Genomic DNA, 144179 nt, shown 5'->3' on the forward strand with positions numbered 1-144179 from the left:
TAACACTTACTTGACTAAAGCAGTAAAAAGGCTTCTCACCACTTTCACACAGGTCTGAAGGCAACTGTCTAGTCATTACTGGTTAGCTGTTTTCGTTCATGCCTAGTCATTTGTTTTTGTATGCAGGATCTTCCACACTTTCAAAACATCAGGAAAGAAGTTCCAACAGAAGTCTGACACACTAGTCAGGAACTGCACTTCCTATTTTTCTTGGTAGGATCAGCAAAAGGCTTGCACATTCCGGGTCCAGCGGGTCAGGTGAGAGTTAAAGTCTCCTCTCCATAATTTTTCAGCAGGGTAGAATTCTTCCAAGTAGGTAATCTTCTGTGTTTTCCCCTCAAAGTGGTGTACAACAGATTTTAATATATAACCTTAGCTGTGATTGGCAACATTTCCTAGGTGAAGAAGTATAAAGTTCTTGCAAGCTTTCTGCTTAACTTTTACCACAGTATGACTCGGCTCTTGAGTCAAATTGTTGCTTTGTGTATTATGTAAACAATCTGATAGTGCTTTGGGGTACAACTCTTCTAGACAGCAGCATCAAGCCTTGCATAGAATCCTTCTTCTCTCAACTCCCCCAAAGTCAGCCCATATCAGGTACCAGTGGATTAAAATAGAGCCTACTCTTGAGCACAACTCCTCTCATCCGCTGTGGTCAAATGGGCCTATATGTCTGCATTGGCCCTTCCTCTGAAGGACAATTTCATGGGGGAGAACTGTAGTGATAGAAGACGTTTGTCTGGGAAAGGATTAACATGGGTCTTTTCAAGCATCTCTTGGGAACTGATGAGGTATGAGAAACATTACTTTGAATCAAACCACAGAAAAAAACAGCTGAAAGGATGGACTTATGCTATCTGTCCAGACAGAGCAAAAATTTAGACAGAAATCTGACAACCACATTAAGTACACTTTTGTAGTATTGGTAATACAAATCGAATGTGCACATTTGTATTTTCATTCGTTTATAAAATGCTGCAAGAATGACATTTCTAGGAATTTGCTAAAATGACTAAACGATGTTAGCACAAATACTTTAAATCAAAAATGTCACTTTTGAAATATACCAAAAATATGGATTTGAGCCCTTCAGTACTTGGTTGCAAGGAAAGCAAACATTTACTTTACATTGTTTAACCACTTGGATGCTGAGATATCTGCAACAATTTACTGTAATTTCCATTGAAATGAATGGACACTCCATGACGAGTTACCCTTGTCATTAGCATCCACTAACCAATTGTGCATTACCCTGTTGAATCCATGCTGAGATCTGTGTCTAGAGCTGCGCTGACAGCTGTAAAAAGAGCTTTGCATAGACTGCATACGTTCAAAGAGATCAGGTATCCTCTACACCCTGCTTAACAACATGTTGGATGCCGCAAGCATAGGCCTCCTTGCCATCGAGATTGCTCACAGTCACCCAGAGGGTACATTCGCAGTCACCCAGAGAGGTGTTCTATTAGCTGATAGGAGCAAAGAGCTTAAAGAGCACTGCCATGAATTCCAGGAAAGGGACATATACAAAACATATATATGACCCTTTCTAAGGCAATGTGTCCATAGACTTTTACCCTCGATCCCAGATGTAGTAGATTATTTTCCTGTAAAGTCATTTCCTGTTTGAATCTGTTTAGACCATGTATTTAGGATGTAATTACTGTATGTACTGCACAGAGATGCATCACAATGCATTCATTCACAGTTTTTTCTTCACCCCAGTGCTACTGTTGTTACCCTTTCTAGTGCCTGCATACCCTCATGGGTGATTAGCGTGCTCTACAAATCAACATAACATAACGTAACATCACATCACATATCATATCCATTGATTTTTGGCTTTTAGCAGTTGGAACCACAAAGGCCTACTTCCCCATTATGTCTGGTATTCAGGGGTAGTTGGGTGCCTTACTGATCACTTCACTGTTTATCTTTATCTTCACCGAAGAACAAAAAGATTATCAGGGATATTTTTTTACACTTTGGGACTCATTACGATGTGACATCGCCGCTGATGCGGAATCGGTCATCCTCTGGTCGGCGGACCCGACACCACAATTAGGATGCGACTGGAAACAGAGAAGGCAGAAAAAATTAGAGAGGAACAATAGCTAAGCACAGGCAAAGGAACACAGGGGTAGAATATGACATGGGGTGGACAGATTGTTTTATTCTGCCAGCAGAATTGGTGGAATTTGGTGACTCCGTGTTAGTCTTGTAACACTGAGCGCTGGCTAAATTCTGGCAATTGCAGCATGGTTGAATTTTTTTCCCACGAGTCTCCAGAAATGCGAGCTAGTGAGTGAGATTTGGTATACCGTACCGCTTTTTTATACAGCGGGGGGTCACGTTCAAAGGACTGCTTCTCAAGTAGATTTGCTGATGCTCAAGTAGATTAGCTACTCGAGTGGCTGCAATATCAACTCGAATGGGCGCTTTCCCTTGCACACTGCATGGTGTAATTCACACAGATTTTTTAGCGTTGCTCACACAATGGATGCTAAATTGCAGCACAAGGAGCGTGATGTGCATTGCTTACTACTGCAGAATCTTGCAGAGCTTTTATTTAACTCCATGGAGTTCCACAGATTGAGACTCTAAGACCAAAGTTATACAATGGGAGGCGTAAGCTTTGCGTTAGTGACAACCGAATCTAGGAGTTTTTCACTATTAGGACATGTAAAACTTAAAAGTACATGTACTACTTCTTAAATGCATTGCTCCCTGCCCTCTGGGTTCTCCAAGACCTACCTTACGGGTGGCTTATATGAGTTAAAAAGAAAGGTTTGGGTATGGCAAAATATTTTCTTTGCCAGGGTTAAATGTCAGTTTAAAACTTCACACACGGGCTGCAATGGCAGGCTTGCAACATGTTTAATAAAGTGTTACTTAAGGTGGTGGCACAATCAGAGCTGCAGGCACACAGGTAGCATTTAATTTACAGGCCCTGGGACAGGCAGTGCCACTTTATTAGGGATGTACAAGTAAATTAAAGATGCCAATTAGGTTTAAGTTACTTTAACATGTTTTATGGGGAGAGCAACAAGCACTTTATCACTGGTTAGCAGTACTAAGGTTAGCAAAAACGAAGTCAGCAAAAACAGGGTGTCAGAAGGCAAAAGGTTAGGAAGAAACCACAGCAAGGATGCCAGGTCTAACTAACACATCATCCAAGTGGAAGGGCATCTAAAAGAAATGGAGGGCATGTGGGTGACAATAAGAGGCGTCTATAATCGAGAGCCACTCATATTGGCATCTATTTAAAGGCCCTATCAAGGTCAGAAGCAGTCCATAAGTTACACAATACAAACATTAAGGGTATGGGCACCAGGGCCTATAGTGCAAGGAGTTGAACATGGTGGTGGATGGGGTAGTGCAACAGACCCAGAATTAAATAGGGGTGGGGCAATCTCGCTGGTGGGCAACGCCCCGCTGGATGAAATGAGGTTGATGGATGCCTGGAGGGCCAGACACCCATTGAGTGCTGATTTTCTCACCTGTGAGCATGTGAGCAAAAGTTACACAAAATGTAGGCATTAGATAAAAGGTTACTCCCAGACCTGCACAAGGTGACCTAGTGCCACATTATGGTCATGGCTTGTGAGCTTAACCTCCGCAAACACAGCTAACAAAGAAAGAGAGGTTTGTGGCATTTTCTGGATTCTCTGTTGAAATATCTAGTAGTCATGAATAGCATACAACAAAGTATAGATAAGCACAACTACATGGGAAAGGTCAAGGTAGTGGCACTATGGGAGTAATTGAAAAACGTTTGAAGGGGGAATTTCAACGAAGAGGTGGCCTACTAAAAAAGATAAGAAAAGCCTTGTTGATCCAATTGCGCGAAAAGCAGGGGTAACTGGAATCGGCACACAAATCCACACAGTCTCAGAAGCTTTGAGAAAAATAACCATGAAGCAGGGCTATATCAGAGCAGTAGCAATAGATAATGCGACCTATTTGCTGGCCGACCTGGACAAAAAAAGAAATGAACTGGGTAATAACCTGCAGACCTCAGGCAACTCTGTTGAGAGTGAAAAGTTACATTGTTGAGGTAAGAGGAGGGTCCACTTCACACAAACAAGAGAGGCAGAGCTGAATGCTTCCAAATGTTTTATGAGCATCTCTATAGAAAGGGGAGGAAGACAGCATATTTAGCAGAAGCACAGTTTCCCAAACTATCACCAGCTGGTAGGAAGAGCCGAGTGGAGCAACTAACAAAAGAAGAAATCTTAGGGGCCATGATGCGCGCCAATCCGTTGCCAAATATAAAGTTTTACGCACATCTTTACTGCCACTTCTTTACAAAATCTACCAGGAAATGATTCAGGAAAAGAAAGTGAAGCATTAATGTCAGAGTCAACTTTGTCTCAGAATCCTTAAATTTGATATGTGTCCTGACGACTGTGCCATTTACAGATCAATTTAATTACTAAACATTGATGTAAAGATATTTACTACATATTTAGTAAGACAAAGGCATGTGCCTGTAGACAGTGATTGGAGATTGTATCCAAGATAGTCAAGCCAGTCACAACATCCAAAAAGTCTGGTGATATAGGTGCTATAGGAAGCAAGGTGATCAAAAAAGCATTCTTGGTCTTCCTGGATGCAGGAAACCAGCAATTGACAGGACAGAATGAGTCTGTTTCGTGAACACTTTGCAAACAATGGGCTTTAGGGAGGGATATTATGGTTGGGTGCTACTGGAAAATAAATCCTTACGGCTAATTTAAGGTTAATAATGTCTTCTCTCAATGGGTGCAGGCAGAAAGCGGCATGATCCAGGGAAGCCCTTTCAATTCCGCTTTTTTTGCTGGCCCAGGAGCCTTTAGCCAAAAGATTCAGGCATAACAAACTCATAATAGGAATAGGACCTGGGTACAAGAATCTAATCACATGATGTTTACTGACAGCATCCTGCTCTTATTTTACAGAGCCCCTTGATTCCATCCTACACCTAAAATGGAACTTCAGGAGTATCATCAAATATCTGGATTTAGGATTAATCTAAATGTATTTATTTGGAATACCGCAACATCCAAGAACCAAATCCAAAGACAAAAAATGATGACCCCAATAATGGGATGACACTGCAACGAGATTTCTGGGCATAGGTATACAAAATTCCCTGGCAGAAGCTAGGGGAAATAACCTCAAACAGTTTTAAAAAAAAGTGGTGAGGGTGACATAGGTAAGCTGGCAGAACTAGATCCTAGCCCTTCTGGGACGGATTGTGCTTGTCAAAGTGAGGATCGACCTGAGAGTATTGTTCGTATTTCTAACAATGACATTGCTCATACATAAACATTACATAACTGAGCTTCAATCCCATTGTGCTGATATTATTTGGCAGGGGAACAAAGAAAGGATTAGAAGATGTCAGTGCATGCTGAAAATAAACCAAGGTGGGCTGGGAGTGCCCTACCTTCTTAATTATTACTACACATCACATTTGCGTTTCCTGGTGAATTAGAAAAGAAACAGAAAAAGTGTGTTGCATAATGGACCACACCTTAAATAGGGGGGCCCTATGGGAAGTTCAATAGAAACCAAAGACCCTGAGAGGTGGTAAACTGTATTTATAAATCCCCACAAACAAGAGCCATACTACAGATCCGGCATAGTTCAGCCACAAAGAGGGAACTGTCGTCTTTCCCTTCCCCATTCGCACCCATATGAAGGAATATCAAATCCCGCCGGGTCTTAACAGATCAATCTTCCAGCAGTGGCAAGATGAGGATTGTAAGATCTTACAGTATATGAGCCAGATGGGAGGAATGAAAGCTTTTGAACAGGTAAAAACGGAGTTAGGACTACAGGAAACTGACAGTTCTGATATTTACACCTAAGACATTGGCTTTAGAAACCTGGAATAACACAGGGGGGGGGGGCAAGAGATCTTACCTCTCTCAAGAAATATCTTCCTTTTTATGATAAGGAGAAAAATGTAGTCTCATGCATATATAATCTTCTTAGCAAAGACGCAGAAAGAGAAAAGCTCCCTTTTAGCAATAGTGGAAGAAAAAATTGCAAATAACACTAGAAGGGAAACAATGGAATTGTATCCTTAAGAGGACTAACAATTTTGAGACTCATTCGGGTGGGAGGGTAACGATGTTAAAAATATAGTACAGTTAGCATAACACACCCTCAAGGCTATGATCCATAGACCATCTGAGGGGGGACAAGGTGCTGGAAGAGGTGTGGATGGGTTTCCTGATGCACCTTTTTTGGTCCTGCCACCATGTTCAGCCTTTTGGACAGAAAGTATTACAAACTGTTGAAGAGATTGCCAGGTCTGGATTGGTGGGGTGCACAGAGATGATAATTTTTCGTAGACCTTGGTACCCTTTCCAGCAACGCAAACCCTGCTCATATTCTGGGGGCAGCTGACAAAGATACATTGTTGTAGTTACTATGGATTACGAAACTGACCATAAGTACTCAGGGCAAGAAAAGAAACTTTAAGAAAGAATGGGGACCACTATCAATACATAGGGAGGGACTATAAGGAGTTGCTATGCCCCAAGAGATTCTCATCATTATGTGGATTAGATTAATCGAAACTGGACGCATACTAACAAGATGATCGATGAAAGAGACTGCAACGAAACTGAAAAGTGAAATGTGTATAATAGCACTTACGAACAGCAAAGTGAAATCAAGCGTGAAAAAGCGGGGGAAATTAGTGCCCAAGGAGGATGAAAAAGGGAGGGGAACTTTAATGGAATAAAGGGAGCTCAGGCAAGGAAAATAGTTTCTTTGCACTTTGACAAACCTGTTAAGTTTTAGAACACATTTGTGAAATCACTGATTGTTAGACCTGACGTTAATGTCGTGGTTTTCCCCTAAACCTTTTGCATTCACTCTCCTGCTTTGCTGAATTAATTTTTGTTGACTTAAGGACTCTGTGTGCTTTACCACTGCTTTCTAGCGCTAACGTGCTTGTGCTTGCTCCTTGAAACAATGTGAAATTTGCTTACACCTACGTGGCACATTTATCTTACATGCAAGTCCCTAGTAAAGTGGTACTCCCTCTACCTAAGGTCTGTAAATATATGCCACTACGAGGCCTGTAGCACTCATTGTGCCACCCACTAATGTAGACATTTAAAACATGTCAGGTCTGCCACTGAAGCTGCTAGTGCAGTTTTAAAATGCCATTTTGACCTCGCAAAATAAACATTCTGCGAGTTGTAAACCTTCCTTTAACTACCTATAAGTGGTCATCCCTAAGGTAGGCCCTACAAAGTCATAGGGGAGGTATATTGTACTTAAAAAGTAGGACTTGTGGTTTAAGCTTTAAATATCACAGCAGTGAAAAACTCCTAGATTCATTTTTCACTGCTGTAAGAATTATATCTTTCTTTGACTAACACTGGTTTACCTTATTAGATTTTAATAAGTGCTAACTTTGGAGTGGTAAACATATGCTATTTAGACTCAAATAAATTGTAATTTAAAATCCTCTTTAATGGTAAAGTCTGATTTAAAGTCACAATTATGAAAATGTCACTTTTAGAAAGTTGACAACTTCCTGTCCTGGCCTTTAGTGCCCTTTGCATCTATCATGAATCACATGAATTTAAATAGCTCCGTTGTTGAGAATTGTGTATTCCTGTCAGAAAGTGGAACAAAAGGGGCTTAGGTGTGGACAGGATGGGCCATCCTGTCAGAATAGCTGGAGTCGGAGCTGTGCCTTGCCCCACTTACCCTTCAAAGATCTTGCCTCCAGCACACACAAAGGACCCTGACATCAGCCTTTTGTCACCATTTACTTCTTGGAGCCTTGAGAGGGGAAGTGAAGAACTTTCCAGAACCAGATGTGGGGGTAGAACAGGGTGTTCCCCCACAAAGGTTTGCACAAGGTATAAATATTGGACCTCCTGAGCCTCTTATCAGTACACTCTGGGACCTGTAGACATATTAGAAGAAGAATTGACTTGCCCCCCTAGAGGTCTACCCTGCTGTAACCAGATGATTACCCTGCTGCTTGAGGACTGCCTTGATTTCTGAGGAGGAAGACTGGACCTGCTCCATTCAGTTCACTGACAGAATATCGAAAACAACAATAGTGTGGTACAAAAATATTGTGTCAAAAATATTAATAACAAAAAATTCCTATACTTATATACTTATAATGATAAGTACAAAAATATAGAAAAAATATATCGTTTGACACTTATATCATTAATATTAGGAGTGAGGAGGTGTGTGTCCGTGCAAGAGCCGCTTGGTTGAGGTAAGCGTTTACCAAGCTGCGAGAGGGAGTCAAGAAATGGCAAACTGTTTACTTGGATTTAAGAGGTCCTGCCTGGGCCACAAGTCAGCACCATCACGCGATCCTTGTGAGTCCGTTCCTGCTTACTGGGGCAGTGAGTAGCGGAGCAGTTTTGAGCTGTGTTTAATGTACAGGCGGGAGTTGTGCAGGACACACCAGTGCTTCCAAGAACTTTTTATTTTTTAAAGACACAATATGGCAGCAACCCACATGGGTGTTTAACTTGACTACCAATCCCATAATTCTGTATATGATACTCACCTGTACGCAATCAGTAAAATAAAAGAGGGTATGTTACTGCTGGTCTCTGCACGCCATCATTTTATCTGCAATGCCCATGGAAGAAGGGCGCAAGCCCGAAATGCGTCGGCGAGTAGGAGTGAGGTGTGTGTCTGTGCAAGAACCCCTTGGTTGAAGTCAGTGTTTACCAAGCTGCGAGTGCGACTCAAGAAATGGCAAACTGTTTACTTGGATTTAAGTGGTCCCGCCTGGGCCACGAGTCAGCACCATCACGCGATCCTTGCGAGGCCATTCTTGCTTACTGGGACAGTGAGTAGCGGAGCTGTTTGGAGCTGTGTTTAATGTACAGGTGGGAGTTTTGCAGGACACACCAGTCCCTCTAAGAAGTTTTTGTTTTTTAAAGGCACAATATGGCAGCAACCCACATGGGCGTTCAACTTAACTAACTGTCCCATAATTCTGTGCGTGATACTCACCTGTACGCAATCAGTAAAATAAAAGAGGGGATGTTACTGCTGGTCTCTGCACGCCATCATTTTGTCTGCAATGCCCATGGAAGAAGGGCGTAAGCCCGAAACGCGTCGGGGAGTAGGAGTGAGGAGGTGTCTGTCTGTGCAAGAGCCACTTGATTGAAGTCAGCGTTTACCAAGCTGCGAGTGCGACTCAAGAGATGGCAAACTGTTTACTTGGATTTAAGTGGTCCCGTCTGGGCCACTAGTCAGCAACATCACGCAATCCTTGTGAGTACGTTCCTGCTCACTGGGGCAGTGAGTAGCGGAGCGGTTTGGAGCTGTGTTTAATGTACAGGCGGGAGTTGTGCAGGACTCACCAGTGCCTCCAAGAACCTTTTGTTTTTTAAAGACACAAAATGGCAGCAACCCACATGGGTGTTCAACTTAACTAACTGTCCCATAATTCTGTGCGTGATACTCACCTGTACGCAATCAGTAAAATAAAAGAGGGGATGTTACTGCTGGTCTCTGCACGCCATCATTTTGTCTGCAATGCCCATGGAAGAAGGGCGTAAGCCCGAAACGCGTCGGCGAGTAGGAGTGAGTAGGTGTGTGTCCGTGCAAGAGCCGCTTGGTTGAAGTCAGCGTTTACCAAGCTGCAAGTGTGACTAAAAAAAAAATGCAAACTGTTAACTTGCATTTAAGTGGTCCTGCCTGGGCCACGAGTCAGCACCATCCACGATCCTTGTGAGTCCGTTCCTGCTTACTCAGGCAGGTAGAGGCGGAGCGGTTTGGAGCTGTGTTTATTGTACAGACGGGGCTTGAGCAGGACACACCCGTGCCTCCAAAAACGTTTTGTTTTTTAAAGACACAATATGGCAGCAACCCACATGGGTGTTTTACTTGACAACCAGTCCCATAATTCTGTGCGCCATACTCACCTGTATGCAATCAGTAAAATAAAAGAGGGGATGTTATTGCTCGTCTCTGCACGCCATCATTTTGTCTGCAACGCCCATGGAAGAAGGGCGAAAGCCTGAAACGTGTCGGCGAGTAGGAGTGAGTAGGTGTGTGTCCGTGCAAGAGCCGCTTGTTTGAAGTCAGTGTTTACCAAGCTGCAAGTGTGACTCAAAAAAAAATGCAAACTGTTAACTTGCATTTAAGTGGTCCTGCCTGGGCCACGAGTCAGCACCATCCACGATCCTTGTGAGTCTGTTCCTGCTTACTCAGGCAGGTAGAGGTGGAGCGGTTTGGAGCTGTGTTTATTGTACAGGCGGGGCTTGAGCAGGACACACCCGGGCCTCCAAAAACGTTTTGTTTTTTAAAGACACAATATGGCAGCAACCCACATGGGTGTTTTACTTGACAACCAGTCCCATAATTCTGTGCGTCATACTCACCTGTATGCAATCAGTAAAATAAAAGAGGGGATGTTATTGCTCGTCTCTGCACGCCATCATTTTGTCTGCAACGCCCATGGAAGAAGGGCGAAAGCCTGAAACGTGTCGGCGAGTAGGAGTGAGTAGGTGTGTGCCGTGCAAGAGCCGCTTGGTTGAAGTCAGCGTTTACCAAGCTGCAAGTGTGACTCAAGAAATGGCAAACTGTTTACTTGCATTTATGTGGTCCTGCCTGGGCCATGATTCAGCACTATCACGCGATCCTTGTGAGTACGTTCCTGGTTAGTGGGACAGTGAGTAGCGGAGCGGTTTGGAGCTGTGTTTAATGTACAGGCGGGACTTGAGCAGGACACACCCGTTCCTCCAAAATGGTTTTGTTTTTTAAAGACACAATATGGCAGCAACCCACTTGGGTGTTTAACTTGTCAACCAGTTCCATAATTCTGTGCGTCATACTCACCTGTATGCAATCAGTAAAATAAAAGAGGGGATGTTATTGCTGGTCTCTGCACGCCATCATTTTGTCTGCAACGCCCATGGAAGAAGGGCGCAAGCCCGAAACGCGCTGGTGAGTAGGAGTAAGGAGGTGTGTGTCCGTACAAGAGCCGCTTGTTTGAAGTCAGTGTTTACCAAGCTGCAAGTGTGACTCAAAAAAAAGGCAAACTGTTAACTTGCTTTTAAGTGGTCCTGCCTGGGCCACGAATCAGCACCATCACGTGATCCTTGTGAGTCCGTTCCTGCTTACTCGGGCAGTGAGTAGCGGAGCGGTTTGGAGCTGTGTTAAATGTACAGGCCGGAGTTGTGCAGGACACACCAGTGCCTACAAGAACTTTTTGTTTTTTAAAGACACAATATGGCAGCAACCTACATGGGTGTAATAACTTTACTACCAGTCCCATAATTCTGTGCGTGAACGCAATCAGTAAAATAAAAGAGGAGATGGTACTGCTGGTCTCTACAGGCCATCATTTTGTCTGAAACGCCCATGGAAGAAGGGCGCGAGCCCGAAACTCGGCGGCGAGTTGGAATGAGGAGGCGTGTGTCCGTGCAAGAGCCTCTTGGTTGAATTCAGCGTTTACCAAGCTGTAAGTGCGACTCAAGAAATGGCAAACTCTTTACATATATATATATATTTCTTGGATTCTTCTCACCTCGTCTTTTACGATGGAAGTCACGGCACAGCAAACAGGTAAGATTTTACAAGATTTCTTTATTTACACACCATGTGCAAAATAACGTGTATTGATTAGGACTGGCCAATATATATATATATATATAGATAGATATATCTATATATCTATCTATATATATATTATCTACTGGTGGTCGCCAGTAGATAGTTATAGTTAGGACCTAGATTCCATTGGAAAGGCGTTTTTTTTCCCCAATAACTTTGACGCTGGTTGACGAATCTTCTTAGTGGGGCGCTCTGGTCAGCTCCTGTCTTGAAAGTTTCAGGGTGATTCGCCAAGCAGGGGCCGAGAAAAAGGGTGGTACCAAAACATGTTTTCTCAATGTTATTTTCCATAGGAAACTTTAGACACGGCTACAGCCCGAACTGCTGAACAGAATTACACCAAATTTGGCAAAAAGGTAGCCGTTGGTTCAGAAAGAGCCCTTTTTGTTAAATGGAGTAAATCCATTCAGTAGTTCCTGAGAATATTTTAGGGGACTTAATCCCCCAATTTACAATGCACCAGGGGGTGCGTTTGCACAGTGGTGCAGGGAGTGGGTGTGGCCTAATGTGACAAGTGTGCAAGCGCGTCCTGTGGCGCATTTTAAGTTGGGGAATGAAGTCCTCTTGAATCCTGAGGGTCCATGGGGGCCAACTAGCCCACCAGGTACGTCCAGTAAGCGCCACAGAGTTGCGTTGTAGAGAGGTGTAAAAAGGGGCGTGGCCTCTGACCACCTCTCTGAAACGCAGCTCTGTGGTGCTTACTGGAGGTATCTGGTGGGCTAGGTGTCCCCCAAGGACCCTCAGGATTCAAGGGGAATTTATCCCCCAACTTAAAACCCACCAGGGGGTGTGTATGCACAGTGGTGAAGGGAGGGAGAGGTGCCTGATGTAACATGTGTGTACTTATGCAATCACTCCGCTAAAACCAAAGCACTTATAAACTCACCATGCACTCTCCTTGGCACACTCTAATCATCCAATCACTATCCATGTACTCATGCAATGACCCATGCACTAATTCATGCCCTGCTACAATACTGTGAGCAGTACCAATGCAGTCCAGCCATAGCTCTGTCACTACCCATGCACTCCTCCAATCACCCAGCGCGCACCATGTACTTATCCAATCACCCGCCAAAACCCAGGCACTTATAAATTCACCATGCAATGTCCTTGCAGTACTCTAATCATCCAGTAACTACTCATGTACTCATGCAATGACCCAGGCACTAACTCATGGCAAATACAGAGGAGGTCCTACTAATTACAGGGGTACCCCAACGCATAGTGTTCCCTAGTATATGTAGGTGTTTTCACTGTATTCTTAGTGTCTTTTAGCATAGCACTGGCTCCAGTCCTGGTTATTCAGAGTCAGTTACAACCAGTACCCGTCAGTAAAAAGTTGGGGGCACAGGAGGACTTTCTTCTCCTCTGTTGGTTCTTTCTGCACATCTCTTGCTTCTTCCTGCATTTTTCTTTCTGGACTTCTGTTGCCTCTTTCTCCATTTGTCTTGCTTCTTTCTGCTCTTTTCTTCTTCTTTCTTCACATGTCCTAACTTTGTAGGCATAGTTAGAAATTAGCATTTAAAAAACCATTGAAATTCACTGAAAAATATATAGGTTTCAAGCACATTATAGTTAGAAATTAGCGTTAAAAACACCTTAGAAATGCACATAGGTTTCAGGGACGTTATAGTTAGTTGGACATTTCATCTGTACAAAACCATAGAAATTCCCCCGTTATAGTTAGTTCAGCTAACTATAACTCGCGCCCCCGCAATGCACTGCTGTTGACATCACATATTACATCATTCATGACAATCCCTGCAAGCTCGGTCCCACAATAAGATGTTGCTGTATATGGTCCAATATTATTTAACCTATACATGTATTTATTTTTTATGGCAAGTTGTATCATCAGACCCAAGGCATTGCAATGGGGATCTGTTTCACCACCAGTTACTCCTGTTTATATCTCGGCTGGTGGGAAGCACAGGTAGTGCATGACATCTACTTATTTAATGACCATGCATTACTTTGGGTACGTTACAGCGATGGTATATTTGTCATCTGGAGTGACAGTTAAGAACAGACAGAGGAGTTTGTAAAGATTCTCAATAACAACTCGCTGAATCTTACATTCATGCAAGAAAATGAGAGAACATCTTTAATTTTTTTAGATCTGCGAATCAGTGTGGCAAACGGTAGACTGATTACAGAATTGTACAGGGAAGACACATCGGGTAACAGTCTGCTCCATGCACATAGTCATCATCCACACAATCTAATCTGTAGTATCTCTTATATGCTGAGTTCCTATGAGCGAAATGTTATAGTGGCATGAAGAAGGCTTTATAACAAGGAGAGAGACAAAATGACTCAATTTGTTTTAGAGAGATGTTACATGTGAAAAACTAATCAAAATGCCACCGAGAGAGTGGAAGTGGTGAAACAAGAAATCACACTAAAAGTAACACTAGACAAGAAATGGAAGACAACAACCTGAATAGATTAATTGCCACCTTTAGCACAAAGGCACCTCTAGTGAGGAAACTGTTTAAAAGGAACAGGCATGTCCTTCATGGACCATACTCCCAGCATTACATTTAAGAATATGCTGTGCAAGAATATGGTGACCTCAATTCAACCCAGATGCTGCACTCTCACTAAGGGTTTCTACAAATGCACTAAGTGCAAGGCATATAGATTTAGTAAAAACATGAAAGAAGTATCATTCCCCGAAACCGTCATGCCCTTTAGCATACAAAACCATCTGACATGTAATTTAGCCTTATAGACCGCCGTAGCGGGTTATAGCAGCTATTAAAGGCCCGCTCCCGCGCTAAAGGGCGAAGGTAAGGGACTTTAACATCTGAGCGGGACTTTAATAGCTAGTATAGCCCTGCTACAAAGGGCTATAAGGCTTTTAGAACATTCTGCCACTAGAGGGCAGAATGTTCTAACAAATAAACAAATGACTTCTCGAAGCTTAGGGGGATTTAAATCCCCTCGAGCTCCGAGAGGTCTTTGTAAAACATTGGAATGTTGCTCTGCTGGCCTTTACCGGCCCGTAGAAGCAGGGAGCACTCCATTGTCTTCAATGGAGCTCCCAACATTCCAATGTTCTAATAAGGATTATTGTATATGCTGCCTAAGATGTAGTTGTAACAAGTACTGCATTAGTAGTACAGTACACAAAGCAAAGTAACATGTACTGGAATATATAAAAGTCATCACCATTGTTGACAGGCAATACCACGTGGGACATCATTTCCAGCAACACAATGCTGGAGACATCCCTTAAACTGCAGATGGTGGTTCAGGAAACGGTGACCGCCAATATCAGAAGTGGAGACAGGGTGCAGAAATTGTGATAGTTAGAATCAAGATTTATCATCCAGTTCAATACCATGACACCTGTGGGGATTAAATCCGATAAAGAATTGGCTGTGCACCTGGGGTAGATATTGTTGTTATTGCATTCTGTTCTTTCTTAAAACACCCAGATTAGTTTGAGCTATTGATCCTTCGCATATGTATGAAATGTAGCCCAGCAATATGCAATCTTGATCATGTACACTTTGTATCATGAAGGAAGTGGCAGCACTTTGGTTTTAATTGTTTCTAATGTGCTTATTTCAGATGGTTCAAACAGGAGAATTGCAAAATAACAACATGGAAACCAAGGTCTATGTAATTTGCTAGTGTATGCGCAAGAGTGTAATTATGCAGTATTCCAGGCGGCTTGGGCTTTATCCTTTTTACTTTTTCTTTTCCTTTATTGAAATATTTTCAATTCCTTCGAATTTGTGATATATCTCTTAACATACTTGCTAACATGTCTGCTATAGGTTGTGGCTTTTTTTTTATAAGACTAATGTTCTATATAAGCATGGGCGGATTTTGCGGATTCGCAATCCGCGAATTTGTGGATTTGCGTATTTGCGGATTGCGAAAATCCGCAAAATCCGCGAATTCTCGCGGATTTGCGTATTTTTTTTTTGGGGTGTGTGTTCGCACGGGTTTCTGCAAGTTCGCGAGGGTTTTGTACAATTTCGCAAATTGCGAACTTACTTGTCGGGTCGCCAGTTTTGCGAACTTGTTGTTTCTACGTGCCCAGCCTGTTTGCAAGGCTTTTTTTTCATCACTGCCACCCTCTGTCACCACTGGCACTCTCTTTGGTCACCCATGCCACCCTCTGGCTCACCCATGTCACCCTCTGTGTCATCACAGCACCCTCTGGTTCACCAGTGTACATTATTGGGGCAAAGCAAAGCACTGCCATCCTCTGTCAACACTGGCACTCTGGTTCACCCATGCCACCTTCTGGCTGGCACACCCATGCCACCCTCGGTGTCATCACAGCACCCTCTGATTGACTAGTGAGTGTACACTATTGTGGCAAAGCCAAGCACACCTGCACTAAGTTTTGCAAACAACAACACCTGCCCTGCCCCAACTGACATTAATGAAGGCTGGCACCTGCTTGTCTGCTCCCTTTCCTTTTTGTTGCAATAACAGGATGCAATGGCATACTTGTAACTATTCTGTGACTGTCAGAGCAGGGTCACACAATAGTTGCAAGTAGGCAACCGGATTCTGGAGGGCCCCTTCAGGAAGCACTACAGGTAAAATGGTTACAAATGATGAGCTCGAACTTTTGCACCTGCTCGTTGGTTTTGCTTTTGCAAAACTCGTTTTTCGGTAATTTCGCCCTATTCGCGAGGCGCGGCGTCGTGCGAACTCGACCGTGGAAGCCGCGAACTCGTGCGAGTTACCCCAAGGTTGAGTATGGGCGCCGCCATTTTGTTTGCGTGACGTATTTCCGTTTCCGCCCGCTATGTGTAATCTCGCGCAATGAGCGCATTGCGAATGCAAGTTCGCACGAGTTTGCGAGAGAAATCGCGTGCGAACTTACTTACGCGCACGTGATCGGGCCGCCATCTTGTTTTTCATTCATTCCTATGTGTCTGGGCATGGTGTTTCTATCCTCTGTATATCTCTGCCATCCTTTGCTTGTTTTAATATTTTTTTGATCTATTTAACTTATTTTCTATCCCTCTATTTTTCTAGGTCTATATTTTTGTGTTTTAGGCTACTTTTGTTTACTTTTCAACTACTTTTTTAAACTTTTATTTCCTTCTTCCCTACTCTTATTCTTTTTCATTTTGTCTCCTTACTACTAACACCTGCCCAGAACATGGTGAAGACAGCTGTCAAGCTGCCCAAGACGGGCACTGCAGCCCGTGCCCGGCTCCCGTGTGGCCGCTTGAGGGCGGAAATGGTGGTGCCCCGGGAGATCTTCAGCCCTGAGGAGGTGGGCGCACTCGTTTTTTATGTGCAGCGCCGTCTCCCCAGGACCATCGCGGCAGGCGGCAGGATCGCTGCTGGTTTCACCAACAGCCAGGAGCGACGGAAGCGGTGGGGGCAGGTGTGCCGGGCCCTTTTTAAGATCACGGGGGTCCAGCGCACCTACAATCAAGTAACCCACCGCTGGACCGATATCCTGGACCGAGAGCGCGACCTGCTAGACGTGCTGGGAGTGGAGGTCCCCGGGCTTGGTGAGTAGTAGTAGCAATTTTTTCATCACTCACTACTCTGTTTTTTCTCCTGCTCTGTGTGACTGTGTTATATTGCAAATGTTTGCTTTAACTTTTTTACAAAGAGCAATAATGCTGCTGATTACATTGATAACAGAGGTAAATTAATATTTCAAAATCTTCTGTGCATTTCAGGTGCACTGTTCTCCTTCTCTGTGGCGGTGCCACTGCTTATTTGTTTTCTATTTTGTGTTCATTTAATTGGGCTGAGTAATGTATGAGTGTATTTTACAGAACTGCGTAATGCTAGACACAAAGGGGCAGATTTACAAGCCCCTTGTGCCACGTTTACGCTGCCTTACCTGACGCACAGCGACGTAAACGTGGCGCATCCCTGCGTGTCATGTACAACATGATGCATCTAAGGAGATGCGCCACGTTAAGGCCTGGGCCTGCGCCACAATGGGTGCGTTCCCACGCAAGGGGGGGGGGTGGGGGGTGGGGGGTGGCGGTCAGGCAGCTGTGCGCCTCGCAAAAGTGCCTGCGTGAAATCTACAAGATTTAACGCAGGCACTTCCGCGACGCTGCTATGTCAATTCTTTATGCCTGCTTGCTTGAAGCAGGCGTAAGGACTGATGCGGTATGTTGAGTATTGGGCAGCCCTGAGCATTGCTATAGTTGCATCGCGCCTGCGACGCGACTCTAGGGATGCGCCTCTCTTTCGTCACGAGATGCGTCACGCATCTGCCTAACCCTGCGCCAGGGTTTGCCGCATTGTAATTGCGGCGCATCTGATTTGGTTGACAAGGACATCGGCAAGCTGCAATCATCAATGTTTTCTGTTCATTCTTTCATGTTGTACGTCAGGTCCGCCCAGGGGCAAGCGGACCGAAAAATCGGATGCAGTGGCCCCAAAGGAGGAGGATGCAGGCCAGGGCGGCGAGTGCTCCTTTGCTGGCCCCAGTAAGTTTTCATTTAAATATAGAGGACCTATTGTTGTCCAAGTGTTCCTAATTTAATTGTTTCGAAATAGTGTTTAGATAGGAGCAAAACCAATAATCCTACTGTTGCAGGGACAATTCTCCACAAACCGAACTATGGACACCAAAGACCAGAGTAATAATATTTCAGAGTGGCGTGTTTGGCACACTGTATAAACCTGGTAGTGTCAGCGGCACGGACTCCTCCTTGCAAAAATTGCAAAACTTTTCGCTCAGTCACTCTAGTCTGGAGGACCAAAAACCACAGAGTCTATTCAAGTTTAAAAGCTTTATTAAAAGTTTAAGTAAACACATATATTAAAATAAAGTTAGTTGGAAATGGAAAAGTGCTTGGTGCTGAGTTGATGAGTAATGGAACACATTTCTTGTGGTCGAGCCGAGCTTTCACCTGGTTTGAAGTTGATGTTGCTCTTGTCCTTAGAAGTCCAGTTTCTGTCTGTTCAGAGAAAAATGGTGTGTGTTAAAATTAAGCAAGCATTCAACAATTGTGACAAAAAAGTGAAGCAAGACAACAGCCTTCCCTGGAAGGAGGGACATTTTTACTTTAGACTAGAGTAGACAGTCAATTAATTTTTCTGTTGTTTTCACATTTTTTCATTCATAGACCAAATACTAGTGAGTGGTGTAATCTAACATTCTTAAATCTACTTTGTAGGTGGAACATCTGGTGGCGGGGCCAGCTCGGATGTGGTGGTGATCATTGACTCTGAGTCCGAGGATCAATCTGGGGAGGAGGCGGCGCTAGAGGAGTCGGACCAAGAAGTACAGACTGTGAGGAAGGAGACAGTGGCGGTGGCGAGTACAGGTAAGCTGGATCATGGTACTATCTGACTCTTAGATAGGATATGATGTGTATCCAGTGGTGGCCCAGAGACAAATTACAATATGGTAATTACAGCAGGCTGGGACCGACAGACAGATAGAGGCAGAGACAGAGAGAGAGGAAGACAGAAGGAGAGAGAGAGAGGGAGGGAGCCAGAGGGAGGGTGAGGGAGGGAGACAGAGAGAGAGAGACAGCGAGGTAGAGGGAGACACAGGGAGACATAAAGAGGGAGACAGAGAGAGAGAGAGAGAGAGGGAAACAGACATATCGCCTGGGCTTCTGCCAGATCTCTTTCATATGAAAGAGCATCAAACCAAGGATACAAGTGAGTTGTGGGAAGGGAAATGGTGATTCAAGCGCCCCCCCTTGCCCCTCCCTGCGGACGCCCATGATACTGGCCTGAATAGTTTTGTACTGCGCTGGCTAGTTGCTAGTTGTACTGTGACACAACTTCCTGCTGAATTATTTTGTGTTAATCATATTCTTAAAGAGCATTGGTTACATATTATGTCTTTCTTTCTTCATATAGTTGGCAATACTAAAACCTCAAAACCGACGAGGAGTATGCTGGCTGTACTGGCCCGGCAACGGAGGCTGGAAGCAACTGTTGCCGAATATCGGCGGCTGGTGGAACTGGAGGGGGACGACACGCACTCCAGTGCATCAAATCTAACATCTACATCCTCCTCCGTGAACCCATGTTCTGCCGGTAAGCGCAGTGCTCCAGCGAACCGGAGCCGTGCTGGAAGACGCCACCGCCGAGCAGCAAAGGCTGCACCTCACAGTACTGTTAAGGCTCGCTTGCGCCGTGCACTCCGCAGAGTGTCCGACCTAGAGGCGGGGGTCCAGAAATGGAACGAGTATCAGAATGTGGTGGAGGGCCTCCGCTTAGATCACGCCACCCTCCAGGAGAAGTATGATGCCCTGGCCCTAAGGCATGATGCCCTGGAGGCCAAACTCAACACCTTGCATCCCTAGAGTGTCCCTTGCCCCTTTTTTAGAGACTTTTGGGGGTGGGAATTGGGAGTTGGGTTTTTTGGGGACTTTTGAAGGACTATTTATTTGTTGGGGTTAGGGAGGGTCTTGCGGGAGATTATTTTGTTAGGGATATAAATATACTTTTTCAAACTTTATCTGAGCATACCTGTTTTTTTACTACTTTTGAGCTTGGTGGGTGGTGGTTTTGCAGTAAGTTCATTTAACTGAACACTGTCATCGTGTTGGTTCACGTGCAATAGGCCAAATGTTTTCCAAAGTAAATGCCTGTCACAGAGTTTGTTAATTCAAGAGCCCTAGGACTTTACTACTAGTACCACTGTCACTCTCTCGCCTCTCTGAACACTCCATTATACTACCTCCCATCCAAACGCTTATCTTACCTGTAATTTGTGTTTGAGGGCTGGCTCCACCTGGAATTCACAGAGTCCTAAAGCGTTCTGCAGCAGGGCCACAACTGGAGTTTCCCGGCGTGGATTTTCTGCAAAACAAAAGCAATCAACATTAGAAATGTGGCAGCGGTGCTCACACACCACAAAAACCTAGAAGCCCCACAGACAGCACCCCTAAGACAGGCAAGCGAGCAATAATAACGCCTAAACGTTCACGTGCAATAGGCCAAATGTTTTCCAAAGTAAATGCCTGTCACAGAGTTTGTTAATTCAAGAGCCCTAGGACTTTACTACTTGTACCACTGTCACTCTCTCGCCTCTCCGAACACTCCATTATACTACCTCCCATCCAAACGCTTATCTTACCTGTAATTTGTGTTTGAGGGCTGGCTCCACCTGGAATTCACAGAGTCCTAAAGCGTTCTGCAGCAGGGCCACAACTGGAGTTTCCCGGCGTGGATTTTCTGCAAAACAAAAGCAATCAACATTAGAAATGTGGCAGCGGTGCTCACACACCACAAAAACCTAGAAGCCCCACAGACAGCACCCCTAAGACAGGCAAGCGATCAATAATAACGCCTAAACGTTCACGTGCAATAGGCCAAATGTTTTCCAAAGTAAATGCCTGTCACAGAGTTTGTTAATTCAAGAGCCCTAGGACTTTACTACTAGTACCACTGTCACTCTTTCGCCTCTCCGAACACTCCATTATACTACCTCCCATCCAAACGCTTATCTTACCTGTAATTTGTGTTTGAGGGCTGGCTCCACCTGGAATTCACAGAGTCCTAAAGCGTTCTGCAGCAGGGCCACAACTGGAGTTTCCCGGCGTGGATTTTCTGCAAAACAAAAGCAATCAACATTAGAAATGTGGCAGCGGTGCTCACACACCACAAAAACCTAGAAGCCCCACAGACAGCACCCCTAAGACAGGCAAGCGAGCAATAATAACGCCTAAACGTTCACGTGCAATAGGCCAAATGTTTTCCAAAGTAAATGCCTGTCACAGAGTTTGTTAATTCAAGAGCCCTAGGACTTTACTACTAGTACCACTGTCACTCTCTCGCCTCTCCGAACACTCCATTATACTACCTCCCATCCAAACGCTTATCTTACCTGTAATTTGTGTTTGAGGGCTGGCTCCACCTGGAATTCACAGAGTCCTAAAGCGTTCTGCAGCAGGGCCACAACTGGAGTTTCCCGGCGTGGATTTTCTGCAAAACAAAAGCAATCAACATTAGAAATGTGGCAGCGGTGCTCACACACCACAAAAACCTAGAAGCCCCACAGACAGCACCGCTAAGACAGGCAAGCGAGCAATAATAACGCCTAAACGTTCACGTGCAATAGGCCAAATGTTTTCCAAAGTAAATGCCTGTCACAGAGTTTGTTAATTCAAGAGCCCTAGGACTTTACTACTAGTACCACTGTCACTCTTTCGCCTCTCCGAACACTCCATTATACTACCTCCCATCCAAACGCTTATCTTACCTGTAATTTGTGTTTGAGGGCTGGCTCCACCTGGAATTCACAGAGTCCTAAAGCGTTCTGCAGCAGGGCCACAACTGGAGTTTCCCGGCGTGGATTTTCTGCAAAACAAAAGCAATCAACATTAGAAATGTGGCAGCGGTGCTCACACACCACAAAAACCTAGAAGCCCCACAGACAGCACCCCTAAGACAGGCAAGCGAGCAATAATAACGCCTAAACGTTCACGTGCAATAGGCCAAATGTTTTCCAAAGTAAATGCCTGTCACAGAGTTTGTTAATTCAAGAGCCCTAGGACTTTACTACTAGTACCACTGTCACTCTCTCGCCTCTCCGAACACTCCATTATACTACCTCCCATCCAAACGCTTATCTTACCTGTAATTTGTGTTTGAGGGCTGGCTCCACCTGGAATTCACAGAGTCCTAAAGCGTTCTGCAGCAGGGCCACAACTGGCCAATTTCATCCCTTAATAGACCTTGCCAGCAATGGCCCAGCCAAGACCCGTAAACCCAAGCGCAAACAAGTTTGACACCCCCAAACAGCCAAAAATGCAAATCGGGGAAAAAAAGTCACACTTAGCAAAATGTATTTAAATGAGGACTCACTACTTCCAGTCCCTCTTTAGGGGACTCAACGTAAGTTTCTTCATTGTGCAGAATCCAGGCATCAGCATTACGGGAAATGGATAGGATGAGTGGAGGAGGAGGATAGACGACCAGGACTGAGTTCTTGTCAACTAACTGTTGTGAACATGAGGAATGCTGCGGCATCAAAATCAAGACAGTTCTGCTGATGGGCTTGTTGTTGCTTGTGATGGGGTGATTACAGTTTTGTTGTGAATGTGATGAAGCACTTGCTAAACAAAGAAAGACAGACACACAGGAATAAAAGTGAATAAGGAGGACTAAATTTACAGTTAATGAGTCATTGACTCATTTTCAGAACTTGCTGTCAGGGAAGCAGAACTCGTCCTCATACTCTGCTAATTCATCAGTCGGTTGTACTTCTGGTAACTGAGGAGAACTTTCCTCAGGTAGGTCGGTGTCCTCTTCTTCCTGCGTGCATTCTCGTACTTTGTAATCTGGTGGTATGAAGTGCTGGTTCATCTTTATCACGGTGAGCCGCTCCACATTTGCCGGCAAGAGGCGGGACCTTTTGCAAGTCACAATGCCACCAGCAGAACTAAAAACACGTTCTGAAGACACGCTTGCGAGTGGGCAAGACAAGTAATTGATAGCCAGGTTGGTGAGCTCTCGCCATATTTTTCTTTTCCCATGCCAATACGCCAATGGGTCCTCAGTAATATTGACCGCTGTGGAGTCATCCAGATAGGCCTGCACCATTGAAAGAATGTCCTCCCGCATTCCTGTACTTTGCACTTCTGTGTCCTTTCTGGGACAAGGAAACCCTAGCTCACTTAGCCAATCCGCTTCAGACATATCGCCTGGGCCAGGTGCAGATGATACGGTTGCTGGTGTGGTTAACGGCTTAGTGGAAAAGTCACTCACTTCTGCCAGAGGCACAGATGCAGAAGTGCTTTTTTGGGACGCCTGATGGCCTGCTGATTCACTAGTAGTACTGTCTTCTCGTACAGTTTCCTTCCGCTCTCTTTCAAAACGAATGGCTGACTGAGCTAGCCAACCTTTGTACTCTGTAACATCTGATGTTTCAAAAGGAATTATTACTTTGCCAAACAATGGCTTTTTGTAACGTGGATCCAGAATAGTAGCACAAATGTAGTGCTGTTGTTTCTTGATATTTACAAGCCGTTTATTGCTAACTAGGCGTTGTAATAATCTCTGCGCCAACTCATATGCTTCATTCTTTCCAGCATCTTTTAATTGTGAAGACACCACCTTGACTTGGTGCCCGAGCTTCAGCAACAATGGGATAGCTTTGCTCAAAGAACAGTCCTCCCTGCTGACGTCACGCGTGAAGACCTCAAAAGGACGAAGCATGTCTGTCAGGCTTTTAACTAGCTGCCATTGCTCCACCGCTAGCATCATTTCTGTCGTATCACCACCCAGGTTGTAGAAATACTCATTGACTACTGGAAACAGCTCATGCAGACGCTCAAGCATGTAGAAGGTTGAGTTCCAACGTGTTGCCACCTCCTGGATAAGTGCTTTCACTGGCATACTACGTTCATTTTGCTTGCGCCTCAGCTCCTTCCGGGCCTTAAACGAATGGTTAAAATGTGTGCATATTCTTCTGCAGATGGTCAGTATTTTGTCGACTGCAAGTTCTTTTTTCAAGAACTTTTGCACGACAAGGTTCATACAGTGCGCCAAACACGGCACTCTGAAATAGAAACCGTCCTCCATGGCCCTAACTACATTGCTGCCATTATCAGTAGAAACATAACCAACCTTGCATTTTCTTGGGGGCAGCCATTGCGAGACCTTTTTGTTAAAGTCATCCAAAATGTTGGCTGCAGTATGACTTTTCTCCATGCCAAACATGGCTAATGTTACATGTTTACGAGCACCCTTAAAAATCTCGACCAAGTCACCACCTGCATTTATCTGTTGTGCAACCCCTGAAAAAGAGACCCAGTGTGCAGTGATGCACATGTAATCAAGGGCTTGGCAACTGGTCCACATGTCTGTTGTCAGGTGTATAGTGTGAACAGCACTCTTCTGCAAAGCAGCCCCAACCAACTCAAGCACCTCTTTATATAGTGCTGGAACAGCAACCCTGGCAAAATAGAACCGGCTAGGAACCTTCCATTTAGGGGCCAGTGTTGCCACGAGTTCAAGGAAACCCACACCTTCGACAAACGAAAAAGGGAGAAGGTCCACCGCTAGCATTTTAGCCAGCTTAGTGTTATGCAGGCGTACAATTGGGTGGTTGCGTTGAAATTGCACATCTGAGGAGAACATGGCTGAAATGGAGTGCTGGACAAATTTACGGGATGATGCTGATGCCTTCTTCGACCCACTTCTGATCAGTGTTGACATTTTCCGCATTGGTGTGTCTCCCAGACTCTCAGTGTGCCTCCTATGTGTTCCGGAGGGTGTGGTGCTGCCAGGGGTACTGGGTGCAACCGGACACATGTCTGACGCTTCTTCTACCTCCCCGTCATCTACAGATGAAACACCTAGTATGGGTATATTTTGGCCACTTGCCCTTTGGGATTGCTTTCCCTTGATGTTTGTTAGGTGCGCAAACCATTCGACAGCGTGCCTTCTTTCAAGATGACCTATCTGGCCTCCGGTTCCATAGTTGGTACCAGTCTTACCACGGCTAACGCTAGTCTTACAAATGCAACAAACGGCTATGTTATCATACTTTGCATGGACACTAAAAAAGTTCCAAACTGGGGACTTGAAACCTCTGGTTTTGGCGCACGAGATGATACTGCCAATGCCAGATGAAGCAGTGGTGGATGAGCCTTGCAGACATCTACTGGGTTGTGCAATTATTTCAGCAACCCTACTTGAGGGAGTCGAGCTGGATGGAGTCCCCCTCTGGGGGGAGAAAATATGGGAGCTCTAGGTTTTGTTGAACTTGTTGTACTACTTGACTGCATTGGTGGTGCTACCAGTGGCACGTCGCCAGGGTCACGCTCAGCCTGACGTCGGAATAGGGTATAAATGTCTGTCTGCTGCATGGCCGGTGTGGCTGGAATGACGTGTGTGATGACTAGGTCATTGCTGTCATCCTGTTCATCAACATCAGAATGAACCACTTCATCAAGTCCGACGTTCGGATCCATAAGTATGAGCTTTCCGGGGCCCTTCCTTTTAACATTTGATACCTTTCGCAGCTCATGGTGTGCCTCCCTCTCAGACGTCGGAGATGGGTGCCAATCTAGATCCAGATCATCATCTGATGGAGCGGGGCTTGAAGAGGAACTTCTACACACACTCCTTGATCTTTTCTTTGGTGGGGAGCTGGGAGAAAATGAATCATCAGGAGGAGTGCCTTCGTCTTCCTGACATGATACCCCGGCTCCAAAGTCAATTTCCTCCTGTGCCCCTACTTCTGGAAGAACAACCATTGTGGGCACTTGCATCGCTCCATGCGCCGCTACATGGGCCTCTTCACTGATCGCTACTTGCAACTCTCCATGGACCTCTCCTTCTCGGCCTTCTCCTTCTCGGCCTTTTCCTTCTCGGCCAGCTCCTTCTCGGACAGCTCCTTCTCGGACAGCTCCTTCTCGGACAGCTCCTTCTCGGACAGCTCCTTGCGCATGTACTTGTGCTTGTACTAGTAACCCATACAGTTGTTGTTGCGGCTTTGGTTGTTGAATAGTACTTGTGAGATGAGTTACAACCTGTGTTGATGGTGTGCTGCTACTTTCTTGCGATGAGCCAACATCACTGGTCGTTGGTGATGTAACCACTAAACAGGCTACCTGTGCAGCACTCATGGTGGGCCTTTGTTTTCCCCACAAAAATTTAGTGGTGGTGCCACCAGTCTCCTTGGTAAGTGGTGCCACTTGCTTCTTCTTCTCCTTAGTAGAGACATCTTTCTTGCTAGAGGACCTACGGGCACCTCTTTTTGGAGCCATCTTCTTCAGATGTCGGAACAACAGGCCGCAGCAGGACATCTTCCTGGCACTGATGCTCAACGATGATGCGGATTTATTGACTTTATGCACCTACAAGCAAACGAAGACAGAGGAACATCAGTAAATATATGTTGCATATGTGGCACTTCAATAAATAGTTTGCAAGTAGGCATTTATGAATACACTCGTGCACACCACACAATATGGAAATTTCAAAATTAAGAATTGCTAAATTTTTGGGAAACAGGAATTTAACATTGATCCAAGAGAGCACACACAGAGAGGGTTATAGTTTCATGTACCACTGACTCCCCCTGGGCACAATGGGTGAAAGCAAAAAAGTCAAAAAACACAACACAAATCAAATCACCACAATCCAATGCCATCCATGAAGTTTCAGAAGGCTTATGCTGCCTGCTGGTGGTTTTCTGGTGCAAAATTGCAATTTTTACAATTTCGCGAGTGCGAGATTGTTGCTTCACGGCGCGAACGTGCCAAAAAACCAGCAAAATCCGCGAACAGACCGATTCTGGGCCCCCTGGCCATAATGGATGAAATCAGAGCACACTGGGTGCAGGCCTATGGCACAAAGCACACAAACTGGCTTAAAAATGGCCCATAGACCCCCACCCACACGGGACCAGGCAATAAAATGGCCCCCACCCACATAACAAGCCCCCAACACCACCCCAAAAAGTCGTAAAACACACAAAAATCACCACAATCCAATGCCATCCATGCCCTGGCCAGAATCATGTTAAAAATAAATTTCAACAAAACAGTTGTATCATGCATGCACCCATAACTAAGCCTGGTGGTTTTCAATTCATGTGCAGAATTGTAATTTTTACAATTTCGCGAGTGCGAGATTGTTGCTGCGCGGGACTCGAGCAGTGCGAACACAAGCAAAAAAATCCTCAGCTCGCGAACTTGCAGATTTTCCCCCCCAAAAAGTCAAAAAACAAGCAACACACACAAAAATCACCACAAACAAACAACATCAACTTACTTCCTTGTGAAATAAAATTTCGAATCCAAAAGTAATCCAAAAGGCCTCAAATCCAAATATCCAGCAGCATCCACAAAAAGTAATCCTTCCCAGTCAAGATCGAAATCAAAGTGGCCAGGAAATGGACTAAGCAATGGGAGGAGCTTGCTGGACAGGAACAGGAAGTTGGAGACTGGGGCACTTCCTTCACCCCACCCCTATGGGAGGAGCTTGCTGGACAGGAACAGGAAGTTGGAGACTGGGCCACTTCCTTCACCCCTCCCCAATTGTAATTTTTTTACTTTCGCGAGTGCGAGATTGTTGCTGCCCGCGCCGCGGACCGCGAGCAGTGCGAACACAAGCAAAAAATCCGCTTCGCACGGATTTGCGTATTTTCGCCACATTCGCGAGAGTTCGCGGATTGCGGATTTGCCGAAAATCCGAAAAATCCGCGAGCGGAACGGATTTTACGCCCATGCTTAGTTCTATACTATTATAAATGTACTGTTGGGGAGTGCGCACTATTCTTAGCTATGGTTAGTAAGCCCTGTTGGACCCAACAATGGTAATCTATTTTTTCGTTACCCCATGGTCCCACATCATGTGAACATTGGAATTAAAATTTTGACATAATAGTGTTCCATAAAAAAGGGAAACCAAAGGAGAGCCCTGGGTCATATCCATCAATATCCCTCACTAATGCGGACACAAAGTTATATTCTAAGGTCTGGGTTAAGAGGTTGGGGGGGGTCATTAGTGGTCTGGTCTCCCCGTGGCAGCATGGATTTGTCCCAGGATGCGGCACGACGGACGAGTCATCACACTTTTCGATGCCCATACTGTCTCGGGGGGGGGGTAAGGGGTTGGCCATGATCCTCCTAGACGCGGAAATGGCCTTTGTCTGCGTAGCATGGAAATATCTGTGGGGGATACTGGCAGGTAGAGGCTTTGGCCCCAAAATTAGGGGCGCTTTTATGGCTATGTTACAAGATCCCTTGGCCATAGTCGATCTGATGGGGGGAAGTTCGGAAAAAAATTTCATCAAGAGGGGGACACGCCAAGGGTGTCCTTGCTCACCGATACTTTCTTCTTTATATATAGACCCTTTGATACGGAGGATTATCGGCTGTGCACAGATCAGGCCAGTAATAATGGTTTTGAAAATAAATTGATGGCATATGCAGATGGTCTGGCCATAATAACTCCAGATCCTGAGTATGCTCTGTCAATTCTTGCTGGAATAGCGAAAGAGTATGGCAGTCAGTCGGGGTATCTATACAAGATATGTGGCTTCAGCCCTGTTCCCATCATGCACTGGGACAGGAACAGACTAATTTGCATATAGCCAAGTTCTGAGCTGGGATAGTGCAGTGAGCTAAAAAACGGTGATGGATCAAGCCCTGATCTTTGGACTGGGTAAGAGTGGTCTGCTTAATTTATTTATTTATTTTATTTATTATGCATCTTGTACCGCGCAAACTAAAACCCGAAGGTGTCAAGGCGCCTAACAAAGAAGGTCAGAAAGCCAGCACTCATGCGCTTAAATTATATGCTTGAACAAAGAGACGGGTTTTAAGAGCAGCTCTGAAAGTTTGCAGAGAGGGGAGGGACCTGAGCTCCAATGGGAGGTCGTTCCACCAGTTAGGAGCCAAGATGGAGAAAGCCCTGCCACCCCATCTGGCTTTCCGAGTGCGAGGGACATGAAGAAGAAAATAGTTGGAGGAGCGAAGGTTCCTGCCAGGATTGTAATAGGTCAAGATGGATCTAATGCCTGTAGGGCTGCTTTTTGCCAAGGCCTTATAGACCATACACATGGACTTAAAAACAATGCGCTCCTTTATCGGCAGCCAATGAAGCTGCTTTCTAGCCAACGTTGCCGAAGAGCGTCGGGGAAGATCAAGAACAAACCTGGCTGCCGCATTCTGGACTACCTGCAAGCGCTGCAGCTGACTCTTATTCAGTCCTGCATACAGCGCATTGCAGTAGTCCAGACGGGACCCCAAAAGGGCGACAGCCAGTTGCCTTCTTGCCTGCAGGGAGAGGTAGTTCCTGATTTTCCTAAGAACACGGATTATACCCCAGCAGGTAGATACCGTCCTGCTGACCTGTTGGTGCATATCGAGCATAGGGTCAATCATCACCCCAAGATTCTTAGCCGAGGAGGTGGGTTTAGGGCAGGAACCAAGCGAGTCAGGCCACCACTCCATGGACCAAATGTCTTCCCTTCCGCCGAACACCATCACCTCGGTCTTCTCCCCATTCAATTTTAGTGAATTGTAAATCATCCACTGGCCGACGGCCTCCATGCAAGATCTAAATCTGGAGGCCGTCAGCTCTGTTGACTGGGAGAGAGACACGAGGATCTGAGTGTCGTCCGCGTAGGAGACTACCTCCATCCCAAAAGATCTAATAAGTCTGGCAAAGGGGGTCACATAGATGTTAAAAAGGGTGGGACTAAGCGCCGACCCTTGAGGGACCCCACAATGCACAGACAGGGATGGAGATAGAAATTTTCCCAGCATTACCCTCTGCTCCCTATGATCTAAAAAGGAGGAGAGCAGACTCAGGGCTGCCCCCCGGACCCCAATCTCCCCCAGATGTGATGTTAAGACCCGGGGAGATAGGGTATCGAAGGCAGCCGTAAGGTCCAGAAGGATCAGGAGGGATGTCCGACCCTCGTCCACACTCATGCGAATGGAGTCGAGGACCAAAGTGAGGGCGGACTCGGTACTATGTTCCCTCCTGAAACCATGCTGGGAAGGGTACAGGCAGCCCGACTTCTCCACAAAGGCAGCCAGATGCCCATTTAAGTGGCACTTTGTTCATCACCACCCCCTTTTCTGAATCATTTTGTCCACCGTAAGCGTGGAAGGGTATACTCAGATGTGAGTCCCTTGCTCATTGCACCATCAGGATTCAAGCAAGCCGGGCCGACGACGCCTGAAATGGCAGAAACCGGTCCCCGGAAGCTTGTTTCCTTCCCAGTACAAGAATTGGCTTGGTAGTTTGGTTTGCCCTGTTCCCATCATGCACTGGGACAGGAACAGACTAATTTGCATATAGCCAAGTTCTGAGCTGGGATGGTGCAGTGAGCTAAAAAACGGTGATGGATCAAGCCCTGATCTTTGGACTGGGTAAGAGTGGTCTGCTTAATTCAGGCACTCTGTTCATCACCACCCCCTTTTCTGAATAATTTTGTCCACCATAAGCGTGGAAGGGTATACTCAGATGTGAGTCCCTTGCTCATTGCACCATCAGGATTCAAGCAAGCCGGGCCGACGACGCCTGAAATGGCAGAAACCGGTCCCCGGAAGCTTGTTTCCTTCCCAGTACAAGAATTGGCTTGGTAGTTTGGTTTGCCCTGTTCCCATCATGCACTGGGACAGGAACAGACTAATTTGCATATAGCCAAGTTCTGAGCTGGGATGGTGCAGTGAGCTAAAAAACGGTGATGGATCAAGCCCTGATCTTTGGACTGGGTAAGAGTGGTCTGCTTAATTCAGGCACTCTGTTCATCACCACCCCCTTTTCTGAATCATTATATAAATATCAGGGCAGGAAAACCCGGGAAATGGGTCTGAATATCTGGGCCCTGCTCTAAAGATGGAGGGATTCCAGATTATAAAAAATAAAAAAAATGAAGTTTTGGGATTATAGTAGCAACCTAGGAATTATGCTGTGTTTTCTATCTGCAGATTTGCTAAATGTATGTCGCATATATGTGGTGTTTCTTTTAGGTACTGGTTTTAGGCTCTGGATTTATTTATACTGCATCAGGATTTTACCACTTTTCATGCTAATGTTAAAATGAATAATGAATTTTACCAATGTTTGTACCAGGAATTCTCAATAAAAAATTTTTTTTTTAAAAAGGAATTAAACTTTTGACAAGCATGGTGCTATGGTCCTCTACAAACTTGCCTGACATATGGGCCCATTATCATCCCTTTAATTGCCTAGGTACTGTTAAAAGTAACCTACGCCCGCTCTTATGTCCCGCGTATTTCCTCAACACAGTCAATTACACAGCATGATCTTTATTTCTTAATATGCTGCAGGGCATTTGCTTAGTGTAACAAGCTCTTACTCTATTTGCGTGTTGCATTGCTGCATGGAGCATGCCGATTCCACATGTAAAATATTTGAGTGGCAGAACATATCATTGATATATTTTGCAGGAGAATGCATACACAATTGATTTGACTCACAATCGATATGATTGAATGCTGTCCTATAATCGAAGAATGGCTGTTACATTATTACATTTTTGTTTCGATTACATTTATTATATGGAAGATGCATTCTAATATGGCTTACTCTGCAAACCTGAGTTGTATTGTCCTTTATTTATTTTCACATGTATGCACCTTTAAGTTTAAGTCCATCAATGCTGCTGTTAAAACTTGTAATCCTCTGAGCAAGGGAAAGTGTCCCGGAAACACACTGGGATGGTGATGCAGCTGATTAAGCGTTCAACTTGATGGCCACCTGGGCTTGTGGCTCCTGTTGTTTTCAACAGTAGTGAAAGAGTAGGCTTCCGGAGGGGATACATTTACTATTCCCAGTCCAAACAGGTCAACAGTTGGGAAAGTATTGGATTTAGGAGGGGTAAGTTTTACCATTTCACCTCCACTCTGTGCAACAGTAGGGAAAGCGTTGGACTTCGAAGGGGTTACATTTACTATTACCATGCCAGTCTGTGCAACAGTAGCGAAAGTGTTGGATTTCAGAGGGGTTACAGCTACTATTCCCATGCCAGTCTGTTTAACAGTAGCGAAAACGTTGGATTTCAGATGGGTTACATTTACTATTCCCACTTCAGTCTGTGCAACAGTAGGGAAAGCTTTAGACTTTGGAAGGGTAAGATTTACTATGCCCACTCAAATCTGTGCAACAGTAGGGAAAACGTTGGACTTCGGAGGGGTTACATTAACTATTCGTACTCCAATCTGTGCAACAGTAGGGAAAGTACTTCACTTCAAACACATTACATATTTGAATAACCCTACTAATTTAGAATAAATATAAAGCTCTTAATATGAACTTTAATATTTAACCCCAAAGAATCATATATCAAGCTACCCTGACAAGGATTGTGGTTGTTGCCTGAGTGGGGCTTCCAACCTCCCATCCCTTACCAATAACCCAATTTCTTACACCAGTCTAGAATTATTATTTAAGACCTTTAATTAATAGAGTAATTAAAAGGAATGCCTTCCGTAGCGTCCTGGGGCTGGCTCGAAAAAATACCCCGGGCCTGTTTCTTAAAACCGTAGTACGTCTCTTGGTGCAGAGGTGTATTCCTATCTATATATCGAGATGTACTTTATAATATTTTTGTGATCGAAAATAAAGTTTTATGATGATGATGCTATGAATATCGACGCCTTTTCAACTGATACACAAACCTCTGAGACATATCACTAAGTTCAATGTGACGTTGAAAATTAATTTTCATAAAATGCACAGGTATTTTGTGCATATGTTTATATTTGTTACCCTGATTTTTGTGAGACGCCTGTGCACTGCATCTTTGCGCATTTGTTTACACACTTGTGAAATCTCATAAACATGTTTCATATGAATTACACTGGTACAACAAAAAACTCAGCATACTGACAGATGTCGATGTAAACACAGAAAAGGCATTAACAATTGCTTCTGTAAAGTCTAAACAAATCCAGTTCTGTAAACTTCATAAGAGGGTAGTGTGAAGTTTATGGTAGGTAAAAGGTAGTTTGAATATGGCTCCTACCTTGGCACTGAGGGATCTCCATTTATGATTATGTGGTTTTTGTGATGTATCCTGTTAGAAATTAGATTTTTGGTAGGCTAGGGCATGTGCCAAAGCCAGGCAGAAACCACCACTCTAGTCAGTATAAGGGAGTTACACTCCTAAAATAACCCCTGCTCACCCCCTTGGTAGCTTGGCATGAGCACTCAGGCTTATCTTAGAGGCAGTGTGTAAAGCATTTGCACATAACTAACAGTAATACAGTGTAAGCACTACAAAAGGACACCACACCAGTTTAGAAAAATATCCAATATTTTTATATATTAAGACAAGACCAAAAACGATATAAATACACAATACAGTACTTAAAAATCTTCGGTTATCAAAATATGCTTGAAAAACAGTTCCTTGAGGTCGATAGCTCCGTCCGGGAATATCACGGCGTAGTGAGCACACAAACCCGAACAGTTCTGGCTGACCGCGGTGTCGTGGACCAGCTACAGTGTCGGAAAGACCAGCAAACAGTAGCTGTTAGAAATACAGGGCATTGGCAATATCTCGTTGAGCTGCCGAGAGCACGGCGTTCCCAGGCGTCGGTTCCGGAGGTCGGTGCAGGAGTCGTCGGGACCCTCGAAGTCACACACGTTGCAGATCGATCTTCTCTCTGTTGGAGTCAAGAGCGCTGGCGTCGGCAGACGTCGGGTGCTGCGGTGCGAAGTGCGGCGGTGCGGTGCTCTCAGGTCGCGGTGCGAGCAGCAGCTCAGTGGCGGCATCAGCAGGCATCGTCGGTGAGACCAGTGTCGGGGTGCGTTGTTGCGGATGTGCCCTTTGCCGTGCCTTCAGGACACAGAGTCGGCAGCGGCGCCATAGACGTCGTTGGGTTGCTTTTCTTCAGTTGCAGCACCAAACACACAGGGGCATATTAACAAGGACCAACAAAAATCAAAATTAGTGAGTGAAGAGGTGGTGCTGATCAGCACCAAGGTGGACGCACCCTCCTCCAGTAAATGGTTCAGATAATCATAAAGGTCCAACCTCAAGTAGTTAACTGTGAGTCCAGATATTGTTGGCATACACAGTGTTTGTTAAAATACCCCTCACACACCAAAAGGACCCTTGGTGTCATGCTTCATCATCGGGGTCTTCCCGTTCCGCTGCGGGACGGGGCGTGCTATGACTAGCGACTACGCTGGAGCACCTTAAATAATTGTGAGTGCTATGTGAGTTGGAGTGAGTGTAGGTAGGGTCAGGGGTGTTTGGAAAAGTGAATCTAAAATGATACCTGGCTTTGTGAAAGCAAAAAAACTATTTATTAGTCACAAGCTGGTATCGTTAAAAAAGGTGTAGCGGAGACTGATAGGCTTGACAATGAGCTTAATCTCCTAGTGGCGTCAACATAGCACTCACAATTATTTAAGGTGCTCCAGCGTAGTCGCTAGTCGTAGCACGCCCCGTCCCGCAGCGGAACGGGAAGACCCCGATGATGAAGCATGACACCAAGGGTCCTTTTGGTGTGTGAGGGGTATTTTAACAAACACTGTGTATGCCAACAATATCTGGACTCACAGTTAACTACTTGAGGCTGCATATTAACAAGGAACAGGGAAAATGAACACTAAGGGTGCTTAGTGTTAATTTTTTTAACGCCCGCTATCGCTGGATAATATCGCCTGGTTATCAGGTTATTAACAGCGCTAACCGCCTAGGCGATAAAAAATCCAGCTGCATTTTGGGAGGTTATCGTTGGTAAAGCAGCAATAAAACTACATGGATAGGGATATCCTTGTTGATAGCCCATGGTGGACTTAGCCATGTAATCCAACTCCCATTGGATTTTATGGCTAAGTCTGAAAATTAGCGGACGTAAAAAAGCAGTGTTAACCGTGGTTAGCGCTGCTTTTTTTGTCTCTAATAGTGTTAGCGTGTTAATAGGAGAAATGTCGCTTAGCAACATTTCTTCTATTATTTTGCTCTGGAACGCCCACTTTGCATCTCATTAGAGATGCAAAGGGAAGCGTAGTGAAAAACGGTGCTATTATTATATTATTATAAACATTTATAGAGCGCACTGTAACCCCACGGGCATCCTGGTGCTAAATAACCTATACAGCCCAGAGGCTGTCAACTACATGATGAGAGAGCAGCATGTTATCCAGCGAGTCTACTTCTACCCCCGCCCCCTCCCCGGAGAGGCATATTATATCCTGGGGAATAACCAGGTCTTAACTTTCTTACGGAACAACATCAAGCCTTCTATTCTCCTAATTTCTAAGGGGAGGTTGTTCCAAAGGCGAGCCGCTGCCACGCTGAAGGCTCTTCCTCCCAGGGTCACCCTCCCTATTTTGGGCACTCTTACGCAGTTGGTGGTGGTGGAGCGGAGGTTCCGGGTAGGATTGTACCACTGAAATCTATCCAGAAGTGGCTTTGGGCCTTGTTCATAAAGTGCTTTATGCACAATGCACAAAGATTTAAAGCTGATCCGTTGGGCTACTGGGAGCCAATGTAGATCCGCCAGTGCTTGTGTTGTTGATGAACCACGAGGTCGAGAGAGTGCTAGCTTCGCTGCTGCCGCCTGGATACTTTGTAGTCTGGTAATCAAATACTCCGGGGATTCCAGAAGCAAGGCATTGCAGTAATCCAGGCGGCTAAGGATGGTACTCCTAACCACCGATGCTCTAACCTGAATAGGCAGCAGCGGCAGCACCTTACGAAGACCTCGGATTAAGGAAAAACAAGTTCCCACCAGTTTATTAACATGGGTCTCCAGGTTAAGATTCTCATTAACACTGACCCCCAGATTACCTACCGAGTTCACTGGGGTCAGTATACCATCTGAAGTCAGGGGCCAGAATTCTATTGGCAGGCTACGGGCAATCCCCCCCCGTCCTACACTGCAGGACCTCCGTTTTCCCACTGTTAAACTGGAGAGAGTTTGCCTTCAGCCAATTTGTCATTTCATGCATACAAGCATGAAAGAAATCCAATGATTCCGCCTGGTCCCCCTCCATGGATATCAACAGCTGCGTGTCGTCAGCGTAATTGATCACGCTGAAGTTATATGCCTTGATAATACCCAGCAAGGGTTGCATATACACATTAAACAAGATAGGGCTAATTGACGACCCTTGCGGTACCGCATGAGGAACTTCCACCCTTTCAGACCGGTACAGGGGGAGTGCCACCGCCTGTCGTCTATCCGACAGATAGGATCGCAGCCACCTAAGCGCTATTCCTTTCACACCAAAGGTATCTAGCCTTGAGAGCAGAGTGTCGTGGTTCACCATATCGAATGCGGCTGACAGGTCCAGCAGGATTAAAATTGCCGACAGGCCCCTGTCCATCCGCATCTGAAGGTCATCCAACACCATTACTAAGGCTGATTCTGTCCCATGACCCGGGCGAGAACCGAACTGTTCCCCTTCCAAGATGTTATTAGTCTCCAGAAATTGGGACAAGGTCCTGCTAACCAAACGATCCAGGACCTTAATTGGGGAAGACAGGAGGGAAATTGGTCGGTAGTTCTAATGGCAGCAAGGGTCTAGGGTAGATTTCTTCAGAAGTGGAGTAATGACAGCCCGCTTCCACTCCACAGGCACAATCCCTGTGTCAATAGACTGGCAGCATAGCTGTCGTAAAATGGGAAAGATCTCTGTCCCAAACTCCTTTATCAGCCTGTGGGGTAGTGGATCCAAAGGGGAGCCAGAAGAAACCCCTAAGGCCACCCTAATGAACTCCTCCTCCGACGGTGTTGGAAACCTTTCCAGGGAGACCCAGGAACCGGCTATCTCAATAATGTCCTCCTAGTTTGGCCCTCTGGCCCCTCCGGTCTGGGCTGCTGAGGTAGGTTGAGATTGTTCCTCCTTCATACTTTCCACAATTTTATTTATTTTATCTGGAAAGAAGCATGCCAGACCATCACACAATTCCTGGGACGGTTTAGTTTTACTCATGGTGCACTCAGAGTCAGTCAGATCTTTCCCTGGATTTATTGGAGCTCTTTAATATAATGGATGCAAAGTACTCTGCATTGGCCATGGATATTTCTAGTTTGTATTTTATGATTGAGCACCTCCGGCTAGAATGATCTTCTTCCAAATACTCCCTCCTCCACTGTTTTTCTGCCTTTTTACACGTGAGCTTGAGACTCCTCAGTCTCTCCGTGTACCAAGGGGCAGATGGTTTTCCTCTTTTCTTAATAACTTTGACTGGAGTGAGCTGATCCAATTCCTTGATTAGATATTCAGAAAATGCTGTTTAGTTCTCTGTTATCTGCTCCTCAGAATTAAACAGAGCCTCCATATGAAGCACAGGGCCATCAGCCTCTGTCTTTCTTTTAAGGAGACCCTTCCAGTCTCGCCCAAGGTGCGCACTCGCTTTCCTATACCCAGGTCTTATTCCATTCAGGCTCTGGATACTGAACAGGATGAGGTGGTGATCCGCCCACCCCACTGGCATAACCACCCCCATACTGACAAGGCCTTCTTCCGCAAAAATCAAATCTAAAATATGGTCACCCCTGTGTGTTGGTTCCATCACCCATTGCTTCATGCCTAAATTAGCACAGGATTGAACTATATTATGGAAAGCTGTATCCAAACTTCCATTTTCCCACAAATTAAAGTCCCCCAGCACTATTAGCCGAGTATGCATGAGCGCCATATTGCTAATAACCTCAATCAATTTTTGTTGCTTGTGTGCATTCAATGCGCCTGGAGGTCTGTAACAAATCATACCTGATGCGACCAGGCCTGCATCATCCCCAGCTGAGAAGCCTAAGAACTCTACACAGGAAACTTCATCTATATCCAGTGAAGTGATGTTCAGCTCCTCCCTAAAGATAATTCCCGTTCCACCTCCCCTACCCCTAACCCTCGGCCTATCCTGGGCGTTATATCCTGGTGGGCATGCTGGTTCCAGTTCCAGCTCCATTCCTGCCACAGTCCAGGTCTCCGTTAAAAATAAAACGTCAAGATTGTAGGTTTCTATAAGCAATTATTTTTCCATTGAGTGCCTCGGGAGTGATCAAACATTAAGTAGGCCACATTCAAGGGCCCTCTTTCTCCCCGTCTTGATGACTGGCTCCATCATCCTTGCATGTCAATTTTGCATGTTAGCACCCTGTTGTTGATAGGGTGAAATTTTTATCTCCTCTTCTTTGGCTTTTAAAGCAAAAAAAGTGGAGATAAAGCCCTTGGTAATATGCCTCACAGTCCCCAGTGCTGAGGGCAGAAGAGCTTGAAGTCTTTGTTGTTCCTCGGACTTCTTGAACATGGGACAAGCTCTACCTCAAGCCATTGGAGAAACTCACAAAGTAGATTGCAGAAAGTTCAGTCCAGTCCTTTCACTGCCCAAGACACAGGCAGCCACTGCAGGCCAACACAGCAACGCACGCAGCAAAGCGGTAGTTCCTCCTCACAGCTTCTCCGGTTCTTCTTCTTGGCAGTCTTCTTGGTCCAAAAGAGTTCTAAAGTTCAGGGATCTGGGCCTCAATATTTATAACCCAAAATCCTTTGATCCCCTAGGCAGAGAGTGTCTGTGCCCAGGCAGACGCAGTTCTGCCTTCTCTGGTTTGACTTCCTGGCAGGAGGTGGAGACGGCGTGGTCAGAGGCAGACCAGTCCCTTTGAGATGCAAGGAAATCTCCCCCCTTCCTCAATTGCAGCCCAGGTCTAATCAGCCGCTTCGTGACCCACCTAGCCTATCTGGAGCCACTCCTGCTCCCCAGCGAGGTGGCGAGGGCAAGGTCAGTGAAGCGGAGCTGGCGGTACGGGATGTAGAAGGTGAGTCGTGTGTTGAGGTAAGCTGGTCCGGTGTTGTTTAGTGCCTTGTTGGTGTGGGTGAGGAGTTTGAAGGTGATCCTTTTGTTGACAGGGAGCCAGTGTAGGTATCTCAGGTGTTTTGTGATGTGGCTGTGGCGGGGGATGTCGAGGATGAGGCGTGCAGAGGCGTTCTGTATGCGTTGGAGTCGCTTCTGGAGTTTGGCCGTGGTTCCTGCATAGAGGGCGTTGCCGTAGTCCAGTTTGCTGCTGACGAGGGCCAAGGTGACCGTCCTTCTGGTCTTGGTGGGGATCCATTTGTAGATCTTGCAGAGCATGCGGAGGGTGTTAAAGCAGGAGGATGAGACGGCGTTGACTTGCTGGGTCATTGATAGCGACAAGTCTAGGATGATTCCCAGGTTGGGTGCGTGGTCGGTGGGTGTCGGTGCAGCTCCGAGTTTGGCTGGCCACCAGGAGTCATCCCAGGCGGAGGAAGTGGATCCAAGGATGAGGACCTGCGTGGGTGGCACAATCAGTGCTGCAACCCCACTAGTAGCATTTGATTTACAGGCCCTGGCAAATCAAATATCCAATCATGGAAACACCAATCAATAATACAATTTACCACAGGAGCACTTGCACTTTACCACTGATCACTTGTGAGAAAAGTGCGCAGAAACACTACGCCAGCAAAAACCGGGAGGTCAGAAAGCAAAAACTCAGGAGAAACATGCCAAAAGATGCCAAGTCTAACAGGTCCTCAGAATAACATGCACTGTTCTGGAACCAAACAGCATTCACTGGTCTTTGGTAAATTATTCATGTTGTTTGTTGGTTAAGTGAGTAAATTAGATAGCACTTAATGCCACTATAGGGCCTCTATGCACTGTACTTCTAACTATGATATTACTCTTTACACAGCAATTTTTTTACCTACTGTTTGTAGTCAGACTATGCCCATCCAATATAAACCTCTGTTGCGAAAGTGCCCCATGTCTTGCTGGTCCCTTGTTTGTAGTTTATTTAGGAGTATTAGAAGCAGATATTCCTCAGCTAAACACAAGGATCTATTTGGTATGTATAAGTGAAATCGTCTCTCAAGAAGGCTACCATACATTCCAGTGATATAACACGAAATGATGTGGCCCCAGGCAGATTTTGGACAGATATTCATAGGCCTTGGTCTAAATAGGGTCGACCCTGAAGGGTGAACAGTTTCGTGCTGCAAGGGCTGCGTTATGCCCATGATCAGTCCATGCGGAAGCTGATGCGTCAGTCACTGCCCATCTCTGGAGCTGAGATCCAACCAATTAAAATATGATCACATCAGGCCTTTGAGCAGGCAATTTCTTGCATTTTGTGTCGTTTGTAGATTCATGACAATTTTAATTTTTTAGGGGGGGGGGCTTGATTATAAAGCTTCAATGAGTCACTCATTCACTTATTGATATCTACTTGGTGAAAATGCATGTAACCATTGTGGAGAAGCGTGGCTCAATGGTTAGAGCGGCAGACCCTGATGCAGAGGTCTGGCCCGGGACCAGGGTTCAATTCCCGCCTCGGCGGCTCTTGGACTCAATTTCCCCGGATCTGATCATTCTCGCCTCGGTGCCTAGTCTAATAATGGGTCCCACTCTGTGACTCTGGGCAATAGCTTGCTTAATCTCCACAACGGCCCCCGCAGCGCTGTGGATGCCTGGCTTCACCTTGGGGGTGCCCAGGAGTGGACATTTCACAGGAAAACCAGGATGGGTTCCACAGCGGTATGAATACAGTGCTACGAGGCCTCCGGGTAGAAGTGCACTATATAAATACAATACATTTACATTACATTTAACCATGGAAACAGTTACTACTGATATGTAATCGTATGCTGTATTGACCATATACATATTAACTATTGTAAATTCAAAATTATTACTTGGCAAGCACCGACCAGGTTCTTGATTCCAGATTGGACCAGCGAAATTGCGGGCCTAGGCAAAGTTGAATATAAACAGTTAGTTTTGTAAACAGTGCTTTAGTTGACTCTAGGTTGTACTGTAGCTCCGTACAACATTTCAACGCAATACAGTAAGAAGATGGCTCCGCAAAACCGATTTTTTATGGAGAAAACAAAAATACTGCTTTCGGTTTCTATGGAACACAGAAGCTAGTCTCGTTACTGAGTCATATCAGTTGGTCAAGTGAACCGGAACAAATACTGCACACTTCCTTCTAAATTATTTAAGCTGCCTTTGCGAATCAATTAGAAATTGCATGCATGACCTGTCCTTCCTAAACCATATGTTTGCTCTTCTTAAGCACATGAAAAAGGATTATCCCAGAGAACTGTCAACTCCAATGCATCAGAAGGCCTACAATTTTTAATACAAGCATTTTGAAATTTTTGTTTTTCTGCCTGGACCATCCATGCAAGACATGTATTCCCAGGCAGGAAAAAATAAGAAACAGCTCCATACGGTGGGAGAAAAATCCTGCTTTGCAGTTTGTTTCTGAGAAACAAAAAAAGGCTCACTTGGTTTCCCCAACATGGCTCTCCAACTGGCACTGCACAGTCTGAGAGAAAATGCTCCTTCCGTCAGCAGAAGCACTTTCAGCAATTATTCTCTCCCCCTTTAGACTGACACTACAGCCGGTGTGACTGCCGTCTCTCAGCCAGCGGAGGCGGAGCCTCGCATCTCATTTGCTTGGCAGGCAGCACACCAGCAGCCAAAGGAGGTCCATAAACTTTCTCAATGCCTTTAGTAGTGAAGGTGTGTTTGTATGCGCCCTGTGCCTTTACAAAGAAGCAAAACAAAAATATTGCCCTCCCTCGCGAGAACCTGCATATCGTTGCAGGCCTAAAAAATGTAGGATTGCTGGATTGCCCCTTAAAGGCATCTCCAGGGGGAAATAATCACTACCACTCGCACAATGAACCGCAGTTAAAAACCTTCGAAAAGTGCAACAATTTAAGTAAAACACCGAATTACCTGAAAATGTAGGTCAAGTGAAGCTCATTCTTTGGGCTCAGTCGCTACTTCTCCAGCTTGGGGCCCATCGGGGAAGGGGGGGAGGCAAAACACCGACCAGAGACTCAAAATTAGGTGTGATAAAGGCCGCTTTATTGGAAGCAGGTGCATCCTACACAATGAAAACCCTTGGCCTGCGCCGCACAAAACTAGGCCTCACTAAATATGTAATTTCCTGACACACCCCCACCCCCTCCCCTAAACTGGTTCCCCCAATCCGCAATACAGTAAACACTTAGCAAAACGTCAATTTGGCTCTCCCCCTGGCTACACACTTTCTTGTGCTTGACCTACCCCCCGATAATCCAAACAGATCTCCTACACTTCCCACATATATTAGGAACCCCCCCCCGAGGCAGAAATCACCCACACCTGCTCCACCGACACGACGAAACCCCACAACCATCAAACTGACCCTAATGTACCGGCCCCCAATAAAACCCTCCGCAAACTCCCCCGAACCCCACAACAAAAACCCAAACCACTCCGAAAAAAGGGGTCACCTTGCCCTAGAGCCCCCCCTTCACTGTCAAAAAACACCAGGGAGGGAGGGAGGGAAAATAATTTTGCCTGCCACCCCCCGCCCGGCAGCTGTGACACCCAAACGAAATGGTACCTGCAATCACGAAATGGCCGGTTTTAATTGGCACCAGCCCAAAAGCAGCCCAAAATTGCCCCGCCCCCAGCCCAAAGCTACCAACCCGCCAAAACCAGCCCTCGGACGGTGCTGGCACTACCCCCCCTTCACCGGCCCCAAAACTCCCCGGGTGGGGCTGGCCTCCCGCTGGTCGGCCGCCCCCCCCAAAGCCCTATTGGGGCCCATCGGGGAAGGGGGGGAGGCAAAACACCGACCAGAGACTCAAAATTAGGTGTGATAAAGGCCGCTTTATTGGAAGCAGGTGCATCCTACACAATGGAAACCCTTGGCCTGCGCCGCACAAAACTAGGCCTCACTAAATATGTAATTTCCTGACACACCCCCACCCCCTCCCCTAAACTGGTTCCCCCAATCCGCAATACAGTAAACACTTAGCAAAACGTCAATTTGGCTCTCCCCCTGGCTACACACTTTCTTGTGCTTGACCTACCCCCGATAATCCAAACAGATCTCCTACACTTCCCACATATATTAGGAAAAAAACACCACCCGAGGGACGTGCTAACGACTCTTGACCCCCCCCTAGGACTACTGCACCTTCGGGCACCCGTGCCTACCAATGCCTTGCTCCAGGGCCTCCAGCAAATGTACCACCTACAGATCCGCTCCGTGCAGAGAGGTGTACCCCCTTCCCCCCGAACATACACTGTCCCATACCCCATGTCCGGGTGCTCCATCCTGCCACAACCATCCTACTCCTCACAACTCCCCGTTCCCACTAAACTTCCTCCCGGCCCACTATGGCCGCTGGCCTCTCAAACCCCCCTGCCCCAACGCCCTTGCCCTAAAATTCGACAGTGGACAAGACCCCCGTCGACCGGCGTCGACTCTCCCTGCTCCTGCTGACGCCACCACACCCCTGCCTCACTGCCCCATACCACCACAAGCCCCCCCCCTGTCCGGTTATAGCTCAGGCAGGCGTGCTTCCATGGCCACGGAGTCCAGCTCTGGACCGACGACTGACAGCACCGAACTGGGACCGTGCTTCCTCTCTGGCGCCCTGGGCACCCACCAGGTAAACCTCAAGGCCCGTAACCGTCCAGCTCCGCTGGCAGTCTGTCGAAACCCGGCCGTCCCACCAGAAAGAAGTCACCAGATAGTGCGCCACCGCCAGAGCCTGTCCGCCAGGAAACCCACTACAAAAGCACTGAATGCCACACACCGCGCACCCAAAATCGAACATTCCATATGCAGTGCTGTCGCCCTCCACGCCAACCATGCAGCCCCCATGCCTCCGACGGGCGTGGTTCCATGGCCCGGAGTCGAGTTCAACAACAAGCGAGGACAGCACCGTCTGGGACCGCACGTCGTCTCTGGCGCCAGGGGCATCCCCCGGCAAGCCACGAGGCCCGTAAAAACCGACCAGCTGCCACTGGCAGTCCGTCAAAACCCGGCCGTCCCACCAGCAAGAAGTCATCCCGATCAGGTGTCACCGTGTCAGATCCTGTCCGCCATGCAAAGCCCCCCCCACCGCCACCAAACACTGCCCGCCCCCACGACGCACCTGAAAGCGGGCTGCCCAGCAAGAAAGGCTAGATTTTAAGAATGACCAGTACGTCTGATAGGCAAGTAACGCTGGGGCAAAGACAGTCGCATGTCCGGCCAATGTCAAATGGAAGCTTTAATATTGGTAATTAATATAGTGCGCTCCATTTTAGTCCGTAACATCCCAATACAAGTATATGGTATAAAAGATTCTGACGCAAACTCTAGATTCTAAAGCACAGAAACAGGAATTCAGTCTGACACCATGAAACCAAGCCTCCTTTGGACAGGGCTAAAGGCCTGACACAGAGCCTTTCCCAGTGTTTAGCGTGCCAGGTGCCTAAGAAAGCCGAAGCGCTGTGTGACTGTTGAAACCACCTACAGTATCTATTGCATCCTCTACTGCACACTACACAAAGGGCAGTCTATTGAAGAGTCCTTGCAGTCTATCGCTCGCCCGTGACCTAGCGCCAGATTCCACTATAAGTACAAAAAGGTACAGAGAGGACCTGAAAATCATTACGAAATAATATACCCGTATTGATTAAGTACTTATCATCCGAAGCCAAACCCTGAAGCTATGGCCAGCAGACCGACCATTCCCTGAGCGCCACCAAGCAGCCTTCTGGCGCTGAGGATTGCCCCCCAACCCAACAGGCCCCCAGGCCAAGGACTCCTCCATTGCTAAATACTTCCAACTCTCAGACCAGAGTTATAAATTCACCCAAGCAGCATCACCTGTACTTAGGTTAAAGAAATCTACCTGTTATCCATACTTGCGTGGATATTACACCTTGAAATTGACAAGGTAGGGCTGGGGTCAAAACCATGTGATTTAGCAAACCGAGCACCAGGGGCCCACACAATCATGAATGATACTCACATTCTTATGATTTACACACAGTTCCACCATGCCACTCCATTCCATGCCACACAATTCTAACCCACACCCTATAATTCCACCTCACAAAACAGAATAATCCACACCACGCCACGGAACTCCACTCCTTACCTCCTAATTACACGCCACCCATGGCATTGCACATCCTGTAATTCATCTCCGCCCTATCCACTACCCACTCTATACTACTCTCTACTAATCTACACTACTCACTAACTACTATCCCTACCACTCCATACCCTCTACTCTATTCAAGTATACCTTTAACCTAAACTAGCACTCTCAACCAACTGTCAAACACTGCTTATACTCTCACTACTCTCTAAGGCCCTATAGCCCCATGACCATGCTTTGACCCCGAATTCACCCCGCCAAAGCGGTCCCCCACAAACAGAGTACGGAAGAGCTGCGAGCTGCCCAGAGTGCCATAATACCCCGTCACCCAAGATCGGAACTGTCCGGGCCCCGCCCACAGCACAGGTCCCATGGAAACACCGTGAGCCACCCGTACAATACGCTGGCCTCCGTATCCGCACAAATGCCCCGTCTGCCCCCGGAAAACCCTCCCCCTCATTCGAGTGTCCGTCCCGCAGTGCCATATCCCACCTCTCCTCACTGCTTGCCCGCTCTCGCAACCTACACCCCAGACCCCTATTGTGCCCGCACGCACCGCGTGCCACCTCTCGCCAATGGTTCCCCCACGGATGTCACCGTCGCCTCATGCACAGGACGGCGCCACACACTTCTTTCTTTCGTACTGCCCCCCCCAACATGCCCCTTGTCCCCTGTAACCACCGCTAGCCGCCTCCTGCCCGTGGCCTGCCCACGGTCACCTTGTGCCTCATACGCTGAAACGGCGCCTTACAAGTCGACCCGTCGTTTGCCCACGATTGTCACTGTCGCCCGCCCTGTCACAAAACGCTGCTGTACCATTCACTCTCCCGTAACGCCCCGCTTACCGCTCCTGCATGCCGCTGCCCACCAGAGTCACTTTAGCCCCACAGTTGCCCCACAACACATTCCATGCTCTGTCCCCCCCCGCATTCCCCCACCCCTCCCCTGCACGCACCGCCTGCCGTCTCCTGCCTGATGTTTGGCCACAAGTGGCACTTTCACCTCAAGGATTGGAACGCTGCCATACAATTCGCCTTTTCCCTGCCCCCCGTAACCCGCCACTCATCCATGTCCGTCGCCCACACTTCTCACCCCGCCTCATGCACAGAAAACGGTGCCCCCTAACCCGCCCCTCTGTACTTCCCCAGTATCACCCCTTCCTGCATGTTGGTCTCCCACGATTTTCACTCCGCCTCATGAACAGAAACGGTGCCTCACAATCCGCACCTCTGTACTACCCCCCGTATCACCACCTCCTGCATGTTGTTCGCCCACCATTTCCACTCCGCCTCATGAACAGAAAAAACGGTGCCTCACAACCCGCACCTATTTACTACCCCCCGTATCCCACCTCTTGCATTGCTATACACCTCCTGTACTAGAACGTACCGTATGCCAACGTTCCCCTGTACTACCCCCCGTACCAAGCCATTCTCATCCAGAAAAGCTCCACCCGCCTTGGTCAAAGTTTTCGCCATCACAATGCAATAAATAAGTCCATAAACAAAATGCAATAAGGAAGTCCATAATACTCCACGTCCCCAAGCCCCCGGCGGCCGTACCGACCCTTCGGGTGGGGGTGGCAGGGGAAGCTCAAACAGCCTTGGTCAAAGTTTGCGCCAACACATTGCACTAAATAAGCCCATAATAAAATGCAATACATAAGTCCATCATACTCCACGTCCCCAAGCCCCGGAGGCCGTACCGACCCTTCGGGTGGGGTGGCAGGGGAAGCTCAAACAGCCTTGGTCAAAGTTTACGCCAATACATTGCACGAAATAAGTCCATAATAAAATGCAATACATAAGTCCATAATACTCCACGTCCCCAAGCCCCGGCGGCCGTACCGACCCTTCGGGTGGGGGTGGCGGTGGCGCACTGTCCCCTTCTCGTCGCGCCTCCAAGACTGTCCCTCTTGGGAGCGCGACCACCCGCACCAGGCAGAGCCGGCCCATCCTCTCGGTCGCGTGGAGCCGCATGCTGCTCTCCCGAGCGCCCACTATTGCGTCCTAGTCCAGCACCAGAGATGGGGTTCAGCAAGCCGGGAAACAAACCTCCCCCCCAGACTGCCCCCCTCGCCGCAAACCCCGCTCGCCCAGCCCCTGCCGGACACCGCCACCCCACCCACGCCCCCTCCCTCCCCAAACCAGACCCCCGCCCCCATCGCACACTCGCCGCAAAACCTCTCCCCCCCACCCCTCCTTTCCCCCCAGGCTCTTGACTCCTGCCTACCCCTGCGGGGCCCCATCCCCCTCCCGACCACCCCCCCTTCCACTCCGCCTCCTCCAGACTTGGCAAGTCCCCCACCCCAGCCCTCCCCCCGCCGAGCCCCCCCACACCATCCGCATCTTCCAAACCTCGCCCCCCCGTCCGTGAGCCCCCCCACCGCAGGGCCTCCCTTGCCCCCTCCCACCCCGTAATGACAAGGAATTTCAGCCACCTCCGCCACCACGCGTTCGCCCCCCGCCCCGCATCCCGGCCGCGGCCCGACCGCGCTGCCCTCCAACCAGGCCCAGCGCTGCCCCCACCACCTACCTATGTCACGCACTCGGCAACGCTACCGCCAACCCGGCCGCCACGGCGTTGCCAGCGGCGCACCCCAGCGGCCCTACCACCACGTCGGGCCGCACCACTCCGCGCGGCCCACCTCGTCCAAGCCCTGCTGTCCCTCGATGTGCGCCGCTCCTCGCTCCACCGATCACTGCTTCTCCTGGCTCGGATACAGACACCCACCCGCCCCCACTGACAACCACCACACCCAGGCCCAAAATAATTTTGTCCGCCACCCCCCGCCCGGCAGCTGTGACACCCAAACTAAATGGTGCCTGCAATCACGAAATGGCCGGTTTTAATTGGCACCAGACCAAAAGCAGCCCAAAATTGCCCCGCCCCCAGCCCAAAGCTACCAACCCGCCAAAACCAGCCCTCGGACAGTGCTGCCACTACCCCCCCGTTCCCCGCCCCCATAACTCCCCAGGTGGGGCAGGCCTCCCGCTGGTCGGCCACCCCCCCCCCCAAAGCCCTATTCTGCGATTCTGTGCTTCCATTTCAGGGTCAGTGATGTGCATCCAGGGATGGTCCTGCGCTGTCTTCAGTATCACCAACATGACTGAGTCTGTCACCAAAATCTCTCTTAAAGTATCACTGATCAATTGATACTCTCTTGAGTAATGCAGCTAAACTAGGTTAAGTGTTTATGTTATTATTTTAATTTGTAACCACCCCTTTTCATTGAGTGAAAATGCTCCCTAAAAAGCATTCAACTAAGATGCCAGAGGAGGTCAGAACTTTTCATTTCCACTTAAAGTGTTCGCAAATTCAATTCGTGATCAAATTAGTGAGATGGCTCTCTATTTTTTTACCCTTTTGTTTATTATACTAATAGTGAAAAGTATGTATTTATTATTGTTGTTGTTGTTTGTTTGCTGCTGCTGATTTTATTATTATTATTGTTATTATTATGATTAATTATTAAAAAAGAACAATACACTATAATTCACTAATAGCGTAATAAGAAAATAATGACCATCGCTGCCAGCAAGAGTCAAACATCAGCCTGAGGCAGTTAATCTGTTTGACAGCTGGTGCAGGCACATAGTGCGTCACGCGAGGCAACCAACTGCCAGATTTTCCAGGGTTGTAGAAGTCTAATGACTTGAAAGGTCTGGCACATCTCACCTTACCCCCTCAAATTGTGATGCACTGTAGAATCATAAGTAAAGGTAGCCTTAGATGCTTTAGGTTTCATCCGTGTAGTGCCAGGGGCGACATAAATTTGGCAGTCACCTCACCCTGTCCCATCTCATCACAGGGTAGAATGTGTTCAGGAGCCTTACTGATCCCCACCCCACCCTGTGATTAATTGAGAGAGAGTAAGACGCTGAAATACGGTGCCGGTGAAATGCATCAGCAAGATGTATGCACTATGCAAGCTCCAGCTTTTACTGTGCTGCTTCAGTGCTCAAGGCAAGAGGAAGCTATGCTCCTTCCCATAGGGTCCAGGGAGAGCAACACAGGTAGCTGAATACTTGAAAACAGAACAAGTGCAGGCAATTTAAGGTAAGTAAAGAATATCCCTCAAATATGTGAGGAGGTGCAAGTGAGTGTGTGTATGTGTGTGTGGGCATTTGTGAGTAAAAGCGGCTAACAGTGACTAACAAGCAATGGATTGAGAATGTGTGAGAATGAGTTACAGGGGTGCAACTATTATTGATATTGAGAGATTGAGAGTGAAACTGCTAGACTTTAAATGTGTGAGTGCAAGTGAGTGTGAGTGAGAGGAAGTGTGACAGTGAGTAAATGAGAATGAATGAGAATGAATGTGAGGTAGTGAGTATAAGTGAAATCAGTGCAAGAGAGTAAGATGTCTGTGAGTGAGTGTGAATGAATGATAATGAGATTGAAGATGTATAAGAGTGTGATAATAAGCTTGATGAGTATGAGTACGAATGAGTGTAAGATAGCGGGAATATATAAGCGGTAGGGGTGTGAGCATGAGAATGAGTGTGCATATGTGAGAATGAGTCTGGGTGATTGAATGCAAGTGAGCATGAGTGAGTGAGAGAGCCACGTCATACTAGACACATTTCTTGACTTAAATAGGAACCTATGGCAAAATGCTGGAACTGGCACACTAGAAGTAACTTTTTGCAAATGGGAAAGTGATGACAAATGTGCTTACTGACATGCTTTGAGTAATTCTTGAAATGAAGAATGACAACAAAGGCATATAAGCAGGGTGGAGAACTTTGACAAAATGTTGAATCTGAGCTGCTCGAGTTGTTTTTGAATTTATGGGTCACCCAGATAATAAGGATAGCATCAACGGTGAAATTCTGGCACTGGCCTTTGTACGTAATCATTGACATAAAGGGGCACCCACGGCGAATGGCGCACCCTTGGAAAACTTCTGGTGCAATCAAGGACATTATTTACATGTGGAGTGCACCCATTACACATTCAGAAAATAGAAATGATGCTAACTCCTGGGGTGCAGCAGGCTTCATTGGCTTGGCACATCATAAAAGTACATGAATATTTATTGAGGACTTCTTCAGTCTTTAGCTTTTAGCAAATGTATGTACAAATTGTGCCTTACAGTGCATTATTTGATAAAGATTAAAAAAAATCCCCATCAGAGAAGCTCCTGAGCATTCCTAGAAGAAATCAGGTTAACTCATGTACTATGGGCAAGGATTACTTCCCACCCTTTTCAAAGACCACCAACCACCACTACTAATCACACTTGTGTTTCTAGGGTGGCTACTGTTCCCTCACAACGCTATTGTAGTTATAGATCGAAGGTACTTGAGTACAGTCTTTTTTTTTCAATAACTTGCAGTAATAGTATGTCTGGTGTCCTTTCATAAGGAGAAGTGTGGCTCACTGATTAGAGCGGCAGACCCTGAGACAGAGGTCTGGCCCGGGACCAGGGTTCAATTCCCGACGCGGCAGGGTCTTGGGCTCAATGTCCACGGACTTCATAATTCTCGCCTCGGTGCCTACTCTAATCATGGGTCCCACTCTGCAACTCTGGGCCATAGCTTGCTTATCTCCACAACGGCCTCGAAAGCGCTAGGATGTCTGGCTTCACCTTGGGGGTGCCCAGTAGGGGGCATCTCACAGGGAAAGCCAGGAAGGGTTCCACAGCAGTATACAGCGCCAGGATGCCTGAAAGGTGATAGTGCGCTTTACAAGTATACATACATTTACATTTACATTTACACTTTTGCTGAGACCACAAACGTAGGTCCCACTGAAGTGTGTGAAGGTCATTCCAAAAGTATTGTTGACTCTGCCCGCATTTTAGGAGACCCAGATTTCCCCTTAATGTAGGCCAAAGATGATTCAACAAGTGGACACCTGCAGCCTTGAGCAGGGCTAAGCAACTATCACCTCTTTCTGTGTTGGAGTGTAGAGACAGGAAGAGCTTTCCCTTTGGTTACTATGTCAGAGGATTTCAAGGGGAGCAGAAGGTGCTAAAGAAGACCACTGTCTCCTACCCTTGATATCTTCCATGTCAGAAAATATTTCATCCAAAGCTACATCTGACTCTTTACTGGCCTGTTTTTTTTGTTTTTGTTTAAATAACACAGACAGAAGGCCAGATGGACTGCAACCACCCCACAACCCACTGAGCATTACATGAAAGAGATGCGTTTCAGATTTGAGGTTAGTCAGTGGAACCTAAACCATCTTTCATCATGGAAAGGCACACTGAAGAAAATAAGGTAACAAGAAATATATGTTCGAGATGTATATTAAAATTAAACTTCTATCCTAGTGTATACAATGAGAGTTGTAAATATTATAAAAATCAACAAGTTAGATGCAGCAATGCTTATCAGAAAAGTGAACAATAAAAAATATTGTAACATGGTGGTAATATCAATAAACGTCTTTATATTAATGTCTTCCACCCACCTTTCTCTTAGCTAACTAACCTAAGCTTAAAACCAAAAGAGGCCTAATTTGGGATTCAAAGATGGTTCACACCCATATACACTTTTTGAACAATTAAACCAATGTCCAGTAAAGTAATAGTGTCTACTATTCTTGCCAGCAGGCAGACAGATACACCAGCCAAGCGAAGACTAGATTTGTCATCCTACAGCCTTCAGTAGAGGAAGGTGATTTTGGCTCTGTGTGGCCCTGCTATCTCGCGTCTCTGGTACAAAGTTCCACTCTATCTCATTGTATCTGAATATTGTTGAACATTTTCAGAATAAACAATTAGTAGACAGGCCCTGGCACCCTTTCACTTGCTTACATCCTGTTAAACCTTGACTATTGTTTAAAATCAGTAAACGAGAAATTAAGTTATCAGCTTCTAAGAAACTTTATTGATTAGTTAAAATCAATCACTAGAAAAGAAAATAAGATCCAAACTGAAAAACATGAAGACATTCAAGCAAACATGACTATCATGTTGCAATAAATATGCATTTGTCACTTATACCTAAACACACAATATATATTACTCTAGAAGGGGAATACCTAGTAGACAACATATATGAGAATTATTACAGTCCATTCTAGGCCTCTATCTCCATCCCTGAATTCACAGCCAATGATAGGAATTTCACTTTACGGCCAACTTTGAAAGGACTAATTGTAATGCGACCAATTAATATATAGGTCACATTTCAAATTGCAAACCCATTCACATACCATTCTTAGTGCAAGCTGCACATTCTTCTTTGCAAATTGGTGCTTGTACGTGAGTCCTTGGTCTTTTGGAGAAGTGAAAGTATAATTTATTATGACTATTGCGTTTATGCGCTTTTCCTTAATAATGATGAAAAAGATCCCTTTGTTGTACAGACTGCATTAGCTTGCTTAAGCTGTACCCTCAAAGAATAGCGTTATAAAAAGGAGTCTGAAGGGTAAGTGTGCATTGTTACGGGTGAATGTCAAAGGTATGAACAGCAAAATACTGCATTGAGATACTTTTGACAAAGGATCTTTAAAAACCTTTATGCACACAGATCAATACTTTGTGAACAATAAATGCTATAAATCGAATGGCATGATATAATGACAGCTAGGTAAAACAAATGAACCTACAAAGGTGACTAGTGAATAGCGCTATATCTTCATGAGAGGCTAAGGCATCCAAACAGCATGGACTTCCTAAAAAAAAACATAAATCAGCAACTAAAATGCTATAGTGCCAACAAAGTAAATGCATAAAGGTTCGCCAAAAGGTAATGGGAACACAAATGGCACAATTTAATATCTAAAAACCTCAATAGCCTTCAGGGACTTCCCATTCAAGCAATGGCAATTCATCAAAACCACATGAAAGCTAATGGCTGTAGAGGGGTATTTCTTTGAAGAATTGATGGCATGAGATCACTGAGCTATCCAAAGATGTTGGTAGTCAGGCTTTAAAAAGGTAACAGAAATCAAGATTAAACCAAATGAATGTGGGCTGAGGAAAGACAGGCTACCTCATGTTTTAAAGTAACAGGGTAGCTACTAAAACAGTACATACACATACAACAAACACATTGCCTCAATAGGAAAGCAGACCACACAGTTAATATAAGTGGAAATTAATCTGCCTTGCTGTTACAAATTGGGCTATGAGTTGAACTGGGTGTGAGCCCTCTTCAAACCAACACCATAATCTTAGTCAGGGTGAACCATAATTGTTGTAAAATAAACCTGTGCTTATTGCTCAGGTAATGTGGACACCAGCAGCCAGGCTTAACTTAAAAGCAATGTGTAAAGTATTTATGCAACACACAAATAGTAATAAAGTGGGAAAACAACACAAAAACGATCTCAAACAGTATTTATAAAAAAATATTATAATAAATAAAATTACATAAAAATGACAAATATATAATTAAAAAAGTGTATTTTTGAGTTTCTGAGTTTAAATTCAAAAGAGGCTCAAAAGAACACAAAACAGGCAATGCGCTGCTCTACAGCACGCAAAAATGAAATGCACAGGGAAAGGGTCCAACGGGGAGCAAGGGACTCCCGACAGAAATGTTACCTTGTCCAGAGCATGGAAATGCATGAAGCTTCGCGAGGAGTCACTGCAAGGCTGGGTGGGCTCCTGCACCAGACTCGGTGAGCAGAGACCATCGGCTGCGTGTAAGAGGTTTGCCGAAGCACTCTGGTAAGTAATTACGGTTGTACAATGACAATATAACAACACATTCAAGAACACCAAATTGACAGAAGTAACCAAAGTTCCACAAGATGAATAAATCTTGGATTCTTTAATGAAGATTACAGCCAGCCGACACGTGTTTCATCGCCTTCGCGATTCCTCAGGGCTAGATGGCCGTATCGACATCAGAAGGTCGCTTAGCTGGTGATAATTCCGACCCAGCCGGGCCTTCCAGTATGGGCACTGAATCAAGTGCGTCCAACAGCGGCGGAAGTCTTTATGTAAATATTTATTTGTCAAACGAGTATAGAGTAGGCTCGGAAATCACTCGATATGTATAGACCAGAAATTCGGTCATGCCGTTATTAACATCAAATGCGATTGTTTTTAGTAAAAACGGAAACCCAATGCGGTTCCAATTAGTCTGTAAGTAAATGCCGTGTGCGGCTTCTTCTAACGTTACAGGCGAGTGCACCTCTTCCGAGCCCGGTTCCGTGTTAGCACCATCGGCTGCGTGGCTGCAGCACTGACTTCTTCAATGGAAAGGCATGGAGCTTTGCGAAGGGTTCCTGTGAGGCCTGGCGGGCACCTGCATGAGGATCGAAGAGCAGAGACCAGGTGCTGTGAGTCTGCGGCAGCTGTGTGCAGGGTGCAGAAAGGCACGAAGCTTGGTTTGGGAGGGAGGGGGGCATGCCACCCCGAGACCAATTTTTGTGTGTGCAAAAGGCCGCTTTATTGAAACAGGTGCATATTACAATTTATTAACACTGGCAACTGCCTTACAAAACTAAAACCTCACTATACATCAATTACCTGACCCCTTGTTCCCCCCACCCCTACAATCCCCACATCAGAACCCCCACCCTGCAAAATACAATAAATAACATTACATAACAATAATATTACCCAACCTTACACAATGTAGCATTTACAAATCCTAACACCCCATGGCCCAAACCCCTACCAGCCTTTATGCAACTGTAACTAACAAACCTCTAATCTAAGCTTAGCATACCTGGTTACCCTTTCCCTGCTCCTGTTCACAAATTCCCCACACTTAACAAGAAACTACAAAAAACTCCAGCCAAACTTGGCCAACTTTCAACAACCCCACCAGCACCTGTTCCAAGCGACAAATATATAATAGCTCAAGCCCCTATGAACCTGTTCCAATAACTGCCTCTAGAGAAAACAAAAACTGGATACAAATTACTCCAAAAAACTAGGGAGGGAGGGTGGGGACAAAAACCTAACTGTGCAGCGCTCCCAGCCACCAAGTCACCAAACCTAAAATAGTGGCTGGGAGGGCGCGAAAACCCCTAAATACCCATGGGCTACATTGCTACAATTGGGCTAATCCCAATGTAGCCCAATGGCCCCAAAATGGCCGCTCTCGGCCAGCACCTCCCCCTCCCAATCTGCCCGGGGGCAGACCTTGCGGTGCTCGGCTGCCCCCCACACCCCTCTTGGGAGGGAGGGGGGCAAGCCACACCGAGACCAATTTTTGTGTGTGTAAAAGGCCGCTTTATTAAAACAGGTGCATATCACAATTTATTAACACCGGCAACTGCCTTACAAAACTAAAACCTCACTATACATCAATTAGCTGACTCCTTGTCCCCCCCACTCCTACAATCCCCAAATAAGAACCCCCACCCTGCAAAATACAAAAAAACATTACATACCAATAATATTACCCAACCTTACACAATGTAGCATTTACAAATCCTAACCTCCCATGACCCAAACTCATACATGCCTTTATGCGACTGTAACTAACAAACCTCTAATCTAAACTTAGGACACCTGGTTACCCTTTCTCTGCACCTGTTCACAAACTCTCCACATTTAAAAAGAAACTACAAAAAACTCCAGCCAAACTTGGCCAACTTTCAACAACCCCGCCACCCAGGTAAATGTGGGAAGGTAGGCGGAAACGCCGCCTCCCAATTTTCCTGCCCCCCTGCCTTCTAGGTCTGAAACCCCTACCTCCCCGGCTCCTAGGTCTGAACGCCCCCCAGTATCGGTGCACTCCCAACAATCTGGCCAGGACTTCCCTAAGTATCACATTTTATGTCCCTGTGATTAATCCTAGAAAATCCTAACTGGCGACAAAAGCACACGATCTCCGTGTTTAGATTCCTCCTGGCCTTGTCCACTGCCCCTGGATTCACCGCTCCTCTCCAGACTCTAGGAGGCACAAACCCTGTCAAAAGGACAGCGCACCCAGACCACTGCCGCATGATCAAGTCCAAATCACATTTCATGGATCTCATCAGTGCCAAGCCAGTTTCCTTCACCATGTCGTTCTTACCAAGATGAATAACCAACACGTTGGGGCACCTACCAGCCACCAAAATTCCATTCAAAACCGGTACCAACTCCTTCCAACGCATACCCCCTTTCCTCCTCCAACAAACAGTAAACCTGTCTTTATTAAACCAAGATTCTCCCTGAAATAGCTGGCGCGGGCCTGGACCTGAGCCCACTTCACAAAAGAATGTCCCACAATCCATATTGACATCTCCCTGGCGAGGAACCCCATCACCGAACATGAAACATGAAACATAAATGAACACAGGGAAAACACATCACCGAGCTACAACAACCCAGATGCGCTGCGAACATAATGATGGTAACAGTCAGATGACTACCTACCTAAGTTTGTGATGTCCCCTCGCCCTCAACCCCGATTGCTCACTTCTGATGCTGCCCCAATCCGAAACAGATGCGTCCCAAACCTTTTCCGTCAAGCGCCTTCCTCAATACAGCCAAGAGCTGGGAAGCTTTCACCACCCGCCCGTCGGAATGTCTGAAAACTAACCCAAGCGTACCTGGGGCCAAGGACCTCCACCTGTATGGGCAAGTCAGCAGCGGCACGGCAGCCTGCAAAGAAACCCATTTACCCCCACCCCACTGATCCGTCTTAGATTTTCTAAGCCATAAGCTGACCATATCCCCACTAATGGAAACCTCACTCCATAAAAGCCTCCTCTTCAACTTTTGAACCCAACAGTTCAGAGACCCCAAAGGCCCCAAAGAACATCCACGCCATCAACGTAGAGAAAAGACAAACTTCCTGACCGTCATTGCATACGTCTGCAAAACCCTCTCCAGTAGTTCCCATGACAGGGGGTTCCGCACCCGCGATGCCCGTCCACAATCCTGCACCCACCCTTCCAGCATGCACGTTCCTATTTCCCCCACGGTCAGCGCATAACCCCACAAAAAACTTTCCAACGAAAGCAATCCCTACCAATTTACCCACTATTGTCATCTTTGTAAGTCCCCTCTCAATTAGATCCAGAATAAACTGAAACACATCTTTGCATCGACGCACCGGTGAAACCCGTCGCTTAGCACCACAGTGCAAAAATTCCTCCCATGCTGCCCCATATGCTACCTTTGTAGATTGCGCCAGTGAACCTAAGACCAGCTGCAACTTCCTGTGTTGCCTACGTACCACAAATGCTGCGGCATAATGGTCGGGATCCTGTCCGCGTCCTTGGCTAGCCCACGGAATCTCCCCCACTGTGAACGAGACAAAACATCGGCTATGTCATTGTCCACACCGGGCATATGCAGTGTGTGAAAGGCAATATAATGCCGTAAGTAGCATAACAGAAACACCCTCAGCAACTTCAAGACTTGTTAATTCCTAGCAGACTAGTGGGTCACAATTTCCACTACCACCATGTTGTCAATTCTAAACGTGACCTTTTTGTGTGCCAGCTGTTCCCCTCATAGAGTGACCGCTACCACCAGAGGGAATAACTCCAGAAAGGCTATACTCCGTCCCCCTCCCACCCACTCAGGGGGCCACTGCTCCGCACACCATTTACCTTGCCAGTACAGTCCAAAACCCTCGCTCCCTGCCGCATCAGAGAAGATTTGCACATCCCAAGCCATGTAACCCCCCCCCCCGCATCATGGCGCATCAGGGGGATACCCTTGAAGTTCCGTAAGAAAAACTGCCACATTCTCATGTCTTCCCTCACGCCGGCAGACAGCCACACATGATGATGCGGAGGTCTCAGTCCTGCTAGTGCCCAGCCAAGTCGCCTACAAAACATCCTCCCTACCCTCACCACTCTGCAAGCAAAGTTAAGGTGGCCCAATAGCACCTGAATCTCCGTCACCGTGACCTTATGTTTCGACAACATTGCCGCCAGCAGCCCCAACATTTTCTGCTTTTTGTCCGCAGGAAGGTGTGACTCCCTCACTTGAGACTCCAACTCAATGCCCTAAAAGGACAGAGCCATACAGGGCCCATAGTTTTTTCTGGGGCCAACGGCACCCCCAGTTTCCCCATGATCTCATTGAAACTGTCCAGCGTCTTCTGGCAGTCCGTGGATCCTGAGGTGCCCACTAAAAAAAAGTCATCCAGGTAGTGTTTTACTTCTTGATGACCCGTCCTTTCTGAAAACAACCATTGCAGGAACGTGCTGAAGCATTCAAAAAGTGTGCAAGCCATAGAACAGCCCATCGGTAATGCTTTGTCCACGTACCAGTGACCGTTAAATTGGATACCCAAAAGGTCCCAATCCTCTGGATGGAATGGAAGCAGCCGGAAAGCCGACTTTATGTCACACTTTGCCATCATCGCCGTTGTACCCGCGGTCACTACCAGTGACATGGCTATGTCAACTGATGAATACGACACCGTGGCCTCCTGCTCATCAATGAAATCATTCACCGAGCCACCTTCGGGCCAAGACAAATGCTGTACGAGGCGAAACTGCCCTTGCTCTTTCTTTGGCACCACTCCAATGGGTGACACAATCACATCTTTTAGAGGCCAAACATCAAAGGGTCCCGCCATGCGGCTCTCACGCACTTCCTTATCCAGTTTGTCCTGTACTATGTCTGGGTGCTCCTTTGCTGACCTCAAATTGTCCGCCCACCGTCTTGTCCTAGGTCCGTCGTATCCCAGTCGGAAACCCTCCTGAAACCCCAACCTCAAACGTTCTGCAGCCTCCACATCAGTATATCCTTGCAGGGCTGCCACCAAGTTGTCAACTCTAACTGGTGTACAAGCCTATTGGCCCAGGCCCATTAGCCCCTATCCCGCCCGCGAGCGGTTGCTGCTGCTGATTCCCTGACCTAAACCCCCCGCCTGCCACTGCTGGTTCCCTTGTTGTTGACCCTGTCCTCCCCCCAACAGTTGACCAATGCATGCCTGCCTCCACATGAGCAGTCATGCCGAAACCTGCAGTACTCCCGGGTGCACAAACCTTTGTTGTCCCAACAGGCCCCTTTGGATCCCGCCTGTCCTCTCACCACTTCCCCCACCCCTCCATGGGTGGGGCGCCCCTGAAAGGGCCGATAAACTAGCTGCTAGCCCCATCGTATGCTGCCACAAGTCCCTGTCCAGCTCACCCCATTTTGCCTCTGAGTCCCACGCTATGCTTGCCCAGAACTCTTCATCATATTGTGCCCATGCGTAACTGCCCCCGGTAATCTGTGCCTTCCTAAACACGTCCATGTACTTAAACATGGCCACAGATCTCTCTGGGAATTTCTCACAGTACAGGCTGGCATGAATAAGGAATGCCGCCGTCCAATTCTCTATCGTCAAAGGCACCTTCGGCCTTTTTGCCAACTCATATTACTCCTGCTTAGACCCTTCTTTTGCCCTGACTTCTCTGTGAAGGAGCTTAAGGATCTCAATGTATTCACCCTTCCATATACGTTCCTTAGTTGTCAACATTAAATGCGCACCCAAGGGTTTTGTGACACCCATATACGGTAAACGTTTTATCTTCATCTCCTTACTTTCCAGTTTGGCCTCTGTTTCCCCCTAGTGTTACCTCTACCGACCCTTTCTTGTCTGCCCCCTGTGCCCCTGGACGCCTTACCTGCGCCCCCTGCGGACCCTTTACCTGGGTCATCTGTCCCTACCCCACATCCATCACATAGGTACCTTTGCTCAACCTACCCCCTGCCCCTGCTTCCCCCACACACACACCCACACCCACTGCCACCATGAAAGGACCCAATCTGGCAGCCTGTTTACCTGGGGCTAAGGATTCTGCTTGATGCTCCCTTGTCCGTCCTATTGAGGGGGCTGACCTGTCCTCCCAGTGCAATGTCCGACCCGTGGGCTCCGCCTGGTGTCTTGACACCTGAAAAACACTATGCACACCATTAATCGGCCCCCATCTCCCTCGCCTTCTCCTTCTCTCAGCTCTCCCTCCTCCATGCTATCCTCCTCATAGTCTAGTTCCTCCTCCCTTGAAAAACCGTCCCTCACCGGCGGAGGTGCAGACAGCACCCTCCTAAAATCACTTAAATTAACATCGGCGCTCCTTCTCCTGCGGTGTCCACTGGATCGTTGTGGCCCAGTGGGTGTTAGGGCCGGGGAGCCCACTTTGGGCCTACTTCTGCCTGCCGTGACGGGATCCCCTGCCGGTACTGGGCACGCCGCCCGAGACTCCACCCTCCCTTCTCCTTGGCACTACCGGGCCGCTCCCAGCCCTACCAAGTCTGGCGCCCGCGTCGCTCCACCGCCTGCAAAAGAAAAGCAGGGTCTGGTGTGCTGGGCCACACTCTCTTCTCTCTTTCATCCCATCTCTGCTTCCTACCTACACCTAAAGTACTAGCCGCCCACGCCCGCTCCACCGCGCTAAGATCCACCACCTCCTCCCTGTCCCCTGCCTCCCCTCCCAGTCACTCCACTCCCAAGCCGCTGCCCCTTGCCTGCCTGCCCAACTCGGCCCGGGCTCTACGTCCAAAAGGCCTTCCCCCAAGTCCCATTGAACCCCCCCCACTGGCACCCCCTGCCGTAGTCCCCGCATCCCCCCATCGAGCTAGCTGACCTGGCCCTCCGGCGACAACCCTCCAGCCTGCTACCCCCTGTGCCCCCGAAACCCCCTCCACCCACGACACAAAATATCTAGTCCGTCCCAGTCCATCTCGCTCCCCTTTGAGCAAATCAACTAGGGGAAAAAAAACTTTTCTCTGCATCGCCCCTCCCACCCCCTCATCAACTGACAACACCTTCCCTGCCCCAAAGAGCCTCCTGCACCCCCCCAGGCACCCTTCCGCACCTCCTCTGTCAGGCTCACATGCCCAGCGGAACTCCCCTGACCATTCTGTGTAGAAAGCCGGTCACTGTCTCCCAGCTTCTCCCCCTCCGCCACCAAGGCAATCGCCCCCCGTCTTCCCTCGCGCCACCACGTGCTAGCTTAAACCCATGGGGTCTGCTCCCCTGACATAGGAGTGGCCTGCTCTGCTTGAGACTGCGGCGGGGAGACGCGCAACACACCCCCACCCGGGCCTTCCCACCCGTCCATGTTTTAGCACTGGGCTGTTTTCCGCTCCTCCAATACACTGCCCCACCCTCTGGGGCAGCGCCTTCCACTTCATTGCTGCACCATTGCTTCACCTCGCGGTCCGCTCCCAGGGCCACTCTTCTCATTTACAAGCAGCCCTCCTCAGCATGCAACCCCCAGCAGGGATACGCGGGTCGTGACCTCCGTTGAGCACCAATGCCCTTTACCCCCTACGCCACAGCCCCTCCCCTGCCCCCACGCGCTCCTGGCATCCACAAGGCCCCCAAGACTCACCTTACAACACTTTCTCACCTTCCGGGGGGTTGGGGGGGGGGCGAACGAGCCGCGACAGCGGCCACCACCCCCGCCGATGCGCGCCTCACCAGGCACACTCCTGTGGAGGCTCCGGCAGCAAGAGATCGAGCCTGCCGGCCTCACTCAACAGCCTGACTGCCTCCAGCACACGGTAGTCCTCTCCCGCCATCTTGTACACAATCCGCCTCAAATTAAAGAAGTAAATATAATAAACCCGCCTCACCACTATCGCTAGGCCCTCGGATAAAAACCTAACTGCACAGCGCTCCCAGCCACCAGGTCACCAAACCTAAAATGGTGGCTGGGTGGGGGCGAAAAACCTCTAAATGCCCATGGGCTACATTTCTAAAATTGGGCTAATCCCAATGTAGCCCAATGGCCCCATTCGGCCAGCCCCTCCCCCTTCTAATCTGCCTGGGGGGCAGACCTCGCGATGCTGGACTGCCCCCAAAACCCACCTTGCGGCATCCGGTGAGTCTGGCAACAGTTTGTGCCAGTTCCTGGCTGTGGGTGTTTGGGTGCTTCTGGGCTCTTGCGTCAAGCACGGGATACCAGCGACATGGAGCAGAGTGTGGGGGCACTGCGGGGCTCAACACTGGATCTGGATGCAGACTTCAAGAGCAGAAAGGCTATGACGACTTGCATCGTCTCGTATCTTGTCGGGGTGAAGGTAGGAAACAGTGCACTCTGACAGCTACCAATAATCAGGGGTCAGACTGGAGAGTCAGTACTCCTTTCCACATAGACTGAACACCTGAGGCAAGGCTAGGCTCCGGTCCAGTTGAGGCCTCTGGAAATTGCCTTTAATTTACAGGCGTTGGGTACCACAATACCACTTACCAGGGACTTACCAGTTAATTAAAGTGTGTCAAACAGGTATATACCAATTGCATCATATTTAGGGGAGAGAGCGCAAGCACTTTAGCACTGGTTAGCAGTGAAATAGCGTGCATAGTTCTAAAGCCAAAAAAAAAACGAATTCAGCAACAATAGCACCAAAAGGTAAAAAGTCTGGGAAGTGACCACTCAAATGATTTTCGGGCCAACAATGGAAAGGTAATGTAGCTCAAACAATAACAACTAGTCACCATCACGAGACAATCAAACCCTGAGGGAAATGATCTCAACTGCTACATGTATAAATAGTTTCACCACAGTCAAGGATTTCCCTTTTTGGTTTCGCAGTATTTCTCTAGAAGACATTAAACATTATGTCAGCTGGTAAACAATAGAACAGCTGTAGTAAGCCCAAACAATATGCTGAGGAAAGAAGCACATGTATAAGTGTACGACAAATGAAAAAGGCTGAAAAGGTGTGTGTGTATGTGTGTGTAAGAGAGAGAAAGAGCAAGAGCACTTAAGAGAGGGAAAGAAATAGAGAGGAAATAAAAAGGCATTAAAAAGGTTCCTTTTTAAGAGATGTTGAATTCTTACATAAAACTTTTTTCTTTCGTGATTACAAACAATGGGGCATATTTATAAGTATATATCAATCAAACAGGGATGACAGGGGGAGAAAAGGCAATATAGGGCAGCCCCCCACTCAACAGCTATGAAACAAAAAGCCCTAATCAGCCTGCATGGTTAAAGTCACAAAGCCCTGTAACTACTGGGGCCATATCTTTTATTGGCTCACCTAGGTAAAATTAATCAATGTTGTGTTACAGGTCAGACCATACCTTAAAACGTAAAAAACGGTGTACAGCTACACCCACAAAGAAAATATGTGAGAAAGCAAGGAAAGTACCTCACGGACGTAACACCCGAGGGGGTTCCCGGTTTGGTGATTACCGGTATACCCACTTCTCATCATCGGTTACTTTCCTTGCTGAGAGGATGAAGTATGTGCAAAAAAGATGTGCACAGGAGAGAATCGATAGAGACAGATAAGGAGTGTACACATCCACAACCTTGTAGGAAAGAAAAAGGTGTTTAGAAAGAAATACCAAGTGCCTACACCCAACAACCAACAAATATAAAACAAGTGAGGTTTGGCTGGCTGGGTCGATTTTATTCTGGTGCTGCCAAACTTCACTATTAAAAAATGGATAGGTTAATACCATTGATTCATTGTAACTGGACCAGGGAAGGCATGGCTTGGCAGTTCGGGCTGGACTGTTCCCATGAGGCAGAGGGTCAGACTGATTTGCATATAGCCATGTTTGAACTGGGGTGGCAGAGTGGGCTAAAGAACGGTGATGGATCAAATCCAGATCTTTGGACTGGGTGTGAGTGTTTGATTGGTTCCGATGCTCCGTCCATCATCACCCCCTTTTGTACCGCTTTTGGCCGCCATAAGTGTGGCAGGGTATGCTCAGACGTAGGTCCCTTGCTCACTTTGCCACTGGATTCAAGCAAGCTGGGCTGAAGACGGCTGGAATGCCAGAAACCGGTCCTCGGAAGCTTGTTTCCGGTCCAGGGAAGGCATGGCTTGGCAGTTCGGGCTGGACTGTTCCCATGAGGCACAGGGTCAGACTGATTTGCATATAGCCATATCTGAACTGGGGTGGCAGAGTGGGCTAAAGAACGGTGATGGATCAAACCCAGATCTTTGGACTGGGTGTGAGTGTTTGATTGGTTCTGATGCTCTGTCCATCATCACCCCCTTTTGTACCGCCTTGTAAATAAGTCACCCTTTCATGCTATACTTAGCGTGAAAGGGGTAGGCAATGGACCAAAAAGACCCAAAAAAAACTTGGTCTTAACATGGCACAATGAGATAGAATGCTTTACTTCTCGTTTTTGCTGTTTCTATATAGGCTGCACACAGAAAAACAGCAATACACCATGCAACACTGTTTATGTGCAGGAAGGGACACCTTCCTGCACATAAACATTATTCCCACTATGCAGACCCCCTTACACTATGGTGCAAGGTTGCCTGCGTTTGCGCTAGGCAGCTGTAATTAGCACTAGCGCAGGGGAAAATGCAGGGCTGCATTGTATTGTTGTAAATACGGTGCAGCCTTGCATTACAAAAGTTGTGGAGGGTTAAGCCAAGAAGGCCAATGCATGCTCCGTCACTTTTCTTGTTAATATGCCCCAGTGTTTCTTCCGTTTTGAAACCCTAGAAAAATGTTCGACAATGTAAGTCACCAATTTTCCAAACTCAAACATAAGGCACTACTAATTAGCAATGGGGAACAACTGTAACAAGCATCATTAGTTAATGAGTCTGGCTTACTTTAGGTGAATATCTTCTTTGTTTTAATCGTCATATGTTGCTGTTTGGTATGTTTAAATGTACAAACAGACAAATAGGACCATAATACAGAGTGGCTGATTGGATATCAGTACTATCTTCCAATACGATGCTTGCTAGGATTTACATACTGAAAACTTGTGGTTTCAGAGTACGTAAGTTGCACTTGGGGAAAGAGTGCATGGGCAAATACACATAAACTGATTTTAGGTAAAAACAGGATTTTGCACCCAAAACAGACTTTCCCCCTTAATGGACCTTCTTTATGTGTTGGTGTTAACATACCTGGCTAACTGCAATAACATGTACACCGGTCTCGCAAAGCAGTTATTTGAATGAACGATCACTAGTTCAAAACAGTTTAGGAAGACTAGTCCAAGTCCTGGGAAGTTCAGAGCATATAACCTATGCTCTCCTTTGTTGTGCTTTCCTTAAAATGAACTATGAACAGTGCTTAATTTCAGCCGTAATTTCCAGTGCTCAGCACCGGCACTTAATCATCAACACTGGTGCTTGAGTACCAGTTAAGTGATTTGCCCAGAATCACAGGATGTTGAGCTGATGCCAAGACTCGAACCTGGTTCCCCAGCTTCAAAGTCAGCAGGTCTGGCCATTACACCACACCCTCTCCCCACGTGTTGGGTTTCATGGTTAGTAATTTGTTCTGTGTTAGGCAGCACTAACAGGAGAAATGGGCTGGTGGAAGCGCTCCAGGCAAGCGATTTTCCACACTTTATTTGTGTGTTGTACATTGCAGCACACATGAAAAATTGGAAATATAAGGAGAAATCAAACCATTTTCACCTGCCTCGAGTAGGTGTGAGGTTTTTGTGCAAGACCCTGTCTATGAATGTTTGCAATAAGAATTTGCTTTGCAACCTATGGGTGGTTGCATTCGAATACCCATGTGCCATCCATGGAATGCCCCCTTGATGCAAGGTAGCATAAAGTAGAATCCAGCATAATGTTCATTACTTTCTGATACTGTCCAATGGAAATCCTGGTTTGTATTGGATAGTAAATCTCACCCCAACCACCTGCGCTGGGTTTGCAGCACAAAAGTGATGCCAACCTGATACAAAGCTTTGGTAAATCTTGGTCTGGGTGTGCTTTTCCTATAGATGATGAATAAAAGAGTTAAAATGACAATCAATGTAATTTTAGCACTGTGATTGGTCAGGGTAACTTTTATGTGCTTCCTGTTTCTTGGTTTGGCAAAGAGCAGAAGCAGAGACATAGGACCGGCGCAGTAAAGTAGGTGTTGCTTTTTAGGTCTCGCCTACGCAACGCGCATGCGTTGCATAGGAAAGAGACCTAATGCCATTGATTGCCTTTTTCAGGCTAGAACGTGCACGCGTTCCATTGCCTTAAATGGCAGCGCGTGCACATTTGGCGATTTACTTGCAGGAGCGAGTGCGGCTCCCACAAGGTAAACCCCATACATGGACTTCCGGCCGCGCGCCAGTGACACCCCTTTGAGTGGTGCCCTCAGTGTTGCTTTAACTTTAGCGGCCGCGGAGCCGTGCTTTTCTTTTTTGTGTTTTTTCTTTAAGTCCTGTGGAAAAGCTGTATGCGAAAGCCCAATGTGTTCACCTTTTGGATCTGCAGCTCGCTGCTCACCTGTTGATCGCCGGACAACCTAGCTGGAAAGTTAGTTCGGGGCAGGAGCACGGTGTCCCTGTAGCGGCCATTCTCAGCCGGCTGCTCACCCGCCAAGCTCCGCGTACTTGGCCTCCCAATGTATAGCACCCGCGGTTGCCTCCAACTAAGCAGAGCACACAACAACGTTCTCCCCAAGTAAGGCAGTGCAGGGCATGGAAGCCTGACTGCAGCACTTCTGCCCGAACTACGGTATGCAGCACGAAAACTACTGGTCGTACGCTGGGACAATCTTCTCTTGCTGATAACACGGACTCTGCAAATTTTTGACAGTTGCTTTGCCCTTTGCCCTCAGTGTTTGTAGCCGAGGCTGTCAGGCTTTGGAGCCCCTGTGAGGCGAGGCTCGCACACTTAGGGTGAAGGAAGGGCACATGGGCAGACACCGTGAGACCGAAGATCACTGATGCCGGCGAGGCAGGCATTCAGGAGGCGCTGCTCAAGTTCTCACATGATTCAGAAGTATTTGGCGCTCGTGATATGAGGTGTACATATTTCGTGAGAGCATCAGAAGAGGCGGACCCCAGAAGTGTCCGGAGGCTGTGAGTGTTGTCACATAGGTGTACAGAAGGAGAACCTCAGGGCATCATGGACAGTAAGAGGAAAGCAGTCCATGAAAATTAGGTGTGTGTGAGGGCAGAAACGGGTGTCTTCTTGAGAGGGTCGCATTTTTTATGCCGTCACTGTATGGATGTAAGCACTAAGGTGCGTGCATAGGCGGGGCTCTTTTTGCCTTTCATTGTAAAGCAAGGAATGATCTTGATTATATTTGGTAAAAGTTCCTTGGGCGCTCTTAGTGTCGGTTAACGATTGAATGACGCTCTGAGCTCAGCCCTACGCAAACAAAGGGTTGGTTATATACTCATATGTTGATAAACATAAATACGTTGCCGCCATCTAATGGGGTGCTATTGCAGGTTTGTTTTTGATAGGTTGAAACCTCATAACCAATGTTTTTACATCGAATCCCTTCAACTTTAATTTATCTTTAAAGACTTCCCCCGTTGCTTTTGACACGTATTTGACTAGGTTACCTGACGGCGAGACTACAAGTGAAAGCTCATAACTTAGAGTGCGTCTACTGGCACCTCGTAACCATATAAAGCCATTAACCATTTAAAGTATGAATTTATGTCTCCAGATGCAGAAACTATTTAACGTTTCAAAATGACGATATTCATTCTAGTGACTGTTCCATACACGAGGTTAGTTGTCAGCCTTCAGTGTCAGAAACCCGCTCAGCAGACTGCTTCGCTGTTCTCCGGACTCAAAAGAGCAGAGAACACCACACCACCGATTTAATTAAGACAAAAGATACGCAACGCCAACAAAGATATACACCCAGCCCAAACGGCAGAAAACCCCAGAAACCAAATGGTCTAAATAAGCTTGATGAACCATGCATAACAAAGAAACAGAAAGTGAACTATACAAGTTATTAAATAGATATGCAAAACTATTTTCCCACTCTGCAACACTGCATGCATACCGGTTGTCACACAGAACAATGTTTGGAGTAAGTCACTAAAACTAAAGCACTTCAACCAGAATCTACACATAGGACATTCTACATACAACACTTGTTTAATTATGCTCTTCAAAAAGGGCACCTAGTGACATAAGGAAAAGAGAGCAATTTACATCATGGTCAGGGGTAAGAGCTATACAAATTATTCAATGAAATACAATACTTTCTGCAGAGAAGTGACTGTAGGATGGCATACAAATAATGTTCATTACAGCTGACACAGATAAGGTAGACTATGACTATATTCTTCAGACAGTGGTAAGAGTTTGACATATAATGTGTAACATATTTTATATACCACTTCTGCATTTTTAGGTCGAACCTGGGCAGCACTTTTGCTGCTCTGCGAGGCATGCTGTATTGAGGTAGGGACTTGAAGCTCTGCCCACTTTCCGGCCATATTTTTCATTGGCTTGTGTCATTGTCCACTGAAAACTGTGGCTGTTCATTGGTCAAAAGGCTTAGTAGTCCCTCCTTAGTACCGCCTTGTCTCACTTTGGAACCTCCTAAGGCAAAACACCTGTTACATGTGTTGTTACTCTGTAGGCTTTATTTACAGCCTCCGAGCACTATTTTCTCAAATTGCTTTGTCCTGCCTGCTATCGATCGCAGGCAGTACACGCTCTCTCCTAATGCTTCTTTTAAAAAATTGTAGAACGCATTTGCACTGCACTAGGTCTTGCATGTGCGACAGTTGAAACTCAATCTCCCGTAAATGCGAGACCTATTGTATTGCAAATGCTGTTTTTTTTTAGAGTCTTCTCCCCGCCACACCTCCACACACCCACACCCGCCTACCACCCGCGAGTAATGCTGGCCACCACTGTCCAAATGATCAGAAAAATTCAATTACTGAAATTAGTATGGTGGATCATGAATGCGTCTCCCACCGACCTATGTGGTGAAAAAGTGATGTCAACCTTACAGTTGTTTGAAATTTGTTTCTCAGTATAATCACACCTTAAGGGGTTGCAGCAGAAAATGTAAAAAGTCACATTTTATACTGAAATGGAAAGGAAAAATTCAAAGTCACAGACTTTGAAAAATCTGTGTTTTTGGGCCAAGGCGAGACCGAGATCCTGCTCTCCATCTTCATCAACAGTCTAACCAACAGGAAAGAAAAAAGTGGGTGAGAAACACATAAAGATGTTACAGAGATCACTGGTCAAGCGATTGTTAACTTTACAGAAGCACACTAATCAGAGAAGAGTTCAGAGGCCATAGGGAAATATTTAGTTTTAGTGCTTCGATATAAACCATAAGGGATGAGTGAAAAGAAACTGCACCCCTTAAATAGTTCAATAATTCTTAATTTATTCAGTTAGATTACCATATTAACAGAAGATTTACATAAGTCCATTTTGTTAAATCACTGACCAGGATCTGGGCCTTTGTGACACCTGGAGGGAATGGCACCCTGGGACTTTGGCTTACACTCACCACTCCGCTGCTCTTTAATCATTATCTCTTATTGACCTAATCCTTCTTCTGACACGTATCATCCTGCATCTCCGGCAACCATATATACGCTGAGGTATCTAGGACCATGCCTTCATGACCCTCTGTTTTCGAAAACAGCCTGTGGGGCCCTGCTCCATGTGAAGACTTTGGGCCATATGTATCATACTTCCGTTTTGCGATTTCCAAATAGCGAATTTTAAGGAACAGCTATTTGGAATTCGCAAAACAGTATGTATGTACAAAATCGCTATATAATAGCGATTCCTTACCATTCCTAATTTGCGATTAGCTAATTGCTAATCGCAATTTACCCATTCATTTCTATGGGCCAGGAGGCCCATAGGAATGAAGGGGCAATTTGCGATTAGCAATTTGCTAATCGCAAATTAGGAATTTTTCCAAGGGTGCAGGGGAGTCTCAAGAACACCCTGCTGCACCCCTGAAAAAGACATTTGGGGGCATATGGCGCACATACATGCCCTAAGGGCATGTATGGGCGTCATATGGCACCTTTTGTTTTTTGGAAAAAAGCTTTTTGAAAAGAATTCACAAATTACCACCAACTAGAAGTTGGTGGTAATTTGCGAATCCTTAATGGCATTTTTTGAATATTTTTTGTTTGATACATTGCATTTAAGGAATCGCAAAATTTGCGATTCCTTATTTTGCATCAAACATGTTTGATACATACCATTTGTCTAATTAGCATTCGCAAAGACCGAAATTCGCAGAATTTCGGCCTTTGCGAATGCTAATTAGCTTGATACATATGGCCCTTTTTGCTTGGTTTCTGCAACAGGAGGAATTTTGAGACTTCCTTGCTCAAGAGGTGGGGTGTTACTTGGCCCTGAGTCAGGGCACTGTGGACTCTCAGTCTCCAGGAACTTTGCGACTGGCCAGTAAGGCAGTTTTGAGAGGGGCAGCAAGGTTGCACCTGAGGGGGCAGAAAAAGAATCCAGTATTCTTGGTTTGGAATGCATGGGCTGTGCCAATATGGATGGGGTGGATTTACACCAACTAGCTCTGAAGCAGAAGTCGCACAAGCAACTGGATGGCCTCAATACGTAGGGTCTATGACTGAGGGGAAAAGTCAGGCAAGCTCTTGTATTGGTTACAGATGTGGTAGCAGACACAGCTGAGAATATAGCGGCTGTGTTTGCAGCATATTATAGAAACCATGGGAGAGGCCTCAGAGGGATGCATCCCGCCCTTTAGTGTTTGATATCCCGATGCCCCTGTTGTCTGTGGGAGACATGGTGGATTTGGACCATCCCACTGATGCAGAGGAGATAGCTCTGGCCCTCTCGGAAAATATCTCAGGGAAAACTCTGGGTGCAGATGGGTGTGTCATGGAGTACTAAAAACACTTTCAGAACCTCCTGATGGGATGAATGACGTTACACCGCATACTTTTACAACGCATACCTTTACAACACATTTTTTACAACACAACATCATTACAACGCATTCCATTACAACGCGTTTTTAAAAACTACCTTTACAACGCATTCTATTACATTGCATAGTACCTTTACAACGCATACCATTACAACACATACCATTACATTGCAGGGTAAAAATTACTATTCTAACTCCAGGGGGGTGCAACAGTAGGGTAAGAGTTGGATAGCATAGGGGTAAAAATTACTATTCTAACTCCAGGGGGTGCAACAGTAGGGTAACTGTTGGATAGTGTAAGAGTACTATGCGTTGTAATGTTATGCGTTGTAATGTTATGCGTGATAATGACATGCGTTGTAGTGGTATGCGTTGTAGTGTCATGCGTTGTAATGGTTGCGTTGTAATGGCATGCGATGTAATGGTTGTTGGGTTGTAAAAGTTTCCTTGTAATGGTAGTGCGTTGTAAAAGTTGCGTTGTAAAGGTTGTTTCCCTCCTGATGCCTCATCTTCTTGACCTATATCGGGAAGCAGTTCCCAGGGCACAATTTCCTTCCGAGCTTGACCTGGCAACCATTGGGGTCCTATCTAAACACGGCCAACCTGTAGATTGGTGCGCGTTGTATCATCCGATTTTGCTTATTGACTCTGAGGTGGAAATGTTCGCAAAAATGTTGGTGAACTGGCAGCTCGTGGTTCTCCTGCAGCTAGTCCACCCTGAACAGTGTAGGAGTACTAGGCACTGCCTTTGCAGGGTTCACCTGTTTCTCTACTGGGGGAACAAGAGCTCTTCTTTTGGATTTTGAGAAGGCTTTTGATTTAGTTAATTGGGCTTTTGAACTGTTGATCAGGATGGAACTGGGGTCTTGATTCTGGGCTTTTGTGCAGGTGCTCTATTCTAATCCCAAGGTCCAGGTAGGGATCAAAGGCACCTTATCTGCCCCCATCGCGATTGGCCTGGGCACCCACCATGGATGCCCGCTGTTACTTTTGTTTGCCCTGGTAATCTAGATATGTGGTTTCGGTATGATGCTCAGGTTTGGGGATATGGAGAGGCATCTAGGCTCATCGTTAATTGGCCTAAATTTGTCTTGGTACCCCTGAAGTCACCACCAATTGATGCAGAATGGTCGGCACAGCTTACAGTGCACAGACTGAGTTTTTGATACCTGGTAATGTAGGTAGCCCTAGAGCCACATCTAACTTTGAGCCTCAATATCCGTCCCTTGTTGTCCCGCTTAGCGATAGACCTCGCCCGATGTTGCCCCTCCTCATCTTGGGCCGCACCGCTCTGTTTAAGATGATTGCCCTCCCCCACTTATTCTACACATTACACAACTCTCCATTACTCTTTCTGCAGTTTTGGTGGCACCAGCTGCAGGCCATGATTCCGGCCTTTTTGTGGGTTACCAATCCTCACACATAGCATATGGTAAATGCACTCAATCCACATAGGATGGGGGGCTGGGGATGTTGGACATGCAACATTAATATTGAGCAGTGCAGCTTCGGGTGGACAATGAGTAGCTGAGTTGGCGGGGACTCTGCAGTTTGGCTGGAAGTGGCTGGGATGGGTCTGGACAGAATAGAAGGGCTGCTGTAGGGCACTCCTATTCCATCTCATCTCCTGAGCCCAAAAGGGTGGTTCTTGGGACCTGGCATTTGGCATTACGGTGGACTGGTTAGGAATGACAGATTACACTTGCGACACCACCCCTATGTGTAGGTGGGTGGTTGCATCAGGCCTCCTCTTTAGAGGGTTCTCCAGGGTAGGAGACGTCAGGCAGGGAGAAAACCTCAAGTCCTATCAGGCACTGCAGTAAGTTTGGCCTATTTTTAGATACCTGCTGTTAGACCTGGCCCCATTGGCGTGGGTCTCCCTTCCATTTGTTTTGCTTTTGCCTCCTGTGTTTTTGCTAAATATTTTGCTGGTCTAGATGCTTTATGCACTGTGCCACTGCTATTCCGTTCCACAGTGCAAGTGCTTCCTATGTTAAATTGATGTAATGAATTAGTGACTCCATGATTGGCTTGTATGGTTTACTTGTCAGACCCTAGTACAGTGCACTGTGTGTGCCAAGGGCTTGTAAATCAAATGCTGCCGGTGGGCTTGCAGCACTGATTGTGCCACCCACCGGAGCAGCTTGTAACCTATGGCTCAGGCCTGCCATTGATGAGGCTGTGTGCAGCCTGGGGCTGCCATGTTGACTTGACAAGTGCACCCACTTGCCAGTCCCTAAACCTTCCCTTTTCTATATATTAGGCACCCCTAAGGTAGATGCAAGGGCAGGGGGCATTGTGTGTAAAAGGTAGGGCATGCCCTGATGTGTGTGGCATGTCCTGATAGTGAATTACAGCCAATTTCATTTTTCACTATTACAAGGCTACCTATTCCCGTAGGCCAGAAGGGGCAGTTTGATTATAACATCTTATAATCCTAACTGACTCAGGGAACTAGGTAGAAATTCGAGTTTAGTATGCCTGAACTCAGAATGATAAAATACATCTTTTAGTGAAGTTTGTTTTAACATTCTGTGTTTGAAAATACCACTTTTAGAAAGTAGGTATTTTCTTGCCTAACCATCCAAACTTGCCTCTGCTACTTTGTGTATTCCTTGTCTGGTTTGTGAGTGACAGGTGCTGGGGTGGCTCACGGAGACAGGGAGAGTCAGCACAAGGCTGAATAGACCTATCTGCATGTAGAGTGGTGGGAGGAGTAGCACCTGGGCCTGAATAGGGCTGTGCCTGCCTTCCACAATGCTGGCTCCACCTCCTGTGGTGTGTCTAATGACCCTGGCCCACACTGTCAAAGGAAAGAAGGAGTCCTGTAAACAAAGTGCTCCAGGACTGCACAGAACTGGTTTGGACTAGGGACAGACACTCTCTGCCTTCAGAGACAAAGGATTTTGGTGTATAAAAGGGGGGACCCAGACCCCAGAACCTTAGATCACTTTTAGAAATCAAGACGACTATTTGCTGAGGAGAAGAACCAGAGAAGCTGAAGGAGGAGACTACCCCTGTGCTGTGTGTTTGGGGGTTGGCCTGCAGTGGTTGCTTCATTGCCAAAGAAAGGAGAAGAGGACTGAGTGTGCTTTTCATCATCTTGTAGAAGATCTCCAAGGGGTTGAACTGTGCTTGCCTCCTGCTTGAAGTCTCAGGGATACAAGACTTCACCCCTAGCTCCACCCTGAGTCCCCTTGCTGGAAATTGAAGTGCCTGCTGTTGTGTTGGGGCTTCTGAGAGACTGCGTGTTGCTGGGAGCTGGAAGCGCGACTCAACGACAAGAAGCGTGTCACCGCTGCAGCAGTTGCCGTCGCATCACCAAAGAAGCGTGCCGCCGCTGTCGCCATCGCATCGCCGAAGCGCGTCACCTCACCGGAGAAACGTGCCGCCACCATAGAGTTCGCCATCGCATCACCGGAGAAGCGTGTCGCAGGGCCTGTCGCGGCCCAGAAGATCATCGAGTCGTCGCACCGCCGTCGGGCATGCACGCACCGCATCAACGTTGACGCATTGTAACCAAGATGCCATTTTGTCGCATCGCACCGGAGAAAAGTATGGCATCGAGGCACCATCCTGTCGCATCGTACTGGAGAGCAGTAAGAAACTGACGCATCACCTCCCCACACAGAAAGGAAGCGAGCATCAACTCCTCTATGCAGCAGTAAGGAACCGACGCATCCACTCCCCTGAGTGTAAGGAACCAACACATCACCTTCCATGCGACCCTTTTGTTTGCTTTGCGTTACGCATCCAAGGTACTTTGAGAGTAAAGTGTTGCATTTACAATCTTAAGAGAACTGAGCTATCGCCTACCATTTTAAAGTCTATATTTGAGTACACTATTGCAGATTTTTGTTGTTTGGTCTTGTGATAAGTCTATAAAACCTTTGTGGTGTCCATCTGTAATGTTCTCACTGTATTACTGTATGTGTTCACAAATACTTTACAAACTGCCTCTGAGAAGCTCGTGCCAAACTACCAAGGTGGTGAGCAGGCGTAATTTTGGAAGTGTAGCCTCTTACCCTGACTAGAAGGAAGTGTCTCTATTTAGTTAAAGGTACCTACCTCTGCCAACTAGAAGCCCCCAAATCTAACACCTGCTCTGGAGCAACACCGTGGTTCCCTGGAGAATATTTCTGAATGTAGCCCTCTAGAGTCTCAGACCATGTGTGAACAATTGCAGAGAAGGAGATTTCACATATTTACAATTCCCTTATAGCTCACTCTCCAGACTTGTTTGTGCCCCTCAAGGCACAATATGAAAAGTTAGTGGGGCCTCAAATTGGAAGGATGCTCGCATGGCACCTAGAGTGCAGGTTGTGTCCTCATGGCTCCGGCTTATCCTGCTCAATTACCTATGTTTGACCTAAAAAAACTCTAGTGAGGCTTTGGCTCACTGGCATGGTGAAGTCGCCGGCGTATTGGTGCTGGCCGGAGACACCTGCTCACTTCTATCATATGGTGTGGGAAATATCCAGTGATTGCTAGATACTGGGGTAGGATCATTGAAGTCCTGTCTTGTGTACTGGGCAGGTCTATTGACTACTCTCTGTAGCCCATTCTGCTGGGAGTCCTAGAAGGGTTGTGTGATCCAGTGGGGATAAGACTCTGATGGGGATCGGGGTGGTGCTGGCAAAGAGAGATATTGGTAAATAGTGTAGGATGTCCTCTTCTCCTTCGAAGGCTTTATAAATGACTTGAGGATGTCCCAAAAAGCACACAAATGTATGGGTAAAGTGGTCGGAGTTCCGTGGACTGCTTTGAAATATATGTTTGGGTGGAATGTGATGACGTACCCTCAAAGCTTCTATTTTATTGTATTTTGGGCCTATAAAAATGTTATGGGTTGTTGATTTCTTCAAAAATCAATAACATTCAGCTTATAAAAAAATCCCTGACTGGGACGGAGTTAAAAAAGATATCTTTCTAGTCTCCTGTTATAGTGTTGTCACTTCCTAAATTAAGTCGGTCTGAAATAACATTTAAAGCTGAAATTGTTGTCGTAGAGGATAAAGTCTAATCATGAATTTCCTATCATGCTGTTATACCATCATGTCAAATTGCACACCCATGGTCCTATCTAAATCAATATTCCTATAGAACCAAGTGAATGAGAGATAGGGAGATTGGGATCAAGCACTATTTAAAATTTGGGATGATTTTTAATTTGTTGTTTGCTTTTCCGGACAACCAAACAAACAATATGGAAGGCTTGATACTCCTCCCCCTCTTCTCCAAACTAGATTTGAACTCTTGGATGGGGTAGTTTCATCTCATGCCATTCTATAAATGAGTACACATAGTAACCGGAGTTCTCTCAGAAGCTTAGGTTGATAAGTTGAAACATATATGGTTTCAAATGTTCTTTAAAAGAGCCTTCATTTGATGAAATTGTGAAGGATAACCATGCAGTTATGTTTCAAGAAACCTGGCTACTACAAGAGAACCCTATTGTGGAAGGGTTTATTGCCCCACATTTTATCAGCTATTTGAGTAGAAGAGGGCTTATACCTTTCAGTTTGCTTATCTTAGATTGAATGTTTCCTGCTGTAACACAAATTGTGGTAGATAATCATTGGATGCTAGCCTGTGTGGTAAAATGTTAATGATAAATGATGCATGCATAATGCTGTTCTTCCCTATGTGGTAGAAGTCTCAAACAAAATAGATAGAGTAATTGAGAGAACATTTGTAGGCCATCTCGATACAATAATCATAATGTATGTATACTTGTAAAGCGCACTGTTACCCCATCACTCGTGGCATCCTGGCGCTGTATACCGCTGGGGAACCCATCCTAGCAGGTGATTTAACTTAAAATTGGTGCTGTACATGACTGAGACATTTTTTGAGGAATTTTGTGTGATATATTGTGTTCCTCTTGCCATTTTTTCCAGAATGCTCTAGTATAAAGGGAGGTGAAGAAATATGCAGCTAGATGGCAAGCACTGGAATGGTTTGTCTGAATGGAAAGTTTGCCTAATTTTCTCCAACTAGGCAAACCTTCCTTATCAGGACATGCCCAATAGATTATGGGCCATGTTCACTAACATTTTGTGTCGTGGTTGCACCGTTTTTTAGATGCGGGCACAATACAAACTGTTAGGGGCTCATTAGGATGTCGGACGGATTGCCCCCGCCAGGCTGGCAGTAGCCACCGCCAGCCAGGCGGGGGCAATCCGCCCGACATCCACACTCGTTTCCCCCCCGCCATATTAGTATGGCGGGGGGACCTCGGCGGACGGAAAGACCGTCCGCCGCTTTTCCGCCCCGGTCGCCTTGCGGCCGGGGCGGAAAATCAATAATATGGTGGCGGTGTCTATCAGACACCGCCAGCCATATTATGATGGTTGTTTTAAGGTGCCTTTCCGCGGCGGCGATGCCGCCAGGGAAAGGCATGCAGTCTTCACTCTGGGGGCCCCCTGTGGGCCCCCAGAGTGAAGGAGAGGTGGGGGGTGCACATGGGGGGTACCTGTGGTACCCCCTTCATTTGCATTTACAAAGCGGCAGGCACCGCGCGGTGCCTGCCACTTTGTAAATGCTGAAATGCATTTTTAGCATTGTGGCGGGCGGTGCTGAGAGCACCGCCCGCCACAATGCTAAAAATACAGGATGTGCCTGCCACTGTGGTGGGCACATCCTAATACCCCCCACAGGACCCCCGCCCTTATGGTGGGCGGTCCCGAATACCGACAGGATGGCGAGCGGACAAAGTCCGCCCGTCATCCTAATGACCCCCTTAGTTTGGATTAAAAAAATTTCACTCAAATCAGATTTGCGTAGCTTTCTGTGGGATTTTTCCCAAAAAGTAATACACATAATCCCATATGTCTGCCTTGCGTTGCTTTGCATAGAGGAGGCATCCCATGGATGGAGCATGGACATTCCCATGCATACACCCAAATCAATCCAATTCAAAGCATTTCTTAAGCGCATAGCTACCCGGCGGGCTTCCCAGGACTGAGTGTTCTGCCAGACTTCCAAGACATCATGATTACACAATGAATTTTGATTAGGGATGGGAGGAATTTTAATTCTGCTTGTGTAATTGGAGGAATTTGTTAATTGCACGTTACTCTTGTAATGCAGAAGTACTGATTAAATTCTACCACTCAACCAGCTGAATTAATCTGCATTGGTTTTTAATTTAGAGGGCTGGAAGAGGGAACAGTCCCTGTGCGCTTAAAAACCCTGCAGATAAAGTTGAATCTCCAGTGGTTTTGGAACATAGAGGGACCGTTCCCTCTTCCATCCCTGTTTAAACCACTTTAAAGCAGGGCGTAAACCTCAGCGCCTTTACATATTTATGTAAGAACACTGAGTGGTATGCACTACAGTGAACAATTGGAAATTATTTGAAAGTAAGCTTTGGTAAAAGTAATGACAATCTGAGGCATGGGTCTATAAGGTCAACCAAACTGCAACAGGTTTGGGAGGAGAACATGGTGGCCGGCTAGCGGTGGTCGCGGGAGCCTTTGGAAGGGGGACAGAGGGACCACACTGGGAAAATTGCAGGATGGCGGGCGAGGAATCTGCAGGTGTAGGGTCGCGCTGGGCTGAGGCCGTGGAACCGCGGCGCAAAATCCCTTCTGGGGAGGGAGGGGCAGAGGCTGCTGCTCACCCAGTGTCTGTAGCCAGGAGCAATCCACCGAACACAGAGAGGCAGCCGAGCAGCGGAGGGTTGGAAAAGCCTAAAAGAAGAGGTAACAGCGCGCAGCCTGTTTGGGTAAGCCTCGGAGGAGGGTAGGCCCCAGATATAAAAGCCACTAGCCTGGTGGAGGGAGAGGCAGGTACAGCAGTTCAATTTGAGGAAGGGGAAAATCCAGTAAAACTAGTAGTAGTTAACAGATATTGGCTAACAAGCAATAGCAGAGGGGCAGTTAAAGGCTTTTTTAAACCCAGAGTTAACAAAAAATAAGATAATGAAACCAACAAAAATTGTGCAGCCAGGAAAACAACCAAAGCAGAAGTAGGTGAAAGAGGCATGAGAACAAAGGAGGAGGTAGCAACTCAAGGGCAAAAGCTAACAAGCATTGGAAATGCAATAGGTCTCGCATTAGAAAAGTTGCAGCTATTGGTCTTGTAAATCACAAATATTTTATTTATGTATTGGTTTTTAAAATAGCTAAATGGATAGCTTTGTCATTTACCATGCCAATAGTTATAACTTTAGCGAATGTGACACCTATAGCATTTGGAATGCAACATGTTTTGTATTTACGTGACTTAGATGGCAGCTCTGGTCGTTAGGCCACATCTCTAGAGAGCACGAAAGTGCAGCAGGGGAGAGAAGCACAGAGAGGGAGCAGAGAGTGCAGCAAGGAAGAGAAGCAGGGAGAGGGAGCCCAAGAGTGAAGCAAGGATGCGATGCACGGAGAGGGAGCCTGAGAGTGCAGCAGGGGACAGAAGCATGGAGAGGGACACAGAGTGTATCAGGGGCGAGAAGTACGGACAGGGAGCCCAAGAGCGAAGCAAGAGAGAGAAGCAGGAGAGGGAGTCTGAGATTATAGAAAGGGAGAGAGTTGAGTATAGAAAGGGAGAAGATGAGTTTGGGCGAGAGGCATGAGAGAAAAAAATGCCTTTGCACTTACTGCTACACCCAACCCACATGCATGCACCTTTGGCACAGGGCGTTAGTACCTTTAAAAAGCAAGCCATGCCGCAATCGTACGGAACTGTCTCATTTGCAGATTCAGAAAGTAAGCAAACAAGTTTTCATGCGCGCTTTTTAAAAAGAGCGAAATTGAACGGCTATCTAAGCAGCTAATTAAATTTGAGGGTCTTGAAACGGACTATAAAAACATTGTGAAAATAATTATTTTACATGATACTTTCAAAAGGCAAAAGATAAGACGTTTGCACACAAGACGAAAAAAATAGACGGCTCGCAAACTCTTAAAAACAAGCAAAAGGCTGTCGGAGTGACCATTTGGTAAACAAGACGGAGGGCATTGCTGTGGGGAGGGGGGAGGAGAAATGCGACACGGCGGGCAGGGGAGGGGGCGGAGTGGGGAGAGCGGCGATGAGGGTGTGAAGCAGCAGGGGCCTTTGAAGTGAAGCTAAGCTTCACTTCAAAGGTGTGGGAGGAGTGCTGCTGGGGAACAGATGGCGATTTGATGATGTGCACGCGCATTGACCTAAAAGCGCACGGGCACAGCATCAAATCGCCAGTCAATCGAGACCTAAAAAGGACCCCCTCACTCAGAACTTTCTTTAAGGTAGTGCCTAAAACTCTGGTCTTAAAAACGGAAGAAAGCAGACCCAGGGGGTTATGAAGGATTCGGTTAATAAAAAGGTGGAGAGGGAAGATAGCGGTGCCTAGAAATCAGTCAGTGAAATAACAAATATGGAAGTTTATGACCTGGTTAGCGTAAACTTATTCCAAGTTCTGTCTGTTGAAGAGTGTATCGTTGGGGATGAAGAAACGATAATTGGGGCTGGCGAGAATGCAGTTGAGTTTGGGTTGCTAGTTACTGTGCTATATCCTGTGGCACAGGGTGGAAGGCTGGCTGGTGGTGGGTCTGCCACACAAGGTAGCAGTAAGAGGAATAATAAGTCAACAGAACCAATAGAATCAGCAGAATCACTACAGAGGCACACAGTACAACATCCAGTTTCAGATATGATTCAGCTATTAACTGTGGAGATAAGAAGTAGATTTGAAACATTAGAAGCAAACAAAAAAGATATGAGAAAGGCATGTGATAATCCAGAGAAAAATGTTGATAATATTACTGTTAAGACTCAAGTGCTCACATCTACTGTTAAAGATTTAACCTTGACGGCCGGAGCAAATAAGGAAAGCATTAGATTGCTCAAAGATAGTGGGGCAGGTATGGAAGAGAAGGAATAATTTGTGGCTTTTGAAAATGCTAGAAGGAGCAGATTTGAAAACTTTTGTAGCAAGATTAATCAAAATCGGGACACAAGTGGACTGTGTGGAGCAGGATATTATTGATGGTATCCAGACAATACACAGAGACACCTTCAGGAGGAACCCTAATCGTGAGAAGCCCAGAAAGATTCTCATGAACTTCTTGACGTATAAATTGAAAGAAGAAAGCCTGGCGAAGTCATTTAAACTGAAATCCCTTAAGACTGAAGAAGTACATTTTGAGATAACGTTGGATAGCTCCCAAATAACTGCAAACAGGCAATGTGAACTGGGGAAAATGTTGGAACCTTTGAGACAGCTGGGCGCTACTGCACAGTTAAAATTCCCAGCCTCTCTGCGAGTAATGTATAAAAATAAAATGCAAAATTTCCGGAGAGTTGAGGAGGTGGAAGAATTTGTGAAATCCATTTCTAGAGTAGACGATACATAAAAATGGATTTGAAGAAGTGCAGTAGCAGTTAACAGTGCCTTTATGAGAGTGGGTGCCCCTCGCCAAAGTAAATAAGTTGATTACATTTTGAACATATAGGCATATAGGTAGGCAGTAGGATTGAGTTATAAAGTTGCGCACATTTCACTATAATTAGAGTCGATGCACGAAGAAGATAGGAGAGTTCACAAAGCAAACACAAGGAGATGATGGACGGAGTGCTGAAGCTTTTCAAACACTCACCTCCAGTCACAGATCTGGGTTAAATCCATCATCATTCTTTGGCTCACTTTGCCACCCCAGTTCAGACATGGCTATATACAAATCAGTCTTGACCCTGTGCCTTATGGGAACAGTCCAGCCCGAACTGCCAAGCCATGTCTTCCCTGGACCGGAAACAAGCACCCTGGGACCGGTTTCGGGCTAACAGCCCTCATCAGCCAGTCTAGCTTGAATCCAGTGGCAAAGTGAGCAAGGGACCCACGTCAGGGCATACCCTGCCAACTTAAGGCAAACAAAGCAAACACAAGGAGATGATGGACAGAGTGCAGAAACCTTTCAAATACTCACCCCCAGTCACAGATCTGGGTTGAATCCATCATCATTCTTTAGCTCACTTTGCTACCCGGGTTCAGACACAGCTATATGCCAAGTCATGTTTTCCCTGGACCGGAAACAAGCATCCTGGGACCTTTTTTGGGCTAACAGCCCTCATCAGCCAGGCTAGCTTACATTTTGAACATATATGCATATTAGTCTCACTTTGTAGGGGATAGGCAGTATGATTGAGTTATATAATCCCCCAAATTTCACTATACTTAGAGTCGATGCATGAAGAAGATACAAGGGTTCTCCAGGCTTAGGGGAGGGATGAGGGGTAGTTTTAGGGGTAAGAGCACAGGGTGGGGAGCAGTCAGGGGAAAACAACATAAACAAATTGGTCCTCTTTTACAAGAAACAATGTTAAGAAGCCTTTGCTCAGAGGCAGTGTTTGAACAAGAAAAATGGTAGGTGATGAGGGAGCCAGAGTGGAGGTATTGTCATGGAATGTTAATGATCTAAGAGTAAAAGGAAAGAGAGAAAAATGCTGCAATACTTGAAGGATGTCCCGGTACAAATTATTATCATACAAGAAACACACCTAACAGAGAAGGAAATGAAATACGTTTTTAAAGCGTGAGGCTGGGTACAGACGGTGGTGTGTACCACCCAGCAACTGACAACAAGTGGAGTTGCAATTTTGGTGAAGAATACTCCACATATTTCGGTAGAGCACAGCATTGTAGATAGTGCAGGTAGATCGGTCATTGTAAGGGTTAAAATCTATAATCAAAGGTATACAGTGGCATGATTCTATGGTTCTAATATTGATGATACAAGGCCACTGGGGGGACTACTGACGGAAATATTGAATTTTACTGATTCCTTCATCCTGGCAGATGACTTTAATGTGTTTTTAGATTATGTATTAGATTGTTCAGTCAAAACCTGGTCAGTCATAAATAGGAAAACGCAATCCTTTATAAAAATTGATATGGTACAATTGGGACTGTGCAAAATCTGGAGGGAAAGGATGGGAGTTAAGAAGGGCTTTACATATAACAACAACAAATATAGACATCAGTCTAGAATTGATTTATTTTTAGTGGATCAAGGGATAAGGGATTGTGTAGGAAAAATAACACATGTGGGATCTCATTTCTCAGCTCACACAGCAGTGTCACTGGTCCTATTAGTTTTGGTAGGGCCTACTCCGAGAGGGTGGACTATGGATCGTACCCTGTTACGAGATGAGACAGTGGTAGGGCCACTGAAAGGGGAAACTGAAGAATTTTTTGCTGTGAATATGGATAGTCTGTCACCAGGCATAGTATGGGATACAAACAAAGCTTTTTTGAGGGGAAGAGTAACTAGTCTTCAGATAAGGAAAAGAAGGGAATTTATTACAGAAGTCAGCCTGATAGAAGACCACATTCAACAACAGGAACAGGAGCTTTTTGGGGTGACAGAGGAACAGGAGAAAGTGGCTATGCAAAATTCCATGCTTGTGGAAAAAGAGGCACTGTCCAGCTTAGTGGAAGAAAGACTAAGGAAGAGATAAAAGGTGAATATAATCGCTCATTTTGAATTTTGGAGAGGGTGCTTCTAGTGTGGAAGGCAAACGTAGACCAAGCAAGATCTTTTATTAAAGAAGTCAGATGTCAGTTAACCATAGCGTCCTCACTGAAAGTAAAGAAATTGAGCAAACTTTCCAAAACTATTTTGAGAGGACCTGGTAGTCACTGAGGAAGATGTAGAGGCATGGCTGAGTTGGGATTCCTCTCAAGGTATTTCTAAGTCAAGTAGCTCAATAATAAACAGCAGAATAGTGCCAGCAGAGATAAAAAAAAAATGCATTAGTAGCAGGGAAATCCGGTAGGGCAGCAGTCCCAGGTGGGCTGCATCTGGAGTTATATGAAAGGTTAGAAGATGTCCTGGAGCCACATTTGACCAAGTTGTTTGCCAATTTTTTTGAAAAGGGCGCAGATTTGCCAGCATCTTGGGATGAGGCCACTGTCATACAAACCCTGAAGCCAGGGAAAGCTTTACATGTATGTGATTCACATAGCCCTATCTCTCTAATCAATTGCGATTACAAAATCTTTGCAAAACTCTTGACAGAGAGACTCAATGGTGTGGTTGGGGTCTTCTACATCTAGTCCAGAAAGGCTTTGTCAGGGGGATAGGGATTCAGGAATTGACCTTTAGTCTAATAGGAGCAGCAGATATAGCTACCACTTACAAACTCCCTCTAGCGGTGATTGCATTAGAGGTTACTAAAGCGTTCGACCAGGTAAACTAGGCATACCTGGAGGTGATACTAAAACTCTGTAATCTGGGTGAAAACCTTTGCAGAACTTTGGCTATGATATACAGAAAACCAAGGGCGAGAGTTTTGATAAATGGTAGTCTTTCCATGCCTTTTAATATTACAAGAGGGACAAGTAAGGGATGTCCTTTATCCCCTCCTCTGTTCAACTTGTATATTGAGCCTTTGGCAAATAAGATTAGGAAGGAGAGTCGCATAATCCCTTTCAGATATAAAGAGTGGGAAGGTAAGGTAGAGTTATATGCTAATGATTTATTAGTATATACATCAGACTTGGAAACCACAATCCCTTTATTAAATGATTTAGCCTCACGATTTGGTCAGATAGCGGGGTATTCAGTGAAAAGGGCAAAAACTGAGGTGATGGCATGGAATCTGGAAGCAACCCTTATTATTAGCAAGGAGATAAGATATCTAGGTATAAAGATCACTCAAAACATTATAGACCTTCCAGAAGCAAACTTTCTAAATGTAATGAAAGAAGTTAGAAAGCTGTTGTCAAGCTGGACCCATCTTCCTCTGACGATCCAGAAAGAATCAATTTACTGAAGATGATAATCCTTCCGAAACATACCCTCCAGGGTCTGAATTCACCTGATGCTCTGGGGAGCCACAGCGGCCGCCACTCCATTGCCCACTCCAAGGCCTGCTCGAGGTTGTCGAAAAAGTGGGTCAATGATTTAAAAATGACCTTGAGATGGGCCAGGAACAGAAGCATGTAGCGGATGTTAAGTGCACAGAGCTTCTTTTTTTTTTTTTTTTTATTCTTTATTTTCAGGAGATCAAAAAGAGATATTAACATTTACAGTCGTTAAGCACAATTGTATATCATTAACAAGTGTCATCATGAGAAAAGAACTTAACAGATCGTTTGTCAGCAACTATCAGTGTCTGAATTCGCCATGCACTGGAACAATTAAGAGAGACAAGCATACAGAAAGCATGGCCCAAGTTTGCTTCTTATCCATACGGACTCCCTGACAATGCATTTCTGACATATCCTTTTGAATTCAACAAGTCGTAATTGTAGATAAACCATAAAACATTAAAATCTAACTAAGGTCATCATTGAGCACATTAGTGTGATTAGCCACATACAGTTGTCCACAGGGTCAGTTACTCAGCATTTCACCTAAGGTAGTGCTGCGTTCTCGCATCCACCCGGCCCCCCCCATTATCGTGTTGGCACACCCTTTGCTACTAGTCCTCGTCCTCCTCAGATTCCGAGTCCTCACCCTCTGGCAGGGCCTCGCATGGTTCCCCTCTATATTTGTTCCATGGTGTCCACACCCTATTCCATTTGCGGGGGTATGCCCTTAACACATATACAGCTCTTTCCTTCACCATTAGGAGGTCCATGTTCCGTATCCACCCTGCCACCGTCGGTAACTCCGGGGCCCCCCATCTCTGCGCAATGTCTCGCTTGGCCACTGTCACCGCCAGTGTGACCCACAGTTGTCCATACCTATTTAGGTCTGTAGGGTCCCAGACATTCAGCAAGCACTTACGGGGTTCCGGCAGGACAGATACATTGATGGCCTGTGAGACTGTGCGCATAATCTGTCTCCAAAATTCCCTTATGTGTGGACATTCCCATATCGTGTGGAGGAGAGTTCCCTCATCCCCGCATCCCCTGAGGCAGTATGGGTGTGGTGCCCTTTGTATTCTATGTAGTAGTGTTCGGGTATAGTAGGTGCGATGTAAAATTTTTAGTTGCACTAGGCGGAATCTGGCCGAAATGCCTACCTCTCGCGGCGAGGCAAGCGCCTCGTTCCACTCCGAGTCATCCAATTCACCCAGTTCATCCACCCATTTTTCTTTAAGTCTCTGTGTGGGATCTGGCAGGTTATTAATCAGTTTTTTGTACGTGAGTGAGGTCGCTTTCTGTTCCATAAATTCGGTCAGTAGCCTGTCCTCCAGTGGGGATGATTCTGGGAGTGTGGTGTCTGGTGGGATTGCCTGCAATAGAGCATGCCTGATTTGCACATAGCGATATGTCTCAGAGGGACCCATGCCGTACATCTGTTGAAGCTGTGGGAAAGGAACCACCGTGCCTTTGTCCCAGAGGTCCCCCACCACCGAGATCCCTATGGCATCCCATCTCGCGAACCCCTTACATGTCCGCAGGGCACCCAGTGTTTTAGTGTCCCATAACGGAGTTAACCTGGTGATTTTACCCTTCCACCCCAGACGTGACTGCGCCGCATGCCATATTGTCGCCGTGTGAAGCGTTGGGCCAAGCAGGGCCTTCACTTGCGGGTAATTGTACAGCACTGAAAGCATGCCTTCAGTCCCCAGTTGCGACCAGTCCGCCTTATACGCGGGGTCTTCCCGCGAGATGTGTATCCAATGATTAATAACCTTAAGCTGGGACGCCCAGTAATATAGTTGGAGATCAGGCAGCGCGATCCCTCCCTCGTACCAGCTCCTTACCAATTTACTCTGTGCTATCCGTGCTGGGCCACCACTCCACAGTAAATTGGAAACTAATGCTGCGACCTGCCGGAAGTAACGTGGGTTTACCACATAAGGGGAATTTTCGAGCACATATAGAAACCTTGGGAGAGCCATCATTTTATACAGTGCCGCTCGTCCTATGAGGGTCAACGGTAATGTAGCCCAGTATCGGACATCAGCACGCAGGCGCTGCAAAGGCGGCTGCAAATTTTCGGTGTAGAACTGTGTAGCATCGGCAGACACAAAAATACCCAGGTACTTAAATGAGGTGGTGGTTATCCTAAGGGGACAGGTGGCCGGCAGCACCGGATCCGGGCCTTTGAGTACATAAAGCACGGACTTGGACCAGTTCAGGGTATAGCCCGAGGCCCTACCGTGGTTATCGCAGAGAGCCAACAGGGCAGGGACCCCTTCATTCGGTCCGGTCATGTAGATCAGCATGTCGTCCGCATATAGGGAGACTTTGTCCTCCCAGCCCTCTTCCCAAGTGATGCCCCGGAACAGCGGCGTTGCTCTAAGCATGACTGCCAACGGTTCCAGCACTAACGCAAACAGAAGGGACGATAGCGGGCACCCTTGTCTGGTTCCCCGCCTCAGTGGAAAGGTCGATGATATGTGACCGTTTGCAACCACCTGTGCCACCGGCAAGGTGTAGAGTAATCTGACCCATGCAAGATACCTGGGGCCGAATCCCATTCGGGTCAGAACAGCAAATAGGTACTCCCACTCCACCAGATCAAACGCCATTTTCGCGTCTAGTGAGAGTATCACAGCCTGGTCCGTGAGAAGATGTGCCCGCGCCAGCACCCCATGCACCCTTCGTAGGTTCAGCTCTGTGCTCCTGTGAGGCATGAAGCCCGATTGGTCGGGGTGTATTAGGGTACTCAAATGCTTGGTCAGACGAACGGCCAGAAGTTTCGCCAGGATCTTTGCTTCCGTATTGAGCAAGGAAATGGGACGGTACGAGGCGCAATCCGTCGGTGGTTTGGTTGGTTTGGGAATGGCCACAATAGTGGCCGTGCGTTGGTCGAGCGGAAGCAGTGCCGTCTCCACGCTCTCTGTGTACATGTCCAAGAGTGGCTTGGCCAGTATCGAGTCCACCGCCTTATACCACTCCACAGGAATTCCGTTGGGGCCCAAAGCCTTACCGGATTGTAATGCCTGTATTGCTAACTGGATCTCCCCCTCCCACAGAGCTTCTTTTTAACGTACTCAAAGCAGTGGCTCTTCTGCTGGGCTGCACTAGAGTAGTTTAGGAAAATATTGATTTTAGTATTAAGGTATTGGAGATCTTGATGGAAGATTGTATCACGGTATCAGAAATTCAGGTTGCGAGCTATGACATGGCGAGGAGGCGCCCCGGGCAGAGGTCTCTTAGTTAGGGTGCGATGTGCCCTTTCCACTTTCCAGCAGCGAACAACTTATCCACTGGGACACAGGAATGGAACCAGTCTTCCAGAGTGTTACTCATCCCAGTGCTCTCCACTCCCTTTCAGGAGCCCAAATAGGTTAGGGTTGTTGCGCCTGGAGCAGTTTTCAGCATCCTCTGCCCTCTCATCTAGGGTGGTCACTGGGGACATCAGTTTAGATACCTGGAGCTTAAGAGTTATTAAACCATCTTCCGTTGCTGAGATCCGTGTTGCAGCCTCAGTCATTCTTTCGGCGACTTTGCATAGGTCTTAACGCAAGAGGGAGAGGTCAACTCGGACACGTCTACCTTGGCTTCCACTGCCTCACTAGAATCCTGAATCGCTTTAAAGACAGCCTGTAAGTCTGTGAGTGGCAGGGCTGGAATAGCAGGGGGGATTCCCGCCAGCCCCTCTAATGTCAGATGTCATAATAGTCTATTTGTCTATTTTAGTCTGAGTCGTCATTGGGTGGACGTCTGCCACATCCCATGTCCGGGTTGAGGATGGTGAAGCAGGACAGGAAGTAAGGTACCAGCGAGTAGGCCTGCTTGCCCTGAGGCATCATGAGCAGCCAGACTCAGTGAGTCTCAAGTCCTTCAGAAGAGTGCTGTAGCAACATACGGGATGGTAGAAAGGCCGAGGTAACTCACAGATGGGACAGGGTGTGAAGTGCAGCGGCTCTGACCTGCTTACCTCCGGGTAGCATGAGCAGTCTGCAGCCGGTGGCTTAAAACCTTCCTTTTCCCTTGAGGTGTGTTCTGTTGACTGAGGCGCAACATTAAGCGCTGGGATGTCCTCGGGTAGCCAAGCGCTATATAAGTGTGTATTCATTCATTCATTCACTAACATTTGACATCTGTTAACTGCCGGTTCATAACTGTAATCCATGTAGAAAAAGTAGAGTACAGGCATTATTTCATTGAATTTTAGAATGTTAAAATGATTTAACAGTGATTTTAATCTGTAAGACTCTTTTTGGTGCAACTGACGGTTGAATGATTTTATATCTTGGCTGCTATCAACGGGGAAGAAAATTGTAATTAACTAAACAATACATTTTTTACTTACAGTCATAGAATTTATCACGCTCGTACTTCGAGTCGCTTTTGATGAGCTGCGAGAGGTTAACGCAATTGCGCTCGGGGTGACACAGACTTTCACAGCATTGTCAATGACGGAGTAACCTAATATATCAACGCTCGCTGCGCTCAGCTGACAATGGACACGCGCTAATAATGAGAGCGCTTGCGCCGTACTTTAGATGTCAGTTGCACGTTAACAATGCTCGTGAGCCCAACATACATCTTGATTAAAGTTGTGCTACAAGTACACTTCAGGCCACAAACACAAGCCACTTATCCACCCATATGGAGGCAGGAAGCCTTTGAATGAGCCACACGATAATGTTTTCTATCGAGGGCTCCAGGCACAGTAAATAGTCTAACAGTGACACACTTGTACCTGTGTCTGAACTTTAAAACGTTGGAAAAAAAAGTCTCACCTCAGTTATTCACTTACGAGTGAATAATAAAGACTTTAGAAATGACGAAGTCATAAAGAGATTGCTCCTTGGCCCCATCTTCTATATGAATGATGTCAGATGACATCGGATGGGTGGAGGAATATCCAAATCGTCCCAGATCGTCACCAGATTTGTAAAGATGCTCACGCTTACCGTTGGCAAGCACGAGTGAGTGAGGAACATCCAATGCGAGACAGCTTTCCAGGGAGATTTCCTAATGCTGGCGGGCGTGGATGGTCACTATCGCTCGCGTTGAGAAACCTTCAGTTTGCGTTGAGTTAGCTGCTGCTCAAGTAGAACCTCGATAGAACCCCAGAAAGAAGCAGCACCCTCTTGCACTCTGCGTGATGCCATTCGCACTGATTTACAGCACAGAAACTCTGCTAAGCTTGGCAGAGTTTTTTTGTCACTTAGCAGATTTCCATATAGAGGAACTCTAGCTCCATCCAGGCCCAGTGATATGCAGTCGATATACGAGCATCGCTATCCAAGGATTTGTACAAGTTTGTCAGAATCTGGAAACAAACTATGGACCTCTGTGAGAGATAATTATTGAGGGTAGACCATGCAATCGTATTACATGTTGTAGGAAATAGGTGGTAAGATTGTTGGCAGTTGGCACTTTTTTTAGTGGCATTAGGTGAGCCATTTTAGAGAAGAGATCCACCGCCACCCATATTATGGTATAACCATTGCGCAGTAATGAAATCCATGCTAATGCTGTGGCATGGTTGAGGCTGCTTAGGTAGAGGATGTAACAGACCAATGGACGAAATATGGGTTGGTTTTGTTTTGGGTACAGACTGGGCATGTTCTGACATATTTGTGCACATCCTGGGATAGCGCTGGCCACCAAAACCATATTTTACAGTTGGCAATTGTTGTCTGTATACCAAGATGTCCAGCCAAGGCTGTATCATGACAGAAATGAAACACCTCTTAGTGGACTTTCTCAGAGGGTACAAATAAGTTGCTTTCACGATACAGAAGGCCATTCTGTATTATGCTGTTTTCTTCCTTCACCCAGTTAGTTACATCCATCTGTGTCATACTTAGTTTAACCTTTTCTAATAAGTGTGTCTTGCTAACGTCTAAGATGTTCCTTGGTGATGCAGTGTTCCCTTGATCTTCTGAAACATGTCCCCATCGTGACGATACATTTGCTTTGAGTTGTTGTGTTCCAGGACAATAAGTAATGATGAAGTTGACCTCCCTAAAAAATACAAGCCATCGAGTCTGTCTAGGTGTTAGTGCCTTCAGGGATCTAAAGAATTGCAAGTTTCTATGATCGGTATAAATAGTGACCCCATGGGCGGCGCACAGCAAATATTGATGTCACTGTTCGAAACATAATTTTATTTCAAGCAATTCCCTCTCTGTTATAGTATCATTTTGTGTGGCGGGGAGCACCTTCTAAGAAAAATAAGGAATAGGGGCCATGTAGCATCGTGCTACAAGATAAGACAGACACAGAATGTGTTTTGTACAGCTCCTTTATTCTGCTTCTGGTCTCGACCCTGTCCCTACTCTAACTGCCCTCATCCTGTCCTTGCTCCTCCTCTCTCCCTCCACCCAACTAGCTCCGCCCCCCCAACTACTAGACTGTCAACTACATTACATCTCCCCTTTTCTTAATAAAACAAAACAAACAGTGTTTCAATCCATCTCTTCAATGAGTCTCTTTGGTGGTTGGATATCACGACGTGGCCGCAAAGACATGGTCCCAGTGGACTCACTAGGCAAGGGTTCATTCTGCTGACTTCTGCCTTCTGTATCACCATGGTCGGGTTCTTCAAGTGCGAGAGTGTCAGTCAGACTCATCAAAGGTCCTTTCATGTTTCGAGGACACTTCTTGAAGTGAGAGACGTTCCTGGTGATTCGACGTTGGTCAGATTCCGCAGTTAGCATGGTGCTCTTCTGTTGGGTAACCAGCAGTGGCTCATCTCGGAATCGGCAATCAGTCTTTCTCTGTTGATCCTGTTTGACGAGGACGTAGTCTCCTTCGTGCAAGGATGGAGATCTCGCTCTCCTTTTGACATCGGCATATGATTTCATTCTGTCCTTGTTATGTTTGTCAGTCACAGCCATCTCTTGGTGATTGTGAGTTGGCGACAGAGATTGCAAGGCCCCTTCCCAAGTTGGGATGCGATTTCTCATTGGGCGCCCTAGCATGAGGGTCGCTGGGCATTGTCCGGTGGTTGAGTGTGGAGTTGTCCTGTAAGCTCTGAGGACTTCATTCAGGGCAGCTTGCAGCTCCCTCTTCTCAGCCGTGGCCTGCTGAAATGTCTTTTTGATCGTAGCCATAAATCTTTCAATGGTGCCATTTGCTTGTGGCCAGAGAGGTGTAACTTTCCTGTGCTTGAAGTCCATGTGTTTTGCAAATGCACTGAATTCGTGTCCATTGAATGGGGGCCCATTGTCCGTTTTAACCTCTTTGGGGACACCCCATGTTGCAAACACTTCATCTAGCACCTTGAGAGTGCAAGAGGCACTTGTAGACGATATTATTTGTGCAATGGGAAATCTTGAATATTCGTCAATTATGGCAACCACATATTTTCCAGACTGCAGCGGTCCGTAGAAGTCCATGGCAATTTCTTGCCACACTCCGCTGGGCAGGGTGGTCATTTGTAGCGGTGCCGGTGGATTGCTTTGTTGGTCAACTGGCAAAGATGGCAATCCTTCAGGGTAGACTCTACCATCTGGTCAAGAAAAGGAAACCAGAGGCGTTCCCGGAGAGCTCGCTTTGTTGATACTACTCCTCTATGACCTTCATGGGCTAAATTGACAACTCCCTGCCGTAGTTGACTAGGGATCACAAGTCGTTGGCCTCGTAGAATGACTCCATCGGTGGTGACCGACAATTCATCGCAGACGTGCCGGAATGCTTGTATCTCTTGCCGGACTGTGGGGTCTCTGTCTTCTTCTAGTGGGTCATGTCTCCACCGATTAGTTTGATTCCGGCGGAGTACTATCTGCAAGACGGTGTCTTGGGCGGTGACCTCCCGAATGACGTTCATGGGAATGGCAGGTGGCAGTGCTTGCTCAGCCACAAAGTGGATATACTCCTCAGCAATCGATGGTTTGGATTCTGATGATGGCTGAGGGTGACAGGACATGTAGTCAGCCGGGTTCTCCGCCTTCCCCGGTTTATGAACAATGGTGAAGGTGTACTCCTGAAGTCTGAGACCCCATCTCTCAATTCTCTGAGGCATCTTGGATCTTGGGTTGCCGTAGATGGTGACCAGCGCCTGATGATCGGTGATCAAGGTAAAGTGCTTGCCATATACAAAAACATGAAAGTGTTCACATGCCCAGACCACCGCAAAACTTTCCTTTTCTGGCTGCGAATACTTCTTCTCGGGATCAGACAGGCTGCGACTGGCATAGGCAACGATCCGTCTCTGGTCAGAGTCATTATCATATTGAGCCAAGATGGCCCCCAATCCAACGGGGCTGGCGTCTACGGTGATCTCGGTCTTCCGTTGAGGGTTGAAGTATGAGAGGCTGTCGGCCGACTCTACAGCACGCTTGATGTCTTTGAACGCTCGTTCGCACTGAGGGGTCCAGTCAAACGGTTGACCAAGTTTGGTGAGGACCCGAAGGGGGTGACGGATGGTCGCATAGTCACGGATGTAGCGGGCACAGTAGCTGGCCATCCCCAAGAAACATCTCAAGTCGTTGATGTCCTGCGGGCTTTTAGTATTGTTCAGGGTCGCAATCTAGTCCGGACCAGACTTCATGCCCTCATCTGAGAAAATATGGCCAAAGAATTTTAAAGTGGCCTGGTGGAACTCACATTTCTCCTTGTTCAACGTCAGATTCGCATCCAATAGGGCATGACAAACACGATCAAGAGCGATGTCGTGCTCACGAACATCAGACCCATAGACCAGGATGTCGTCGCTGTAGTTCAAGGTGTTGGGGATGTGTTGAATGATTTGCCGGATCGCCTCCTGAAAATTGTTTGCGGCGGATGAGACACCAAAGCTCAGCCTTTTGTACCTAAAAAGTCCTAGGTGGGTTGCAAACGTTGTGATGTAGCGAGATTTGGTGTCTAATTCTAGCTGGTGATAGCCTTTGTTTAAGTCCAGCTTCGAGAATACCCTTGCACCATTCAGTGCAGCGATCATGTCGCTCAGATGCGGTCCAGGGTGCCGCTCCCTTTCAATCGCAGTGTTGGGTAGGCGCATGTCAACGCACAGTCTCACCTTGTTAGGAGTCCCTTTCTTAGGTACGATGACCACTGGCGACACCCATGGGGTCGGTCCATCCGTGCGCTCTATGATGTCCGCAGATAGGAGTTCTTGAAGTTCGTCCTCAACGGCACTTTGAAGATGAAATGGAACACGTCATGGGTGCTGAGCAACGGGTTTGATCTGTTCGTTAATGTGCAGATGAATTTGACACCCTTTCAGCTTTCCCAGGCCCTGAAATAGCTTGGGGAACTTGCTGACGCAGTTCTGGTTGTCATTGACTTTGAATAAAATTTCCACCAGACGAAGACGCTCTGCAGTGGGGAGACTGAGTAGGCAGTCGGCTTCAGGTCCTTTGATGACATGTATGACCGCTGGTATGGTAATGTTGGCATGAGTGAGTGTCGTGTGGAATTTGCCCAGACAAGGGAGTGATTTTTTGGACATCCACGTGAAGACACGGACTGGTGCAAAAGTCAATGGGGGCTTCGGGATCATTTTCTCGTGTTCTGTAACTGGAATGTAGTTCAGCGAAGCTCCGCTGTCCATTACAAATTTGGTGTCATGATTCCCTACTTTAATGTCTAGGCGTGGATACCTTTTGAGTTGATCAGGATCAGCAATCATGTTCAAGTATTCTATGGTGTAAGCCGAGTCCCTGGATGATGATGATCTCGAGTCCCTAGACGGGGATCTGCGTTCCCATCGTGACCTGCGTGATTCTCGGCTGGAATGTGATGAGCCTGGGGACCGCATGGACTCTCCTTGAACAACTTGTATGTGATGTTTTTCTTATGTCTGAGCGAGACGATCTCGTTGTTTCACTTCGCCTCTCCTTGTGATAGTCCCCACACATTGCTTCAAAGTGGTTCGACCGCCCACATTTCCTGCATCGCTGACCCATGGCTGACAGGTGTCTACATTGGGATAGTCATATCCACATCGGTAACATCGTTTAGTCCTTTCTGTCTTTCGGTCCCTTCGCCCGGGTTCTCTCCTCCTGTATTCCGGGCGTCGTTGGCGAGATGACGGTCTCGGTCTCCATTGCTTCTCTTGCGAGTACTTTCGTCATGACTTACACTGTGTCCTGTTTCGATGGCGGCGGCGTGTTCTTCCGCTTGGTCATAGACACGAGTCATTTCTTCGATCTCTTCTAATTCATGGGGTTTTCTCAGCAGCCGCCTCCTGAGTGTTTCTGAGTGACAACCGGTTATGATTTGCGATTTGATGGCAGCGTCAGGCGAGAAGGTTTCGAATTCACAGTGTCTCGACAGCCGCCGTAACCGGGTGATGAATGCACTCATCGCTTCCTCTTTTCCTTGACGCGCTTGATGAAATGCATGGAGTGCATAGTCCACATTTCTTTTATGGAGGAATTTCTTGTTTAATGCCTCACGTACTTTGTCATAGGTTCCAGCATCTGCAGGCGGAAGGTCCTTGATTATTTTGCTTATTTCTCGGCCTGCTAGGTTGCGGAGGGCAATTAACTTTTCTTTGTCTACCGTCACTTTGGATCCCTCAATATAATCCTCGAAGTCTTCTAGCCATTCTTGCCACTTGGGGCCCATGCTCCCTCCCATGGTCAGGGTCAGGGGTTCTGGGGCTCGCAGGTGTGATCCTCCCGCAATGATGGGCTTGGCTTCATTACGCTGTGGTGAATTGTTGGGGGTCACCATTGTGTCGCTGTTTGCTTCTCACTCTTTCCTTTGCATGTGCTTGTTTTCTTGCTACACTGCTTGCGTTTGTCAATGTTCGTTCTTGTAGTTCACTCACATTTATTACTGTTTGTTGCTTTGATTTTGTCAATGCTTGTTTACTTCTTCTCGCCAATGCTTGTTTATTTGCTCTTGTCAATGCTTGTTTGTTCTTCTTCGCCAATGCTTGTTTAATTGCTTCTGTCAATGCTTCTTGATATTGCTGTGTGCCTGACTTCAAAATGGCCGCTCTACAATGACCAAGGGGTCTGTCTTCAAAGTTGCCTGACTCCAAGATGGCCGCCGTTACTACATGCACACGAGGCTTTCTCTCTCTGCTCACTCGGTCCCAGTTCACTCAGGACTCACCGGCAGGCGACTTCAGGAGGCAGCACACATCAGGATTCACTTCTCCCTTGCCACTGCTACCACCAGGTGAGGTTGGGGTGGGCTCCCGCCTTACTTTGCAAGGTCCCGCGCTTTCTTCGGCGACAGCGTGCCGAAACTCACGCATCGGGCGTGAGATTTTCAGACGTCGAAGGGCACTCGAGCCCTGACTTCAACGCGCTTGGCGGCGCTTGCCAGCGGACCTTCGGGGGACAGCGTCCTCCACGCCGGGGCACTTCTTCTTCGCTCTTGGGTGCGAGGCAGGGTCGGAGTGGGCTCCCGACTGCTGCGCTTCCAGCACTCACCCAATGCACACGCTTCCAGCGTGAGTCGCGCTTCGGCGCGACCAGCTTCCTTCTCTTCGAGCGGTTCAGCGCTCGTTCCTGCGCCCCTCTTGGCTCCCTCACGGTCTCTGGAGGGGCAGGGTCACCTGCTGCTGGCCTCTCTGCTCAATCGGCAGCTCGGCTTCACTCGGCAGCGTTCTCCTCGACGCTGCCTGGGACAGGGTGCTCTCGTGGGGTTCTGTGGACAGTGGGCTTAGTCATCCCACCCTCGTCGCCAGTTGTAGCATCGTGCTACAAGATAAGACAGACACAGAATGTGTTTTGTACAGCTCCTTTATTCTGCTTCTGGTCTCGACCCAGTCACTTGTGAGGTGTCAACCTTAACATAATAAGACATCAGGGATGGTTATATAGTATAGGGAGAGCATGAGCCCTAGTAATTCCCGTAGTGGCATGATAGGATCTAAAAGGAAGCATATGAACTATTAGATTATGGCCAAGTTCAGTAAGTTCGAAAGGTGTCACAAGGATAAATGCACCAACCTGAATAGGATGGTAGTGCAAGACAAGCCGACTTGGCAGCCAGAATATAGAAGCTGTAAAAGAAGCAAAGGGTTAACATTGAGCCAGGGGAAGTAATAACCGCCAACCTGAAAATCAAACCACACGGCACGATAACCTAACCATGGTCAAAACCTCATGTGAGGATGACGGATGCAAGACTATGCAGGCAGAAAGCAGGGCTCCACTTACCGAGAGGCGTGAAGTGAAGTGCCGGGGAGCACTGGAATCAGGAGGCTGGGCTGGCGGCATTAAGAGTCAAAAATAGTGGAAGCATCACACATTTGTTTGGCATGACGGAAGAGACAAGTCAGATAGACATAATAAGAATGGGGCACATGGCGGCCATACTGGATTGATGCTGTATATATCGTAATTAGAATGAAAAGCATGATAGACAGTGACATAGAAAAATGTAAGATTCATAAATTAAATCATAGCCACACACTCATTGGAATAGCAATGTAGCATAATGTTAGGACTGTCACATTCAATAAAGACTGTAAGGAGTAAACAATGAATAACAGTATGTCGAAGAAAGCACATCAGTCCAGTCTAGGAACAAGGCCAGTGACAAAGCAAAATATTAACAATCGAAGGATAATCAAAGAAATATTACTACAGACTGGAGAAGTGAAATGATACGCTTACACTTGCTGCCACAAAGTACACAGTGCATATTGCCAATATGTGAGTAGGGTGTGGGTAGTTTGGCAAACTTGTAACTTATTGTGACTAAGAACTATGTGTATGCATACAGGGGGAGAACAGAGAACAATAGTCTGTGGAAGGTTACACCAGCACAGTCCAATCCTCCCCTCTATTCAAGCCAGTATGTAAACTGTTGGTACGGAGTATCCACTTGAGTTCTTCCATATTTAATATTGAAGTTGATGCCTCTGGGAAGGGGACTTCACTAAGGTGATCACTTGCCAACGTAATTCACTGTGTGTCTTTTCTCTATGAAGTGGTCCACCAGTGGTGCATTGGCAACTTTGCAACGAATTCGGCTCATGTGTTGGCAAATCCGGATGTGCACCTTCTGCGTCGTTTGGCCAATGCAAACTTGATTGCATGGACAAGTGATAGCATAGACGACATTCATAGTATTACAATTTGAAAATTGATTCAAAACGATTTTACTATTGCCATGTACAAATTCATTAGACTCAATGGTAAACTGGCAGACACTGCAATTACCACACTTAGAGTGCCCCACTAGGGGTCCAGACACCAGAAGTCAGTTAAAGTTTGTGTTGTTTTTTTGGGGGGGAGAGGCTTACTTTGACCAGATGATCTTTGATATTCCTACATCTGCATAATGCAAATAGGGGGCACTCGAGTTTGAGTTTGCCAGCATTCAAGACTGGACAATGTTTCAAAACACATTTCTTAAGCTGGTTAGAAACAGGAGAGAAAGAACACATACCAATCATTGTCTCATTTAGTCTTCGGCCTGGCCCTGGGGAAGTAGTGGTCCTGGATGCCAAAAAGGGCCCTACAGGGGGACACCTTAGGATATAGAGAACGAGCCCTGGGAAGTAGCGGTCACTGGGGCCAATAATGGCTCCAGGAGGTTGGCACACAGCCCCCTCCATTCAAACTGCACAGGCTGCTCTGGGGAGGTTGTGGTCTTTGAGGCCGAAAAGGGCCCGGGAGAGGAGTGCGCGTGGCCAACCCTCTCCATGTAAACATAAACATTGCCCTGGGGAGGTGGCTGTAAACAGTGTGTGGATGTGTAAATTACATTGGCTTGGTCCTGAGGAAGTGGAGGTCCCTGAGACAGAAATCAGTGAAATGAGGGGGCTGCATGAGACTGTGCTCATTTTGTTAAAAAATGTTTTAAAACAGAATGTTTTTTGGCTCTAGCTGGATTCCTCAGGGACCCCACCAGCAGTGCTAGGGGTCAGCGTATTCCTACCCTGACCCCTTCTGTTTCTTTTTTAACTTTTTTCTTTGAACTCAGCTGAGTCCTAGTCCCAAGATGGCTGCCACCACTTCCTGGTTGAAGTGTTGGCAGCAAATAAGATCTAAGCATGAGTTCTGTTTGTTACGCAGAGGATTTGCATCCCTAGATATCTATATTTCTTATTTCTTAAATAACCCCAAAACTACTGAAGACAAGTACACCAAATTATAAATAATGGCTCATTCTGTACTAAGAGCTAGCATTCTGCCAAATTTGGTGTAATTCCGTTCAGCGGTTCAGGCTGTAGTCATATTCAAAATCCCTATGGGAAATTGCATGAGGGAAACGTGTTTTGGAACCTTCCCTTTTTCTCAACCCCCGCCTGAGGAATCAGCCCGAACCTTTTCATACTGCAGCTGAACTTAGGTGCGTACGACAACTGTGCCAAAGATTAGCAAAACAAAAAAACACTTTTCCTATGGAAACTAGGTCCTAACTATAATAATAATTAGAGGCTAAAAATGAAGGGCTGGACTTATACTTTGCTTGATGGGTATGGAATATCCCCTTCACAGTATTACTAGTGCGTTAGGATATAATGCAATTTTTATAAGGCGGATGGGATGCCGGTCTCATTTGTGATGGAGTACTTATCCTCCAAACTCTAAATCATGTCCTAAGTTAGTATCCTTAGCCAGAGTCATGGAAACAGTGAAAATAGATCAAACAACAGATCGTAAGGATTAGTAGTGGCTTTAATTGAAGCTCTAGTAAGCACAAAAGAAAAGAGCATGCAAGAACAAAAAAGAAAAAATTATATTAAAGAGTAGGGCATGTTGCTTTCTCCTTTAGATATAAAATCACATTTAGGAATGCTTCGACCTTTCTAGTAATGTTAACATTTTTATTTTTGTATATTTTTGTTTGTGAATTAAATATATCATATTTGTGTAATTATTCAATAATTTGTGAATTTGTTAAGTGTATACTTTTTTCTATATTGGTAGGTCTGCAGTTAGTCAGGAGGTTTTGTTTTTCCAAAATAAAACAAGTGTTTTTCTGCATTTTTAGGTCTTGCGTAGGCAGCGCATGCGTTGCCTCTCCCAAGCATCAAGTAATTAGTATTAGTGGTGAAACTCCACCCATTGCGTTTCTATTTGTTTTTTCGCTTGCCATTGGTTAAATCTGGCATTGTTGTTCTTATCACGCCCATTGATTGGCTGGTGGTCCGATACATTCCTTCCGTTTTGCTTCCGTTTTGCAGAAAGCAGCAACAACAACTACAGTGTAGTTCCACTGCCTGGCTGTTATCTTTTTAGTTAGGGACTATTTTTTATTTTGCCTCTGCAGCAGTCTACTCTTAGTGGTACTAGACAAGTATGTCCATTCTAGGCACACAACCAGACTTTCGCTAACGAGCATTCACTGTTCATGTTCGGTGTTCCCCTGGGTTTGTCAGCAGCTCAGACCTAATTGGCCGCCTGCCACAGGCGCTGGCAAAAGACTTCTATGGCAGTAGAGAAGTAGGTGGCCATCTTAAAATAGTGATTTTTGAATGAGCACAGACAGCACTGGACGCAATCATTGACGAATTTACAAAATCTTCAACTTTCAAACCTTTGATTGTACATCTCCACTTTTTATTTTTATTTCATATACTATATTCGCTGATTTCACTTTTCTATAGCTAGTTCGGACTTCTATCAAAACAAATATCTAGCAGCTACTCCGAATTTTTACACAGGATTAGCTCCCTATTTCTTACGGCTCGGAGAAATCGTAACCCCACCTTATACTAATTTCCTTTCATTACGTTGACCAGTTCTATTTCTGTTGATTGCGGCCCCTGGGGGAAGCGAAGGTCGCAGACCAGTCTTCCCCCCCGGGTTTTCGCGCGATAAACGGAAGGACAAGGTGGAGGGCGGGACTACAGGGGTTAAAGGAAGGGGTGGGATGAGGGAGGGCATATAAGGTGTCAAGAGAGGAAGATCCGGCCTCTTCCTGACACCTGAGCACCACCGGGAGTGTGTTTTAATTTTGTTGAGCTGTAGGGTATTTTTGATTGGGGGCCGATTTGTCGATCGGCTGTATGGTTGGCGTTAGTATTTTGTCCTGCGGCTACGAGGAGATGCCCTGGGGAGTCTTTCGGCGTGGCTGGAGTTTTTCGCCCCGAGGAGAGTGCAGTGCTCGAACTGGCCGAGAGGAGAGGCCGCGGCGGGTGTGTCCATCAGGCGCGGCCCCTGGCCTGGATGGGGGGTCTCCCCGAGTAGTAAGTGGTGCGCATGTGGGGATCGGCCGGGCGCGCCGGCTGGGTTGTGGTCTGCGGCCTTACCGCTACTGTGCACGTCGGGGGGGGGGCTGATAGAGAGGGTTTTTTTCCCTGTCGGGGAGCGGGCGGGGCCTTGCGCCGCGCGCGTCTGTTTTTTCCCCCCCTGAGGCTTTCCCGGGGTTCATGGTGCGCTGTCAGTATCCGCGAGGGGTGGGGGGGCATGTGGCCGGTGCGAGGCTGATGGGGGCACCGCAGCGGGGGTGGGGTTGGCGGGTGTCCTGGCTTTGCCTGCGGTCCCGAGGGGGGGGCTTGCTGTGGGGTGCCTGGGGGGGGAGGGGGGGCGGGACCCGGCCACAGTTTGTCATGGGGTGGGTTTTGGACATAGCTGCTTCTAGCCTTTCGGTGGCTCCCCTTCATTACTGCAGACAGGCGGGCCTCAGTTTTGGCGGGCATTTACCGACAGGGGTCAGGCAGTGGGGCGGTGCGGCGCATGTTGACGATGTCGCCCGGAGCTGGCGGTGGTCTCGCTGGCCCACTATCCCTCCCCCCCCTTTTTTGCTGCAGCGTGGTGGGGGTGTGGGCCTGTCCCTACAGGGAGCCTGCGCTATTCGGGTTGGCCACTGGGCAATGCTGATCGCTGGGGGGGAGGGGGAGGAGTTGTAGGCGGCACTGCGTAGGGTATCAGGGACACGTGTGAGGGACGGCCGTGACGGCACGAGGCCCGGTGGTGTTTGAGCCCACCTGGTTCTGGCGACCCGGTGGGGGAGGCGAACTGGGGATGGCGGTCCAGCTCGGCAGCAGGTGTGACACCAGAGGGGCGCACTACGGCCTCCTAACGCTGGTCCGAAGCAGTAGGGGGGTCCGCAGCGGCCTGCCCTCCGTCGGGGGATTCGCGCAGCGTCCAATGCAACATTTTATCCAGACAATGTTCCATATGTACGGTGTGACCTGTTCAGTTTGTGCGGTGTGAGAGCCGGCATGGTTGTTGTAAGGGAAGTGCTGGGGGTCGGTGGGTGTGATGGTGAAGGGTGTTGTGGGCTGTGGGTGTTGTGTGGTGGAGATGTTGGGTTGACCGGAAGTTGGTGCGAGCAGGGCTGGTTATTTCGGAGGGGTAAATGGTGGTTGGATGTTTTTTTATGGTGGCGGGGGTCAAGGGCGGCTGAGGTAGGTGCTGCAGGCACAGCCGCTGTGGGCATGGCGCCCAGGAACAAAGGGGCGTGGTGCTGGAGCAACTTTTAGGTACACGTTTATGGCTGGGGCCTGGGGAAGGGGTAAGTTGTGCGGGGATCATGGAGCTTCCGAGGCGATGCGCTGCAGGTGTGGGGTGTCTTGGGGGATACCGGTGCTGCTGCGGGGGGCGTAATGATGGGACCCAGTGTGGGTGGCGAGCTTCACAGTGAGGTTGACAGGGATGGCCGGTCGGCTCCCATGTGGTCCTTTGGTGGCGTGGCATTGGTGTTCAGGTTGATGGGGCTCGGGGGTTGGATGTTTATACCGGGGGGAGTGTTCCAGTGAGATGCGATGCTGCCCTCACGATGACGGGCGGGCCAGCGTGGCAGCGTCACGTGGGCGCAAGGTTGGAGTGGAGAAGCTAGAGGCGGGGCTAGATGCTCCTGGGGTGGAGGCCAGTTTTTGGTGTACCATGTAGGTGGAGGACTGCTTCACATCTTGACTTAGCGGATGCGCGGGTTATGCCGGAGGTTCAGAGGTTTTAGTTTTCAGGATTTGGTGGCATGGCAGTTAAGGAGTTTGGGGGGGTCTCATGAACGGAGGCAGGAAGGAAGGTGCAGCCTATGTCAGCGTATACAGGTCGAAGGGCGGCTGCGCGGGGGTTCTCGGGGGGTGAGCGTCATAGGGTGACGAGCGTCTGACGCGTCCGATAAGGCGGGGGGTGCTGTTTGGCAGGGAGGTTTCGGGAGTGGCGTGTTTTGGTGGTAGCGAGGAGTTTCCTGGAGGTGGGGGCGGGGAGCTGTAACACGGTGGAGAGGTGTCGGGCCGCTGTGTGCTGAGGTCTATGTGAGTTTGTTTTTCATTTTGACCTGGGGTTTGGTATTGCCCGCCAGGGACGTGGAGTGTGTGGTTCATAGGTAGCTGCAGGTTGGAAGGTACTATAGGGAGCTTAGGTTGGGATTGCGACGGGGCAGTTGGTAGTGCCAAATTGGGGGCTTAGGCTTTTTGGGGAGCAGCAGGGGGGCGGAGTAGTTGTGACGGCGGTGTGCCCGGACAGGAGGGCAGTGGGGGCCGGGAGTAGCGGCGTATTGGTGTCGGTCTGTTCGGGGGCAAGGGCGTGTGTGGAAAGGTCGCATGGGACTGTGAATGGAGGAGGTTGGGAGTGAAGTAGAGGTTTTGCAGCAACGGGGGAGACATTTCTCCTGGTCTTTGGCCTGGTGAGTAACCGGGCTGTTCTTTGGCGGGACTGCCTGGCGGAGGAGCGTGGTTTCTTGGCTGTTCGGGGGGCCGCGACGGCTGTGGTCATTGGGTGGGTCCTGGGGGGGGGGCGCTGATGGGGCAGCGGGTGTACAGTGAGGTGTCTGTGGCGCCGTGGGTACTGGGGTGTGGGCTGTTGCTTGGCAGAGGTTTTAGGCTGGCTGCCGGTAGTGTTGCATATCTTTGGAGTATAGAAGTTAGAATGTAAGAATTGTACGTTTGTCTTATACATGATTTTAAGGGAGTTGGCGGACCTGATCTCTGCTTCGCGCTGGCAGCACCTTTCATACCTGCTTCATTACTTTCCTTGACTAAGCCATAAGGGGGGGCTGGGGGACCACCATGCGTTTCTGGCAGGACTAGTTCTGCTTTTCTACCATGGGGGCTGGGAGTGGAGCAGGAGCCAGGGCTGTCGCCTGGAGGGGGGGTGTTTTTTCCCCCAGCAGGTGGTCCACACAGGAGGTGCACTAGCGGGGGTGTGGACGGGTCTGGGCAGGATCCCCGATGATTGAGTGGTGAACGGTATAAGACGGGGCGAAGGACATTGTGGGAAGGGGTTGGTGCCATGACCATTGCCGTAAGGCGCAGGGAAGGTAGAGTTGCCCTGCTTTGAGGACACATGAAGGGGAGAAGTTGCTGGGATATGTCAGGCTGGCAGTATCCTGAGGTGCTTGGCAAGGGATGTGTTTCCAAGGAACGGAACATGGGGCGTCCTGGTCGGGCGCAGGGTTTTGTGCTTGGGGGGAGACGGTTTGGGGGGCTGAGGATTTGGAGGTCCAGGCTATGACGCTCTGGGTGATGGGGACGGTTCGGTGTGTGATTGATGGTGGGGGCCTTTGGTCAAAGGGAGCCGCCTGTCGCGGTCCAAGAATGGTGGGGGACTATTGCTCACGTACATTGGGGTAGTGGGACAGGCAGTGGATGGTCGTCCACGGGGGGGTGCCTGGCATGGTCAAAAATTTGGCCCGAGACCGTTTTGGGTACGGAATACAGGCACGGATTGGTGAATGGTCGTTCACGAAGTGTGGTGGGAGCCACAGTACATTATACAACGCATGGGGATATAGGAGATGAGGTGTGGATGACCGTGCAGGTCAGGGGCACAGGATGGAGGTGCAAGGGGTGGATGGTCGTTCACCTCGAAAATGGTGGGGGGACACCTTGGGTGACTAATGAATGGCCCGGGCCGGTTGTTGGTTTTGTGAGCCAAGTACATGTGGTGGACGGTCGTTCGCCGCGCGGGGGCGCCTTTTGGAGACTGGGTTTGGCCTGTGAATTTTTTCTCTGTTGCACTGGCGGCAAGCAGGGGATGGATGTTTTGGCCTGTGAATTTTTCTCTGTTGCACTGGCGGCAAGCAGGGGGTGGGTGTTTGGCCTGCGAATTTTCTCTCTGTTGCACTGGCGGCAAGCAGGGGGTGGATGTTTGGCCTGTCGATTTTTCTCTGTTGCACTGGCGGCAAGCAGGGGGTGGATGTTTGGCCTGTGAATTTTTTCTCTGTTGCACTGGCGGCAAGCAGGGGATGGATGTTTGGCCTGTGAATTTTTTCCTGTTGCTCTGGCGGCAAGCAAGGGGTGGATGTTTGGCCTGCGAATTTTTCTCTGTTGCACTGGCGGCAAGCGGGGGGTGGATGTTTGGCCTGTGAATTTTTCTCTGTTGCACTGGCGGCAAGCTGGGGGTGGATGTTTGGCCTGTGAATTTTTTCTCTGTTGCACTGGCGGCGAGCAGTGGGTGGATGGCCGTTTTCACCTGGAGGGGTACTTTCGTCGCCCTCAATGTTGGACAGACTTCCTATTGACTTACTTGAGGCGCAGGAATGGTGGTGGATGGTCAGTCGCCATGGGGAGGGCCCCTTTCGCATCGAATGGCCCGGAAAATGTGCTTTGTAGCGGGACGCAGTAATGATTGGTGGATGGTCGTTCACCTTACATAAAAAGGCAGGCAGCTTCCTGACAACTGATTGGGAATGTGATTGGTGAATCTGGGGCACGGATACAGGTGGTGGATGGTCGTTCACCGGCGAGGAGGGACTCATGTCACTGACATGGTTTGGCCCGACGAAGGTCGGATTACACGGATTGCAAACAAAAGTGGGCTTGGTCTTTTAACGCGAAAGAGGGGCATCTTTCCTGGTCGGGGATTGCCTCGCATAGGTTATTTATGTGCCCGAGATGCGCGGTAAGGTGGTGGCTGGTCAGCCATCGGACACCACAGGGTGGCGGATGCATTCGATGCGCACGGGGGGTGGGGCAGGGAACCGCCCTCTGGGGGTTCCCTGGTTGGCGGTACTTTGGAGGGGTGGGGAGTCACATACGGGCGGATCCACCCCTCGGGTGGGGGGAAAACGGTACACAGGTGACTGATAGTGGGGCATGGGAGGCAATCAGCAATAAAGGCAAATTCAACAGAGGATGCTTGGAGGGCAAGTGAAGGTGAGAATGGGGAAAGGAAAGAGGTTATCGAGTGAATGGGTGAAGAGTCAAACAGGTGAGATGGTTTTGGAAAGGCAGAATGGAGAATGCGTGGGTATGGGATGGAAATGTATATTTCATGCATTGATGTACTGTTAATAAGTCTAAAATGATTATGGAAAAGTATATTTCATGCATTGATGTACTGTTAATAAGTCTAAATGATTGCAACCATGTCCTAATAAATGGCCTTTTACGCTTCAAGTAACAGAGTGGAGTGTAGTTATTGCGCGATGCGGCCCCCGGGGGAAGCGAAGGTCGCAGACCAGTCTTCCCCCGGGGTTTTCGCGCGATAACAGAAGGACAAGGTGGAGGGCGGGACTACAGGGGTTAAAGGAAGGGGTGGGATGAGGGAGGGCATATAAGGTGTCAAGAGAGGAAGATCCGGCCTCTTCCTGACACCTGAGCACCACCGGGAGGGTGTTTTAATTTTGTCCACCCGCCCACCCTACAGGTTTCAGGGAAGGACCGGGGGTGGTTTGAGGGCTGGGGTGCCAGTTTAGGGCAGGTTACAGAGCAGAGGCGTTACGGTACTTTGGAGGGGTGGGGAGTCACATACGGGCGGATCCACCCCTCGGGTGGGGGGAAAATGGTACACAGGTGACTGATAGTGGGGCATGGGAGGCAATGAGCAATAAAGGCAAAGTCAACAGAGGATGCTTGGAGGGCAAGTGAATTTGAGAATTGGGAAAGGAAGGAGGTTATCGAGTGAATGGGTGAAGAGTCAAACAGGTGAGATGGTTTTGGAAAGGCAGAATGGAGAATGCGTGGGTATGGGATGGAAATGTATATTTCATGCATTGATGTACTGTTAATAAGTCTAAAATGATTATGGAAAAGTATATTTCATGCATTGATGTACTGTTAATAAGTCGAAATGATTGCAACCTTGTCCTAATAAATGGCCTTTCACGCTTCAAGTAACAGAGTGGAGTGTAGTTATTGCGCGAACAGTTATACCGCTCAGTTGACCCACAACGTCACAAAGCGGCGGCTGCGAGCGTCAGGGCTGTCTGAATCTGCCATTTTTTTGTATCATTTGTAAATTGCGTGGGAATCACTTAAGCGCATTCCTCTTTCGCCCCAGCCCTGCAACCATGGGCGCCTCAGAGGCAGACCTACCTTTGTTTGTGGGGAATCTGGACCCGAGGGTGACGGAAGAGCTCATGTTCGAGCTCTTCCTGCAGGTGAAAGGGAAGATAAGCTGTTCATTGTGGCAGGGTTCCAGTGTGTGTTTGTACATTTGCCAACGCTAATATGTCGATGGTTTGGGGAATTATCTTGTTTGGGTGCGATAGGCTAAACATTAGGGGCCAGATGTAGGAGCCCTAATACCGGTCGGAAACGGGCGATTTTGGCCGTTTCCGACCGGTATTAGGGTTTTCAGATGTAGGGCATGCATTTACAGAATCGGTATTTTACCGATTCTGTATTTACCGATTCGGTAAAATTACCGAATCAGTAAATACAGACTCGGTAAAATACCGATTCTGTAAATGCAGATGTACCTGGCACATGTCAGAGTGCCACAGGCCTTCAGAATTCTGTATTTTACCACCCAATCCTATTGGGTGGTAAAATACCGAATTCAGGTGTGCATGCACATCTGTGCATGCACACCTGTGCCATGTGACACACAGACATGCCCTTAGGGCATGTCTGTGTGTCACATGGCACACATGCCTGTATTGGGGGTGCTAGAGGGTGTCAAAGTGACACCCCCTGCACCCTTGCTGAAATCGGTATTTACCGAATCTGTAAATACCGATTCGGTAATGCCCATTGATTCCTATGGGCTTCAATGCCCATAGGAATCAATGGGCATTACCGATTCGGTATTTACATAATCGGTAAATACCGAATCTTAACGATTCGGTATTTACCGAATCTGAAATACCTACATATCCCCTCCTCTTTTTTACCACTTCTTAAATACCGATTCGGTATGAATCGGTATTTAAGAAGTGGTAAAAAAGATTTACCTACATCGGGCCCTTTGTGTGTGGGGTTGCAGGCGTTCTGTGGAGTGACTGGAGAAGGCCGTAAAAATAACAAGACGATACAATGTCCTTTTCAGAACACTACTTTATTCATCTAACCCCCACTACCCAGTTGGGGACGGGGGAGGGGAGAGGATGCACCATTAGCTGCGGCCTTGTAGCCAACATTCTAGATGATGATGCTGAGCATAAGCAATGCGAATGTCTTGGTAATGGTGTGCACGAGTCTCTCAATTGGGCTGTGGATCTCAAATACTTGGCGTAACGATCGCAAATACTCAGCAAATCATGCCCCTGAAATAGGGGCCTGTTGTCTGTACGCAGCTCCAGTACAAGGCAATGTGTGGCCACATATTCGTTAACTTTGTTAGTATATTATCAGCAGCTGTGCTATTCACAACTTCATCTCAATATATTTGGAGAAGTCGTCAGTGACCATGAGTATGTGTCCACCATCCCTGGGTTCCTGAAGTCGGCGCTCACTCTAATCCAGGTATGTTTTGCATGATTACTGACGGGTCAGGTCTGTAACCCCAGCTGGTTGGCACATTGGGCACCCTTGTTCCACATACTCCACGCTGCTTTTTGTGCGAACCACCGCTTTGTGACTTGTATGAGCTAACTCAATGAACGTGGAACACCAACGTGTGCCCTCTCTACAAACAACCATCACCAGATGCTGTTAATTCTTGTCGGATATTGTATAGCAACATCAGGATCTGCTGCTCATCCAGTGTACTGAGGGAGAGAATCTGTTACAGTCGGCTCCAAATTCCTATGGATAGCCGCAAGAGTGAGCTGTAGCCTCCACTGTGTTTTCCAGGGACACCCAAATGGTTCAGGCCTTTCAGTGATCAAATGGACATACTCTTCAGTGTCTCTGGCATTCTGTTAGTCATCTGTGTGTCATATCGCTGTGATGCTAGAACAGTCTGCAGGATTTTGAGCCTCCGGCCTGTATACCAGATCAAATATATTACTGTCAACTATATAGGAGTCCAGAAAATACATCGAAAAAAGTAATCTGGCGGAAACTGACTAATGACCATAAAAAGATTTACACTTTCGGGACTGTTTATCTATACTGCTTATAGCAGATAGCCTTAAATAATGATTAGGTGTTATCCTGTCCCGCAACATTGTTTAGAAGTAGGCTACACCTGGGCTGCATGTTTGTACAGTTTGGTGAGATGCAATTTTATTTAAAGGCCAATTATAAAAATAAAAAATATCAGATTCAATTTGTTAATGACATGTGGGTTAAGCAATGCAATTGGTTTTGCATTAACACTAGTTTAAGCTATTAGTATTGGTAATGACAATACCTTCTATTTATGCTATAAAAACGAAAATAAAAATAAAAGGCATTGTTATTTGCAATGTCAATAGCTCAAACTTGCTTAAATGTTAGACCAATTGCATTGCAAATGCTTGTTTAGGTCTGCCCTTACGCAAAACATTTTGTTTTTGCACAAAAATATATATATATATACATACATACATATATACATACATAAATAAGTGTACAGGCTTTCTGCCATCCTCTTCATCCATGATATGTTGTTGTGTATTCACTTTTTACTTCTGCTGACCAAAACAAACAACATGCTGAGATGCAAAAGAGCTCAACTCCAGAAAACATAATCGTAATACACACACTGGTTCTGCAGTTTGATATGTGTAGCACACACAAGCAAAATAACTTTATTATAGTCTTACAGGGGGCTATACTGGCTATTAAAGGCCCGCTCCAGCATTAAAGTCCCGAGCCGAAGGCGAGGGCCTTTAACAAGGGAGCGGGAATTCAATAGCCGGTATAGCCCAGCTACGAAGGGCTATAAGGCTATTAGAACATTATGCCACTAGAGGGAAGAATTTTCTGACAAATTAAACAAAAGTCTCTCGGAGCCTGAGGGGATTGAAATCCCCTAGGGCTCCGAGAGGCCTTTGTTGAAACAACATTGGAATGTTGCTTTGCGGGCCTTTACTGGCACGTAGAAGCACAGAACAATGGAGTGCTTCACATTCCAATGTTCTAATATTATTTATGATGCTGAGCGTCAGAATAGCCTCCGAGGCATACTCGGTTGCTGACCACTATGTTGGCTCTACTTGCACTTCATGGCCATGAGCACAGCAGCACCACTGCTGATCGGAATTAGCACAAATGAACATGATGCATCAGACATAGCTCTCTAGGGACTGGGATATTGACCCAGTTACTTACTGGTAATCTTCATTTCTCCGAGTCCAGGGCTTCCTTGTCACTGTCCTTACCAAATGAGTAACTGCACTTTCAACTGCAAGAAGTTTCACCAAGCCAAAAAGTTACTCCTCACCCACACAAGAGCTTTCTGATGTCAGACCTCTAAGCATAGCGCGATACAAAAGGGGATGATGGACGGAGCGTTTGAACAAATCAAACACTCACCCCCAGTCAACTGATCTGGGTTTAATCCATCACCATTCTTTAGTTCACTCAGCCACCCCAGTTCAGACATGGCTATATGCAAATCAGTCTGACCCTGTGCCTTATGGGAACAGTCCAGCCCGAACTGCCAAGCCATGTCTTCCCTGGACCGGAAACAAGCATCCTGGGACCGGTTTCCGATTCATAATCCTCATCAGCCAGGCTATCTTGAATCCAGTGGCCAAGTGAACAAGGGACTCACGTCTGAGTATACCCTGCCACACTTAGGGCGAACAAAGCGATACAAAAGGGGATGATGGACGGAGCGTTTGAACAAATCAAACACTCACCCCCAGTCAACTGATCTGGGTTTAATCCATCACCATTCTTTATTTCACTCAGCCACCCCAGTTCAGACATGGCTATATGCAAATCAGTCTGACCCTGTGCCTTATGGGAACAGTCCAGCCCGAACTGCCAAGCCATGTCTTCCCTGGACCGGAAACAAGCATCCTGGGACCGGTTTCAGATTCATAATCCTCATCAGCCAGGCTATCTTGAATCCAGTGGCCAAGTGAACAAGGGACTCACGTCTGAGTATACCCTGCCACACTTAGGGCGAACAAAGCGATACAAAAGGGGGATGATGGACGGAGCGTTTGAACAAATCAAACACTCACCCCCAGTCAACTGATCTGGGTTTAATCCATCACCATTCTTTAGTTCACTCAGCCACCCCTTTTGTATCGCAGACCTCTAAGCATGCCTCACAAAAAGAAGCCAAGTTAAACCCACTTCTTGTCATTTGTAAGCTTGAAGCTGAATGCACCACCACCAGTGAGCTGGGGGTTAATTGGTTATTCTGGACTAGGATTTTCCTTGATTTCATAGGATACCACATTCGCTTGCTTCAGCCATCTGCCTAACTTTGTAGCCGAAGGTTTCATTCACCTTCCTGCAGAACTAAAAGAATCAAACAGAAACTCATCTTTCCAAAAAAGATTTGTTCTCTCAACATCGAGAGTATGAAACAATTCCTCCACAGGCGAAGAGAGTGAAAGTACATACATCTGCAAAATCGGGTCACTTGAACAATGAAACATTTAGGCCACCTTTTGAACAAAAGCCAGTGTGAGAATTATCTTGTCCAGAAAGCTTTTAAAAATTGACTGTGATCTTAAGAGGGCCATTAGTTTCCCAATCCTTTTCACAAGGAGATTGCCACCATAAACAACACTTCGCAGGACATGAAACTCAAGTCCACTAAATCTAATGGCTTAAATGGAGCCCTTCTCAGTGCCTGAAGCACCAGGCAGAAATCTCAGGGGGAAATCAATCTTTGGATTGCTGGTCTTATTAGAAAAAAGCTATTCAGTAATCTAGGGGCCAAAGAAATTACATTTTTTAGGTGACAGCTTCAGAAGGGTCTTAGAGCCACCCACAGTGCTCTCAGAATGGATACTGCCAATCCCAACAGGAATCCTTGTTTCAGAAAATCTAGTACTAAAACTTGATCGCTAGAGACAGGGTTCACACCCTTATCTCTACACCAATTTTCGAAATTCCACCAAAGTCTTGAAAATGTCTTCAAATTGATGGACCTCTAAACTGCTGTATAAACTCAGCAACCTCGGAAGAACAAACCAGGCGTATTTAGGCGTAGTCACGTGCCGTACCCCTTTAGCACTAAACGCGGCCAATCACTGGTACTGCAACACTCTCCCATTGAAAATAATGAAGACAGTTTTGCTCAGCCACTTTGCAAACCATTTTGATATATGAAATAATTGTGTTTTTTCCTTGACAACAAAAAATAGGACAAAAGGGTTTTATCAAATATTACCAAATTATTTGAGAAGCTTCAGAAACCTGGAGAAAGATCCGTTTGTAGTAACGTAATTATGTCTGTGATCTTAAATATTTAAATTACTGAGACACATTGTACTTCTTTGTTACATATTCCTCATATTACAAAGCAAATTTTAAAGCATATTTTTCTAGAAGTGGCCACACATTCACTATCTGTACACCTGAATAATAGTGCATGGCACAACTGAGGTGTCAATCAGACCCTGGACCCCAGTGCTGCTATACCTGCTTCACTAACAATTGCTACTGCCTTGTGAAGTGGTTTGTTTCATCTTCCCCTTGTTCAAAACATGGGCTGCCATCTTGCCCCATACCCTCACTGCCATCTATCTGATGCCCAAGCTATGGTGTCTCCTCTACTTCAAAGTTCCTCTCCCCAGGGCCACTGCTGCAATGGTCCAAAGCAACAGTGGCAGAGCAAAGGATAGTAAAAGAGCCATCATTTTGGTTTAGTTAGGGCTACTTGAACTATGCAATTTTGCAGCAATGGTGTTTTCTATATAATTGTGGATTTGAAGCATTTTCCAAATAATCCTCATCTACTGCAAAATCTGAAGATTTCAACAAAATTAACTGTTTCTAGCTCAAAAGGATCATAGTTACCAAAAACACAGACATGTGTTGCTTCACAGTAAAAGGCCCTTTGTAAAGATTAAACGGTGCTCCAACTGTTGCGCATTGCTATATTTGGGTGTTAAATCGGTACTAAAAAGGTCAAGCCTATGCCCAGACCCAGTTGTTTAGCAAGGCGGGGGGCTGTCTAAGCATGGGCTGAAAATTCGTTCCGCTCGCGGAATTTGCGGATTTTCCGCGATTTCGCACTCCGCGATTTCGCGAAATCGCGGTAAAATCAGCGAATCAGCGGGGACGAATTTTCAGCCAAGCACTTACAGGGTTACAGCAGCAAGTGCAAAAGTTGAAGCTAATTTTTTGTAACCTTTTACAAAAGGGTTACAAAGAAATTAACTTCAACTTGGGCACCTGCTGCTGTAAGCCTGTAAGTGCTTCCTGGCGCCTCCTTGCCTACTTGCAACTATTCTCTGACCCTGCTCTGACCTTTGAAGCAGGGTCAGAGAATAGTTACAAGTAGGCAATGAGGCGCCTGTCACGAAAATTAAACCTCAACAGGATGCACTGACAGATATAAAAACAAGCATTTGCAATGCAATAGGTCTCGCATTAGGAAAGTTTGAGCTATTGGTCTTCTAAATGACAATTTTTTTTATTTATGTGGTGGTTTCGAAAATAGCTAAATTAATAGCTTTGTCATTTACAATGCCAATCGTTATAACTTACGCAAATGTGACACCTATAGCATTTGTAATGCAACAGGTTTTGTATTTACGTGACTTAGATGTATTGATATTACAAATTACAATGGCTTTTAATTTTTTTAAATAATTAATACTTAACTAAAAGTGATTTTAATTTATAATGGCAATAGCTTAAACTTTTGTAAATAACTTTTGTGAAGATTATGTTCAGTGTATTTTATTGTGACTAAAATCCAAGAACAGAAGTGAAACATTAACATCTTTTTGTGACATTTGTAATAAAGCTTGAAACATTGAGAGAACATATTTGAACCAGTTGCTGTTGAATGGTTGCGCAGATTGATGCTGGGGTGGCGCTGAGTGGTGCTGTGGTGGTGCTGAGTGGTGCTGTGGTGATGCTGAGTGGTGCTGTGGTGGTGCTGAGTGGTGCTGTGGTAGTGCTGAGTGATAATGTGGTGGCGCTGAGTGTTGCTGTGGTGGCGCTGAGTGTTGCTGTGGTGGCGCTGAGTGATGCTGTGGTGGCACTGAGTGATAATGTGGTGGTGCTGAGTGGTGTTGTAGTGGTGCTGAGTGATGCTGTGGTGGTGCTGAGTGATGCTGTGGTGGTGCTGAGTGGTGCTGTGGTGGTGCTGAGTGATAATGTGGTGGTGCTGAGTGATAATGTGGTGGTGCTGAGTGAGGCTGGGGTAGCGCTGAGTGCTGATGTGGTGATGCAGAGGGCAGAAAGGCACAAAAAGCAGTCTAACAAAGGGCAGAAGGGCAGAAAAACAAGGGAAAAACGAGTCTAACAGAGGGCAGAAGGGCACAAAAAAACAGTCTAACAGAGGACAGAAGGGCAGAAAAACAAGGGAAGAACGAGTCTAACAGAGGGCAGAAGGGCAAAAAAACGAGTCTAACAGGGGGCAGAAAGGCACAAAAACAAGTCTAACAGAGGGCAGAAGGGCACAAAAAATGAGTCTAACAGAGGGCAGAATGGTACAAAAACAAGGGAATAACAGAGGGCAGAAGGGCACAAAAAACGATTCTAACAGAGGGCAGAAGGGCAGAAAAACAAGGGAAAAATGAATCTAAGAGAGGGCAGAAGGGCACAAAAAACGAGTCTAACAGGGGGCAGAAGGGCAGAAAAACAAGGGAAAAACGAGTCTAACAGAGGGCAGAAGGGCACAAAAACAAGGGAAAAACGAGTCTAACAGAGGGCAGAAGGGCACAAAAAACGAGTCTAACAGGGGGCAGAATGAATCCCACCCTGCGTGTTTGTCCACGAAGATGCCACCTCTTTGTGCAATACTTCTACTCAACTGGAGTACTTTCTACTGTCTAATCAGTAAGTGCTCCCTCGTTGGCTAAATGTATAGGGGCAGATTTACAATAACTGGCGCATCCCCAGGGATGCGCCAGTTATTGTGCGCCGCAGCTCCGCCACCCATGGTGCGCCGCATTTACAATGCGGCGCACCATGTGGCAAAAACGGTGCTGTAAAAGCAGCGCATTGCTGGAGCTGCGTCACAAGCGCCACGCAGCTCCAGCAATGCTCTGGGGGGCCCTATCTCCCCAATGCTGTGTCAAGCCTTGCGCCTGCTTCAAGCAGGCGCAGGGTTTTGACGCAGCATTGGCTTAAAAGTGACTGAGTGAAATCTTGTAAATTTCACTCAGCCACTTTTAGGAGGCGTTCCTGCGCAGGAACGCCCTCCCCTGCGCCAGAACCTCCTGATGGCGCAGGGCTTTACAACGTGACGCATCTCTCAGATGCGTCACGTTGTCAATACCCAGCACCATGGCGCATCTTTTGTGCAGCTGCTGCGTCACAAAAGTGACGCAACTGCGGGGCAAAAGAGGCGCAAGTGGCTTGAAAATCTGCCCCATAGTGCTTTTACAACACTGTAGCTGCGTAAAGGGCCAGAAGATGTGTCTCCAGTGACCATGTGTGCCTGTGCCTGTGTTACAGGCACACATGGTCACTGGAGACACATCTTCTGGCCCTTTACGCAGCTGCAGTGTAGTAAAAGCACTATACATTTACCCAATGAGGAGCACTTACTGGATTAGCCAGTAGAAAGTACTCCAGGGCAAATCGCAAAAGAATTCGCGAATTCACTGATTTTTTTGCGATTTCACAGGGAAATCCGCGAATTCGCAGAACGCGAATTCGCAAATTTCGCCCATGAGTAGGGCTGTCTGTCCCAGGCGGCACAAACTTTGTGGTTGGTAGCCTCCCCCGCGCTCTAACCTGCGGCCGTCGTGGGTCGGCAAACGCAGAAATTGCCAGCACCCCCCTTCTTGCTCTTACATGCGGCCTCCGCGGGGTGTCAAAAGTAGGGAACGCCACTGGCGGCAAAAAGCCTAACTACACGACTGCCCAGACAGCACAAACAAATGTAAAAATGACAAAATGTGCCACTTTACAAAGCATTACTTGCCTTTTCTTACTGCATAATTTAGTTAGCTCTGCCTGCATAATTCCAGTAGTCCTTGATTTAGCTGGCCCTTCATATTGCTCGATCCTGTGCAACCCATTATGCATCAAAAATAAATTATGCTTGGGAGCTAGTATAGGCTTTAATTGATGGACTCACAAACACTTATTCTTCATGAGAGGTAATGTAATATTGTGTTCTTTTTATCTACATCTTTCACCCTACCACCCTACTCACTTGACTGCACCCCAGGGCAATCAGGGTTACAGTGGTACACGTCAACCGCTATATATGAATGAAGACAGCCTGGACAGGTGCCATATGAGGGGCTCGTTCCAGGCCATCTTCATTTACAAGTCCTTGCGGAGGCATCTACTCCCCCTGTAAATGAAGTCAAGTTCCCCATGGGAGAAAGCTCCACAGTTTAAAGGCCTCTGTCACCACGGGGTCTCTTCACAGCACCAACAAATAAAAACCGCTCTCTTCATTGGAGGGCATTCGGTGTTTCTGCCTCTTCCTGTCCCCTCAGATGTCCAAATAATAGGCTACATGTTACTTTCCAAATCACTAAAAGCAACAGCAGACCCTGGGTGCTGCACCTCACACTAGTTCCAAATCTGATTTCAAAATGCCGTGCAAACAACCCCTACGCCAGCTGTTGAGTGGCGTAACTGTGCTCCAGATCAGAAGATAGTCACTTCTCTATTAGAATTTTTTTTGCTTTTAAAAACAATTAAATCACGATATCAGCCAATGCGTTTCGCTCCCACATTCAGAGCTTCCTCAGGGCGCAATAAGTAGCAATCGGTCCGGTCACAGTGCCCAAATCTGTGAGTCTGTATGATGATGTTGTTATTTCAATTGTAGAAAGAACAGAAAATAGTAATAGGGCCTGCAGTCATCTGAATACTCCTGGAAATCTATAATAACAAGTTCTGTTCCAGAAGTAGGCTTCAAATTGGTGTCTCACCGATCCCACGCTCATGAACAGGTACATCCGATGTCGTCCAAAGTGATGACTTGCAATTTGAAATACCGTTTGCGTCACATTGTGGATGCACGGGTAGTGGTAACTTAAATGGATGAATTCAGATGATATCACTGTTGAATACTAGTCTGGGCCACTGCATGTATTACATTGCGTAGTCCATCATCCCGGGCCTTAAGTTCCATAAATATGTTGTGTGTCGTTCCCACACAACTTTGGCTTCCTGGAGTTTGTGAACTGTGCTAAACTCCCAACGTAGTTTAACTACATGTTACTTTCCACTCGTTGGACTAGACTAAGACCATGTGCTTCACAAGAGGACCAGTCAAACAGTTCTACATAACCCAGAACAGAGCAGCAGAAGCAGAGACATCCTGACACTGATCACAGTCATCAGAAGGAGGCACCCCTCATCCTGCAGGACACATGTAAAGCTCGCCAGACATCTGTAAATCTCCAGTTAAACGGAAACTAGCCACAAACATGCTCCATGGGGAAGAAAGTGTGGAAAAAACATGACATTCCAGGGTGAAAAATGTTGCATATGGAGGCACCCCTCCAGGGACCGCCCCTCTTTTTATAGCCTTCACCCATCTTAGGACTCCCTGGCAGTTTCTGTTTGCTCAAGCTTGTTCTCTGCATTCCAGCATTCACCTGACACACCCAAAAACACCTCCGCCTACACCTATTTTTAATGTGTAAACTTTTCTGTGTTGCCCAAGGTGGATAAATACATGTTTGTCTGGCTTTCTCGATTACATTTCACAAAAGTTACTTAACATGCTTGTCTGTATGCACCATTCTTATGAATGACGCCACAAAAAAACAGCCTTCCTGATATATTCGGAGTCAAAGGGTTTCTCATGAGATTGCACCAGATGGGATTGAGGTGGGTAAAATGACAGCAGCTTGAATTGGCCGTGCACATCTCCTTATTTACAAGCCACTTGCTCCACAGATGAGTCACTTTTTTTGATGCAGTAACGGTGCAATCAATGCGCCACACTGCTCCATATCTACAATCTGACGCATAGATCCACTGTGTCAGTTTGTAGAGCCCAGCTTCACAATATACCTGCGCCAGGTATAATGTGTGCAGTGTAGGCATTCCTACACAAAAAGCCACATAGGAGTGGCGCAGTAAAATTTACAACATTTCACAGCGTCACCATACGAAAATCCTTACACCTGCTCAGAACCAAGCTTAAGGATTGACACAAGGCTTTTACAATGGGACTCGCCTATGTGTTCTGATGCATTGCTGGAGTTATGTCAGTTTTACCACCAACTCCAGAAATGTGTTGCTTTCACGCCAATGCATCTAATAAATCCTTGCACCATCGAGCCCTGTATTTTAAATCCAGCGCATCCAAGGCGACTCAGGGACATTGGCTCAGGTGCAAGGAAACTTACATGCCTGTGCGTCAGTTTTTTGTAAATGAGGCCCACAGAATCCTCCTCTCCATAGTATGCATGGCTGTATGGGTCAACATGGTCAACCCCGCGGCACACTTTGGGGTATATTTACAAAGAAATGATGCTGCGCTTCAAGCAATTTAGTTGAACTCCGTCATTTAAAGGGATTCACCATATTTACCAGCTTATGGTGCACCTCTGTGTTTTCCCTTGCGCTGGTGCTAAATGAGCTGCCAAATGCAGGCATCTTTGCGCCGTAGTACAAGGGTGCCTGTGTTGCAGGGATTATTGTTTATGTGCAGGAAGGAATACCTTCATGCATATAAACAATCATTAATGGCAATTTGCCCCTCCTATGTGTGTTGCATTCTGCAGCACACATAGAATGAGCAATAAAAGGAGGAGAAAGTATGTCTCCTTGTTGCGCTACTCTAATGCCTGCTTTTCAATGGCGTTTTTGTTGCTGCCTCAGATTTACACATCCTTAAATCTGGGGAAATATCAAATAGCAATGGGGGTTTTGTTGGAATGGCCACAGCGGCACCCATTGCATTCCCGACTGACGCAGATACCTTCGTCAAAGGGTGCGATATTTACAAGGTGGCGTTAAGCCACCCAAAGTGGAGCAGGGTATTGCTTGGGAGCAGGGTATTGAGCCTCCGGAGCGTCAGAAAAAGTAACGCTCCGGTGGTGCAATGCCCTTGTATATATACATCAGTGTCTGCAGGTGTATCGCTTGAGGACCTTTAGGCAGTGCTTGATGCTGGCACTGGTCTATGCATCCCCACACAGCTCCGATGCCAGTTTCACCTTCAGCCTGTCTTTTATTTGCCCTCCAGGTTCCTCGACGTCAGCGCTTGCCTCACTTGGTCTTCTGTACAGCAACATCAGGAAGGATGGCGCCAAAGCTGAAGGGAACCAAAAGACATTTTGAGTTCAAGTGCAGCTATAACCCACACAACGGATCCCTTCTCAACTGCAGTCCAGAAGAGGCGAGTAAGAGTTGAACGGAATGGAAGTCTGACAAATAAGCAGGCCACAGCACTGGCAGGGGGACGGGGCCTATGGAAACGGCTGCTTCTACTGCCTCTGCTCCTGCATGATCAGGAGATGGTAGCATGGCCTCTGCAAATGTGGAACTGAATCCTTCAGTCTCTTCTCTACCCCACTCAGGGCACAGTAAACAGATGGATGACAGACCTACAATCGTTGACATGTTGGGCAAAACGTGCAATGTAGCTGATGACTGCGAAAGCACAGAACATTAGGTTCTCAGGGATGGAAGAGTTCCTCAGCTCCCACTGCCATCTCTGAGCTAAGGACCCGTGTCTGCAAGAGTGGTCTCTGATCTTCCTATACCTCTAGGATTGTGGAGTGTCACTGTAGAAAGCAGCAGATTGCTACTTCAGATCTTCACTTTATAGCATCCCTCCCTGCTGACCACATTGATTCTACAATTCTGGAGAACTCTGTTCTTGACACTGTCGCTGGACGACAGGTTAATGGAGGCAGGGAAGTTAATCAGGGGAATACTGCTGATCCTCAGGTTCCGCTGGTGGTATCAGTAGCTGGGTTATCTACTGCTGGGACGGATGAGTCGCTTGGGACATTTAAATTGAATTACCAAGGGGTCAACCAAGGGGCAGCCCAGAAATCGAGTTTTAAAACAGGCTATACCCAGGAAAGAAGGGTCTTGATCTTATCCCTGCTGCCCGTTCTAATAAGGATAATGGGTTAGAGGAAGACTCAATGGCACATATTGTTGGTTCTGTTAGACAGCTTGTTCAGGGATTGGAGAATGTGGCAGTTTGGACTGCCTCCAAGGTGACCCATTATGAGAAGCAGCAGGCCATACCTGCTATCACTATTAGCAGGAAAACTAGGCACTACAAGAACACTGACACTGATGCTGTGAAGCCTTTTCTCTCTCTAGCCGATCACTCAGTAGATGATTCAGAGCTTATGATGATTCAGGTTTAGATGAGGAGAGACTGAGTAGCCCCGTCTCCAACATATGAAAAACAGCATCCATGACCAAAGATTGAGCAGGGAACTCAAGATTTATGGTCCGCAGAGCACTGCCAGAGCTCTTGAAGACTAGACAAGAAAGGAAACAGTCTTGGATCTGCCCGCCTCTGTGGCCGGGCATATCCAGACCTCTGTGGTGGAGTCAGATCCCACTATGCTCGAGGCGATCTATTAGTGCATTAATGCCCACCAGTAAGACTCCTGCACAGACAGCAGGAGGTTATGGGTGGTTACATGCAAAGTGCAGGGAGCCATCTGTAAAATTTCTAAAACTTCCTTGGAGATAACAACAAGAATATCAGTAGAAAATTGGACAGTTGGCCTTGAATCTGAAATTGATTCAGTAAAAGAGCAGACCTTGTCTCATGACTCTCAACTTGTTGACATTCAATGGAAGTTGGTGGACTTTGAGGACCAGCAACGACAGAATAATCATAATCTAATGGTACTCGGGATTTAAAAGGTGGCCGAGGAAAGAAATGCAAGACATTTTATCATTAAACTTATGCACAATACCTTTCTTGATATCTCGGCTGGGAATGGGAACAGGAGGTGCGGACAGTATATAGTTTTCCTCCATTTCAGAAAGAGAATCAGGCTAAACTGGAGGTCTCTTCTTCAAGCACCAAGCCTAGGGCCATTCTGGTATTTTTTAGGCAATTGTTTACTCAGGCAGGCTTCATTTGAAATTGTACACCCACACGCAAAGTTCAGTGCTGAAGGCCAGGTCTTTTTTGTGCAACCAGATTTCGGTGACTCATCTGTTCAATGGCGCTAGACACTTCGACAAATGGTCAAACCTTTCCAGGATAAAGATGCTCAAGCATTCTTGCCTAATTCTGCAAGGTGTAAGATCATACATAATGAGAACTCTCATGTTTTACTCTGATATCAAGGTGTAGGATTGTTTGACCATCATATCTTTTATGTTTCGGTTACTGGTATCACTAAATAATAGTTGTTGTGTACTGGGCATATGCAATTGATGAATATGACCCATCATCATTAACTAGAGAACATAGTTTTAAGTTTTGAGTTTTTCATTTTTCATATTGATCACTGAGTGCCGAATACTAAGCACGGAGAACTGAGTACTGGGGTAATTAAGTGGGTTTTGTTATTATCACTCGAGTTGGTCGGTCGCACACAATTAGGTGGGGGTGAACATTTCAATCACTAAGACCATTGCTGGATGGTATGACCGCTCCCAATGAGATGGTGGTGTGGGGGTGATTTTGGGAATCAGGGGGGAGGAGGCCAGGAGAGTGGGGGCAGGGAGGTTTAGGAGGTGGAGGTGGGGATGGTGGAGGTGTTGAGCAGTGAAAAAGCACTGTAAATTTGAGGAGGGAAGACAACTCATAACTACTGAAACCCTATTTGGTGGAATGTGATATAACAAGTGAATTTGATAGCCCAAATTGGGGGTGCTTCTTAGTCTCTCCGTGTCTGTCATCCTGTTGAAGGGTAGCTCATAATCCCGGCTATGGCTAAACTGTGTATTCCATCTGGTAATGGCCAAGGACTAAATGATAGATCTAAATGCTCTCATGTTGAGGACACTGAAATTGCTTGCCCACAGGAGGCACATATTTCAAAGATAAAAAAAACATTTGTTGCTGGTGCTCCTTGTGTTGTCAACTTCTACACAAGCAACAACGGTAAGAGGGGTTGTTTTCGAATCAATCATTTTTATTGAGTGGTAAAGTATCGCAGAACACAGGTCAACTGCCTACATCCACTGGCCGGCAGAGCATATTCAATGAGCACTGGGGTAATTAAGTGGGTTTTGTTATTATCACTGGAGTTGGACGGTCGCACACAATTAATTGGGGGTGAACATTTCAATCACTAAGACCATTGCTGGATGGTATGACCGCTCCCAATGAGATGGTGGTGTGGGGGTGATTTTGGGAATCAGGGGGGAGGAGGCCAGGAGGGTGTGGGCAGGGAGGTTTAGGGGGTGGAGGTGGGGATGGTGGAGGTGTGGAGCAGTGAAAAAGCACTATAAATATGAGGAGGGAAGACAACTCATAACTACTGAAACCCTATTTGGTGGAATGTGATATAACGAGTGAATTTGATAGCCCAGATAGGGAGTGCTTCTTAGTCTCTCTGTGTCTGTCATCCTGTTGAAGGGTAGCTCATAATCCCGGCTATGGCTAAGCTGTGTATTCCATCTGGTAATGGCCAAGGACTAAATGATAGATCTAAATGCTCTCATGTTGAGGACACTGAAATTGTCTGCCCACAGGAGGCACATATTTCAAAGATAAAAAAACATTTGTTGCTGGTGCTCCTTGTGTTATCAACTTCTACACAAGCAACAACGGTAAGAGGGGTTGTTTTAGAATCAATCATTTTTTATTGAGTGGTAAAGTATCGCAGAACACAGCTCGACTGCCTACATCCACTGGCCGGCAGAGCATATTCAATGAGCACCAGACACAGCGTTCGGGCCTACACCCCGGATGGGGACCCCGCGATGGAAACGTCAAGCCACAACAAGCAGCCAGTGCAGATGCATGCTTACCATTTTAACAACAGAGGAAACAGACATAAACAAAAGAAACACCCCTTCAACCCACCCCCCAAACCTCCCTACCGCCACCCCCCACCCACCTCCGCATCAGTCTTGACTTCCTCCTCATACTCTCTACTGCCCCTAGATCCATCCATCGCCGCTCACACAATCTTAGAAGATCCCCAAGGCTCTAAGGGGACAAGTTGAAGGATCTGGAGATACTTCGGGCACGTGACCTCTCTCAGGTCCCTGGACAGGAGACGCAAGAATGGGCCCCACAATTCCGCGTATTTGCCACCATTCCCATCCATGCTTAGTGAAAGGCGTTCCATAGCTAGAAGGTGCCAGAGTCTTCTAATCCAATCCCGGGAGTTGGGTGAGGCCAGGGTACCCCATTGTGCCAGTATAACTAGCCACGCTGCCAGTAAAGCTAATGCGATCTGCCTACCCCTCAACGAGCGCAAAGGAAATGAGTTGGTGTGGGGAAGCCCCAATAACCTATGCTCAGGTGCTCGGGGTAATGTTATCTGGAAGGCATCGTCCAGGTCATCAAGAATCGCTTTCCAATAACGCTCTAACTTCAGGCAATGCCACAGCAGGTGCGTCAGAGTACCCGGGGAACCACACCCCGTCCAACAAACGCCTGATTTCTCCGCATCCTAAGCCTTGATACGTGCTGGGGTATAATACCAATAAGTGGCCATCTTATAAGTGGACTCAGTACCCCCCACATTAGAGGTGGTGTGATGCCCACAATAGAAAACGTGCTCCCATTCCCTACGTGTCAGCCGATGTCTCAGTTCCGTCTCCCAGCGAACCTGCGCCTTCGTACGCTGCGACTTGGGTGTGTCATAATCATAGCATATAGGTCAGATATAAGCTTACGGTCATCCTTTTTACAAACCACCCATTTTTCAAAGGCCGTCAAAGGACGAGACATAGAAGCAAAGTTAGAAGGCTGGGTCACCCAATGCGCCACCTGAGAGTAAGAGAAAGCATCAGACTCTGGTAGAGAAAATAGTCGGTACGGAGCTGGCGAAACGGAATCAGGCCGTCAAGGTAAAAGAGGGAGGCCACCCTTTTACAGCCCTCCTCCCTCCAGCGATGGAAGATCGGAGACGCACAACCCAGAGGGAAATCTGGGTTACCAACAATGGGAGTCATAGGGGAGGGAAAAGTAGTCCATCCCCTGCGCTGCGCCAATTGGTCCCAAGTTTTCAGAGTCGGCGATATCACCGGAGAAGAGTAGAGGCCCCAAGCTCTGTGCCTATGAGGCAGCCATAGCTCACGCCAAATATTACACCCCGCCACCGTCTGATCCATAAAGTTCCAATGTTTGCTGAACCAGGGCCTATTCCACTCAAGGATAAAAAGCAGACATGCCGCCTGATAGTAGGCTTTCAGCAAGGGGAAACCCATCCCACCTGCAGATTTAGGAGCAGTAACAAGAGAGAAAGCAAGTCTCAGCCTTTTATTGCCCCACAAAAATGTATTAAGGAGTCCCTCTAGTTTCTGGAGAATACCCAGCAGGGAGTCAAAGGCAGCATCTAAAAGAGGTACAGGATACACTGGAGCACCGTCATTTTGACTGCCGCCAACCTCCCATACCAAGCCAAGTTAAGACTGGCCCAGTCCGAAAGCGACTTGACCGCCTGATCCACCAGCAGTTTGTAGTTAAGAGAGGACGTTTTAGCTACAGAGGAAGTTAGGCGAATTCCCAAGTACTGAATATCCGATTGTACCCACTGGAAGGCAAAGTCCTGGCGCAAATCCTGCACCTCTGCATCAGGTACAGAAATTTTGAGTATTTGCGATTTGGAAATATTGACTTTAAACCCTGCAACCTTACCAAATTCAAGGAGTTCCCCCAATAGATGCCGCAAGGAGGGGTGGGGTTGAGTGAGCGACAAGAGCCCATCATCAGTATATAAGCTAATTTTATGCATATCAGCGCTGAACTGAATCCCCGATATACCCACATTGGACCGGATACGTTGGGCAAAAGGCTCCAAATAGAGCGCAAATAGCAGCGGGAATAAGGGACACCCCTGGCGTGACCCTCTAGTGATAGGAAAGAGAGCTGACCTGCATCCGTTCACCCGAATCGCCGCCTTAAGTGCCGCATAAAGGCAGAGCACCCATCGCACAAACTTGTCGTCCAGACCGAAGGCCTTCAATACCGCAAATAGGTATTCCCAGTCTACCCGGTCAAAGGCCTTCTCTGCATCAATAGACAGAAAAAGGGCCTGTGCTCCAGAATGGTGAACCAGATCCGTGAGGTGTAGATGCCGCTTAGTGTTATCTCCCCCCTGTCGTGTTGGAATAAAGCCTGCTTGGTCGGGGTCTATGACTCCATCCATCAGAGGGCTGAGTCTCTCTGCCAGGATACTCACAAAGAGTTTGGCATCAATGTTAAGGAGCGAGATCGGACGATACGATCCACACTCCTTAGCATCCTTCCCGGGCTTGAGGATAACCGTAATGGCCGCTTCCGACATGGAGGAAGTCATCTCTCCCGAATCCAAAAAAGAGTTGAAGAGGCGTGTTAAAAAAGGAGCCAGCTCCACACAGTAAGTTTTGTAAAAGATGGCAGAGAAGCCTTCCGGCCCCGTAGACTTCGCGACCTTCAGGCGAGCAATTGCGGATATGACCTCCTCTATACGGATCGCGGCATCTAAAGCATCCGCCGAAGTCTTAAGAAGAGGCGTGATGGCAGAGGACACCAAGTAAGCCACTATTTTCTCAGCGTCCGATGTCTCGCCTTTGTACAGGCCCTGATAGAACTGCCGAAAAGAGTCCACAATGTAGGTGTCAGTGGTATGCTCCACTGCCTGAGAATCCCGAATGGATTGAAGGGCCGTCAGCTGCGCTCGTGCTTGCAACCTGTGCGCTAACATCCTTCCCCATTTGTCCCCGCTGAGATAAAACTTGTTTTGCAAGCGCAAAAGTGCGTGCTCCTCTAAGTCTAGATGCTTCAGCATGCGCTGCTTCGTCTCTAAATCCCTCTAAATCCCTCCACACTCTTGGGGCCCCGGTCCTCTTATGTATCGCTTCTAAGGCACCCACATCCTTTTCTAGCTCTGCGCACTTCTCTTTGCGCACCCTCGCATATGTTGCAGCTAGCGCAATAAACTCCCCCCGAACTACCAATTTAAGGGCTTCCCATATCGACGCCAGGGACATGCCAGGTCGATCATTGTTGGCAAAGTATTGAGTGATAGTGTCCCGTATTCGAGTGACCGCTGACCCTGAGTGTAGTAGGGAGTCTCGGAGACGCCAACCAGATGGCGGCGGCTTCTTTGCATGACCGGTAAGCAAGACCGAAATAAGAGCGTGGTCTGAGAGGGAGCGCGAGGGTATAGCGGCCGCAGCCAAGTGAGGGAGGAGAGAGGACCCAGCCAAGAAGTGGTTTAAGCGCGCATAGGTTTTATGTGATGAGGAATAATAAGTATAATCGCTCTCAAGGGGATGCTGGACGCACCACACATCATGCAGCCCACCCTCTAGCAACCATTGCCTCCCCCCTGTGACATCGCTCCCGTTGAGTGAGACCGCAGCTCAGACCTGTCCAGCCCCGAATCCATTACTATATTCAGGTCCCCAACCACTAGCACAAAGGCATCCGGGGACGAAAACGCTTCAGAGAGGGCCGCTCGCAGAAAGGGCTCTTGTCATTCATTCGGAGCGTATAAGGAACCCACCGTTAGTTGCGTATCCCCCCACTGTACCTGGACAGCCAGGAACTGCCCTCTGATATCAGCAACCTGGGAAAGAATTTTACAATGCACGCGAGCACTAAAAAGGATCGCCACCCCATGTTTCTTCGCTGGGCCCGAGGACCGCAGTTGCACAGGAAATCGCCTGTCCTTCATCCGTTTAGTATCCCTAGGGAGGAGGTGAGTCTCCTGTAACAAACACACATCCCCTTCTCCATTCTCCAATAGGGAAAGGATGGCCGCACGCTTGACAGGATTATTCAGGCCCCTAACATTCAGGCTTATTATCTTCAGGTCCCTACCCATAGCCCCTGGAGAGAAGGGAAGAGCTAATGCAGCACCTCAGGACAGTAGCGCCGAAGGGATCGTGGTGAGCAGCCTGCGAGCCCAACCTACACCCGGCCATCAGGAGAACTGATGCAGAGCCCCAAAAACAACCCCAAACCCCAAACCGACCCCCCACCCCATGTGAAAATGCTGAACCACACAGAAAAACGAAAACATCAAGAGTATAAAGTGTTGACTATAGTCCGTCTGACAGAACCAACTGTTGAGGGAACATGGCACCATCCTAGGACCTCACCCAACCCTGATACAGGGCCCATCTGATCCCCAAGGACAAAAGAGCGAAACAAGCACTCTCTCTCCCCAAGTGTCCCGCCTCCGGCGCCACCGGAAGACCCAACCGATGCCAAACTTGTGGGCCTCAGGGAACTCCAGTGTTGTCAGTCACCAGCGCACTGAGGAAACAGCCGCTTCCCTCTCCAGGAGGCTCGCAGAGAGGCCCGGCTTCACCGGCGGAGAAGACCTCCCAACTCGCTGCCATTCGCTGACGAGTAGGTGATCCAACGCCTCGGCTCTAGATGCGGGCCGCTCCAACCCCAGCACCTCAAAGGCAGCATCCAACGAGCGGATTTGCAGAAGTTTGCCCTTGTACCTAAATATAATCCGAAACATATGCCCCCATGAATAGGGGATGCCCTGCTCCCACAGTTAGGTAGTGATAGGTTTAAAACTTCTGCGCTTGATGAGGGTGGAGGACGCTAAGTCCTGATAGAGTGCTGGCTGATGGTCCCTAAACTGCACAGGATTGAGGTCGCGGGCTTTGCGAAGGATCTGTTCTATAAGTTGGAAGTCATGCACACACACCAGGATGTCCGGTGGTGGAGCCTTGGCACCCTTCGGCAGGCCAACGCGATGGACACGGTCCAGATGAATGTCCCGCTCTTCCCCTTCGCCAAGAATCTGTCGGAACAGCGCCTCAGGATACTCGCGCAGATTGTCCCCCTCCCCTTTCCACGGGACAGCTCGAATTCTGATGTTATTCCTCCGTGACCGATTCTATAGGTCTTCAGCGTGGGCCTGCAAATCTAAGTTTTGCTCCGTAAGGCGGAGTACATCCTGCTGCAGCTGGAGAATGTTGCCGGTACTGCCCAGGTCATGGTCTTCCAAAATCGCCACACGCTCCCCAATGGCATCAACATCTCGCCGCATCTCCCACACGTCCGAGGAGAGCTGAGAGCAGAGCTCTGAGATGTCCTCCTTGACGGCCGCGAATAACTCCAGCATGAATGCCTTAGTCGCCGGCGAGTCAATATCTTCAGATTGTGAGGGCTGGGCATCCGGCTGCGAGGTAGCCCGGCCAGCCGCTTTTTGCAGCAGGTCCTTCAGGGGATTGTCTCGTCTGTTTTGGGAGGCTGACATTGCGGTGCTGGTAGGGATCCGGCTGGGCGCTAACGGGCCGGAGCAGCCCCCCCGCCACACCCAGTAGCTCAGGTCCAAAACACCGCAGGGAAACACCGCCCACCGCAGCACGTGCCGATGGTGAGCCCCCTACTTTCCCCGGGTCCTCTCAACACAGCAGAACCACTGAGGAGCAGAACCGGGAGGCCTCCGGAACAGCCGGTCACTCAAGGCCGCCTCAGAGCAAGGGCTATCTCAGCTTACGCACTGCCCGCTGCCCCGAGTCCCAGCCGGTAGCGCCGCCACTCCACCCACAGCACCAAGGAACTCTTCACTGCGGCACCCAGACAGAGAAAAGAAAGGAGCACCGCACTCTGGGTTACGGGCCGACCCCAGTGCCCACGCACTCCACCAAGAAGCCTGTGCAGCCGGGCAATCATGACCACCACGGCGGGGGTAGGCTAAGGCTCGCCTCTACCGCAAACACAGTCCTCCACACAGGCCACACTGAGAGCCTCCCCACACTCTCTCTGATGGACAATGAAAGGTCAGAAGGCCCAACACCCTCTGCTCTTCCAAGCCTCGCGGTCCGCCGACCCGAAGACCGAGCGCCCAACAGGGGGTCCCAATGCCCCATCAAAGCAAGGACTCTTCCTGCCACACCAGGTCCCACCGACCCGGAGGCTCAGCACATGTGGGCAGGCCGCAGATCAAGAAAATGGCTGCCCCTGCACTCTCCACCTCCTCTGCAATGCCCACCACACCGGCGGTGCACTCTCACAGGCCTCAGGGAGCTCCCAGTAATGCGGGGGAAAGCTGATCTCCAAGGCACCGCCCGCCAATATACGGGCCGAGGAAAGGCCCCGCTATGTCCCCAAGAGCACCAGGCCTCAGGCAGACAGTAACCGCCTCGTCAAGGCTCACCAGGTCTCCCCCTCTCCTCGGCTCAAACCGCGTGAGCAGGCCTCAGTTCAAAAAAATGGTTGCCCCAGTGCTCACCACCACTGCCGCAGAGCTAACGACTCAGGCGGGGGCACTCACACAGTCGCAGGCACCAGGGAGCACCCAAGGAAGTGGGGGAGAAGCTAACCGCCAAGACACCGCCCGCCGATATGCGGGACGATACAAAGCTCTCAAAGTCCTCAAAAGCACCGGACCGCAGCCAGGCCACAGAGTCCGCTGACACACACGCCTATGAGGCCTCTGCCCAAGGGACATCCCCCCCCGCAGGGCCACTGTACCCTCGGGCAGACGAACAATGAAGATCGGAAGGGGGCCACAAAACCCTCAACGCAGAGGTCAGGAAACGAGGCCCACCGCCTATGCCACCCGCGGGGGCCTCCCAACGTCCGCCAGCCCACGGACCGAATTCCGGGCCAGCCACCCCTCCGCTCTTCACCTCGCACATTCGTAGCTGGGGGGGCCCAGGCAATCCCTCAGCACTTCACCGCGGCGCGGGAGCGCACATTCGCCCAGCGGGGGTCCCAACCGCTACTGCTTCACTAAGAAGGCGCCCGAGCGGCTCCTCACTCCCTCCTCTCCTCCACGCCACCATCGCACACCGCAGGTCCCCACAGGCACAGGGGGGAAGGCAAAGCACCAGACATCTGAGTCTTCCTGGTCCAGCACTGACATCGGGAGAAGGGGCGCCCGCTCCACTGATCTCCAGGTCGCACCCGCTCCCGGCCTCGGTAGACACAGGCCGCTCCTCCCTCCAGTTGCACATAATGGCAGGCAGCACACAGCCTCGGGTACACCGCACTCTCAGCCTCGCAGCAGGGCGTATGTCAGCCTGTCCGCCCCTCAGCAATATCGGCCTGTCTGCCCCTCAGCCAGATCGGGAGAATTGCCTGAATTCCCCGAATCAATCTGGGGCTCCGCCGCGCCAAGGTCTCCAACAGCAGCACCCCGCCACCAGGCTCGCCAGGCCGCAGCAAGGCCGGGGCCAGACGGCACGAGTCAGGACAGAATGCCACCGCCGATCCCTAAAATAGTCACTTCACCGGTACAAGCAGGTCAGCAGGAGTGCCCTCGCCCACTGTCCAGCGTGGATGGGCACCAGAAGAGCAGATACTCAATGCAGATTACAGGCGGCGCCGGAGGGACAGAGAAACACGTCCTACTCCGCCGCCATCTTAGCCACGCCGCAGAGGGGTTGTTTTACTGGCTAGAGCACGCCTCAACCTCATGAATAGGTGCGTCTCTGATAAAGTTGGTCGCTGGACTATAGCAGAATCTCAAATTGCAGGGTTTAGGTTTAAAATTTGTTCAGTTTATGGCTCTAATGTCGATGATGCATCAGCAACTGTTGTGATAACTGAACTAGCATTCTGGCCGACCTCAATAATCTTTTGTGGTGACCTTAACTGTCTACAAGAAATTACATCAATCCCTATTGGAGTATATGAAGGTCGACAACCGAAAATGCACAAGGCTATTAAACACTTGTTGGAAATGCATGGTTTAAGGTTTGCATGATCCGAGCTGAATAGATCAGACCCAGGATTCACGTATTTTTCTTTTCCACGTCGGAAGCATGTTCACTTGGAATATTTTATAGTCTTTTTCAACCTTTTAGCTAAAGTCCAGATATACAAATTTTCTCAGGTTTTTTCATACCTCTGTTTCATGAACTGTCTCTTCCCGTAATAACTCAGCTCCTGTTTCAGTGAACATTTTATAGGGCATTGTTAGACCTGGTATCATTGGCGTGAGTCTCCCTTCCATTTTTTACTGATTGCTCCTCTGTTTTTGATCTGTTTTGCCAGTTTAGATGCTTTGGGCACTGTGCCACTGCTATTCAGTGCCACAGTGCAGGTGCTTCCTATGTTAAATGGATGTATGGATTAGTGACTTCATGATTGGGTTACTTGATTTACTTGTAAGACCCTAGTACAGTGAACCATGTGTGCCCAGGGCTTATATATCAAATACTGCTGGTGGGCTTGCAGCACTGGATGTGCCACCCACCACAGAAGCAGCTTGTAAAGTGTGTCTCAGGCCTGATATTGCAGAGCCTTTGTGCAGTCTAGTACTGCCATGTTGACTTGGCAAGTGCACCTACTTGCCAGTCCTTAAACCTTCACTTTTCTACATATTAGTCACACCAAAGGTAGGCCCAAGGCCAGGATGCTTTGTAGGTAAAAGGTAGGACATGCCCTGGTGTGTGTGGCATGTCCTAATAGTGAATTACAACCATTTTTGTTTTTCACAAGGCTACCTTTTCCCCATAGGCCAGAATGGGTAGTTTGATTATAACATCTTATAATCCTAACTGACCCAGGGAACATGGTAGAAATTCGAATTTAGTATGCCTGAACTCAGAATGATAAAAAAACATCTTTTAGTGAAGTTGGTTTTAACATTCTGTGTTGGAAAATACCACTTTTAGAAGTAGGTATTTTCTTGCCTAACCATCCAGCCTGCCTCCGCGATCTTGTGTATTATATGTCTGGTATGTGAGTGACAGGGGCTGGGGTGGCTCCAGGAGACAGGGTGAGTCAGCACAGAGCTGAATAGACCTATCTGCATGTAGAGTGGTGGGAGGAGTTGCACCTGGGCCTGAATAGGGCTGTGCCTGCCTTCCACAATGATGGCTCCACCTCCTGTGGTGTGTCTAATAACCATGGCCCACACTGTCAAAGGAAAGAAGGAGTCCTGTAAACAAAGTGCTCCAGGACTGCACAGAGCTAGTTTGGACTAGGTACAGGCTCCTCTGCCTTCAGAAGACAAAGGATTCTGCAGTATAAATATGGGGACCCAGATCCCAAGACTTTAGATCACTTCGGGAACAATAAGATGAACCTCTGCCAAGGAGAAGAACCAAGGAAGCTGTAGGAGTTGGACTGCCACCCTGCCAGTGTGCTGTGTTGCTGGGTTGGCCTACAGTGGTGTCTTCAGTGCCAAGGAGAGGAGAAGGAACTTTCAAAGAACTTTCATCATCTTGCAGAATATTACTCCAAGGGCTTGAACTTATTTAGTTAGGATTTGTAATGCGCGTAGCTGCCTCGCGACAAGGCGTCCCAGCGCAATCAGTAATCCCATGAACCCAGGACCGAACAGTGAAACAGCAACAGTTAGACTACCTGCTGGGGAAAGAGCCAGGTCTTTAAGGCTTTTCGAAATGCCAGATGGTTCGGCATTGCTCTCATGGTGAGAGGGAGCGGATTCCAGAGTTTCGCGGCCAGATAACCGAAGGAATGACCACCAGCCCTCGCTCTCCAAACATGTGGAACACGAGCCAGCGCAAGGTCAGCAGATCGAAGCAGGCACCCCGGCAAATAGTACTCCAACAAGTGCAGTAGCCCTGGTGGGGCCTGTAGTGTCAAGATCTTATGTGAATAACAAAGTGCCTTAAACTCAATACGCCGGTCAACTGGCAGCCAATGGAGCCTTGGCAGCACATGTGCAACCAAGTGAGATCTAGGCAGTGCAACCAAAAGCCGAGCCGCCGTATTCTGAAACCTCTGAAGGCGTTTAATGCTCGCCTTGTTGACGCCCAAGTAAAGACAGTTGGCATAGTCCAATCTGGACATGATGGATGCCTGAATGATAGTCTGACACACTTTAGGGGTAAAGAAACCAAGCAATGGTCTGAGGCCACGCAGTAGCCCAAAGCAGGTCCCAGCGACGGCATCGTCCGTTTATTAAAAGTCAGGTCACTGTCGAGCCACACGCCCAGATTTTTCACCGCCTCTTTAGGGCGGGGGCAGGCTTGAGGTGATCCGGCCAGCACTGCTCAGACCAAAGCTCTAATCCTTGCGAAAGAGGAGAATGTCAGAATTGCTGGCGTTCAACTATAAACAATTAGCCGCCATCCAGTCTGAGATAGCCAAGAGCTCGCACTTAAACTTACCCACGTTGGTATTGCTCTTCTTTGAAAAAGCAAATATCAGTTGGGTATCATCAGCGTAAGACACCAGGGACAGCCCCCTGCTCTTAGCCACCTCTGCCAAGGGTCTGACATATAAGTTGAACAAGAGAGGGCTCAAAACAGATTTATTTATTTTATTTATTTTATTTATTTAAAGTTTTATATAGCGCTGGCTAGACCCGAAGGTATCAGAGCGCTTTACATGAAAATCAACAATGTAACAGAAAACGATCAACAAGTACACAATACATTAAAAAAAGGCAATACAATTAGGCGAGGAGAGAAAGGAGAGAGAAAAATAGTGGAGGGGACAGGGGAGGTGAGAAAGGGGGGAAAAGGGAAGAGACAACAAGGAGAGACGAAAGGAAGTCTGTCTAAAGACCGACTGGGTGGGTGACGACCAAGGAGGGACTCCACGGCCCATCTCCCCTATAGCTAAACTAGGTAGGTCCATCGGGCATCAGACAAAATAGTTCAGTCTCAATACATTGAGAGAGGCGAGAAGGAGAGACATAAATAGAGGGAGGATGCGGGAGGAGACGACAGGCGAGACGAAAGGAAGTCTGTCTAAAGACAGACTGGGTGGGTGACGTCCAAGGAGGGAATCCCCGGCCTGTCTCCCCTATAGCTAAACCAGGTAGCTCCATCGGACATCAGACAAAATAGCTAGATTTCAATTGACGAGGGAAAATTCACAGATAAACAGGGTGGGGACTAAGGGTCAGGACAGGTGAGGGCAAAGGTCAGTAGCAGGAAAGTGGAGGAGAGAAGAGCGGAGAGGGGTTTGTTGCGGCCGTCATTTTAGGCAGATACAGGCAGTATTTACATGAGGATCAGAGTTACAGGTTACTAGTTACATTTGTTCCAAGAGCAAAATAAACATAGGAAAAACAGAAAGCAAAGTTATGGAAATTCGTCAGGGGAGGGATGTGAGAAAAAACAGGGAGACGGGGAGAAACTGTGCCCAATGTTCGGATGGGTAGGTGACGGCCGAGGGGATAAACCCGGGCCAGACTCCACTATAGCTGAACCGAGCAGCTCCACCGGGCATCGGACATAGTGCTCGGACTCCGCTGTCAGGATAATGATCAGGTGAAATCAGAGAATGTCATAATAAAGCGGGGGAGTTGGAGAGATGAGAAACCGCAGTCCAAACAAAAAACAGATGCCATTTTGAGGTCAGTCACTGTCCTGAGAGGGCTCTATAAGGAATATTTTGGCTTAGAATAAAGAGTGTAGGGGGTCCCCAGGCACCTCCATAGTGATGCCACTCCACCACTTCCCGGGGGGCGTTCCTACTTCTTCAGAAGAAATAATCATGTGCCCCTCCCTAACACTGGGGACCAGGTTCAACACCTGCAAAATCCAAAGCTGGCACCCATTTCCACCGATGGGGGTGGAGATTTCAAATCTCCTACTTGCCGCTGATCAACAACTCCGAGCAGGCCTGCAATCTTAAGGACGCCAGTTTATCCACAGCATCGAAAGTGCTGAATACCCGTCTCCATTAGGATACGGAGGAAATATAGAAGACTTATTGCAGTAACTACCACTTATAATATATATTCTCTAGCAGGAATTTGTTATTCTGTCTGGGTTTTGACTGGGTAGCTGTCAAATACACTTGGGCCAAGAATTACTAAGATTTTGCATCGGGGTTGCATCACCTTTGTGGCACAAATTAAAAGCTAAATCCATTTTGGCATTTAATAAGCCACACTAAGTTGATTTGTGTTGTTTTGCGTAGCTTAGCAAATATAAAGTAACACAACAATGTATTTTGGCACAAAAACATGTTTACAAAGACTTGTAAACCTGGGTTTGTACCAAAATGGTGTGCCTACACAAGAGAGGAGTAACAAGGAGCAATATCTCTATTTCTCCTTGTTGCTTCCGCTTTCTATGTGTGATGCAGAATGAATTACTCATAAAAAGAGGAAATTGCTTCTAAGGATTGTTTTAGGGCAGGTACCTAACCCTTCCTGCACAAAACAATGCTGCCTTTGATGCAGGCTCCTTTTCAGCATGGCGCAAGGGTGCCTGCGTTAGCGCTAGGCAGTGCACCGTGCGCCAAATAGAGTGAATCCAGAGCAGCCTCCCGAGTGTGGTATGGAGGAACAAAGACCTGAAAGGACCTGTCTTCAAGGAAGGACCGAAAACAGGCAAATGACACATCTCTCACCCCTGCTTCCTTGAGGCGTTACAGAAGAATTTCATTGGAAACAGTGTTGAAGGCGGCACTTAGGTCCAAAAGGACCAGTGCCGCAGAGTCCCCAACATCCAGACTGCCCCGGATAGTTTCTAACACAGCCAATAGAGCAGACTCAGTGCTGTGCCAAGGCCGAAAACCATGATGAGTTGTAGCAAGAATAGCATTCTGCTCAAGGAACTTAGTCAAAGTAAAGTTCACTTGGGATTCCACCAGCTTGGCCAGGAAGGGGATTTGGGAGATAGGTCGATAATTCCCTGGGTCACCCGGGTCCAATGAGGGCTTTTTTAGTAGTGGGACCACTTTAGCATGCTACCATGCCCGAGGAACAGAAGCTGAGCTCAAGGACAGATTGGCCAGATCAAGGCTCACTGGAGAGATTAAGGAGTGTAGCTGGCGGAAAAGGGTGGGTGGCATAGGGTCCGCCGGGGTGCCAGATCTGATTTTAGAACACAAAGCCTCATATCCCAAAAGGGTCAAAGGAGGGAAAGAGGACAGGCAAACTACCCCCGGGTAATCTACCGTGTCTGGCACCCCTCCTTCCAACGGGGGGTCATCGTTGGTAGACCCCTGTAGATTTGCTCCACTTTAGTCAAAAAGTGCTGCGCAAGCTCATCACGTTGATGGTTAGAGCTGACAGGCACACATATGGTGACAATCACATAGAGATGCTGCAACATGCACCTCCAACACAACAAATGGCTTCAGATTCCATGCGAAACATACAGATCAGGTCAGCCTTGGAGTGGAACAGCCACCACCATCACACTGAGACTTGAAGTCTCAGGGACAAAAGACTTCACCACCGGCTCCCCTCCGAATTTCCTTGCTGGGAATTCTGTCACTGGGAGCTGGAAGTGCGACTCAATGAGAAGAAGCGTGTCGCAGTCGCAGCTGTTGCCGTCGCATCCCCGGAGAAGCGTGCCGCCGCCGCAGACGTCGCCGCCGCATCTCCAGAGAAGCATGACTTCGTCAAAGCTGTTACCCGACGCATCACTGGAGAAGCGTGTCGCCGCCACAGAGGTCGCCATTGCATCACCGGAGAAGCGTGTCGCAGGGCCTGTCACGGCTCCAAAGTTACAGATTCCGCCGCACGGCCGCCGGGCGTGCACGCATCATCTTCACGTCGTTGCATCAAGGGCGCCATCTTATCGCATCGCAACGAATTGTCACATCGCATCGAGGCGCCATCTTGCCGCATCGTAACCGGGCCGCAGTACGACAATCTATGCATCACCTCCTCTCCGGTAAGGACCAAGATGCATCCCCTACTCTGCGCAAGCATTGAGGCGCGATGTATCATCTCCCCCGAAGCAAGGAACCGGCGCATCTCCAACACTGCGAGCCTTTTGTTTGTTTTGGGTTATGCATCCAGGTACTTTTGTGAGAACTGTGTCTCATTTATCATCAATTTGAACTAAGTGACTTCTGCCAGTTTCCTGCCGCTAAAGCGGTGATCATTTTTATAGCGGTTCTTGATAATATGCCCCAATATGAAGAACTTGCCAGGCTAGAATTACTTCATGTGAGCTGATACCTAGAGGGCCAAGCAGATCATGAACGTCTATTGAAGCCAGCCACTGTCAAAGCAGACATTAATAGAATGTATCCCAGGAGGACAATCAAGAAATATCAGCTAATTAAGGCGGAGAGCTATGAGTATAAAGACGTTGTAGGGAAACATCTGGCACTTAGAACCAGGCATAAAGAGGTGTCAAATTGGATCAAGGCTATCCAAGATATCCAAGATAGCTCCAGTCATCATCAATCATTAGAATTTTGGGGGATTATTACAGGACCTTATATCAGAAAGACTGGCTTCCCACATCGGATTTAATGAAACAATACTTGAGGCAAGCGGATTGGAATATATTAGGTGACGTAGATAGGTCAGAAGATAGGTTGTTTCTAGATTCCCCGCTAACTTAAGAGGAAGTGAAAGAGGCGAGAGCTATTCTTAAATGCTGGCATCTCGGCTAGGCAGAATCATCACCAGAATGGTCTCTCCATGGCAACTTGGATTTGTTCCAGGCTGAGTCACTACAGACCATCTAAGACGTGCTGTAACGCTTTTCGATGTAACTGATATAAGGCGGCCGCCTGTGTCGACGATCCTGCTTTGATTGTGGCACCTAGCAGTACCTCTGGAAGGTTCTGGAACAACTGGGGTGGGGCTTGGCATTCGAACTGCCATACCCAGAATGTGCTGCAATCTGACCGCAAAAATACAATTTAAGGGCACTGAGTGTGATGGCATTATGATCACGAGGGGGAATCTGCATGGGTGCCCATGCTCTCCTTTACTATTTGTGCTTCATTTTGATCCCCTCTTGTGGAACTCCTGACTAAAAACACTAAAATGCCTGTGATGATAATGGCTTTGCTACTAAGCTGTATGCGTATGTGAATGACATTGCTATTGACCCTACAGATCCAGATAATTTGATTCTGGTGGTGGAGGAGGAGGCTGCCAGATTTGGTAAAATATCAGGATATCATCCAATCAGGGGTAAAACTCACTTATTGTGCAATAACGACACTGGCTATCAAGATCCTTGGAATACAGATAATGTGGTCAATCGGCAAATCAAGATAGCCTCTAAGTTTATTACCCCATATAATTATGAACCTACATTGAGTAAAATCTAATCTGAGTTGGCGTGCATCAATAATCTAGATTTAACAATCATAGGGTGCGCCCTAAGAATCTTTAGGGTATATTCACAAGAACGTGTGCTAGACATCACCAAAAAATGCCAACGCAACTTTACACATCGCAGCCTATTGCGGACAAATAACCCTGTGTCAACGTGGAATTCACAACAAGGCAGTACCATGCGATAGTCTGACGAAATTGCAGCCAATGTCTGCGATACAACCACCTCGACGGAGATAAAAAAACAAACCACAACACAAAAAACATGCGATGAGCCCATTTGCGATGAGGAAAGCAGGGATAAGCACCACCAGGCCCGCAACACACACGGTAGGCGGGAAAAAGCACAACAAAAGCTTGAAGTAGAAAGACAAGCCAAACAGAAAACAACAGCCAATCACAATGGAGGCAACCTGAGCCAGTATGTAACCCTACAAGCCCCATTGGCACCAAAAAATTGTACATGACAGGCCATCTCAAACAAGGTGAATGCAGCCTGAGAGCGGAGGAGGATGATGGAAGAAAACAAGAACATCCGGAATGATGCGTGTTAGAAGCGGCTGTCTCTAGTTGGCAGAGGTATACACTTCTGACAAATAGGGACACACCTTTTCTAGTCAGGGCAAGGGGATCACACACTTAGATAACCCCTGCTCACCCTCTTGGTAGCTTGGCAAAGCAGACAGGCTTATCTCAGAGGCAGTGCGTTAAGCATTTATGACCACAGACAGTAATAAAGTGAATACACTACAAATGGACACAACACAGTAGTATTATAAAAATAAGGATTTTTATATAAGGCTTAGCACAAGACCAAATAACGACAAAAATATACCACAATCTTAATAAATACTCTTGGAAGGAAAAATAATAGTTCAAGCGTAGTTTCTTCTTAGCACAAAGTCTTTAGTATCAAAAGCAACTCTTCTTCTCTAAAACACAGTTCTTGGCAACAATGTAACCCACACGGGAGTCACACGACGTCGAGGCAAAGTTAATCCAAAGGTTCGGCGTTGACCGCGAGGAGCGCTACGTCGAGCCCGGAGTCGCACAGACCCCAACAACACAGTACCTTGGAAAAGTGAAGCACTCGATGATCAGCGACGTCGAGATGTCTGGCGTCGCGTCTTCGGCGTCGATCGGGCCTCGGAGTCGGGGCGATCTGCAGCGGCGTCGACCGAAGTCAGGCAGGAGCAGTGCTCACGAGGTGAAGCAGGATACGGCGGCGTCGATGTCGATGTTGCAAGAGTGAGCAGCGCTCACGGCGTCGAGAGGGCTCGAAGTCGATGCGATCAGCAGCGGTGCAGACACGAGGTCACTTGGAGCTGGAGCCGAACTCACTACTCACTGGCGTTGTTGCTGGCGTCGATCGGGCCCGGCGGCCGGCGTCGAGGAAGCGGGACACTGGAGCCGTTACTCACGATGTCGAGCTGGATTCGGCGGCGTCCGTCGGCGTCGAGATTGCTGGATTCTTTCAGAGGTGCTGGATTCACAATTCCCAGCAAACAGCACTTTAAGCAGATGAAGTCCTTTAGCCCTGTGACTTCAACAGGAGACTGGCACTTCTTCCAGTCCTAGGAGATTTTCTTAGCAAAGATTGAGAGTACACACACAGTTCCTCTCTCCTGGTTCCTTGGCAAAAATAAAGAAGCAATGCAGGATTCCCCCAACAAACAGCACTCTGGCAGAAGGGGTAGGCAGTCCTTGGATCAGCAGGCTTCTTGTCCTTGGTTCAGGTTTCCTTGTCAGAAGTGATCTAAATTCTTGGTTCAGGGGTCCTTCTCTTATAACCCTTTTTGGCTTTGATCCCTTTGTCCCTGCAGGGGAATTTCCCCACATCTTGGGTTTGTTGTGGGTGTTGCCAGGCCGAAGCACCTGGCCTATTCACTGTGCAGGGCAGAGTCTTCAGCCGCCCAGCAGGAGCGGAGCCAGCATTGTCACTGGCAGGGGCAGGGCCATCAGTTGCCCGGCAGGAGGTGGGCCAGGAAAGTCCCAGGCAGGCACAGAGTCATCAGCCGCCCGGCAGGGGGGCGGAGCCAGCATTGTATCAGGCAGGGCAGGCTATCAGGAGCTACTCTTCCCCTACTCTCAATGCAAATGTCCCACTCACCCCACACTGACTCATTCAGACCTCTGGAGCCACCCAGCTCCTGTCACACGCACACCAGAACCAGCAGAGACCGGTAGACAGTTAGACAAGAAAATAGCTACTTTCTAAAAGTGCTATTTTCAAACACAGAGTCCAAAAACCATCCACACAAACGGATGCGTTATTAAACCCTGAGTTCAGGGATACCAAACTCGACATTGCACCATGCTCCCCAAGCCCGCTAGGATTATAGCCTTAATAATCCTGGCAGCCCATTCTAACTGATGGAGAGCAGGTTACCTTACACTAGTGAAAAACGAATATGGCTGTAATTCACTATTAGGACATGCCAACCTTGTCAGGCGTGTCCTACCTTATGCTTACAATGCACCCTGCCCGTGGGCCTACCATAGGGGTGACTAACATGAAGTTAAGGGAAGGTTTAGGGACTGGCAAGTAGGTGTACTTGCGCAGTCTGCGTGACAGTACCAGACTGCACGTGGTCTAGCAATGGTAGACCTTCAGACATACTTTTACTAGGCCGCTCTTGTGGGTGGCACAACACGTGCTGCAGGCCCACTAGCAGCATTTGTATTTAGAAGCCCTGGCACTCCTGGTGCACTCTACTAGGGACTGACAGTAAACCAAATAAGCCAAACATGGAATTCAATCAATACAGCAATTTCACATAGGGAGCACTTGCACTGTGGCACTGATCAGCAGTGGCACAGTGCCCAAAGCATGTACCAGCAAAAACATCGTAAACAGAGGAGGCAAACAGAAAAAATGGAGGAGAGACTCATGCCAATGATGCCAGGTCTAACACGTGTCCCCTCCAGCTGAAATGTGGGGAGAACTACCCTTACCCTAGGGAGTCCTCATCACTAAGGCGGAAAAATCTGGACAGACCATCAGCATTGGCGTGATCTGTGCCAGGGCGGTGTTCCACCGTGAAGTCCATCCCCTGTAGGGAAATGGACCACCTCAACAGCTTTGGATTCTCACCCCTCATCTGCATCAACCATCTGAGGGGCCTGTGGTCTGTCTGAACCCGGAAGTGAGTCCCAAACAGGTAGGGTCTTAGCTTCTTCAGCGCCCAGACCACAGCAAATGCTTCTCTCTCTATCGCACTCCACCTCTGTTCCCTGGGAAGTAACCTCCTACTGATGAAGGCTACAGGTAAGTCTCGGCCCTCTTCATTCACCTGAGCTAGAACAGCCCCCACGCCATGCTCTGAAGCGTCCGTCTGGACAACAAATTTTTTAGAAAAGTCGGGTGCCTGGAGTATCGGTGCTGTGCACATTGCAGTTTTCAGGGTGTCAAAGGCCGTCTGACAGGCGTCAGTCCAGATCACAAGTCGTGGCTGCTTCCTGGAAGTCAGCGAAGTCAAGGGGTGCACAATGTTACCATAATCCTTGACGAACCTCCTGTAATAACCCGTGAGACCCAAGAAGGCTCTCACCTGAGTCTGGGTTTTGGGCAGTGCCCATGCCAGGATGGTATCAATCTTGGGTTGCAGGGGGGCCACCTTGCCGCTCCCTACTTGGTGCCCCAAGTACACCACTGAACCCTGCCCAATCTGGCACTTACTGGCTTTGATTGTGAGGCCTGCTCTGCGCAGGGCCAACAACACTTCCTGGAGGTGGCGCAAGTGTTCCTCCCAGCAGGCGCTGAACACTGCGATGTCGTCCAGGTTGGCGGCACTGAAATCCTCCAGTCCAGCCAAGACCTGGTTGACCAACCTCTGGAAGGTGGCAGGGGCATTCTTCATCCCAAAGGGCATAACCCGGAACTGGTAGTGCCCATCTGGTGTGGAGAATGCTGACCTCTCTATTGCCCCATCAGTCAAGGCGATCTGCCAGTACCCAGACGTTAGATCAAACGTACTAAGGTACCGGGTAGCCCCTAACCGATCTATGAGCTCATCAGCTCTGGGGATGGGGTGCGCGTCAGTCTTGGTGACTGAATTGAGTCCTCGGTAATCCACACAGAACCGAAGTTCCGGTGAAGCACCAGGCGCTGCAGCCTTTGGGACCAAGACCACTGGCCTGGCCCAAGGACTGCTAGAGGACTCAACCACCCCTAAGGCAAACATTTTGGAGACCTCCTCCTTGATGTATGCTCTGACCTTGTCAGTCACTCTGTAAGCCTTGTGCTTCACAGGAGTGCTGTCCCCGGTGTCCACATCATGGACACACCACTGAGTGCCACCAGGAATCAAGGAAAACAGATCAGGGAATTGTCCCAACAATTGGCGATAATCCTGCTGCTGTTCAGGGGTCAGTGTGTCAGAGAGGACAACACCATCCACTGACCCATCTTGCTCTTTTGCAGACAGGAGGTCAGGAAGAGGCTCACTCTCCTCCTCCATTCCAGCATCTGTAGCTAGGAGCATGCCCACTTCGGACCTTTCTAAGTGGGGCTTTAAACGGTTGACATGCAGGACCCGCAAGGGGTTCCTGGGAGATTCCAAGTCCACCATGTAGGTGACATCGCTCTTTTTCTCCACAACCTTAAATGGTCCAGTCCACCTGTCCTTGAGCGCACAAGGTTCCACAGGGGACATAACCCAAACTTTCTGTCCAGGCTGAAGCTCTACCAGAGTGGCCTTCTGGTCGTACCACCGCTTCATCTCCTCCTGGCTGGCCTCCAGATTTGCCTGAGCAAGATCTCTGAAGCGCCTAGTCTGGTTCCTAAAGGCCAGCATGTAACTGTATACATCCTGGGGAGGTTTCCTGGGAGATTGCTCCCAGCCTTCTTTGACCAGACTCAAAGGTCCTCTTACCGGGTGTCCATACAAAAGCTCAAAGGGGCTGAACCCTAGAGACTTTTGTGGCACCTCACGGTAAGCAAGCAACAGGCATGGCAAGAGGACGTCCCATTTACGCCTCATTGGTTCTTCAAGACCCATAATCATGCCTTTAAGGGTACGGTTGAATCTTTCAACCAACCCATTACTTTGAGGGTGGTAAGGAGTGGTGAACTTGTAAGTTACCCCACACTCCTTCCACAAAGACTTCATATAGTTGGAAATGAAGTTGGTGCCCCGGTCTGACACCACCTCTCTGGGGAACCCCATTCGGGAAAAAACACCCATCAGTGCCTGTCCCACCACGGGGGCCGTCACCGTTCTGAGAGGGATGGCTTCCGGGTACCGTGTGGCATGGTCCACCAAGACCAGGATGAACCTGTTGCCTAGGGCTGTCTTGGGGTCCAGGGGCCCAACAATGTCAATCCCCACCCGGTCAAAGGGGGTACTGACCACGGGAAAAGGTTGGAGGGGAGCCTTCTGCTTCCGCCCGCTTTTCCCACTTGCCTGGCAAGTTTGACAGGTCTTGCAATGGATATCTGTATCCCTTCTCATCTGACGCCAATAAAAATGGGTGACAAGCCTGTCATAGGTCTTGTCCTGCCCCAGATGTCCAGCTAAACGAACGTCATGAGCCAAACTCAGTAGGAAGGCTCTGAAGCGCTGGGGTACCACCAGCACACGGGCTGACCCAGGCTCAGCAGCCTTAGGCTCGCTATACAGGAGGTCATTCTCCCAGTAAACAAAATGTGACCCTGACTTATCACCTGAGGTTTGGGCTGAGGCCTGCTGCCTCATACCCACAAGAGAAGGGCACACTTTCTGTTCTGCACAGAATTCCTCCCTGGAGGGACCACCATCCTGCTGCCAGTGGGTCAGCTCGGGTAGGTCTCCCAGTTCAGCAACTTGTTCACCTGTGGGTTCCAGGGCATACCCCTCCAGGTCTGCCTCCTCCTGGACCACGGGAACTACGGGGGCGGTTTCCCGCGCCCCCTGCCTCTTCTCTTCACAGCTGGGTCCTGGGCCATACTTTCAGGCTCCAGAACCCCATCAACACCCTTACTTGCTGTCATGGATCGAGTGGTTGCACACACCCACTCTGGCACACCCAACATTTTCAAATGTGTCTCCCTCTCCACCTTAGCCCAAGGGGAGTCTTCTAAATCATTGCCCAGGAGACAATCAACAGGCATGGCGGGCCTTACAGCAACCTGAAGAGTACCTGAAACTCCCCCCCATTCAAAGGAAACTTGAGCTACCTCACACTCTCTCTGGGAGTTGTCAGCAGCTATCACCGGGTAGAATGCGTGGGGAACAACCTGCTCTCTGGACACCAAGTGACACTTGACAGCTGTCACACTCGCTCCGGTGTCTCTGAGAGCTTCCACTCTATGGCCATTAATGGTCACCCACTGCCTATATTTCTTAGTGTTACTAGGCAGAGGGGGTGGAGGGACCAATTCCATGTCTCCTAGAGAGACCAGGGACATCTCTGCGGGACCCTCCCCACCATGGGCAACCATCTCCTCCCCTCCCAGGGCTATACTCGCCAACTGACGGGGGGCGGCACGTGGTGGTGCACTAGGTGGTGCACTAGAGTTCTTCAAGGGACACTGAGGATCATAAAAACGGTGTCCCACCTGCTTACAAGCGAAGCAGGTCATGGGGCCCCTACGAACAGGTTTACCTGTCGGGGCCTCTGATTTCTTATCTGGGGGAGGCTGGGAACCCTTCCCTTGGTTCCCTTGGGGATTACTTTGGGGCCCTTTCTGGAACTCCCTCTGTTTACCCTTGTCCCCCCCACTCTTCTGCTGGGGACCCTGCCCACCTTTGGCTGAGTCTCCCACTGGACCCTTGTGGACCCTGGTACTGACCCAGCGGTCCGCCTCTTCAGCAAGTTTTCTAGGGTTAGATATCTTGCTATCAATAAGGTGCTGGCGCAGCTCTGGAAAACAGTTATTAGACAAGTGCTCCCAAGCAAACAAATCATAAAGAGCATCATAACTTTCCACTTTGCTGCCCTTT

This window comes from Lissotriton helveticus, chromosome 3_2 (genome assembly GCF_964261635.1).
Source record: "Lissotriton helveticus chromosome 3_2, aLisHel1.1, whole genome shotgun sequence".
NCBI lineage: Eukaryota > Metazoa > Chordata > Amphibia > Caudata > Salamandridae > Lissotriton > Lissotriton helveticus.